Source organism: Emys orbicularis, chromosome 9, assembly GCF_028017835.1.
Source record: "Emys orbicularis isolate rEmyOrb1 chromosome 9, rEmyOrb1.hap1, whole genome shotgun sequence".
Classification (NCBI taxonomy): Eukaryota; Metazoa; Chordata; order Testudines; family Emydidae; genus Emys; species Emys orbicularis.
In genome coordinates, this window is record NC_088691.1 from 105630904 (window position 1) to 105768221 (window position 137318).

General features: G+C 49.3%; 2 protein-coding genes across 2 annotated transcripts; one reads left to right on the top strand and one right to left on the bottom strand.

The window, feature by feature from the left end:
• Positions 1-52099: 52099 nt before the first annotated feature.
• On the top strand, positions 52100-56998 carry PLAAT1 (phospholipase A and acyltransferase 1). Its single transcript, XM_065411445.1, has 3 exons — positions 52100-52238; positions 55335-55603; positions 56897-56998. Exons 1-3 carry the CDS (start codon positions 52100-52102, stop codon positions 56996-56998), a joined length of 510 nt encoding a protein of 169 aa, XP_065267517.1.
• A 2797-nt stretch (positions 56999-59795) lies between these two features.
• On the bottom strand, positions 59796-121420 carry ATP13A5 (ATPase 13A5). Its single transcript, XM_065410589.1, has 30 exons — positions 121358-121420; positions 109228-109401; positions 107983-108129; positions 107720-107790; positions 107549-107629; positions 106826-106895; positions 104494-104628; positions 100934-101006; positions 99894-100025; positions 99105-99275; positions 97418-97575; positions 97033-97221; positions 95553-95614; positions 90879-91029; positions 87707-87793; positions 85440-85596; positions 79061-79178; positions 78364-78488; positions 77885-78048; positions 76906-77028; positions 75534-75613; positions 74162-74204; positions 71698-71807; positions 71275-71371; positions 69830-69902; positions 68609-68783; positions 66998-67188; positions 65297-65385; positions 63054-63134; positions 59796-59996 (listed from the first exon to the last, which is right to left on the bottom strand). Exons 1-30 carry the CDS (start codon positions 121418-121420, stop codon positions 59796-59798), a joined length of 3591 nt encoding a protein of 1196 aa, XP_065266661.1.
• Between the last annotated feature and the right edge of the window lie 15898 nt (positions 121421-137318).

The window sequence follows — 137318 nt, forward strand, 5'->3', positions numbered from 1 at the left end:
TTCACCCACGACGCCTGCACCGAGCGCTGCACCTGCAACAGCAAAAACAACATCACGTGCACAGGCTGGGAGTGTGGAGCGCTGGAGCTATGCAGTGTTCAGGATGGGGAGCTGGGTTGTTACTCCCCTGGTGAGTTCTCCCTGCGAAAGGGTCCAGGTGTGAGTTCAGTAATTAGATGTTTCTGGTCCAGAAGGGCTTTCTCCAGATACCTTGTCCCTTATGTGATAGCACAGGAAGGAGCTGACGGCTGATTCTTGCCAGTGCTGAGAGACATTCAAAGACAAATCCCCTATCTTGCAATCACTGAGCTCCCTCCCCTGCAGTGGGAGGGGAGCTGGCGTAGACCCTTGCAGGATCACTGGAGTTTGGCCTGAGTAGGGAATGCAGAATCAAGCCCCAAATCACCCAGTGCCACAAATGAAAAAATTGAACTCCAAGGGGTTGATTTAGGAAAATACCAATGGGGTGGGGGAGACAAATTAAAAAATACTAGGAGTCTAAACTGCTCCTGCCAAGTCCTCACACGCAGGGTACACACAGGTCATCTGCACTGTGCGGAGAGCGTGCAGCAGCAGGAACAGTTGCTCCTTTTCCTGGCACAGCTCCCAGTTTGCAGGTGTTTGCATAACAGGCATCTCTGAGGATTCCGTGTCCCTGGATCCTGGTTGCTGTTTGGGTATATGTCATATGCTCTGTGTTTCTAGAATCACATTTCTCACACATGGTCATTTGAAGTCTAATAAAAAGCTATCCAAGGGTTAGCCTATGACACCTTTCATAGAACAGAATAACCAGCCTCTTGACGTAAATTTCTTTGTCTCTTTTTCCGGGAGAAGCCCCGATTACTTCAAGTCCAACTACAGTAGGCACCAGTCCATCAGGTAATGTGGATCCCTCAGTGCTTTCTCAATCTCCTTGGCATTTCCTGGTGGGCTGTGAACTTGGTGGCTGCTTTCAGATGAGGGTTCAAATAACGTAACATTTGGGATGCAGAATGAAGGGTCCCTTTCGAAGAAGGGTCCCCAGTTTCATAGATTCATAGATTCATAGATTCTAGGACTGGAAGGGACCTCGAGAGGTCATCGAGTCCAGTCCCCTGCCCGCATGGCAGGACCAAATACTGTCTAGACCATCCCTGACAGACATTTATCTAACCTACTCTTAAATATCTCCAGAGATGGAGATTCCACAACCTCCCTTGGCAATTTATTCCAGTGTTTAACCACCCTGACAGTTAGGAACTTTTTCCTAATGTCCAACCTAGACCTCCCTTGCTGCAGTTTAAGCCCATTGCTTCTTGTTCTATCCTCAGAGGCTAAGGTGAACAAGTTTTCTCCCTCCTCCTTATGACACCCTTTTAGATACCTGAAAACTGCTATCATGTCCCCTCTCAGTCTTCTCTTTTCCAAACTAAACAAACCCAATTCTTTCAGCCTTCCTTCATAGGTCATGTTCTCAAGACCTTTAATCATTCTTGTTGCTCTTCTCTGGACCCTTTCCAATTTCTCCACATCTTTCTTGAAATGCGGTGCCCAGAACTGGACACAATACTCCAGCTGAGGCCTAACCAGAGCAGAGTAGAGCGGAAGAATGACTTCTTGTGTCTTGCTCACAACACACCTGTTAATACATCCCAGAATCATGTTTGCTTTTTTTGCAACAGCATCACACTGTTGACTCATATTTAGCTTGTAGTCCACTATAACCCCTAGATCCCTTTCTGCCGTACTCCTTCCTAGACAGTCTCGTCCCATTCTGTATGTGTGAAACTGATTTTTTCTTCCTAAGTGGAGCACTTTGCATTTGTCTTTGTTAAACTTCATCCTGTTTAACTCAGACCATTTCTCCAATTTGTCCAGATCATTTTGAATTATGACCTTGTCCTCCAAAGCAGTTGCAATCCCTCCCAGTTTGGTATCATCCGCAAACTTAATAAGCGTACTTTCTATGCCAATATCTAAGTCGTTAATGAAGATATTGAACAGAGCCGGTCCCAAAACAGACCCCTGCGGAAACCCACTCGTTATGCCTTTCCAGCAGGATTGGGAACCATTAATAACAACTCTCTGAGTACGGTTATCCAGCCAGTTATGCACCCACCTTATAGTAGCCCCATCTAAATTGTATTTGCCTAGTTTGTCGATAAGAATATCATGCGAGACCGTATCAAATGCCTTACTAAAGTCTAGGTATACCACATCCACAGCTTCTCCCTTATCCACAAGACTCGTTATCCTATCAAAGAAAGCTATCAGATTGGTTTGACATGATTTGTTCTTTACAAATCCATGCTGGCTGTTCCCTATCACCTTACCACCTTCCAAGTGTTTGCAGATGATTTCCTTAATTACTTGCTCCATTATCTTCCCTGGCACAGAAGTTAAACTAACTGGTCTGTAGTTTCCTGGGTTGTTTTTATTTACCTTTTTATAGATGGGCACTATATTTGCCCTTTTCCAGTCTTCTGGAATCTCTCCCGTCTCCCATGATTTTCCAAAGATAATAGCTAGAGGCTCAGATACCTCCTCTATTAGCTCCTTGAGTATTCTAGGATGCATTTCATCAGGCCCTGGTGACTTGCAGGCATCTAACTTTTCTAAGTGATTTTTAACTTGTTCTTTTTTTATTTTATCTGCTAAACCTACCCCCTTCCCATTAGCATTCACTATGTTAGGCATTCCTTCAGACTTCTCGGTGAAGACCGAAACAAAGAAGTCATTAAGGATCTCTGCCATTTCCAAGTTTCCTGTTACTGTTTCTCCCTCTTCACTAAGCAGTGGGCCTACCCTGTCTTTGGTCTTCCTCTTGCTTCTAATGTATTGATAAAAAGTCTTCTTGTTCCCCTTTATTCCCGTAGCTAGTTTGAGCTCATTTTGTGCCTTTGCCTTTCTAATCTTGCCCCTGCATTCCTGTGTTGTTTGCCTATATTCATCCTTCGTAATCTGTCCTAGTTTCCATTTTTTGTATGACTCCTTTTTATTTTTTATTTCCCGCATGTATGTTACTGAACCTCACGCTGGGTTCCTGGTTCTCACTAACCAATGCTGTGATCATCTCTTGTTAGATTCTACAACAGTGCAAGAAACAACCCCTGCTTCGGAGACCACGCCGTTCCACACAATAAGCACCACAGCAGAAGAAAGTACCACAGGTAAATCTGCTAGGAGACTGTGGCTGAGAATAAACCCTTCTCTTTGCTCACAGACTAGTACTTGTGGGGTAAAGACACGTTCAATCTGTTTATTGTGAGGAATCATTAGAGATATTGCCATTTTGATATATGCCGTGTGCTCTGTGTTTCTAGAATCAGATTTCTCACAGATGATAAATTCCTGTCTAATAGAAAACTGTACAAGAGTTTTCCTATTCTATTCTTCACAGAACAGAATGACCAACCTCTTAACGTTATTTCCTTTGTATATTTTGCCAGGAAAATCCCCGACCACGGCAACTCCAACTACAGTAGAGCCCTGTCAGACAGGTAACGTGGGTTCCTCCGTATTGGACAAATCTCCTTCCCATTCACATGTGGGGTGAGAAATTGGTGCCTGAATGCAGATTAGGTTTAGACCAGTATAACCATTTGAAAACTCCACATTTCTGTTTTCAGAAGGCAAGTCCAACTGTAATACAGTCCAGTCCCTTGGGTAGTGTTATTCCATCGGTGCTACCCAAATCCTTTTCACCTTACAAATGGTAAAGCAACTGTTAGCTCTAGCCAGGTGTGGAACTAGTCCAGGTTTGTTTGAGCTTTTGAGTCTTGCTGGAGAACAACCTGGGGCTAGCCCTAGTATTTGTGGTCAGACCGGACAGACCAAACTCTTGCAAACTCTTCTCGGAGGCATTTAACCACATCTTATACGCTTCCATTATCTATGTCCCTTCTGCATTTGGCTCCAACTTAGAACCAAAGCCATAGTGTTAGAGCTGAGACTAGGGGATTCAACCTATACAAAGAGTGCTCTTTTTAAAAACGATTTGTTGGTTCTGGGTTCTACATTTCTAGGTAATACAGTTTGAAAAATCCATGACGTATTTCCAGAGGGTTTCAGGGAACCACAATGCTATTGTCAGTTTCCTGTGTGCTCAGAGATCACACTGCTGGGTATGGCATAGGACCATGAACAGCATATGGATTAGAATCGTCACTGAATTGGTTGTAAAAGAAGTGGTCACTTCTGGCGAAAGCAGGATACGGGGACTCCTCATCTTGTTACTATACCTTGGGATGCCACTGACTTGCAGTGGAGCCTTGTGTTCATCACTTCGCTTCTCAGTGGCGAAATGGGTTGCTATCCATGGGAGCTTCCTCTCTGGAGTCTGCATTTACAGAAAGGAACATGAGCTGCCAGTGACCACTGCCTGCTTCTTCCCAAGCCCCATTCCCCCTGTGAGAGCAGGGTTCAGATCTTGTCCCTGATCACAAGGGAAAATGAGCAGGAAGTGCGCACCAACATGAAGTGCTTGGTGGAGCGCAAGTGACAGCGCTGCAGTAACGTGGTAGGGATTTGCATGGGATTAATCCACATTTCTTCCTTTTAAGGCCGTGCCACCTGCAGTGCCTCAGGGGACCCGCATTACTACACGTTTGACGGCAGAGTTCACCATTTCATGGGAAACTGCACTTACACCCTCTCCAAAGTCTGCAACGACTCCAGGGGGCTTCCACCCTTTGACGTGTCCACCACCAATGAGCACAGGGGCTCCAATACCAAAGTTTCCTATGTAAAGTCCGTGCACGTGGATGTCTATGGAAGTCAGATTTCCTTGCTGAAGAACAGGAAAGTGAATGTAAGTGAAACGTTATTTAAAAGGAGTATTTTAATTATCTGACATCCTTAAACTGAAACCTGCAAAAATTGAGACATTTGATTGGATGTATAGGTCACATGGTGGGTTTCCATTTTCTCATTGGTTGGGTGTGCTTCTTAGAATTAGGCTTCCACTGAGAATACTCAAGACTGGCAGTTGACATTTGCTTTCTGTGAACATTCTGTCATATTTCCTCCAACTTCCCAGTGTGAATGAGAACATTCCTGCCAGTGAACTCGTTGGCTAGACCATTTGTGGGCGATTCACTGGGAATTATGGGGGTACTTAGTCATGACCAGATTTTCCCAACGTGTTTTACAGGTGAATGGCACCAGAAGGAACCTGCCTGTGGTGATTGAAAACAAGATCAACATCCAGATCAGCGGGGGCTACGTGCTCTTGGAAACTGATTTCGGACTCTGGGTCAGATTTGACGGCAATCACTATGTGGAGGTCTCAGTGTCCGGTTGTTACAAAGGCCAGCTCTGTGGCCTGTGTGGTGAGTATCCCTGTTCTTGAGAACCGTCAAGTCACACGATCAGGAGCTTTTCAATTAATCATGAAGTTTGGGGATTGGTTGGGGTTTTTTGTACCGTGTTATGTTTACCCCAGAGTAATCTAGTCTGTACTGTATGGACTGTGATTTAAGGCATTGGATTAAAGAAACCATCATTGTTTGGGTACCTGGCAATCGTAACTTATGAGAACTCTGGTTACCCAGGCGTTAACTCGAGTGTCAGAAATGACAACTGCAGATGTCATTGTTAACAGGAGAGGAATCTCACATTCAAAACTACAGTCTAAATATTATCCCCGCCCTACCCTGGATGCCTCTGGTCAAGGGCCAGGGCCACTCATATCTGTTTTCTCTCACTTGCATCGCAGCGTGTCTGTCTCTCTTTGATTGGAACTGTCCAGCCCAATCTACGCTTTTCATTTCTTTAAACTTGAAAACGATAATAAAACGTTAAGGCCCTTCTTGTGGCTAAGGACAGATTTCCAAGTCACTGTTTACCAGCTGTCCTGAGCTTTTCTGCTCTGCTGTGTTGTTCCTTGGACTCGCAGATGCAAACTGTCTCAGCACTGTTGTCGTTACAGTCCGAGCACGGGCAAAGGCGTCTCTGATCACTGAGCCTCCTTTTTAGGGCTGCTTTTTGTTGTCCAGCTGCAGTAGAGGTGGGTCTGCTGCAAACAAAGCATTAGAAAATATCCCCTGGGGGACAATGCTGAAGTAGCCGAGGAGATGGACTAGATAACCCAGTGTACGTCCTTTTCATGTCAAATCTCCACAATGATTTGATATTCTTTCTCAAGCGCAAGCAAATGTTGGGTGCTGTGCAGGAGGCAAACCACAGCGAGCCCTTGAGAGTCCAGTAAGACAGAATAGAGCAGATGCCAGACCCAGGTCGGAGGCGTGTATTTGATGCAGTAGGAGACCCAGTTCTGATCCAGTGACACAGCAAAGGAGACTCCAGGTTATCGCACGCAGGTGACGAGTGACCAACTCCCCTCTGGAGCGAGCAGAGACCAATTAGATTGCCAGCTGATAAGCCTGGCAGTACTTGAACCTCCGCAGGTTCAACAGGGATGTATCAGGGCAGCTGCCCCCTGAGCGCCCCCATCCAACTACTCATTCCCTAGGACTGCTTCCTCTCCTCTGGCTTAGGCCATTTCCTTTGCCTTTGCTCCTTCCACTATTCCTGGAACGGCGTCTTCTGGTTGCCTCTAGGCTTAAAGGGCCAGTGTACGCCATTACATGGAATAACCGTCCAGCAGCCCAGATGCTTATTGGAAGCTCATCCACATTTCCCTGGGATGAAAATGGGGCTATGAAAAGTGGAGTGCTGGAGTTTAAGGCCAGAAGGGAGCACACGTCATCTACTCTCACCTCTTCTAGGGCAGGGGCCGCCAACACCACCCAGCCACCTGCACATTAAACCCAACTCCTGGAATTCAATTGCAAGAGTAGGTTGTGTTGTGAGTTTTTTGGTTCTCCCTGGATCTGGATGAACTGGAAGTTCCCCGGGGTATGACATTTCCTTGAGTGTTACCCACATGGCTTTTAAAGTTCAGAAATGATAGAGTTTGAGTGTAAGGGTGCAGGTTAGTTCTTACTGTTCTGTGACCCATTTACCCCAGTCACTGTGTGATCTGACACAGTCAGAACGCCAGACTACTTGCTCCAAAACCAGAGACCCCTACCATTTAATCTACAGTGGCGTCTGAGATGCGTAGGGAGCAATTCTTACTCCTTCCCGGAGAGGGCACTGGTGCACATACACACTAGCCAGTTCCTTACAGTATATTTGACAACCACACGCTAATGTGCATTCTGTAGTTGTGAATTTCACGTATTCTGCACGTTTTTCATTTTTCGTAGGTAATTACAATGGTGATGCAAAGGATGACAACCTAAAGCCGAATGGCAGCACTGCAGGAGATTCCGCTGAACTTGGAGAGAGCTGGCTAGTGGCAGAGAATAACAGCATGTATGTACAGAGGGAAGCGAGTCAGTTGGTCTTTGCTACAAAAGCTCTAGGAAAGCGTTCTGCATACTCAGCCACAGGGCGCCCATCCATGACTCCACCACCTACTCTCCTACTAGGGCTGAGCACAACTCCCATCCTCTCCAGTACACCCAGGAACCCCCTCTCCAGTTGGCCATGAGCAGGGAGTGAGTGGCTGGCCTGCTCCCATCTGCCTTCGGGCTCTGCTGTCGCCCAGTCCAGGAAGACCTGCTGGTGGGTGGGAGGTCACCTGCTGTCCCAGTCAAGAGCCAGACAGATTGACTGGTTCCTGCAGCAGCTTGTTCCACCCCTAATTCAACTCTGAGCCGTGGAGCACCGCCCAGTGCCCAGTGCCGGAATGGGAACCCCCTCCTGTGGTGTGGGTGTGGGGGGCAGAACTCAGCCTGCCAGGGAGCCTAGATTCTGCTCTGTGGCTGTAATAAAAGGGTGCCTGCTGTGCAGACACGGCATCGTCCTTTCCAGATCTGGCCCAGGGAGATAAAGAAACAAACATCAAAAGCTTTTCTTTCCCTTGCCTTGCCCAGATGCTCCCCTCAGCCAGTACCGGACTGTGACCCCCGGCTGGAGAGTGAAGCGAGGAAGAACACAGCCTGTGGCATGATCACCGACCCGACAGGTACTATGGCAGTGGCTTAGTCCTGGGCAAACTGATTGAAATCACTCCAAATTACAGCATGCACTTGCCTGCACCTGGGCCTTGCTCCCTGGGGCCCACGGCTCTGAGTCCCCCTTGAAATGTGTACAGCCCCAACGCTAAAAGCCGCACTCGATGCCCCAGGAGTTGTGTTCCTTTACCTGCTCAGACTGGATCGTGCATTCACATGGCACCAGAACATGAAGATTATTTGGGAATTGCACTTTGGGAGCCTAGTTCTGCCGCTCCTGCCTGCACAGAGCTCCCATTGACTTGCAGTGGTCCTCATTCCTCCCCTATATTACAGGGCTATCTGAAGTGCTCTAGGCACTCCCTCCTCCGGAGACAGGGAAATAGTGGGGTGTCTCAGATACCAATATGTGGTACCTACCAGGGCGTTGCTAGCTGGATATAAAGAACAAGTGTATCCACTTTGAGTTACATTGTCCTCACCCTGTAAATGGAAGAGTCGGGCCTAAGACAAACAGAGCCAAATCTCACCAGTGTTTGGGTGTATTCAGCTCCAGGTTTTGGTCTGGCTGATTATAGAGACCTGGTCAGCCTACACCGGCCATGGAGCACTGACAGGGGATGGTTAGTGGTGAAGCTCGGCTTCTTCCATCTCGTCTTTCTGTGATTCTGTTTCTTTCTTGACTTACGTAGGTATCTTCAAGGACTGCCACGCCAAAGTAGCTCCAGAGAATTTCTTGGAAAACTGCGTTTACGACATGTGTCAGACTGAGGGACAGACAGTGTCCTTATGCAATGGGCTGCAGGCTTATGCAGAGTCGTGCACAAATGCTGGGATCTGCAGAGAATGGAGAAATAATACTTTCTGCCGTGAGTGTTGTAATTTATAACTATTAATTTCTCGAATTCAACTTTTTTTTAATGCAAGAAGCTTTTAAAAAATAGAGCTTCCTGTGTCTTCTGATGGCATGGACTTTCCTCTTCCGTAATGCTTTGAAGATGGTCTCTCCTTTCGCTTGTCCTGAGTCCGGCCCAGTTCTACAATGGATCCTGCCAGGTTTGGTATACTGTTCAGACTGAATCTGATCTAGCCTCACAAAGCATCTAAGTATTAATGTGTCTGAGTTTCGTGCTGGTAAAATAAGAGCGCCGGAGAGGTTGAAATCCTCTTTATCCATAAAGCGTCTACAGTCTGGGGAGCTGCCGTGCAAGCTGTAGTACTCGCGACTCGAGTGAAACTCACCACAGTCCCTTCTACTTGTAATTCTTAAGAAGGAATGTTAAGTCTTTGTGAAAGGCACCAGCCTGTCAGTTTAGAGGAAGAGGGTCTGTGTCTCCTCTCACTTCCATGGGTGGGAATCAGCAGTAGCCACAGAAGTCCATGGAGGTTCTCCAGTGTAAAGCTGGAGTGAGCCAGAGGAGAACCAGGGCCACCGTTGCTCCAGTAGCCCATAGAACAGGTGCTGCACAGGAGGCTGCAGGGCGATCTTCCCCCGCCTTGTGTGCACGGTGCGCATTAGCTCTGTTCTGGAGAGATCCTATCAAGGCGATAAACGGTCCCCATTGGAGGGGCCTTATTGGAACCGAGCCATGCGCCAGCAAACTCATATCCTGTCTCTGACAGCGCCCATCACCAACTGCTTCAGAGGAAGGTGCAAAAAACTCCGCAATAGGAAGATTTGGAAAAAGAACAGGAGTACTTGTGGCACCTTAGAGACTAACAAATTTATTTCAGCATAAGCTTTCGTGGGCTACAGCCCACTTCTTTGGATGCATAGAGTGAAGTCTCCTCCTTACCCTAAATTGTTCGTATGATTTGTTACGTATATTAGAGAAGCACCTACGGACCCCAGCTGAGAATAGGGTGATCAGATGTTCTGATTTTATAGGGACAGTCCAGATTTTTGGGTCTTTTTCTTATATAGGCTCCTATTTGCCCCCACGTCAATAGGTGAAAGGCTGGACTTGTATCCTGTTGCCTATTTCCGATCCCTGGATACAACCGGTCCCCAACCAGGCATCATTTGTCTGTCTGTCTGTCTGTCATTCCCTGTGCAAAGGGTTTCCACTCTGTCCCTGGAGAAAAACCTCAGCACAGAGCAGTCACCCTATGCAGAGCGTTCTAATAACCCTTTGCTGTCCTGGAACAAACGGGAAGTTTCAAGAGAATTGCTTTGGGATCTTTTCCTTTCCGTGATCTGGGTTTTTCTTATCCCTTGTAGCAATCTCCTGTCCGGGAGGAAGCCAGTACGAGAGCTGTGGGAGCAGGTGTCCTTCCACCTGCGTGACTCCCGCTGCATTTAGCCCTTGCAGCTCCTTACCAGTGGAAGGCTGTTTCTGTAAGGAAGGCTACGTTCTGAGTGGAGACACCTGTGTGCCCGAGAGCAGCTGCGGTTGTGTGGATGGAAACAACCACTATCATCAGGCAAGTTACCCTGAGCACCTAGAAACAGATACAACAATCCCCGATTCTTTCAGTGTCACTGTAACTTATCATAATTAATGAACAGAGACTAACTTCATCTGGGCTCAGGTCAGTGGGTTGAGTGGATAGAATTGTTCATATAAATAATAACCATTCCTAGCTCTTCTCAAGAGCAGATCTCAAAGCGCTTTACCAAGGAGGTCGGTATCATTATCCCCAGTTTACAGAAGGGGAAACTGAGGCACTGAGCAGTCAAGTGGCTTGCGTAAGCTCATCCAGCAGGCCAGTGCTGAGAATAGAACGCAGGTCTCAGGTGTCCCAGTCCCGGACACCTCCTCCTGGGCCACAGCATCTCATGGGGAGGGAGCTCGTAGCATGGAGAGTATCAGAGGCATTTAACTGTTCCCAACTCCTTTGATTATCCACTAGGGCAGGAGTTTTCAAACTTCTGTTTTGGTGACCCAGTTGAAGAAAATTGTTGATGCCCGTGAGGCAATGGAGCTGGGGATGAGGGGTTTGGGGTGTGAGAGGGGGCTCTGCCTCGGGCAGGGGGTTGGGGTGCAGCAGGGGGTCAGGGCTCTGACCTGGGGATGCAGGCTCTGGGGTGGGGCCGGGGATAAAGGGTTTGGGGAGCAGGAAGGGGCTCCAGGTTTGAGGCGGGGGGCTCAGGGCTGGGGCAGGGGATTGGGGCGCGGGGTTGCGGCACGGCCTTACCTCCAGCGGCTCCCGGTCAGCAGCGCAGCCGGGGTGCAGAGGCAGGCTTCACGCCTGTCATGGCACCGCGGACCGCGCTGCGCCCCAGAAGCAGCCAGCAGCAGGTCTGTCTCCTAGGCGGAGGCACGCAAGCAGCTTGGAGTCGCTCTCACCCTCAGAGCCCCTCCATCCCCCACTCCCCAGCTTCCAAAGGCTCGGCGCAGTGTCGGAATAGGTAGGGACTAGCCTGCCTTAGCCGGGAAGCACCGCCGACGGGACTTTTAACAGTTAGCGTGGTGATGCTGACCACAGCCGCCATGACCCAGTGCCTGACATTCCGCGACCCAGTACAGGGTCCCGACCCACAGGTTGAAAACCACTGCACTAGGGTGACACTACTCGATAGACTATATCCTATTCTATATTCAAGTGCTTCTCCTTTCTCCACCAGCTCGGTGAAAACTGGTTCACCCACGACGCCTGCACCGAGCGCTGCACCTGCAACAGCAAAAACAACATCACGTGCACAGGCTGGGAGTGTGGAGCGCTGGAGAAATGCAGTGTTCAGGATGGGGTGCTGGGTTGTTACTCCCCTGGTGAGTTCTCCCTGCGAAAGGTTCCATGTGTGAGTTCAGTAATTAGATGTTTCTGGTCCAGAAGGGCTTTCTCCAGATACCTTGTCCCTTATGTGATGGCACAGGAAGGAGCTGATGGCTGATTCTTGCCAGTGCTGAGAGACATTCAAAGACAAATCCCCTATCTTGCAATCACTGAGCTCCCTCCCCTGCAGTGGGAGTGGAGCTGGCGTAGACCCTTGCAGGATCACTGGAGTTTGGCCTGAGTAGGGAATGCAGAATCAAGCCCCAAATCACCCAGTGCCACAAATGAAAAAACTGAACTCCAAGGGGTTGATTTAGGAAAATACCAATGGGGTGGGGGAGACAAATTAAAAAATACTAGGAGTCTAAACTGCTCCTGCCAAGTCCTCACACACAGGGTACACACAGGTCATCCGCACTGTGCGGAGAGCGAGCAGCAGCAGGAACAGTTGCTCCTTTTCCTGGCACAGCTCCCAGTTTGCAGGTGTTTGCATAACAGGCATCTCTGAGGATTCCGTGTCCCTGGATCCTGGTTGCTGTTTGGGTATATGTCATATGCTCTGTGTTTCTAGAATCACATTTCTCACACATGGTCATTTGAAGTCTAATAAAAAGCTATCCAAGGGTTAGCCTATGACACTTTTCATAGAACAGAATAACCAGCCTCTTGACGTAAATTTCTTTGTATCTTTTTCCGGGAGAAGCCCCGATTACTTCAAGTCCAACTACAGTAGGCACCAGTCCATCAGGTAATGTGGATCCCTCAGTGCTTTCTTAATCTCCTTGGCATTTCCTGGTGGGCTGTGAACTTGGTGGCTGCTTTCAGATGAGGGTTCAAATAACGTAACATTTGGGATGCAGAATGAAGGGTCCCTTTCGAAGAAGGGTCCCCAGTTTCCCGCATGTATGTTACTGAACCTCACGCTGGGTTCCTGGTTCTCACTAACCAATGCTGTGATCATCTCTTGTTAGATTCTACAACAGTGCAAGAAACAACCCCTGCTTCGGAGACCACGCCGTTCCACACAATAAGCACCACAGCAGAAGAAAGTACCACAGGTAAATCTGCTAGGGGACTGTGGCTGAGAATAAACCCTTCTCTTTGCTCACAGACTAGTACTTGTGGGGTAAAGACACGTTCAATCTGTTTATTGTGAGGAATTATTAGAGATATTGCCATTTTGATATATGCCGTGTGCTCTGTGTTTCTAGAATCAGATTTCTCACAGATGATAAATTCCTGTCTAATAGAAAACTGTACAAGAGTTTTCCTATTCTATTCTTCACAGAACAGAATGACCAACCTCTTAACGTTATTTCCTTTGTATATTTTGCCAGGAAAAACCCCGACCACGGCAACTCCAACTACAGTAGAGCCCTGTCAGACAGGTAACGTGGGTTCCTCCGTATTGGACAAATCTCCTTCCCATTCACATGTGGGGTGAGAAATTGGTGCCTGAATGCAGATTAGGTTTAGACCAGTATAACCATTTGAAAACTCCACATTTCTGTTTTCAGAAGGCAAGTCCAACTGTAATACAGTCCAGTCCCTTGGGTAGTGTTATTCCATCGGTGCTACCCAAATCCTTTTCACCTTACAAATGGTAAAGCAACTGTTAGCTCTAGCCAGGTGTGGAACTAGTCCAGGTTTGTTTGAGCTTTTGAGTCTTGCTGGAGAACAACCTGGGGCTAGCCCTAGTATTTGTGGTCAGACCGGACAGACCAAACTCTTGCAAACTCTTCTCAGAGGCATTTAACCACATCTTATACGCTTCCATTATCTATGTCCCTTCTGCGTTTGGCTCCAACTTAGAACCAAAGCCATAGTGTTAGAGCTGAGACTAGGGGATTCAACCTATACAAAGAGTGCTCTTTTTAAAAACGATTTGTTGGTTCTGGGTTCTACATTTTTAGGTAATACAGTTTGAAAAATCCATGACGTATTTCCAGAGGGTTTCAGGGAACCACAATGCTATTGTCAGTTTCCTGTGTGCTCAGAGATCACACTGCTGGGTATGGCATAGGACCATGAACAGCATATGGATTAGAATCGTCACTGAATTGGTTGTAAAAGAAGTGGTCACTTCTGGCGAAAGCAGGATACGGGGACTCATCATCTTGTTACTATACCTTGGGATGCTACTGACTTGCAGTGGAGCCTTGTGCATGTCACTTCGCTTCTCAGTGGCGAAATGGGTTGCTATCCATGGGAGCTTCCTCTCTGGAGTCTGCATTTACAGAAAGGAACATGAGCTGCCAGTGACCACTGCCTGCTTCTTCCCAAGCCCCATTCCCCCTGTGAGTGCAGGGTTCAGATCTTGTCCCTGATCACAAGGGAAAATGAGCAGGAAGTGCGCACCAACATGAAGTGCTTGGTGGAGCGCAAGTGACAGCGCTGCAGTAACGTGGTAGGGATTTGCATGGGATTAATCCACATTTCTTCCTTTTAAGGCCGTGCCACCTGCAGTGCCTCAGGGGACCCGCATTACTACACGTTTGACGGCAGAGTTCACCATTTCATGGGAAACTGCACTTACACCCTCTCCAAAGTCTGCAACGACTCCAGGGGGCTTCCACCCTTTGACGTGTCCACCACCAATGAGCACAGGGGCTCCAATACCAAAGTTTCCTATGTAAAGTCCGTGCACGTGGATGTCTATGGAAGTCAGATTTCCTTGCTGAAGAACAGGAAAGTGAATGTAAGTGAAATGTTATTTAAAAGGAATATTTTAATCATCTGACATCCTTAGAAACTGAGACCTGCAAAAACTGAGACATTTGATTGGATGTCACATGGTGGGTTTCCGTTTTCTCATTGGTTGGGTGTGCTTCTTAGAATTAGGCTTCCACTGAGAATACTCAGGACTGGCAGTTGACATTTGCTTTCTGTGAACATTCTGTCATATTTCCTCCAACTTCCCAGTGTAAATGAGAACATTCCTGCCAGTGAACTCATTGGCTAGACCATTTGTGGGCGATTCACTGGGAATTATGGGGGTACTTAGTCATGACCAGATTTTCCCAACGTGTTTTACAGGTGAATGGCACCAGAAGGAACCTGCCTGTGGTGATCGAAAACAAGATCAACATCCAGATCAGCGGGGGCTACGTGCTCTTGGAAACTGATTTCGGACTCTGGGTCAGATTTGACGGCAATCACTATGTGGAGGTCTCAGTGTCCGGTTGTTACAAGGGCCAGCTCTGTGGCCTGTGTGGTGAGTATCCCTGTTCTTGAGAACCGTCAAGTCACACGATCAGGAGCTTTTCAATTAATCATGAAGTTTGGGGATTGGTTGGGGTTTTTTGTACCGTGTTATGTTTACCCCAGAGTAATCTAGTCTGTACTGTATGGACTGCGATTTAGGGCACTGGTTTAAAGAAATCATCATTGTTTGGGTACCTGGCAATCGTAACTTACGAGAACTCTGGTTACACAGGCGTTAACTCGAGTGTCAGAAATGACAACTGCAGATGTCATTGTTAACAGGAGAGGAATCTCACATTCAAAACTACAGTCTAAATATTATCCCCGCCCTACCCTGGATGCCTCTGGTCAAGGGCCAGGGCCACTCATATCTGTTTTCTCTCACTTGCATCGCAGCGTGTCTGTCTCTCTTTGATTGGAACTGTCCAGCCCAATCTACGCTTTTCATTTCTTTAAACTTGAAAACGATAATAAAACATTAAGGCCCTTCTTGTGGCTAAGGACAGATTTCCAAGTCACTGTTTACCAGCTGTCCTGAGCTTTTCTGCTCTGCTGTGTTGTTCCTTGGACTCGCAGATGCAAACTGTCTCAGCACTGTTGTCGTTACAGTCCGAGCACGGGCAAAGGCGTCTCTGATCACTGAGCCTCCTTTTTAGGGCTGCTGTTTGTTGTCCAGCTGCAGTAGAGGTGGGTCTGCTGCAAGACAAAGTGAGAAACTCCCCTCTGGAGCGAGCAGAGACCAATTAGATTGCCAGCTGATAAGCCTGGCAATACTTGAACCTCCGCAGGTTCAACAGGGATGTATCAGGGCAGCTGCCCCCTGAGCGCCCCCTTGTGGCGATGCGCACTCCTGTCTGGGGCTGGTTTCATAACAAGAAACAGTGCAAAGCTCTGGTTCTTCTACCACACCCGGGGCTCTCCTTCTTTGCCCGTCCGCTCCTGGTGACGCTGCCGCTCCCAGCCCTTCCCGGCTGGAGCTCAGCCTTCTGGCTTTGGCTTCCTTCTCCTGTCAGCCTCTCCCTGTTCTGAGGGAGAAGGCACCATGTGTACTGCCCTCCTCGGGAGAGCTCCTCCAGTTGGCTGGGAGAGAGAGGAGTCCTGCCCCGCCCTGCACTACAGGGCTCCTGGGCCCGGGCCCTTACAGGGGCAGTGTCCTGGGTTCTCCCATCCAGCTACTCATTCCCTAGGACCACTTCCTCTCTTCTGGCTTCGGCCATTTCCATTGCCTTTGCTCCTTCCACTATTCCTGGAACGGCGTCTTCTGGGTGCCTCTAGGCTTAAAGGGCCAGTGTACCCCGTTACATGGAATAACCGTCCAGCAGCCCAGATGCTTATTGGAAGCTCATCCACATTTCCCTGGGATGAAAATGGGGCTATGAAAAGTGGAGTGCTGGAGTTTAAGGCCAGAAGGGAGCACACGTCATCTACTCTCACCTCTTCTAGGGCAGGGGCCGCCAACACCACCCAGCCACCTGCACATTAAACCCAACTCCTGGAATTCAATTGCAAGAGTAGGTTGTGTTGTGAGGTTTCTGGTTCTCCCTGGATCTGGATGGACTGGAAGTTCCCCGGCGGATGACATTTCCTTGAGTGTTACCCACATGGCTTCTAAGCCTCAGAAATGATAGAGTTTGAGTGTAAGGGTAATGGTTAGTTCTTACTGTTCTGTGACCCATTTACCCCAGTCACTGTGTGATCTGACACAGTCAGAAAGCCAAACCACTTGCTCCAAAAACACAGACCCCTACCATTTAATCTACAGTGGAATCTTCATCAGCTGTTAACAGTGCGGCGTCTGAGACGCGCAGGGAGCAATTCTTATTCCTTCCCGGAGAGGGCACTGGTGCACATACACACTAGCCAGTTCCTTACAGTATATTTGACAACCACACGCTAATGTGCATTCTGTAGTTGTGAATTTCACGTATTCTACACGTTTTTCATTTTTCGTAGGTAATTACAATGGTGATGCAAAGGATGACAACCTAAAGCCGAATGGCAGCACTGCAGGAGATTCCACTGAGCTTGGAGAGAGCTGGCTAGTGGCAGAGAATAACAGCATGTATGTACAGAGGGAAGCAAATCAGTTGGTCTTTGCTACAAAAGCTCTAGGAAAGTGTGCTGCATACTCAGCCACAGGGCGCCCATCCATGACTCCACCACCTACTCTCCTACTAGGGCTGAGCACAACTCCCATCCTCTCCAGTACACCCAGGAACCCCCTCTCCAGTTGGCCATGAGCAGGGAGTGAGTGGCTGGCCTGCTCCCATCTGCCTTCGGGCTCTGCTGTCGCCCAGTCCAGGAAGACCTGCTGGTGGGTGGGAGGTCACCTGCTGTCCCAATCAGGAGTCCTTTCAAGATCTGGCTCAGGGAGATAGAAAATCTTTTGATGTATGTTTCTTTATCCCTTGCCAGATGCTCCCCTGACGAAGTACTAGTCTGTGACCCCCAGCTGGAGAGTGAAGCGAGGAAGAACACAGCCTGTGGCATGATCACCGACCCGACAGGTACTGTGGCAGTGGCTTAGTCCTGGGCAAACTGATTCAAATCACTCCAAATTACAGCATGCACTTGCCTGCACCTGGGCCTTGAAATGTGTACAGCCCCCAGTGCTAAAAGCCGCACTAGAACCCCCAGGAGTTGTGTTCTTTTACCTGCTCAGACTGGATCGTGCATTCACATGGCACCAGGACGTGAAGATTATTTGGGAATTGCACTTCAAGCTCGGCTCAGCTTCTTCCATCTTGTCTTTCTGTGATTGTGTTTCTTTCTTGACTTACGTAGGTATCTTCAAGGACTGCCACGCCAAAGTAGCTCCAGAGAATTTCTTGGAAAACTGTGTTTACGACATGTGTCACGCTAAAGAGCCGACAGTGTCCTTATGCAATGGGCTGCAGGCTTATGCAGAGTCGTGCACAAATGCTGGGATCTGCAGAGAATGGAGACATAATACTTTGTGCCGTGAGTGTTGTAATTTATAACTATTAATTTCTGGAATTCAACTTATTTAATGCAAGAATTTCTTTAAAAATAGAGCTTCCTGTATTTCCTGATGGCATGGACTTTCCTCTTCCGTAATGCTTAGAAGATGGTTTCTCCTTTCTCTTGTCCTGAGTCCGGTCCAGTTCTACACGGGATCCTAGAATCATAGAATCATAGAATATCGGGGTTGGAAGGGACCTCAGGAGGTCATCTAGTCCAACCCCCTGCTCAAAGCAGGACCTAATCCCAACTAAATCATCCCAGCCAGGGCTTTGTCAAGCCTGACCTTAAAAACCTCTAAGGAAGGAGATTCCACCGCCTCCCTAGGTAACCCATTCCAGTGCTTCACCACCCTCCTAGTGAAAAAGTTTTTCCTAATATCCAACCTAGACCTCCCCCACTGCAACTTGAGACCATTGCTCCTTGTTCTGTCATCTGCTACCACTGAGAACAGTCTAGATCCATCCTCTTTGGAACCCCCCTTCAGGTAGTTGAAGGCTGCTATCAAATCCCCCCTCATTCTTCTCTTCTGCAAACTAAACAATCCCAGTTCCCTCAGCCTCTCCTCATAAGTCATGTGCTCCAGCTCCCTAATCATTTTTGTTGTCCTCTGCTGGACTCTTTCCAATTTTTCCACACCCTTCTGCCAGGTTTGGTATAATGTTCAGACTGAATCTGAGCTAGCCTCACAAAGCATCTAAGTATTAATGTGTCTGAGTTTCATGCTGGTAAAATAAGAGCGCCGGAGAGGTTGAAATCCTTTCTTTGTCCATAGAGCGTCTACAGTCTGGGGAGCTGCCGTGCAAGCTGTAGTACTCGCGACTCGAGTGAAACTCACCACAGTCCCTTCTACTTGTAATTCTTAAGAAGGAATGTTAAGTCCTTGTGAAAGGCACCAGCCTGTCAGTTTAGAGGAAGAGGGTCTGTGTCTCTGCTCACTTCCATGGGTGGGAATCAGCAGTAGCCACAGAAGTCCATGGAGGTTCTCCAGTGTAAAGCTGGAGTGAGCCAGAGGAGAACCAGGGCCACCGTTGCTCCAGTAGCCCATAGAACAGGTGCTGTACAGGAGGCTGCAGGGCGATCTTCCCCCGCCTTGTGTGCACGGTGCGCATCAGCTCTGTTCTGGAGAGATCCTATCGAGGCGATAAACGGTCCCCATTGGAGGGGCCTTATTGGAACCGAGCCATGCGCCAGCAAACTCAGGATTCTGTCTCTGACTGCGCCCATCACCAGCTGCTTCAGAGGAAGGTGCAAAAAACTCTGCAATAGGAGGACTTGGGGCATTCTGCCCCCACTAAAGTCTCCTCCTTACCCCTAAATTGTTTGTATGATTTGTTATGTATATTAGAGCAGCACCTACGGACCCCAGCTGAGATGGGGGCCCATTGCTCTGGGTACTGTATAAGTAACAGAGGACAGCCTCTGCTCCAAAGCCCCGTTCCACTCTGACTAGGCAAGACAGGCGCAGGGTGAGGGAGAGAGTAAGACACAAGCAGAGGGAGCAAGGGTCTGGATTGTAAAGGGCATGGGCCTGCCGGGATTGGGTTGGTTGTTTAGGTTTGTCGGGAGGGGATTAGCTGAAAGGGAGAGGGGACAGTGAAGGGAGGAGATAGGGGAAGAGGGGAAGGCCAGGAGTGTGGAGGGCAGGGAAAGTGAGGACACTGGGAGGGAGTGAACGGACAACCAGCAGAAGGTCAGGAATCTCCAGAGTCAGAGTGTGGAAAGCCGCTGGACACTGGTGACCCACCTAGGCTGCTTTCACACGGGCCACCAGCCAGCTATGCACTGCCAGAGACAAGCCACCGGAGCCACGTTTCAGCTGATGTCCACGTCAGTAGGTGAAAGGCTGGACTTGTATCCTGTTGCCTATTTCCGATCCCTGGATACAACTGGTCCCCTACCAGGCATCATTTGTCTGTCTGTCATTCCCTGCACAAAGGGTTTCCACTCTGTCCCTGGAGAAAAACCTCAGCACAGAGCAGTCACCCTATGCAGAGCGTTCTAACAACCCTTTGCTGTCCTGGAACAAACGGGAAGTTTCAAGAGAATTGCTTTGGGATCTTTTCCTTTCCGTGATCTGGGTTTTTCTTATCACTTGTAGCAATCTCCTGTCCGGGAGGAAGCCAGTACGAGAGCTGTGGGAGCAGGTGTCCTTCCACCTGCGTGACTCCCGCTGCATTTAGCCCTTGCAGCTCCTTACCAGTGGAAGGCTGTTTCTGTAAGGAAGGCTACGTTCTGAGTGGAGACACCTGTGTGCCCGAGAGCAGCTGCGGTTGTGTGGATGGAAACAACCACTATCATCAGGCAAGTTACCCTGAGCACCTAGAAACAGATACAACAATCCCCGATTCTTTCATTGTCACTGTAACTTATCATAATTAATGAATACAGATTCACTTCATCTGGTTTTAGATCAATAGGTTCTGTGGATATATTTGTTCATGTAAATAATAACAGTTCCTAGCTTTTACTGTATAAAGCACTGTTCAAGATCAGGTCTCAAAGCACTTGTCAAAAGAGGTCAGTTTCATTTAGCAGATGGGGAAACTGAGGCACGGAGTGGCCAAGTGATTTGTTTAAGATCAACTAGCGACAGAGCCAAGACTAGAACCCATGTCTCAGGAGTGCCAGGCCTGGATACCATCTCCTAGGTCACACTGTCTTTCTGTGGGGGCACTTAATGGCATGTAGAGTATCACAGGCATTTAACTAGTCCAAACTCCTTTGATTATCCACTAGGGTGACGTTACTCGATAGTCTTTATACTATTCTATATTCAAGTGCTTCTCCTTTCTCCACCAGCTGGGTGAAATCTGGTTCACCCACGACGCCTGCACCGAGCGCTGTACCTGCAACAGCAAAAACAACATCACGTGCACAGGCTGGGAGTGTGGAGCGCTGGAGCTATGCAGTGTTCAGGATGGGGTGCTGGGTTGTTACTCCCGTGGTGAGTTCTCCCTGCGAAAGGGTCCATGTGTGAGTTCAGTAATTAGACCTTTCTGGTCCAGAAGGGCTTTCTCCAGATACCTTGTCCCTTATGCGATGGCACAGGAAGGAGCTGACGGCTGATTCTTGCCAGTGCTGAGAGACATTCCAAGACAAATCCCCTATCTTGCAATCACTGAGCTCCCTCCCCTGCAGTGGGAGGGGAGCTGGCGTAGACCCTTGCAGGATCACTGGAGTTTGGCCTGAGTAGGGAATGCAGAATCAAGCCCCAAATCACCCAGTGCCACAAATGAAAAAACTGAACTCCAAGGGGTTGATTTAGGAAAATACCAATAGGGAAGGAGAGATTAAAAAATAGCAAGAGTCTAAATTGCTCTTGTAAAGTACTTGCAGTCAGGGGTACACACAGGTCATCTGCACTGTGCAGAGAGCCCACAGCAGCAGGAACTGTTGCTCCTTTGACTGCCCAGCTACCAGTTTGTACATTTTTGTGCAGATCAGCTGAGGCGTCTCATTCAAAAAATTTGCCCCGGAATGTGATTGGCCTTAATCTGGAATGTCTTCAGTGGGAATTTGCCTTAGTAAGGAGAGGCAAGATCAGGCCCTTGGAGCCCACTTCAGGCCCTTTCATAGTGATGACACCTGACACTAACACAGAAGTCGTTAATTAGCCGAGGTCACTATAAAATCCTCCAAAGTCAGTGGACATTTATTTGACCTTCAGGGAGAGCATCCTGTCAGGTGGCAGGAGATCCCCACTACTTCACCTTTGACAAAGTGATGCACACCTTCTTGGGCACCTGCACCTACACCCTGGTCCAAGTCTGCAACAGCAGCAGTGTCGTTCCTGTGACCATCAGTGGCAAAAACGAAGATCGAGGACAAAGAGGGGCCACGTATCTCAAAGAGATTTACATTGACGTCTATGGCAACCGAATCACCCTTCAGAAGAATAAGGCGATCCTGGTATGTAGTGGGACTGTTGTATTTTGAGAACAGATATGTTAAAAGCAGCACATAAAAACAGCCTTAGGAAAAGGGATCTTCACATTTTACTAAGGGACAGGCATGCCTTTCATTGATAGCCAGGTGTATCCCGGTCTGTGCAGTGCAGTTGTCCAATGAAAGGTATTGCCTCACCCACCACATGTATCCCAGTAGGGTGACATTGAGACAGGAAGTAATTTCTCGCAGCACCAGCTGCAAGAGGCACCTATTTTGAGTCTGCTGCTGTACCAATGTCCCTGGATGAGTCATTGTCTACAGGACTTGATCCTAGAATCTCTGTATCTAATAAAAGTTTCCACTGCCTGAACTAGCTAAAGAACCAGTGTTCACAGTCAAAAGCTGTAGCTGACTCAACCATCTCTATATGGCTTAGACACTTGCGGTTATAGAGAGCCGCACCAGGTGAGACTGGATTACATTACTTGGGATTAGCTAACCAGGAACTGGGGATTATATGGAGAGGTATACTCAGCCCTGCAGGTGGGGAGGGACCTGTGCCCCCACAGTGACCCTTCCAACTGCCTGGCTAAGGCATGACCCAGGAATTCTGTCCAGTCCTTGGCCAGAAGGGTGGTCACTGCGACCCATGAGACCACAAAGGTTGGAAGTGTAAAGGGGCTAAAGTTCTGTTGGGGAATCCTCCAGATCCCCTGGAGAAAATAAACTATGAGCAGAAAAAACGTTACTAGGCGACTATGTTCTATGCTGACAAATGGTCTGTTGTCACCAGCTCAATAAGGAGAGAGTCCGAACTCCGGTAAAGAACCGATTACGAGGCGTGTCCATAGGAAATGTGGGCATTTACATGGTGGTGGAAACTGACTTTGGACTCCTAGTGAAATATGATGGAAATCAGCACTTGGAAATCAGCCTCCCAGAATCTTACTTCTCCAAGGTGAGATTCAGTATGTTAAGACAATAAAAGGCATCACTTCAAAGCGTGGACTTTCCTCTTCCGCTTTACGGTTTGATTGGAATTTATTTTCTTCTCTTGCTTTATTATTACTGCTTGCAGTAATGCTGCTTGCACACACAAGCTGTTTTCTTCTCTTTTCCTTTTTACGACCATCTACGGGTGTTTCAAAGGGATAGTTACAGGAAATGACAGACCTGGGTGCATAGCTGGCAGTTAGTTACAGAGATTCCACCTTGGGTTATATATTCCCTCCCACCCCAAGTCCCCCACGTTTTGAGTGGCTTACAGAGTCCTTCCCCTCTTTGTGGCACACAAGGTATTCTCCAAACAAACAAACAAACAAACAAACACAAAGGCCCCCTCCCTCTCCTTCCCCAACGGAGGGAGAATCAGAGTGAAAAAAGGGTCAGTCTCTGAGGCAGTCTGGCTTCTCTGCAGGCTTAGTGTCTTTAATCAGGGCTAGGGCTTGCCTCCAGCTCCTCCTTTTGGGTCACCCCGGCTTCACACCTGGTCCATGCAGTCTCAGGGGCAGCGAGCTCTGCGAGCGTCGTCCTCTTTGCTGATCTGTTCCTGTAGCCAGCAGTCTCTGGTCACTGCCCGTCTATGGCAGGCTTTCCCTTCGTAAGCTTTCTCCCTCCAGGCCGCACAAGCCTTCCAGCTGTGACTGCTTAGTGTTGGCTCAGCCCAGAAGAGCTCGTTAGCCTCCTCTCTACTAGAGGGAGTGCGTGCCCCCTCCCAAGGCAAATGCCAGGAAGTCCTAGGGAGCCACAGATATGTTGCAATATCATTTCATTTTCCCATTGGGGCATTAAGGTTTTACAGTGACGGCGTGAACTGGGAAGCGCCGTGCAAGTTACTGACCGATTTCTCACAATATTTGTCCATGTCTTTCCTTGGTCAGCAGCGGGGATGGGATGAGACCCTCTGGGTGATGACATTATTCTCTTCTGCTGTAGGTATGTGGCATGTGCGGTAACTATAATGGCCAGCGTGGGGATGAGCTGCTCATGCCCAATGGCGTGCAGGCTAACAACGTCACGCAGTTTGGAAACAGCTGGAAAGTGCAAGCCGACAGTGACGCGGGGTAAACGTGGCTCTTTTTCATCCCCCCACTTGTGCTGATTCAGATCACATGCTCCCTTCCAGACATTTTAACACGTCCCTGCTCTAAAACATGCCAAGTAGAGGAAAATGCACTGGCCATGCTGCCGGTGTATCTCCTGCACCTTCTCTGAGAAGCTGGCATTCTGCTGGGGCTCCAGCAAACGCCACTGCCCCAGAAGGAAAGAAGGTCACAGAGGCATAGAGTGAAAGCTTTTTTCCCCTCTGTGATGAAATTTACCAATGAGCTACAGAACCACTCACCAGCATTTCGTCAGGTCAAATCCAGTCCAGTTCAATAACAATCGGAAGTCACTGATGTGTCTGATAGCGTAAGTGAAGTGAATTAGTGGTATCAGTTATTCCCTAATGGGCATCCCAGTTAGCACGAACTGGCAGTCCCAGCAGAAATGCCAAGGATTGCATGAGCATTGCATCTGAACAACTCAGGGAGGTTGTCCCTCTGTGTCAGGGCTGAGACAGGCTGATGGGGTGGTGAAAGCCGGCAGCGCTGCTGGCATGTGGTGACTAGAGAGAACCCTGCAGCCTCCAGGACTATTCATTTGGCTCCTCTCACCAGCAGCCAACATTCCCGCCTGGGCGTCAGCCTGCGCGTTCCGCTCCCAACTGAACCACGCCGGGTTTGTGCTTTCTTGCAGCTGCTTGCCAGACACACGAGAAGAGCTGGGCCCACCTTGCACCGCAGAGGAGAAGCCAGGCATTGAAACCCAGTGCAGTGTTTTAAAGTCGGACACCTTCAAACCATGTCACCATCTGGTCGAGCCTGACCTCTTCATCCAGACCTGCATCTACGACATGTGTAAATATGATGGCATGCTGTCCACTCTCTGTGCCATCACGCAGGCCTACGTGGACACCTGCAAGAAGCAAGGAGTCGTCATTAAATGGAGGACCAACACATTCTGCCGTAAGTAGACTCAGAGTAAACAGCCTGGCGTTTGGCTGGCTGACTCTGATGTGAGAATTAACTAGCGGTGTTAGCTGGGTGGTTAATTAACAAATCAAAGATGCCAGGAAGATGCAGTGTCATTAGCTGCAGTTAGGACTCTGTTACAACACTGACCTGTGTTCATAGTTAGGCCAAATCCTGAACATTTGCATCTCCCACTGAAGTCAATGGGAGTTAAAAGTGATCAGCACCATTCACAACTAGGCCCACTTATGAAAAGCAGCTCTGGGGTGGGTTGGTTTGAGCAGCCAAAGGGACATCGTTAGACATGGTAATTAGGCTATAATGAAGAAGGGAGTTAAGAAGACTAGAGAGCACTTGGAATCTTACAACTGCATGAGTCCTTTGGGCCTAGCAGTGCCGTCCTTACACGGCTCGGACTCATCCAAAACTCCTCTTGGCATCCATGGGAGTGTTGCTGGAGGAAGGACTAAGGACGGTCTGTGGCATATTAAAAGCCAGATTCGCTGACACACTCTGGCTAGCTTGTACCACTCCAGCAATGCAAGAGACAGAAATGCAAATGTCGCCAGTCAGTTAAACCATGATTCTGGCTGTTTTGTGTCACCGGAGTAATGCAAAGCCGCTGGAGCCCACTGGTGGATCTGGCCCTCACACTTTTCTTGTAGGTTTATTTTTTGAATGGTGACCAAGACTAGATGTGATACTGAACTAGACTGATGAAAAGCACATCTCCGACACAATGCCCACAAACTCAGACGTGCTCCTGCTAGAATTGAATGGACAGCCTCTGAGAGGCTTACCTGTTTTTCACAATACATGAATCCATAACTATGCCATCACCATCACATCCTGAAGAAGTAACCTTTACTGCTCTGTTGCCATCCAAGTCCTTCCAGTCAGCACCAGGCGTGTCTGCTTTGGAACATCGGAAAGTTCTCTTGCACATTGTAATAACGCTGTTTTTATTCTCTTCACACAGCATTGCCTTGTCCATCCAACAGCTATTACACCGACTGTGCATCTCCCTGCCCAGCCACATGTAATAATATTTATGCGTCCTCCCTCTGTGAAAAGCCAACAGAATGCACAGAAGGTTGTGTTTGCAATGAGGGTTACGTGCTTAGCGATGACCAGTGTGTACCACTGAGCGAGTGTGGCTGCAGAGATGATGAAGATAACTACTACAGCGTAAGTAGTTTCTGTACCAGGTGACTATTGGCTTTAACAGCTGTAAACAGCTGCTGGAGCTTCTGCCTGCCGCCCTGGTGGGTCAAATAGAAATAAATCTTCAGTGACTAAACGGAGACACCTTGGATTTGATTTGCAGAGCTTCTGAACAGCCATCACTCCAGATGAAGCCAGTGGAAGCTGCATGTGCTCAGAGCTTTGGCAAATCAGAACCAAGGGGATCATAGAATCATCGCAACGTAGGGCTGGGTGGGACCTCCAGTGGTCATCGAGTCCATCCCCCACACTAAGGCAGTATCTTAGGTGGGGCCTCCAAAACTGAGGCCCCAGAATCAGTGGCCCCTTTTGAAAATGTGGCTGCTGGTGATTTGCCAAAGGTCACTCTGGATGTTTGTCCCTGTCCTGTTTTATGTGTAAATTAGCACACAAAAGGCAATCAGACCAGCAAGTCTTCAGCTTAGTTGTCACTGTAGTGTTGTAGCAGGATAGAGAAAAGACAAGAGGCTGTTGCAGTGAATCCAAAGGTAATGTTGTATTTGTTTGTCAGGGCACAAGCTAAGCTCTCAAGCTTTCTCTGTGGCCCTAACGCAGCCAGTGGAGTCTGGTATCCCCACATGGGCTCAGCGCCGAGGATTCGGCAGCCAAGGAATGGCCTGAACAGTAGATTACAGTTCACTTCCTGTGCTGCTGCCCTTGTATTGCACACCTGAAGAAGAGCAATGTCATGTCTCATTAACACAGTGTGCATTCCCACAGGCAGGGGAGAGCTGGATAAGACCCCACTGCACCCACAAATGCAAGTGTCAGAAGGACAATACCATCCAGTGCCAGCCCTATGGCTGCGACGCTTGGGAGATCTGTTTCCTCAGCAACAAGGGGAAATACAAATGTAAACCGACAGGTATGTGCGTCTAGGCCTGGTAGGTGTGGGGGCGGGGGTGGGCACCAAGAGTCCATTCCACCCTCCAGTGTAGCCAAGCAAGAGGCAGCCATTGCTGGTTTCACAAGGGAGGGCCATTTACCAATGCAAGGGAGCCTTAGAAGCAGAGGTAACAGTAACGTATGCCCACTCTAAGGCCCCTCGACACTGCCACTGCGGTGCAAAGGGGTCCCAGTGTAAACAAGAATTGCCCCCCAGTGCGTTTGTAACAGAAAATTCACTTATCATTTTCCAAACATAACAGAACACAAGGGCCCTGATCCTGCATGGCCTTGCTCCTTGTGTTGTCATTTTCACCTGCAGAAAGCTGGGGCAAAGTGGGCCTAAAACACTCACAGACGAGCATGGTGGGAAGTTCCACTGACTTTGCCCCTCTTGATGTGATGGTGCCAGGGGTAAAAAATCAGGCCCACATTTGCATTTGCAATAAGTACAATTCCATTTCAGTCCTGACTGTTTGAATGATAGTATAGTGCTGATAGGAGAACATGGCAAGGGCTCTGGTCTCTGAGTGATGTGTTCTCCTAACAGACACCGCATTTGTGGAGGAAAATGGAACAACAGATTGAGATGTATTTTTTAAATAGAAACTAACCGGATATTTGGTTGCTAACAAAGATGCAAAAGGCAACGAATTCCTATATTATCTCTGCCAAAGGTCAAATTCAGATGACAGCGGAGAAAGAAGTTTAAAAAGAAGGAAAGACTAGTGCCTATGAATCCATTGGCAATTACTCCATTGTCCTCCAGTGCATGGCTAGCTTGAGAACAACAATGAAAGAAGAGAAAAAAAATTGTCACCAGGGATCAGAGCTGGACAAATGTTACCTGTTGAATGTGGCTGTTGAGGGACTGGGCTGTTTCTCATCAAATAATTGATTTGATTAATCAGCTTTTCAGGTGTCTGACCAGGTCTGCTAGAGATGCTCTTGCATTTCATTGCCAAGTAAATGATTCCCCAGCTGTGATTTGCAGAGCAGGGTGGCAGATTTTCTGCAGTGTAGCTGGCCAGTGCGGAGGGATGATAAAACTCCAGGCTCCTCCCTTCCCCATTTGAGCAGTCCTAGCACTCCTGTGGCACCAGAATGAAGCAGCGCCTGCGCTTAGGAGAGAACTGGGATTTGGATTGTGGCTGGCCCCTGCATGGGCGGATTGAGGAGGGGAGAAGCCTTCTTGCACCCCTGTCCTTCTCCTTTGTGCACTTTCATGGGGGTCAGCCGCATCCTACCCCTTTATTACTTTTATCCAATGCGTTAAAAGCTGGTTGCAAGGTCTCGCAAACACAGTAATAAATACAAAGACCTCAGAGGTAGGTGAGAGGTGGGTCAGAGCCGGACGAAGTGTCATTTCAAACATAGACACAAGCTGTAAAGGCCCCAACATTGTGTTACAACTTATTGAAATTCCACTGTTGGGCAATGACCGAACTGGCACTTCTTAGAGGCCACTTTAAGCCCCCTGCATTGTCCCGGTGAGACTCACCCCTCTGCAGAGGAACTGTATGTGCCATGCACATCTCCCAAGGGCTGTGAACCACTCAAACCTTGCTTCAGCCCAGAGGACTTCCATTGGCTCTCGGCACAGGGACGAGTTTCACCATCTGCCTGCCAGTCTGTGTGTCCGTCCTGTGGTATCTGAGCACCTATCGTAGCTTTCACAGGAAAGCATGTCAGAACTCACCAGCCCTGTATTAAACTGAGCCTCAGCACAGACTCAGCCCTGTTCGACTGGCCTCTGCATACACCTTGGAGGCTAATGTGACTGTTCTCTATTAGGCTTTGGGAAGTGCCTCGTCATTGGAGATCCACACTACCTGACGTTTGATGGGTTGATGCATCACTTCCAAGGCAAAAATACGTACATGCTGTCTCAGACTGTCTCCAGCATCCCCAACCGCCTGCCATCCTTCAGCATTGAGGGAAAGAACAAGCTTTACCCTAGAGTGTCCCACATTTCTTTCCTCCAGGAGATCCGTGTCAGTGTTTACAATCACACAGTGTGGTTCAGGCAGAAGAAGCAGCTTGTGGTAAGAAGTGCATTAAGCTGCACACTCCTAGCGCTCATTTGTTTTTCCTGTAACATCAAAAAATGTGGAGTGATCAACAGGGATTCATGACCATTTATAAGGTGTGCTGACTATGCCACTCAGGGTTTCTAGACTGCAGCAGAATGTCTGTGGTCTCTGAATGGGCCTATGAAGAACATAAATGCTGCTGTCTGGTCCCAAAATGGACTTTAAGCATAACCACTGGAATCTCTGTCTCGTGTTTGCTCAGAGTGAAGTCTGAGGTTGGCCTCAGGAACAATGTCTGAGTGCGGATGCGGGGCTGTATTTAAATAGGCATTTCACAGAATACGCACCACTGCATTCGAGCCTTTTCTGCAAACTAACTAGCACCCAACGCTTCTCAGTGTCTCAGCTTCTCATCATACTTTGCAAAGATTAAGCAAGTATCTCTCACAGCTGCCTTGTGAGGTAGGTAAATATGGATAACGGTCCCCACTTTACAGATGGGGAAACTGAGGCACTGAGAAGCCAAGGAACCTGCTGATGAGATCAGTGTCAGAGCTGGGTTTAAAATCCCTGAGTTCCTGGCTCCCAGTCTCGCTCAGGCAGGTCAATAAACAACACTGCCCTCTGAACCCAACAAGTCAGCTATTCCCAACCATGGATTGCATTTCTGCCTGGCACAGCGTGATGTGCTTTCCCAGCATAGAATCACTAATGGCGCAGGAGAGAGGAGAATAGCGGCAGGACGGCTAACCTCGAGTGTGCAGAAATCAGGGATCAGGCCCCAGAAATCACATGATTGGCTTAAAAATCAGGGTAGTTTGAAAAAATAATAAATTTGGGGTTATTTTGCTTTGCCCGCTGGTTTTTAAGATTTAGGGGTCACGTTTTCAAGCTTTTCTCCAGGGGATGCACATGTACTTCTGTATTTGTTACTAAAAACTGAGGTTCCTGTGTGCTTACCTGCCCCCTGGAGCTTGGGCTTCGAGAGCAACACCAAATATCGCGAGATTCACAATAACACAGCGAGATCTGGTGTCACTAGGAAGGGAGAGAAAACACATAAATGATGCTGTAATCATTATATTGCCTTCCTAACGTTATCATCATCCTGTACTAGTACACATATTGCTCATGTAAATATAAGTCAACGTCTTTTCTAGCCAAAAACTAGAGGGCTCCCAGAGTGGTGTGAAAATACTGAAATTCAGATCAATCCAGCTTCTTTCCATAGAGCATTTAGCTACAGTGAGGAGACGAACATCAGTTGTTTATGGTTCTTGCTGTCTGAAAATTTCATAACAAAACCTGAAAACAGGAAAGGTTAGCTGGGTGTTACACACCTCCGCTGGGAGCGGGTCTGAATTCGATCTGTCCACTGAGTTATAAATAATTCTGTCTCTGTTAGCTGGATGGAGTGAAAACCATCCCCCCTGCCCAGCCTCATGAAGGTCTTCGCATATACCAGAGACCAACGAGAATTTACATGGAGACAGATTTTGGCTTATCGCTCAGCTATGATGGTGCTGAAAACTTAGGTAAGAATGACCAAGAGAACTCACTGTAGAATGCGTTGAATGCTATGTCCTATAGGAGATTTCAATCCCAAAGGGAATTGTGAACTTGCATTGTCTAACTGCATGATTCTTCTCTGTAATATGAAATCCCAGATAACCGGTGACAAATTATTTCCCAGGAACTAGGGAGACAGCAAAACTGGCACCTTCTGTCTGGATCCCCCAGAACATCATTGGTTTGGGTAGAATGGGACCTGGATCCAGATTGTTCCTAGTTTTGTTTATTCAAAACTGAAACCTGACTGAGAAAGTTTAGCAAAAGCAAACTCACCCTAGTTTGCTCATTAGAGCAATGGGACAAAGGTTGGACCTGCCCCCTAGCTGATTTTCTAAAACGCCAGTGAAGTTTTGGTGCTCTGCCCCAAGCCACAGGACTGCAGTGTGGGTCCCTCACTACCCCTCCCCTTCTCAGCAGGCTCCCCTTAATTGTTCTCGAGGCCCTTCTCCCTTACACCCATTTTACAGGAATATAACTCCATTGACTTGAACGTCTTTACTACTGATTTGCAGCAGGCGTAAGGGAGAGCAGAATCAGGCCATATTATTTTAGTGAGGCGTTCGGGGAGTGTGTGTCACATAATCATAGTCCCAAAGCCTTAAAATCCCAGCTGTCCTGCAGGAAAGGAAGGTGTGTTTTCCAGGAACTCAATGATATTCAATAGAATTCACCTTGCAGGGCGGGAGATCCCTTAGGTTACAGTCTACACTGCAATAAAAACCCATGGCACCGAGCTTCAGAGCCTGAGTCAGCTGACCTGCGCAAGCCGCGGCTGTGCTGCAGGTCTTTTATTGCAGTGTAGACTGTATCGGAGAGGTGAGTCGAGGGTATATGTCAGTCTGTAGGGTGTGTGCGGGAGAAAATGAGATGTGCGCACAAGTATGTGGGCTGTGTAGCAGCCCTTGGGCAAAGGTGTCCTATAAATAAACATTATTACTATCAATCATAGAATATCAGGGTTGGAAGGGACCTCAGGAGGTCATCTAGTCCAACCCCCTGCTCAAAGCAGGACCAATTCCCAACTAAATCATCCCATCCCAAAGAAGGAGCCTCCACCACCTCCCTAGGTAACGCATTCCAGTGCTTCACCACCCTCCTAGTGAAAAAGTTTTTCCTAATATCCAACCTAGACCTCCCCCACTGCAACTTGAGACCATTGCTCCTTGTTCTGTCATCTGCCACCACTGAGAACAGCCGAGCTCCATCCTCTTTGGAACCCGCAGTGATTTCCTTTATGTAGCTCGTATAAGTGGGCCAAGCCCCGCAGGAGTTGTGAATGCAGGTCTGTCTCCCATGACAGGACACCTGCCACATTATCAGCCTATGGAATGTCTGCCTGCTATTCCATTCCATATCCCCTGTGCACTTGTGGCTACGGGCTCTTTCTATCCGCTTTTCCTTCTGGCCCCCATTAGATATAACCCTGGCCAACACCTACAAGAACAAAGTCGAAGGCTTGTGCGGCAACTTTGATGGGAAGTATAAAAATGACTTTACCAAGCCGGATGGCACTCGAGTGAGGGACGTGGATGTGTTTGGGGAGAGCTGGAAAGTCCCCGTCAGAAGAACAGTCTCCCGGCGCAGGTACTGGCCCTACATAAATACAGACCAGACGTGGCTCCTGAAAGGTAGTTCATTAAACCCTAGCTAATGTTCCAGGAGGTAATGCACTGCGTAGTGCATCTCTGATCTTTCTTCTCCCTCTCTGGGTCCACTTATGTATTTGTCCTGCACACTGCTAAGGTGAGGAAGTGACAGCGCCCTTGGGTGTGGAGAGCGTGGGCCTGAGGCATGACTGCATTGGTCCAGTTTCATGCCATTGGCTTCCAAGGAGTCAACCCCTAAACCCAGAGGGATAGAGAGGTTACTCAGACCCTGTGTCCAACTGGACTCTCAGGCCTTTCTACAGGAAGGTGTCAGTTACTCCTCCCTGCCGGTTGGGCGGGATGACCCAAGGGAGGGCAGGCACCATTGCCAGCATCTGCCCTCCCTCTGGGATTCTGCCAGGGACTGCCGTGATCCCTGCCAAAGGAGGCTGCTGTGGAGATTGTGTCGATTCATTGCACTTCCTCGCGTCCCTAGCTAGGCTCCCTTCCCAGCCACGTGAATGGTGCTGACCCACCGTTAAGTCCCTGACCCAGAGGATTTTTTCCCCTGATAGTCAAAGAGCAGATGGAATGAGTTAGAGCATTGCTGGTTGCAGCAGGCTGTCTGGTAGAACATAAGCAAACAATATATAGGCCAGGGGTGACCCAAATGTGTCCCAGGAGTCAGATACACAGAGTCAGGTTGGCCTTCGAGCACCTGGCAATGGTCCATGAGCACCCTTGGCATTGAAAAGTGATGGTACGTTTGAGGTACAGTTGTCCTAGTTCAGCTATGTCATTGTGGCCACCACTTGAGAAGCATCTAGTGGGCTGGAGGCAGGAATCGCTGGGTGAAATCTCTGGCCTGTTGTAAGCAGCATGTCTAACTAGATGGTTGTAACGGTCCCTTCTGACTTTAAAATCCAGGAATCTGTGAGATCCTGGGGGGCGCTCTGATACTCCTCTGATGTTGTGTTCATCCATCTCCTTCAATGTAGGTGCCAGGATCCTAGCTTTACCTGCTTAAACTTAGACCTGCCCATGGCGCTGCACCAGCTCCCTGTGCTACCAAGAGCGTATTCAGGTGAATGCTGGACATCCCGAGAAAACGGAGGCTCAGCCAATCTGTTCTTCATTGCAGGCGAGAAGTCACTTCAGACGAGGAGCTCGACAACGTTGAGTTAAACACAGGGCTCGCCAGAGGCTGCAATCCCAGTGAGCTGAGCCTTGTGAACTCCACTTCTAAGTGTGGGATTCTTACCGATCCCAAAGGTCCCTTTGGAAAGTGTCAGTCCAATGTCTCCGTCGAGTTCTTCCAGATGTGAGTACCTTCGAGACACACACGCTGTTCTCCAGGTATTCTCGCCGTATGTGTTCAGAGAGATTCCAGGGCCTGATCCTGGGAAGTGCTGCCAGTGTATTCCTTGGAAATTGAGGGGGACTCAGGATCTTGGAGGATCAGGCCTAAGTTTTGCATTAACAAGAGCTAAGATTCTGCTTAAGCATTTTTAAAGGGTGTGTTTGTGTGTCTGTCGGTTGAGGAATTTGCACTGTAGCTAGCTCTGAAAGGGAGCTTTCCCCTTTTCTTGCACAGACATGTCTGCACTGGTAACCCTTCCACTTGCAAGCTGGATTTCGGAGAGACAAGGTGGGGCAGGGAATATTTTGTATTGGACCAACGTATTTGGTGAGAGAGACAAGCTTCTGAGCTTCTTCAGCTCTGTGTGGCTCAAGAGCTTGTCTCTCTCACTAACAGACATTGGGCCAATACAAGATACTGCCTCACCCACCTTGTCTCTCTACTATCCTGGGCCCAATACGGCTACAGCGACACGGCATACAAGATGGACTTTTCAAAGGAGCCAAAGGAATTTAGGAATCCAACTCCCATTAAAATTCAGTGAGATTCGGGTGTCTAACTCCCATAGGCCCCTTTGGAAATTCCAGCTGTAATGTTTAGTGACTTGTAAAATGCAGCCTTTATGCTCCTGCCAAAAAGGCTGAAACTGTCAGTGCCACTTCTTGACTGCACCACACAGGCGTCTCCCAAAGAGCATAATCATTGGCCCTGTTGGCTACAATGAGAACTTCCTCGGTTATGTTTTGGGCCTCCGCTAGCATCCTGCAGTTTGCAAGTAACTCACTTGAAACCTCTGGGGACCCCATTGATTCATCCCATCACAGGTACGGACACAGGCCTGCCAAGTCTCCTGCAGTGGGATCCTTTTGTCAGCGTGTAAATGTCATGGGACCCACATCTACCACCACACTGCACACACCGGATGTGCGAACACAGTTAACACCCACTGTAGGGCCCCTTTATGCTGCCAGAGTGGTGTGAAGGGGCCGTAGTTCAAAGGAGTCAGGCCCCCTATTCATTTGCCAACGAATAATGAAACTCCTCACTTGTCACCTCTGAACTTCCCTGGATGGGCTGCTCTGTGTTCTCAGTCAGGGCCTGATTTTGAGGCCTGGTCCACACTACCCCCCCACTTCAGACTAAGGTACGCAAATTCAGCTACGTTAATAACGTAGCTGAATTCAAAGTACCTTAGTCCGAACTTACCGCGGGTCCAGATGCTGCAGGCAGGCTCCCCCGTCCTAGACAAGACGCGATAAATCGATCCCAGAACATCGATTGCCTGCCGTCGGACCCGGAGGTAAGTGTAGACGTACCCTTAGAGGTGCTTAGCACCTGCCCTCCCCCACAGACACACTGAAGTCAGAGGAAATTACAGGCATTAGACAACTCCGAAACTCAGGCCAATGTTCAAGATTATGAGGTCAGGTGACAGGGTCACAATTTCTGACCATCAGATAATCAATAAACTAGACCTCTGGATTAATGTTAATGGTGAGTGTGCATATGGGACAGGTCTGGGGGGTGGTATGAGGTCAGGTCTACACTATAAACGTAGATCAGTACAACTACATCGCTGGGGAGTGAAAAATCCACACCCCAAGCAACGTCGTTATACCCACCTAACCCCTATGTAGACAGCGCGATATTGACGGGAGAGCGTCTCAAGTTGACATCGCTACCGCCTGTCCCGGAGGTGGATTAACTACGCTGAAGGGAGACGCTCTCCTGTCCCGTCGGGATAGTCGCATCTTCACTGCGCCAGTGCAGCATTTAGACCTGCCCTGAGTGTGTGTAGGGGTGTGTACTCACAGACATAGCTGCACTAGGCAATCCTTCATCTCCCATTAACAATCTGAAACAGCTCTGTCACCAAACAGGAACAGAGGCCGAAGGAATGACCCTACTCTGAAATACTCATGTCCCTGTTTTTTGCGTGGGTGCATGTGCATATGTTGCATGTTAACAGCAGCCGCTGTAGAACAAATGACCTCATCTTCCCAAGGCTCCACCATTGTTTCCTCTCTCAGCCGTGCCCAGGGCATTGTTTGCAGGGCCCCATGTGGAATGGGGGGAAAGCAGTAACTACTGTATTTGGCATGAATGCTTTCTCATGTCGCACATAGGGGCTGTGTCTTTGACCTGTGTGTGGAAGCCGAGAACAGCACTGTGCTGTGTCGGCACCTGGAGCAGTACGCGCTGGCCTGTCAGGAGAACGGGATCGCGTTGGGAAACTGGAGAGCGCAGACGCCTTGTGGTGAGAATAGAAGAGCCCCTTATAGGACCCAGAAATCAGGGTTTGCTGTTTCTTCTAAAACATATATGGACCATTTCACCTACCCCTGAAATGCAGCCACCTCTGGGGTGGGAAAGGCAATATATAAATAACACATAGTAGTGGTTCAGGACTGAGGAGGAAGGACGCCTTCTCCAGCTGAAAGCACAGTGGGGATTTTCACGAGACTCAGTGTATGTCCCCATGTGCTAATAGCTCCCTGATAGAATTTGACTCTCCTGATTTTTCTTGCAGAGATGCAGTGTCCCCCAAACAGCAAGTACAGCAGCTGCATGACTGCATGCCCCGATTCCTGCAGCAACCTGGCAGCCTCCTCCGAGTGCGAGTCGCCCTGTGTCGAAGGCTGCGAATGCCTCCCTGGATACGTTCTCAGTGGCTATGACTGCGTGCCCTACAAGGCGTGTGGCTGCAGCTTCCTCAACACATATTATAAGGTACGGTAGGAAATGCCTGAGGAACGCCAGGGGTGATCAGCACCTGCGTCAAGCATTACTCTGCCCATTAGTGATTTCCATTCCTTCCCGTTCCCGTCAGCATGCTGCTCTCGGCTCGCAGCACCAGCAGTTCATGCCCTGACATTCTGGGCCCTTGAGAGAGGGAAGGCAAAGGAAGGGAACTGCAAGTGGTGTCTGTGGGAAGCATGCAGTGCAGGGCAGTGAGAGTGCGTCCTTTGGGATCCTGTGTGCTTGCCTTGTGAAGTCCATGTTCGTTCTGCCCCATCGTTGCTCTGGGAATCCAAGGGTAAGATTACACCCTGGGGTTCCAGAGATGTAAAGAACCAGTTACGAAAGACCGGATTAGTACCCTCGCTGTGGGCCCGATCCTGTGAGGTGGCGCTGACGTGGGATGTGCTCAAAATCTTGCAGAACTAGACCCTGCAAATAGGGCCTGACCCTGCGAACTGGAGCACACCCTCTAGTTCTGTGGCAGGCTCAGACCTCCTGGAAGCTGCTTCGTAGCTTTCTGTTTCAATGCTGTAGCTCTGATGTGCAGAAGGACTAAGCCGGAACAGATCACTATTCAAGACAGCTCTCTGTGCAGGTCACAGGACCATGCCGGGTGTTTGCCAGAGGCGTGGCACAGAGCTACAGGCCATAAACCCCCCCGGATAGGAGTGCAGCGGGCTGCGGCGGCTGCTATCTCTGGTCCCAAGCTCTAATTGGACGTTGCCTGGCTGCACAGGGCGCTGAGCTGGGATGAGGATCCATCACTCAATCTCAAACCCTTGGGTGACCTTTTTCCTTGGGCTCTCCTTGTGTCCTTAGGAGTAGGTCTAGGGCTCCCAGGCTACTGGGGTTCCTAGGCTGCTGGTTTGCTTTCTGTACGTACCTTACCCAACTGCACAGGGCCCACTCCTGCTCCTACTGAAGCGAACAGGACATTTGGTATAGACTTAGTGGGAACAGGATTGGGTCCCGAATGCATCCTTCATATTGTCCTGGCTCATTTGATTAGATGCCTTTAATCCGTAGCTGTTCTCTTCCAGGCTGGAGAAACGTTTGTGACTGACGACTGCTCTCAGACTTGTGAGTGCACAACAAGTTCCAGCGTTGCCTGCACCAGGGCAGCGTGTGCACGCAGCGAGATCTGCGCCGTCGCTAACTTCACTCGCGGATGCTACATACGTGAGTCAATTACTAACGGCGTCGCTTGGTCTCTGGTGCTGTGAAGTCTTTGCTGAGTGTTCGTCCACCAGTGAAATGCGTCGCTGTGTGGGGTTCTTGTAGCTGTGTTGGTCCCAGGATAGTAGAGAGACAAGGTGGGTGAGGTCATATATGGGAAGAAGACCCGAGGAAGAGCTCTGTGTGGCCCAAAGCTTGTCTCTCTCACCAACAGAAGCTGGTCCAATAAAAGCTATCCCCTCCCCCACCTTGTCTCGCTGTGTGGGGACAGTGGCACCAGCCTTGTACAGAAAAACCATTGTGCCTGGCACACAGCATCCTGAATTGAGCTGATATGGGATGGCAGGCCCCAAAGGGAAGTGCCCTAAAAATACAGGGCTGGTCCAGTATGGCTGGTTACAGGAACCTACAGCAGAAAGCGTCACCAGGGTAGGCAATTCTGAGATGCTGACCTGTTTCTCTCTCACTTCTCTAGCTGGCCCGTGTCTGCAGAATCTTTGCGAGAATGGTGGGACTTGTATTGAGGGTACAAGCGAATCCAGCAACAGCTCTTCCAACTTCAGTTGTGTGTGCCCTGACGGATACGAGGGGCCTCTCTGTGAGGCTGAAACACAGGGTAAAAAAGCTATTTAGAATGTCATTGGAAAAGTGAAGTGTTCCAGCAGCAAAAACCTTGTGTGCTGAGTGTGAACAGTGTGGCCCAAAGCTCACAGAAAGGCCATGTGACCAGAACATACGGAACCTGATTCTACTCTCAGTTACACTTGTGCAAATCAGGAGTTGCTCTGCTGAAGTCAGTGGAGTGAGGCCACACGTTTTAGGGCACTAGATTTAACCACACCGGGCTAAGGGCCCAATCCTGCAAACCCTTGCTCATGTGAGTAGTCCCACTGAAGCCCTTTAGGGTACTCCAGTGTGTAAGGGCCTGCAGGATCAGGCCCAGCGTCATGGTCCCCTTGAGGTCAATGGGAGGTCTGCCATTGCGTGGAGCAGGACGCATGCTCTGCAGTGCTTGGTGGAGGCGTTCATAGAATCATAGAATATCAGGGTTGGAAGGGACCTCAGGAGGTCATCTAGTCCAACCCCCTGCTCAAAGCACGACCAATTCCCAACTAAATCATCCCAGCCAGGGCTTTGTCTAGCCTGACCTTAAAAACCTCTAAGGAAGGAGATTCCACCACCTCCCTAGGTAACCCATTCCAGTGCTTCATCACCCTCCTAGTGAAAAAGTTTTTCCTAATATCCAACCTAGACCTCCCCCACTGCAACTTGAGACCATTACTCCTTGTTCTGTCATCAGGTACCACTGAGAACAGTCTAGATCCATCCTCTTTAGAACCCCCCTTCAGGTAGTTGAAAGCAGCTATCAAATCCCCCCTCATTCTTCTCTTCTGCAGACCAAACAATCCCAGTTCCCTCAGCCTCTCATAAATCATGTGCTTCAGCCCCCTAATCATTTTTGTTGCCCAAAACTGGACACAGTACTCCAGATGAGGCCTCACCAATGTCGAATAGAGGGGAACAATCACGTCCCTCGATCTGTGGCAATGCTCCTACTTATACAGCCCAAAATGCCGTTAGCCTTCTTGGCAACAAGGGCACACTGTTGACTCATATCCATCTTCTCGTCCACTGTAACCCCTAGGTCCTTTTCTGCAGAACTGCTTCCTAGCCATTCGGTCCCTAGTCTGTTACAGTGAATGGGATTCTTCCATCCTAAGTGCAGGACTCTGCACTTGTCCTTGTTGAACCTCATCAGGTTTCTTTTGGCCCAATCCTCTAATTTGTCTAGGTCCCTCTGTATCCTGTCCCTACCCTCCAGCATATCTACCACTCCTCCCAGTTTAGTGTCATCTGCAAACTTGCTGAGAGTGCAGTCCATGCCATCCTCCAGATCATTAATGAAGATATTGAACAAAACCGGCCCCAGGACCGACCCTTGGGGCACTCCGCTTGAAACCGGCTGCCAACTAGACATGGAGCCGTTGATCACTACCCGTTGAGCCCAATGATCTAGCCAGCTGTCTATCCAAAGAAATGTCTATCCGAATGGCTGCTTAGTAGAACGGCTTCTCGCCATTAGCTGGGCTTGCAGCGCCACACCCTGCTGGGTTTAGGAGAGGCCTTGGCACACCTGCTTCTGGGTGGCATCACAGCGATGGGGCTCCGACTCTCCCTGCCGGGGAGCAGTTCATGTCACGCCCAGGTACCTGTGCGGCTGCATCGGGTTATGCAGCGCTCTGCCCTGGTGGCTGCAGAAAGGGTGTGCGCCAGATTACCGTGGCGCACACCTGGGTGCTCTGTTTGGAGGGAAGGGAGTTAGATCTCCAAATGGGGAACAGCTGTTAGCTCCGGTAGCTCACTGGAGAGATGGTCCAGCCCAGGGCTGGGTGGCTATGGGCATGGATCTGTCCCCGGCTTGCATTCCAGAAGCCCATCTGCACAATGTCCGTCAGTCAGACAAACACATTTGCTGTTTGGATCATGGAGCTGAGATGGAATTTCCAGCACTTTTTCCTTGCACTCATCTCCTGTGTACTAAATCGGGCTCCTGTTTCTCACTCAGACGAGCCAAGGAAACCTGGCAACTCTCTGGTCTACATCATTGTGGGAGTTTCAGCAGGAATCATCGTCCTCGCTGCGATCGTCTCCCTGGTTGTGTGCAGATCCAAGTTAAGGTACGTGCTGCAGCTCAGCAGGGCCGAGGGGCATATCCCCCATTTCAGGCTGTGTCAGCTCTCAGAGCAGTCACACTACTTACATCATGCCTCAAACCCAGAACAGCCAGGAGTGGGCCAGAGTATTCAAGGCACCATTTTAAGCCATGTCTGATCTCTATTGCACCGCCGGTGAGACGAGGAGTGCAGCTCTTTACTTGTCGTTAACTTTTCTTTACAGAATGAACAGGAAAAAGTCACTGGAATTCCCCAGAAGGAGGAATTCGTCTTTGACCCAATCAAGGGATGCGCTGGACCAGAACTCTCACGTGCCAGACTACAGCTACATGATCAATGCTGCATTTGATCGGGATGAAAATCAGTCACGTTTTAATTAGTGGCATTTTTTATTTCCATCTGATTTTTTTTTTTTTTTTTGCTGTTGTATTCTAATAAGTGTTTCTAACCCTTTCCTAAGTAATAATAATTTATAATAAATCACTGCACTTCCTGAATGCTCTAATATGCTCTGTTCTTCCTAAATGTCTCCTGCAAACCCTTGTTGAAGCACCTTAGTCCTGACTCACACTAGAGATCCCGTTGACTTCAGTGGCACTGCTCGGCTGAGTCGGGACTGGATGGAATTCACCCCGCCCAAGGCCTAGCAACAATTACCTCCCACATGGCCTAGACACCACCAACGCCCCACGTCAGCCCAGCCTAGTGCTGGCTCTGTACGGTTCTCCACTGACGTCAGGGGGTTTCCTTGACTATGCCAGGAGTTTTTGATCAGGATCTATTTGCTGGTCTTCCATTGAACTTCAGGTTTGCTGTTGATTATATAGGAGATGAGCAATATTTAAGTCTCTCCTTTGTTCCTGCTGTAATGTTATTTACTAACTATTACTCTAAAAACCATTACGCCGCCCCCCTCATGTGCGTGCACACACGCACACCTCTTATGTGCTGATTCATTCGCATCCCATCAGCAGGGCCGGATTTCAAATTAGGCACAGTAGGCACGTGCCTAGGGGCGCCGGCATTACAGGGGCACCTTGCCTCTCTAAAACTGTGTGCAACACGAAGGTCAGCTGTAGGCGGGCGGGGGGGGGGGGCACTGAAGATTCTGTGCCTAGGGGCGTGTAAGGTGTAAATCCAGCCCTGCCTATCAGCCAGGAAAGTATTTGGAAGCTACGTGAATGGCTGGGTGGATGAAAAGTGCATTGTTCTGCCAGTGCATTCAAGAACATGGCCATTGTCTATACGTTCAGAATGTGCAGCTATTGAGGAGAGAAGTGGATGTAAATGGTGGGAGAAGCTTTAAATTTCTTATCTAAGGAAAATAAAACCAAGCAGGGTTAGGGACCTGCTCTGGCTGGCAAACAAGCACTGTTGCCATCGGAATTTCATGGCAGTTATAAAAGCCTCGTTTTTACCTGCTCCACAATAGCTGCCTGTTGACAAGGCTCAGACTCATTCTCAGACATGCTAAAGCCCAATCCTGCATAGTTCAGAGAGCTGAGCACACTCAGTGTCCAGTGCAGCCAGTGGGAGTTGAGGGAACTCAGGATCCTGCAGGATCCAGCCACAGGCCTCCCGGAGCTGCCAGGCCCGTATTTGCACATTTAGCGCCGATTCCTGGGTTTCCTTGGGTGCCTACATGATTGCCGTGAGGCTTCCCTCTGAAAACCTTGTCAACAATCCAGGCCTGAACCAATGCCAAAATAAACAGCACAGCCGTGTTCTGTGCCATGGAATGAACTAGTCATTGTCAGCAGTGCCCCTTCAAAATGACACCGGGCCAAAAGTACTATTGTTCTCCCTCTCCTACGGGGCCCATGAGCCTCTGACCTGAGCTGCCGGGCGCTTTGTACTTGTGTCGCTCCGAGCTGTTTTCTTTTAATCTCTGATCACACCAGAGTGAGCCGGATGCCGGGTGCAAAGCCGGCTTCCCCCACGCAGCTTCCCGCTGTGTCCGCAATGAACCTGCTCCCACTCTGCTGTCCCAGGCCACAAATGCCTGCTGGACACGGTCAGCTGAGAGCGTCAGACTCGTTTCACTAGTAGGACTTTAACTGACGTTAAAAAACCCAAGAACCGAACACGTGGCCGCAGGGGAAGAGATTCTGTGCAGTTCACCTGCCGGAATTCCCCCCCGATCGTTCCATCACGGGGTGAAGGGGAGGGTGGAACGGCAGCACCCCAGGGATTAACCCCACACCCTTTATCTCCTTGTGGCTGAGGCGGAAAGCACTGAACCAACATCACCCTCTCCCTTCCAGGGCTCCCGAATCCCAGCTCCTCAACAAGGAAAAGAGCTTTCCCCACCCCACCCAGCCGGGACAGCCGGCCCCACTCCCCAAGCCCGAGTCAGTGCCGGAGAGTCAGATGCAGAGAGCGCGCTGCACGGGCGGTCATGTCACACTGACTCCCCAAGGAGGGAGCGTTTGTCTGTCCAGTGTGACGTTAGGAACAGCTGAGCTGTCCTGGAGTGAATGCACCGGATCACGTGTGCGCACGGTATTGCGTCTCCTTTTAATCCCAGGGGGGCACTCGGGGGGCCACGTGGACAGGACAGTTGATCGACCAGCTTAGATACCGTCCCCTGGTGCCCTGTCACTGCTTCCAGTGGAGTCATTGGGCCTGCGGTGGGACAGTGCATGTAACAGTAGACGTGCGCAGCAAAAAGCCTTATGAAATAACCCTGGGGAAATCGCCTCGTGGCCAACCTTCCGCGGGCAGGAAACTCTGACCGGTACGGAACAGGGCAGCCCTCCTGCTCTGCCCCGCCAGCATGTCACCCCTGCCCTCCGCTCCCTACCCCGTTTCCCGGCCAACAGGCTCAAGTGCGAGGTCTGGGCCCTGAGCCTTCAGGGCCCGCGGTATCAAACAGATCCATGAAAGCTCCAGGATGGAGACCATGGTCCACAGCTCTGCTCCTCTCGCCATGACGGGTACAGTGTGTCGGGGGGACCCTCGGGGGCTGGTCCTACACGGTATCTTTTCAACAACCCCAAACAAAACATTCCCCGAGGAGCGGCGGAGGGAAGGGCCCTGGGCCACGGCCGGCAGGGCTCGGATACAGCGCTGACCAGCTGGGTGGAGAACAGACCCGCTAGTTGTTCTCAGCCAAGTCAAGGTTCACTGTAGGAGCCGAGGGCCTGCACCGCAGTCCGGGTATCAGTCTGGCGCGCTCCAGTAAATGCCCCGGGAGCTCCCTGCCCGCGGAACGGGCTCGGCCTCGCTCGGTGCTGAGTGTGCCCGTCTCCAGGCCGCACCTGAACGCTGAGCATTTCTTGTTCGGCCTTTCCCAGGTGTGGGCTGGCAGCAGCGGTGGGTTTTAGCAGGGACAGGAAGGAGGCTGTTGGGTGGGCAGGCCGGGCCGGAGCAGGCGTTCCCGGCACGGGGGCACCATGGCAAAACAGTAACACCCAACAATGGGGGCATCAATGGGTCCCTGCGGCAGCATTATGGGGGGGCAAGCGGGGGCTCGGTCTGGGATGGAGGCGGGGCTGGAGCTTGGACCGGCTATGAAAGCAAGATCAGACTTTTCCCTCCAGCTCCAAGCTTTGCCAATGGGGTCATTTCCTGCTTCCTTCCCGTGCACGTGTGACCCACACACCGTCTGGGTGGGAGGGTCAGGCTCTGTCCCGTCTGGTGGCACTGAGACCACTTAGAAAGAGAGAGTTAATGAGTTTGCTCTACAGCCTCAGTGTTACGAGTGGGGCTCGTCCGCGATTGAACCGGGGACCTCTGGAGCTTAGTGCATGAGCCTTTACTGCATGAGCTAAAAGCCACATAGCCGTTAGCTAAGGCTGTAGAGCAGACTCATTAATCTCTCTCTCTCAGTGGTCTCAGTGCCACTAGACGGGACAGACCACCACACCCAGGCGGGGTGTGGGTCACACATGGGCCGTGTGTGAGCGAGAGAAAGGTCCGAGCCAAACCCCCAGCACGGCTCCCCTGCAGCGCTGGGTCCAGGCCGAACTCCTGCTTGCCCGGCCCCTGCAAGGAGCTGACCCCGGATCTCCGCCTGCCTGGGGGGTGCTTATGCCCCGTGCACAGGACCCTGCTGCGTGGCTGCCCCACAGTCACCTGGAGCCGGAGCAGGAGGCTCGGGCGGGCCCCGCCGCCCACCCTGCGAGTAGTGCTGGATTTACAATGGTGCCGGGGCGCCATGGAGCCGGGCCCATGCTCAGAAGGGGCCCCAGCCTGCTTCGCTTGGCTCCCCCCACCCACCACCTCCTCCTGTCGGCCTGCGGGTTGTGCGGGGTGCTCTGCATTTGTGGGGGGGCTTTGGGGAGCTCTGGCCATAGGGAGTTGGGGGGGGGGTGTTACAGAGGTGCTGAATTTCTGATTTCCCCACAGGTGCTTGACCCCAGCTCTGTCCCAAGCCCCGCTCCCACTCCACCCTTTCCCCCAAGGCCCTGCCCCCCCCACCTCTTCCTGCCACCGCTCCACCCCCGCCCCATTCCACACCCTCCCTAGAGTGCCCCCCCCCACGCCTCCTGCCCAGCACTGAACAGCTGATCAGCAGCGGGCGGGCGGGAGGTGCTGGGGACGAGGGGGAGGGTCTGATTGGTGGGTGCTCAGCACACGCTATTTTTTTTCTGTGGCTGCTCCAGCCCCGGAGCACCCACGGAGTCGGCACCTGTGGGTGTTGGGGGGGGGGGGGGGGAAGTGTGGCACGACATGGGCCCTCCCCGAGAGGAAGGGACACGCTGGCAGCACAGGGCCGGCGGGTCACTGTGCGTCTGGCACCTGCCGGTTTGTAACTAGTGCCCTGCGCTGGGCAGAGTGGGGCCACCCCTGCCTGCCCCATTGCTCCCGGCCGGCCCCTCGCTCCGGGGACTGACCCCCCCCATGCCCCAGTGCCGGCCCCTCGCTCTGGGGGCCGACCCCCCCCCAGGCCCCATTGCCCCCGTCCGGCCCCTCACTCCAGGGACTGACCCCGCATTGCCCTCGGCCGGGCCCTCGCTCCGGGGACTGACCCCCCCATTGCCCCCGGCCGGCCCCTCACTCTGGGGACTGACCCCCCATTGCCCTCGGCCGGCCCCTCGCTCCGGGGACTGACCCCCCCATGCCCCATTGCCCCCGGCCGGCCCCTCACTCCGGGGACTGACCCCCCCATTGCCCTCGGCCGGCCCCTCGCTCCGGGGACTGACCCCCCCATTTCCCCCGGCCGGCCCCTCGCTCCGGGGACTGACCCCCCCATGCCCCATTGCCCCCGGCCGGCCCCTCACTCCGGGGACTGACCCCCCATTGCCCTCGGCCGGCCCCTCACTCCGGGGACTGACCCCCCCCCATGCCCCATTGCCCCCGGCCGGCCCCTCACTCCGGGGACTGACCCCCCCATTGCCCTCGGCCGGCCCCTCACTCCGGGGACTGACCCCCCATTGCCCTCGGCCGGCCCCTCGCTCCGGGGACTGACCCCCCCATTTCCCCCGTCCGTCCCCTCGCTCCGGGGACTGACCCCCCCATGCCCCATTGCCCCCGGCCGGCCCCTCACTCCGGGGACTGACCCCCCATTGCCCTCGGCCGGCCCCTCGCTCCGGGGACTGACCCCCCCATTTCCCCCGGCCGGCCCCTCACTCCGGGGACTGACCCCCCTATTGCCCCCGGCCGGCCCCTCACTCCGGGGACTGACCCCCCCATGCCCCATTGCCCCCGGCCGGCCCCTCACTCCGGGGACTGACCCCCCATTGCCCTCGGCCGGCCCCTCGCTCCGGGGACTGACCCCCCCATGCCCCATTACCCCCGGCCGGCCCCTCGCTCCGGGGACTGACCCCCCCATTGCCCTCGGCCGGCCCCTCGCTCCGGGGACTGACCCCCCCATTTCCCCCGTCCGTCCCCTCGCTCCGGGGACTGACCCCCCCATGCCCCATTGCCCCCGGCCGGCCCCTCACTCCGGGGACTGACCCCCCATTGCCCTCGGCCGGCCCCTCGCTCCGGGGACTGACCCCCCCATTTCCCCCGGCCGGCCCCTCGCTCCGGGGACTGACCCCCCATTGCCCTCGGCCGGCCCCTCGCTCCGGGGACTGACCCCCCCCCCCATGCCCCATTGCCCCCGGCCGGCCCCTCACTCCGGGGACTGACCCCCCCATTGCCCTCGGCCGGCCCCTCGCTCCGGGGACTGACCCCCCCCCATGCCCCATTGCCCCCGGCCGGCCCCTCACTCCGGGGACTGACCCCCCCATTGCCCTCGGCCGGCCCCTCGCTCCGGGGACTGACCCCCCCCCCATGCCCCATTGCCCCCGGCCAGCCCCTCGCTCCGGGGACTGACCCCCCCATGCCCCATTACCCCCGGCCGGCCCCTCGCTCCGGGGACTGACCCCCCCATTGCCCTCGGCCGGCCCCTCGCTCCGGGGACTGACCCCCCCATTTCCCCCGGCCGGCCCCTCGCTCCGGGGACTGACCCCCCCATTGCCCCCGGCTGGCCCCTCACTCCGGGGACTAACCCCCCATTGCCCTCGGCCGGCCCCTCGCTCCGGGGACTGACCCCCCCCCATGCCCCATTGCCCCCGGCCGGCCCCTCACTCCGGGGACTGACCCCCCCATTGCCCTCGGCCGGCCCCTCGCTCCGGGGACTGACCCCCCCATTTCCCCCGGCCGGCCCCTCGCTCCGGGGACTGACCCCCCCATGCCCCATTGCCCCCGGCCGGCCCCTCACTCCGGGGACTGACCCCCCATTGCCCTCGGCCGGCCCCTCGCTCCGGGGACTGACCCCCCCCCCCATGCCCCATTGCCCCCGGCCGGCCCCTCACTCCGGGGACTGACCCCCCATTGCCCTCGGCCGGCCCCTCGCTCCGGGGACTGACCCCCCCCCATGCCCCATTGCCCCCGGCCGGCCCCTCGCTCCGGGGACTGACCCCCCCATTGCCCCCGGCCGGCCCCTCACTCCGGGGACTGACCCCCCCATTGCCCTCGGCCGGCCCCTCGCTCCGGGGACTGACCCCCCCATGCCCCATTTTGCCCCCAGGGGGCCCCACAAAAGGTTACTTCGGCCCCGCGAGCCGAACCCTGGGGTCTGGGGAGGGGGGGGGGCAGCCGGGCTCCATCACCTGCCGCAGCATCGCCCCCCCCCCCCCCGGCCCCGCCGCTTCCAGACCCACGGAGCGACGCATAGGGGTCAGCTCCGGGGACGTGCTGCTACCGCCCCGCCCCCCCGGCTCCCCGGGGCCCCGCCTCCCCCCGGCCGGGCTCGGCTGGGGCCGCTGCCCGCATCGGGGGGCGCCTGGGGCACGTGGTAGCTGCCGCCGGCAACAACCAGGTTGTATTGCAGAGTGTGTGTGTGTCAGCTCGCGGTGTGTGATCTCAGCTTGTGTGTGTGTGTGTCAGCTCGGGGTGTGCATGTGCGTCTCTGAGCTCGGCGTGTGTGTGTGTGTGTGTGTAATCTTGTGTGTGTGCTTTCGGTATCGGGGGGGGATAGCTCAGTGGTTTGAGCATTGGCCTGCTAAACCCAGGGTTGTGAGTTCAATCCTTGAGGGGGCCACTTAGGGATCTGGGGCAAAAATCAGTACTTGGTCCTGCTAGTGAAGGCAGGGGGCTGGACTCGATGACCTTTCAAGGTCCCTTCCAGTTCTAGGAGATGGGATATCTCCATTAATTATTATTATTATTATTATATCTGTGTGTGTCTGTGATCCTAGGCTGTGGGTGTGTGTGGGTGTGAAATCACACTACGGGTGGTGCTTTTCAGGGTCTGGGTCCTTTCAGCCCCTGCATGTGGGTGAATTCAGTGTGTGCCTGTGATCTTCGTACGCGGGTCTGTGTGTGTGTGTGTCCCTACCAACGGGCCGGGCTGACTCCGGAGCTCTCTGGAATCACACACGTGTCAGGGCCGAGCCCGGAGCCCGGGAGCCGCTCACGTTACCGCAGAGCTGCGGTTGGCACCGTTCCAGCAGCGCGTCCCCCAGGTAAGTCGTGTCCCTCCTCTACCCCCCCCCGGCCTAGGGCAGACGGGGTCTGTTTGGGGAAGGTCCTTCCCTGGTGTCCCTGAGTAAAGTCATCCCCGCGCCAGTGCTTTGCCTGCGGGAGGAGAGAGGGATGTTGTGACAGCCCCTGGGCCTCGACAATTGGTGCCCTGGTTGCTGCTGTGATTCTCCAGCTGTCCTGGGGCTAAGGGAGGACAGGGTGTTCAGGGTGCTGAGCGCTGTGGGTGCTGCGTGGCAGTTATGCGTGGCGTGGGCGCTGAGCCCTGTGGGCGCTGCGTGGCAGTTATGCATGGCGTGGGTGCTGTGTGGCGTGGGCGCTGAGCCCTGTGGGCACTGCCTGGCAGTGATGCATGGCGTGGGTGCTGAGCCCTGTGGGCACTGCGTGGCAGTGGTGCGAGGCGTGGGTGCTGCGTGGCGTGGGCGCTGAGCCCTGTGGGCGTTGCATGGCAGTTATGCGTGGCGTGGGTGCTGCGTGACGTGGGCGCTGAGCCCTGTGGGCGCTGCGTGGCAGTTATGCGTGGCGTGGGTGCTGCGTGACATGGGCGCTGAGCCCTGTGGGCGCTGCGTGGCAGTTATGCATGGCGTGGGTGCTGTGTGGCGTGGGCGCTGAGCCCTGTGGGCACTGCGTGGCAGTGATGCATGGCGTGGGTGCTGAGCCCTGTGGGCACTGCGTGGCAGTGGTGCGAGGCGTGGGTGCTGCGTGGCATGGGCGCTGAGCCCTGTGGGCGCTGCGTGGCAGTTATGCGTGGCGTGGGTGCTGCTTGGCGTGGGCGCTGAGCCCTGTGGGCGCTGTGTGGCAGTTATGCATGGCGTGGGTGTTGTGTGGCGTGGGCGCTGAGCCCTGTGGGCGCTGCATGGCAGTGATGCATGGCGTGGGTGCTGAGCCCTGTGGGCACTGTGTGGCAGTGGTGCGTGGCGTGGGTGCTGAGCACCGTGGGTGCTACCAGGCGTGGGCGCTGAGCACGGTGGGCACTAAGCACTGTGGGCAATCACTGCAGGGAAAGAGAAGAGCAACACTTGTGAGCCAAGGCAGGCAGGAGGGAGTGAAGAATAAAGACCAAATGTGCTAAATACGTGTCCTCTCCACCTGCGTTACGGTTTTATGCTGGTGGCCATCACTGTCGTACCTGGGAAGCCCAGAGAGGACTACGCGGAAGGCTAAGGGGGGCAGTGGATTATTCAGCAGGCTGCTAAACAAGGTGGTGAACAGTCGTGGTAAAACATTAGGGACGGGGAAATTGGGCTGGCTAGCAAGACCGTCCTTATTGCTCCTGTGATTGCCAGAGCTGCTCTCCCCCTTGAGGCCAGCTTCCCAACGCAGGGCTTCTGAAATGATTTGTGTCAAAGCAGAAGGAAAATCCCCACGAAATGGATTTGAATAATTGTTCTGCGGAAACATTTGCAAAGCTGAACCTGGAGAATTTGACCTCCTTGTTCCAGCGAGCAAAACAGATCAAACTGGTGTCGCCGTTTGGATGTATGTGGAGCCCGCCCTGCTATTACTCGGGCTTGTTCTGGGTTTGAATTCCTCCTCTTCTAGCCTTAGTCCCACCTGTCCTGGCTCACCTCTTCGAGTCCTTTTTCTCCTCCATTCCAGTCTGCCTTGGAGCAATTCCTCGGGAACTCCACAGCTAATCAGATCCTGGCCCATCACATCCGTCCACCGAATTCTGGGTCTTCCAACCCTTCTCTGACCCTCCATTCCTAAATGTAACACCATTTTTTCCACATGCCCAAAGCCACCTAAGCCTGGATTTCCTCAGCCTTTCTGTAGTTGGTGCCATCTTCCCACTGCCCCTGATTTGTTCATTCTGAACATGGTCCATCCGTGTAGCTCCAGGCATCCATCCCAACACTTTCATTTCCACTCTCCAAGATCTGCCCCTGATTCTTCCCCAATGCCCAGCATTCGGAGCCAGGCCCCAGTACAGGCCTAAGTACCGTCCTCTAGAGCTTACGTTTCAATTTGAGAGGCATTCTCCTACCGCTGCTCACACTGCTCACTTCTCTCCATTTAGTCCATCATAACTGATTTCTTCCCAACCCCAAATCCACCGGGCTTCAGTGGAAATCCTCACTTCTCTGTGCCTGAGTTTCTCTATCTGTGAAATGGGGATAATGACATTGACCTGCTTTGTAAAGTGCTTTGAGCTCCACGGATGAACAGTGCTAGATAGGCGGTAGGTGTTGTTATTCTCTTCATCCTGCTCGCAATCTCACCAACCCCAAATAATAACCTCATGTGCCTGGTCCCCCACAATCTTGAAATTGGCTTAAGAATCATGAAGGGACTCAAGCAGGTTTGCAGTTTTTCAACACAACTTTCTTTTGTGGGAAAATGCGGATTTGTCAAAACTGAAACTTTTCACGGCAATGGATTGGTTTCAAGGACACTTTCCTCAGGAAGGTCTCTCAGGTCCAGGGTGGAATTGAGAGCAGCCCTAGAGCAGCCAATAGCTCATTGTTCAGGGCACTTGCCTAGGATGGGGGAGACACAGGTTCAAGTCTGGGCTACACCCCAGCTGGGTGCCCTAACTGCCTGGCTATTGCTATGCTGGGGTGGGCTCTCTCAGTGTCTCCTGATGAAGCCATTCCACTGTGGATAAATTAAATATTCCCTGGGCCAAGGAGGGAGGAAAAAATAACTCTCTAGCCCAGTGGTTGGGGGCCACTAGAAGGTGCCTGTGACCTCACAGAGTTTCCCATATGAGAGGAGGGAGAATCTGGCCTGCAGCCACTTAGTGGTAGAAGCTACTCATGGGGGAATACTGCACGTGTGCAGAATTTATGTCCCCCACAGATTTCTTTGCTTCCCCGCAGAAAAATGACTTCTGATGGGGAAGCAAAGGGAAGCCCTCAAGAGCAGTCATGCGCCTCTCCCCGGCAGCGCAGGCAGGTTGGTTCAGGTGCCCGGAGCAGCTGGTAGAGACATAAATCACTGCTGGGATGGGATGGGGGCGGGGGGCTGTGCAGTCGTGAGTGAGAAAGAGAGACGCCCTGGCCCTCTTGCTCGCTATTGTGGCACACTCAGCGTGGAGAGCCAGGGCTTTGGGGGGTTTCTGAGGAGGTAGGCGTGGGGCAGAGCAGAATGTAGCAGCCTGCCTGCTTAGTGAATTGTTCCCACTGTCTTTGTGAATTCCCCCAGCAGTATAAAACAGGTGTAAAAGTTTTAAGGCTCCTTTACATTGCCAGAGTGGTGTAAAGGACAGTGTGGCCTTATAAGCGCTTACGGTGCTTTAGTGATTAGAACTGGCCTAAATTTTTAGACTGAAAAAAATTCCTATCAAAATGTGCTCCATGACCTGTTCGGTGCTGACCTTTCTGGAGATGGTCAGTAGCCAATATAAATTGTGAGTTTGATTCCCCAGCCCTCACTTGCTCTTCAGTTGCCTACGATGTAACACTGAGCATATGGCTGCATATATTTGTTGCCTAATAACTAGAAATAAAGGGTCAAACCTAGCTACGTTACTATTAGACAAAGGAAGTTTGGGGATTTCCTCCAATGCACCCCACTCCAATTCGCCGTCCATTGTATTGTAGTTTAAATAAATTACCAAAATAATTGAAACTGGCATGATTATATTGCATTATTTTGACAAATAAATATGCAGAATTTTAAAAAATTGTGTGCAGAATTTTTAATTTTTTGGTGCAGAATTTTTAATATTTTGGTGCAGAATTCCCCCAGGAGTATAGAAGCTTGAGATGGAAAAGGCCCCAGAGGGCATCTCCTCTAGCCCATCCCCTGCTGCAGTGACTTCTTCCCCCAGCAGGTGAATAGTGCCTTGTCCAATTCAAATTGTCCCAGGTGGTGAGGGGAGAAATTGCCCTGGCAACAGCCCCCAGCAGGGTTTGCGTCCCAGACCAAAGCTCCGAACTTGTTGCCACCAGAGCTAAAGGAACAGTTGTATGAGCTGGTAGCAGTAGCAGGCTGTTACCCTCCAGACACTGGAGAGAACAAAGTTGCATGCTTTGTAAGTATGTTGCACCTTGTCAGGAATTTATACTAACTCTCAGTCTAAATGTTCTGTTCCTCCACTGTCTCCTGGTCTTTTCCTGGTACCTGCCTAAGTGGTTCCCTGTCCACACTCCAGACCCCTCCTGCATTGTGCGTGTTGAGTGGAACAGGGAGGGACACGTTCAGAGTTGGCGTCTCTGTCTGTCCCATTGCAGATGGCGGCTAATGACAGCTTCATTCTGGCGTATCCGGGCAACCCCCAGCCCGGGGACCTGATCGAGATTTTCCGGCCGGCTTATCAGCACTGGGCTCTGTATCTGGGGGATGGGTACATCGTCAATGTGGCACCTGTCGGTAAGAGCTGCCCCACATTGATTCATTGGGGGGAGGAGCTGTTTCCCACCCAGCCAGAGCGGCTGTGCACATGCGGGGTGAAAGCCGTGGCTCTCAGATAAAAGGCGGCAGAGCGTGTGCACTCTGGCAGTCCTGGGCTGGTCCGTCCCTCGGAAAGGGCTGGGAATTGGGAATAGCGGGCGGCTTTGGGTGTCTCGCGCAGGACCGTGACACAGATGGGACTCAGGGCAGGAAGTGGGGCCCAGTGGCTGGTGTAGCGGATGTTCCTAGCTCTGCTGTTGGCCGCTGGGTGACCTCAGGCACGTCACTTATTGTCACTTCTTTAAAACCGTAACCCTTCCTGGGGCGTGGGAACTCCAGTGACATTCACAATGGGGCCCTGAGATGCTGGGTGAATGGCCGTGCCCCAGGCTGTGAACGGGGTGTGGCTGCTGAGTTCACCTGGGTCAGTGAGGTGGGAGTGGCTGAACTGGGACTCACTGCCCTACAGGCGCTGTCCCATGGTAGGGGTACAGCAGAGCCGCCCTGCGGGAGGCACTGTGCCTCAGGATGCTCTCAGCAGCAGGGGCATAGCCGGGCTCCCAATACCCCTTGAGAGGGTCTCTCCAGTGCCGCTGGCTGGTGGCAGAAATTGAAGGAGGCCGAAGAAAGACGGCAAAGACAAGCTGCAGTGCTGGAAGGAACTCCTTCTCGCCTAACGTTTTTTCCTCCTGCTAAGTCTGGTGGTGAGGAAGTCCAGGCGAATACCTGCCTGCGCCTGATGAAAAGGAGCAACCTCCTGTGACTTCTCTAGCTTCACTCTCACCCCACTCTTCTGAAGACTTTCCCGGTGATAGTAATACAAACATATCCTTCTCCAGCCATCCAGGCGAGTGGGACAGGACTTCTCAAGAGCTCGTGGCAGATTGGACTGAGAAGGGCCCACAGAAATGCCAGGCTCTAGCTGCTGACTTTTCATTGACAAAGCGAGAGTACACCAGTCAGAATCGTTATCTGACCCAATCAATGTCTGAATATGTGAAGCCTAACAAACGGGTTGGCAAGTGAGCATGGCTCATCTCTTCGCCTTCTAAGAAGAAAGTGAACTGTTTTTATTGCCGCCTGTTTTCTGATACCCAAAAGTGGGGAATGTTCTGCGAAGGCTTCAGTGATTGGAAGAATACTGCATACGTTACTAATCATGCAGTGAGTGAGCAGTATACATTGTCCGTTAGCAGCTACCACGCCCCAAAGAAAGTTAGGGGCAGAATTGATACCCAAATGGAAAACCAGTTATTGAAAGAACGTTCTCAGACACGTAGTTGAAACCATAGTTGTTCTTGCTGAGCGTGGTCTGCCATTCCATGGCTCAGATGAGGCTGTTGGCAATTACCTTGGTGTTCTAGAGCTAATCGCGAAACTCGACCCTTTCTGAGCTCAGCACATCAATGGTGGTGGGAAAGGCAAATCGTGGGAAAGGCCGTACATCACATCTATCAAAGACTGTTTGTGATGAATTCATTGCACTGCTGGCAAAGACGATGCTCTCAGCCATTGTCGTGAGATCAAAGATGTGGGATTGTTTTTCAGTGTCTGTCAACTTGTGACGGGTTTGAGCCCTTTGGGGTGTCACCGGATGTGCTGGGGTGCCACTGAGTCAGCCTATTCTGCCAGCCTGGGTCCCCTTTACCTGGCCTTGCTGGGCTGGGCTCACCAACCTCTTCCAGCCAAGCACACAGGCAGGGCCACCCCCAGCTGCACAGAGAGACAGAGATCCACTCTGGGAAGATTCAGCTTTAGGGGCTTGCCCCAGCACACTGGTACCCACTCCCTTTAAGGGGTACAAACCCAAAAGTTTTATGAAATTCGCCCCCTCCCTCAATGTGGAGGGAGATATGCACAACTTCTTCTCTCCTCCCTCCCTCCCCCCCCCCCCCCGCAGTTAGAAATTACATAAACGGGGTTATATTATAAACAAGAAATAAGTTTATTAACTGCAAAAGGTGAATTTTAAGTGAATATAAGAGATAACAGAACAAAGCAGATTACTGACCAGATAAAGCAAAATACGCAAGCCAAGCTCAATATACTTAAGAAACAGGGTACACAATGTAAATTCTCACCCTAAATGTTATTTTAGGCAGGTTGTAAAGTTTCTGTGGTTCAGAGTTCCAGTTCTATTCCTTTTCAGTCTGGACTCCCCCCCTGCCTTCCCTTCAGGTGGCTTTAGCAGTCTTTCTTCTTGGGCAAACAGGCCATGGAGAGGAGAGGTCCTGTTTGCCCTCTTCCCCACCCTTAAATAGGATTTACATAAGGCGGGAATCCTTTGTTTCCCAAACTTGACCCTCCTCCCACTTCCAGTGGAAAGTTATAAGAAGTCCCAGGTAATGTTTAGGATCAGGTGACAAGACCACCTGACTCTGTAGGATCACAGCATCCATGAGTCAGTGGCAGTATAGAGTGTCCACAGGAAGGCCAAGCTTTTCACAGTCCATTGTCCTTGCTGATGGGTCATCCACCCTGTCTGGCTTTTCCATTGTTGTACCTGAGGTGTACGGGCCGTGAAGTTTTATTTATTGCCTGTGACCTGTCCATGACTTTTACTAAAAATACCCATGACTAAATCGTAGCCTTGTTCATAACTGATGTGGCAGGCCCAGAGGTGCCGGGGCTCTGAACGGCCAGGCCCGGAGGTGCCGGGGTTCTGAACTGCCAGGCCCAGAGGTGCCGGGGCTCAGCCCTGGCACAAATCAAGCCCTGCTTCTGTCCCTTTCTCTGGGGTGGCTCATGCAGTCCTTGTGCTCAGGTGAGAGGAAGACTAGGACTGCCCTCCACAGTGCATGGGGGTCGAGGGGAGGACGGCCCCCTTCCCCTGTCCCTTCCCCCTAGGGGCAGCCCCTTTGTGTCATTGTCGTTCAGTTCGGAGAAGGACTGAGTACCCCCCACCCACCCCTGCAGGGCAGCCACCCCAGGGGTGGACTCTGGGTTCCCCCCGTTGGCCCCAGGGGAACTACCCGTGGTGCTGTGAGCTGAGTGTGGCCAGCGGGACGGCTGGTGCTGTGGCCGTCCCGCGCTCCGGCCGGCCGGCCGGCTCAGCCTTGTCTCTGCCTTTCCCAGAGGAAGGTGCCGCGTCGTCGCTGGCGAGTGCCAAGTCTGTGTTCAGCAGGAAGGCCCTGGTGAAGATGCAGCTCCTGAAGGATGTGGTGGGGAGCGACACGTACAGAATCAACAACAAGTACGACGACGTCTACGCGCCGCTGCCCGTGGAGGAGATCATCCGGCGCTCGGAGTTCCTCATCGGCCAGGAGGTGTCCTACGACCTCCTCGGCAACAACTGCGAGCACTTTGTGACACTGCTGCGCTACGGGGAGGGGGTCTCCGAGCAGGTAGGGGTGCCGTGGGCGTGCAGCTGCGCTGAGTATGGGGCAGGCAGGCTGGTGTCTGGCTGCACGGGGCGCGCTACTCCCCTCTCCTCCCGGGTGTCCCGCAGGATCTGCACCGTGTCCACACGGCACCAGCTTGACCAGCCCTGCAGCAAGCTCTGTGAAAGAGGCCACCACATAGGGCGTTTCTCACACAGTTTGCAGCAAGATCCTCCCTCCGAGGAGAAGGGCTGGTGGGGTAGGATGCAGCACACGCCGCAAACTCCCTGGGGACAGCAAAGCACCAGTGCAGTGCAGGCTCTGGCCTGCTCCTCAGCCTTGATTGCAGGACTCCGCCGGCAGCACAGCTGGCTAACGAATCCCACTTCGTCTGGCTGAACCCCCCGTGTGCATATTGCCCCTTTCATTGGGGGTAGCCACAGCGCGTGAGGCTCTACTCTGCTCAAAGCTGCATTATCCCAGGGGGAGCAGCGGCTCCCCTGCTGCAATCCCAGCATGCCCTGGTCCAGCAGCATATCGGGGGGTTGGGGGGGGGTGGCTTCCACAAGTTCCCAAACGGGGGGAGGTTTTCTCAGTGTGGAGCTCCGGCAGAATCTGGTCCATTCTCCCTGGTGCAGACAGACCCGCGTGGACTTGGGCGAGTTTTGTTAACTGCAGGTTTTGTCAAGAACAAACCTGGTATATGGAAGTCCCAGCAATTTAAAACTGTTGTGGTGAATCCTGGGTGTGTTTTGTTGGGGGAGGTTTAAACCCCGGGGCCTGATGACGAGCTGTGCAGAGAAACCCCTGCGCTCTCAACTGAAAATGTGCTTCTTAAACCCGTCCTGCCTCTGGCCACAAGGGCGAGCGATATGCCGCCTGACCACGACCCCCACTGACTTCAGTGGGCTTTGGATCAGGCCCATGACTGTGGGCCAGATTCTGACAACCATGAGGTCAATGGAATTCACTCCAGATCCACAGTGGCATCACGGAGAGCAGCGTTTGACCCCATGTTCTGTCTGTGGACTGAGTGCGGAGCAGACATTGCTCTGCTCAAAGGTGTGTGACCTACTGGGCATGAAGCCAGTTTTGGCCCTGATTCTGATCTCACGCTTGCATAAATCAGGAGTAGCTACTTCGAAGTCCCTGAATTCCACAGGCGGGAAGCCAGTGTACTGTGAGATCAGCATTCGACCTGCTCTGCCCTGTCTAGTGCATGCATCTCTTGTATTCACTGTGCTCATGAGAGATTGTTCAAGTGTGAAAAACCCAACGTTCGTGATGTCGCCAGGCTGTTTTGTTTTTCCTTTGCAGGCCAACAGAGCAATCAGTGCCATTGGGTTTGTAACAGCTGCGGCTGGTGCTGTCTCATTGCTGGGCTTTTTCCAGAACAGATCCAGGGAGCGGCATTATTAACCACGTACCATGATAAACTTACAGCATGTGACGGTTGGATTCCAGATTGGAATGGAACCAGCTCAGTCCATGGATAAAGCTACAATAGACACTTGTTGCCAAGGACGTCACTGTTGCCAAGGTCACTAGCTGTAGTTTTTGTCATAGCAACTTGTATTCAGTTGCAGCTGATGGTTTTCTTGCTAGCCTCAGTGGACTCCCTGGCAAATTCTTCATCCTCACTGGTGCTGTTTTGCTGGTGACTGGGCCCGTGAGCCAACAAAAGAGCTTTATACACAATTGTTGCTGACAGTGTTTTTATAGACTTGGCTTGCTGGGGTTTTTCAGTGAATAATTTATATTTTTTTACCTGTTTGGAGAAATGTTTTTATGTGTTTTTAAAAAGAATCTTCATGAAACTTACAAATATTCTGAGGGGCCTTTTCCCCATCCCACCATCGGTGGGTTTTACAAGTGGAAGCTCTCAACTGCTTAGATTTGTGGTGTGTGGTGTGGTACTGTGCACAAGGGCGTACGCTGCACCTGCGAGGCCGGAACGCACAGCTGCTCTCCAGGTCACAGGAGATGGGACGCAGGAGCAGGCCCCTTCTCTTGAAAGGGAGAGACGGGTCCCTTCTTATTTTTAAATGGGTGTTTTGTCTTGGATGTGATGCTCTTTTGCTTTAAGAAATAGACCTTTTTCCCACCGGTGAAATGATTCCTGTGCTCCTGCCCAGCACCCACTGTTTTTCTGGACTGCCTGTGCTCAGACAGGCTGCTATAGCTGGTAACTGCTAGCACTGAACCCTACCTCTCCTGGTTTCTTAGTGACCCCCGGGGCTTGGACCTGCCCTGAGCCAAGATGGGGAAAATAACTCTAAATCCTGCAAAACCAGTCCTTGGTCTGGAGCTGTTCACCCCCCAGAGCCTCAGCCAGAAACTGAGCTTGAGCCCGTGTTTAAATTCAGTTCTTGGTCGTTTCCGCCTGCTGGTTGGAGGATAGCTCCAGCGTTCCTGAACTGGTGTGGGGAATGTGCCAAAGAAAGCAAGTTGCGTGTATTGCAGATTCTGTTCACATCCGTTCACCTTCCAGTCCCATGTGGGTGACACCTGGGTTTTGTAATGACTCTGGTTTTGTGCTTGAGTGATTTAGCAGCGTTCTCACTGGCTCGCAGCTAGTGTAACTGACCCACAGGTTTGGACGTGTTCTTTGAAGCCTGAAAACAAGATACTACGGTGCTGGCTGTCACGCTGTGCCACTCACTGACTGCAGTCGTGCGCAGGCCAACCCACGGTCTGGCTCAGGGTATTTACTGCAGAGTTTTGTCTGCTGTTGAACACGTCCCTACTTGAATCAGAGCTTTTTTATTGTCAGTTGTTTCCGTGTTTGTGGGACTGAGTCTGACGTTCAGTTGTATATTATAGTGCACTGTTGTCTAGTGTTTCCCTTTCTTCTTAAGCTAAATTGGATATTAATTACAGCAAAAAACAAACAAACACCTTCTTCCTATTATAATAAATCTGAAAATAAATCTGAGCATGTGTTGTGTAGCCAAGGGCCATTTCTTGGCAGATGTTATTGGACAGTTAAGCACTTTCTGAGCAAAGGAGCTGCATTTAACCAAGGTCTGTAGGCGCTCAGCCTCTCATGCCTGTAGGATGTCTGAGCCCTGAACTGCACTGTTTCATCTTTCACCACCAGGGAGTTGTGTGTGAAAAGAAAGAGGACCAGACTTGCCCTAATTTACCTCATTTAATCCCTTGAACTAAGTGGAGTGACGTGATTGTTACATGAGGGTTGAATTTGGCTAGGTATGTATATATGGTTCAGTCACATGAGTCTGAGCCAGGAAAAATCAGACTCTGAACTAACCAGGCCTAAGCCTCATAAATGAAATTTACCCTCACTCCACACTGAAGTCGCTGCTGAAAAGTTGTGAGGGATGTGAATGGAAAATGTGTCTCATTCTCCTTAGTATAAATATAACTGTGCTTGACTTTGCCCACCCCCAGCCCAGTCCCCAGGAGAAGATTTTCAGTGTGTTAGGCCTTCATCCGCTGCATGACAGTAGGGCACTCCTCATGGTCCCATTTCTGCAGCCAGTGCCTGTGCAAGAACTGGAAGATGGGGCTCTGTATGGGGATGACGTGGGGATAACATCGGGCTTTGTGGGGATAACATACGTTCCCTGTCATATCTTTAGCTCCTTCAGGCAGGGAAGAAATTTGCTCTCTGGACAACACGTCTTTGCCGTTTGGTCTTTAGGTTTCCATGTTGGGCTGCATTTTGCAAATTTACATACACGTCTTTCCCCGTGCCCAGAAAAGTCACCCGGTCCCAATACACCACCTGAATTCATGAAGTGCTATGCAGGGATCAAAGAAACACGACCCCCAAATTCTCCCAAAGAACTTCAAAAGCAAAACCACAGGAAAAATCGACTCACTTTATTTATTTTTAATTGTAGTTTGGCAGCTTACACAAGAGTCTTAGTACGGTACATTGACTAGCCTGGCAGCAACAGAGGAGAATGAGATGCTCATTGTTTTACAGGGAGTTTGCAAAACTCTAATCTTCTTTAGCATATTTGTAATTGGACAGAAAAAGTGCTCAAATGGTCAATAAAGCTTCATAGAAAATGGTAATTCTCCATAAAGTAATTCCTGTCAAGGGTACAGCTGTAAGAGACACTGCCTGCATCTCTCAAACAACTTTGGGTGCGTGTGTTCACACAAAACCCCCTGAATCTTTTACCTATGAAACAGTGAAAATAGTCTAGGTTCAATATAAACTAGGAAAAGTCGTCCTCTTTGGCTTCTAGTTCTCTTCGTCGTGTTCATAGATTGGGTTGATGTAGATTTCATTCTTGCTGTTTTCTGCAAAGTCTTTTCTCTTCAAAGGAGGCCACGTTGGATCCTTCTCCAGCTTCCTCTGCCACTTCCGATACTGGCTGCGAGACCGGAATCGAAAGCATTTCTTAATCAGCAGCCAGAGATGCCTGTTTTGCAGGATGACATCCTGTGAAGTGAAACAGAACTGCTGAGACTGGCTCCCTTATCAGCTCGGAAGTGAGTGGAGGAGGCCCACACCTGCCATTCCCCTACTACTAAAGCAGCGTGGGTAAAATTCTGCCCTCACTTACACACAGGAATATTGCCTAGCCAGGGCCTGAGCCCACACTCATGTGCACCCCAAACTCCTCCAGGCTTCCAGATAGGTAGGGTCAGGCCCTTATTCACCTGTTGCATTGGAATTACAAAGCATGCAACTTTCCAATGCTACATTAATCTCTCTTCCCAGTTTACCAGCAGAATCTCCTGTTACATGCATGCCATGTAGGGATTTCAGTTTGGTTTATCTGAAGGGATAACCAGGGCCTGATTTTCAACCTGGCCGTAACCTTCCTTTTGTGAGGTTTCAGCTTGGCAGGGACAAATAACTGTAGGTGCAATGCTGTGCCTACAAACGTCACTTACAAGTTGAAGTACCTAATTTGTGAACTCTCACTCCTACGGTGACAAACCATACCTGTAAACTAGGAAAATCTACATATCAGGGGCACAAAGGGGGCAGTTTTTAAGAAGTTGGCCCCAAATGTCTGCCTCTGGTATTAAAACGTGCAGTGGTACAACCTACTGTCCACAAGCACTATTCTCCAGCAGATGATCTAGGATTCACTCGTCTTCTCTGAAAATGTTCAGTCTCATTGCTTCCAAAGGGAATACATGTGAGAAGTGGGTTTGGTTTATTTAACAGGTTACTTGCATTAGGCGTGTTTAGGATACATAGCTTTAAAGGAAGATAATTTTGCAGCTGAAAGGGGAAGAAGAATCATAGAAAATGTGGGGCCGGAAGAGACCTCAAGATGTCATCGAGCCCAGCCCCCTGCTCTGTGTCAGGACCAAGTAAACCTGGACCAGCCCTGTCAGGGGTTTGTCCAGCTGGTTCTTAAACACCTCCCGTGACGGGGATTCCACGACCTCCCTCAGAAGCCTGTCCCAGAGCGTACCCACCCTGAGAGTTAGAAAGAGTTTCATAATACCTAACTTCCATCTCCCTTGCTGCAGACTAGGCTGTTACTGCTTGTCCTACCTTCAGTGGGCATGGAGAGCAACTGATCCCCATTCTCTTTAGAACAGCCCTTAACAGATTTGAAGACTGTCAGCAGGTCCCCCTCTCAGGGTGTTTTTCTCAGGACTAAACATGCCCAGTTTCTTGAACTTGTCCTCAGAGGTCAGGTTTTCTAAACCTTTTATCATTTTGTTGCTGTGAAGCAAACTCGCAGCCAGACCGGGGCTGCTCACTCAGCTACAATGGCTCACCTACCTCATTCAAGGAGCCGGGAGCACAGGCGTGTACATGGTGCAGTTCACCCCCCTCTCTGACACCTGACACTTCTGCAGCAAGAGGGAGACCCTGGCGCACATCTACCTCAAGTGCGCCAGGTTGCAGCCCCTTTTCCGGCTCCTCCAGAATCTCCTCCTGAGGTTCTGGTTGCACTTCTCCCCATCCATGGCCCCACGAAGTCACGAGACCTCCTCATCAACCTTCTCTTGCTGCTGGCCAAGGTAGCTGTCCACCGTGCCAGGAGGAGAAAGCTGGACGGGGAGGTGTTCTGTGACTGTGGGGCCTATTTCTGATCCTCCCTTAGGTCACGTCTCTGGGCAGAGTTCCTCTGGGCGGCGTGCGCTGGCTCCCTAGACAGCTGTGAGGAGCAGTGGGCGCTGTCCGGGGTTCTCTGCTCGGTGTCCCCCGCTGGATCCCTGCTTTTGACTCGGTGACCGTGACTCCCATCCCGGGGGACATTCGTTGTCTCTGGAACGATGTGAGCGCTGGGTCCAGTGGCTCCTCCCCTTTGGCTGCGGGGGTCGTTTAGATGTGGGCAGGCTTGTGCCCACCCATTACCCCCCCCCCGACACTCCCCCCTCCAGCAGAGCCTGCAGTGACTCATCTCTCAGGTGTGCTGCAGCAGCCTATCCCGGGGCAGGGCCTGGATCAGATAGCCCCAGGCACAGGGATTTCACTCTCACCGCCAGAGCTACAAGTGAGTCTGTGCAGCAGCATCACTCGGCTACGAACTCTCCTGCTGCCTGGGGGTGTTACAGACCCCTATGCTTATAGCTCGCCCTAGATCCTGACCCACCCTTGCCCGAGCCTCGTTCCAGCCCTCTTCAGTCTTGTCCGTGCCCTATTCTGACCTTGCTCCAGCCTTGCACATGCCTCCTGACACCCAAGCCCTTGCACTGACTCCAACCCAGCTTTGACCTTCAGCCCGCATCCAGATTGTGGCTACAATCCTGATTTGGCTTGTCTATGGCCTCTGAGCCCAGTTCTGACCCACGGCGCATCCCCAGGTACCAGCCTCAGCCCTGCTCTCAGCCTCTCGACTCTCAATCCAGCTTTGGCCCTTACTGCTGTTCTCGACCGCCGCTCCAACCGCCAGGCCTGACCGCCTAGAACCCAGAGCCTGACAGTTGCTCTTCTCTGGACTCACTCCAATTTGTCCACATCTTTCTGAAGGCGTGGTGCCCAGAACTGCACACAGGACTTTAGCTGGGGCCTCACCAGTGCTGAGCAGAGCAGGATAATTACCTTCTAGGTCACACATACAACAGTCCTGGTGCCGACTTTCTTCTTTCCGGGTGGGTGCTCCGCCCCGCCCCTTCCCCACTCCGCCCCTTCCCCAAGGCCCCACTCTTGCTCCGCCTCTTCCCTCCCCTGAGGCCCTGCCCCATGCCCTCCCATGAGCGCGCTCCGCTCTTGTTCCGCCTCTTCCTGCCCCCTCCCCCCAGTGCCTCCCGCCTGCTGCCGAACAGCTGATTGGCTGATGGGTGCTGATCACGGAGTCGGCGCCTGTGCTCCTATTACTACACCCCAGAATGAGATTAGCCTTTTTTGCAGCTGCATCACATTGTTGGCTCACATTCATTCTGTGTTCCACTAGACCCCGCTGATCCTCTTCAGCAGTAAGGCCACCTCGCCAGCTATTCCCCATGTTGTGTTTGAACAGGAAGAACTCAGCACTTCCGCTAGACTTCCTGGTCCTCAGTAAAACGGGTAAATGAAAGCACTCACCTCCACAAAGAACGATACACAAAATGTGACAAACAGCATGATTAAGATGTAAACCCTCCAGATCGTTGGAGTGCAGAGAAACTGTTGGAAAAGAAACGCAAGTCATTTGATTTTGAATGTCTTTTTAAGATTCTCATGGATTCCTAACAATCTGTAAGACCAACTAGTTGTATTTTAACTTGGATCAGCACTGAAGTTAAAGAAATGTTAGTGCCATCTTCTCTTCTCAGAGATCCCTGAACGGATTAAGTCATGTTAAAACATAGAGCCTGGTTTTTTGCTTTCCTAGGGTGCAGATGACCTAAATGTATCTGAAGCAGCTGCTTGAAATGGGTTTAGTGACAGACAAGGCAGTTATTGCTTCAGCATTTAACATTAATGAAACCCTAATTAAGATCATGACGGGGGATGGGGGGGAGGATGAAGTGCCCACTAAATGTGTATCGAAGGCTCCATTCTCTTCCTCATCTGTGTTTGGAAAGGAGTTGTCAGGACCAGTGGCCATGGCATGCCTTTCCAATGAACCGGGGAGAAGTTCCTCCCCAAAGTTCAGGCTGTCCTTAAATTAAATTAATGGAGATATCCTATCTCCTAGAACTGGAAGGGACCTTGAAAGGTCATCGAGTCCAGCCCCCTGCCTTCACTAGCAGGACCAAGTACTGATTTTGCCCCAGATCCCTAAGTGGCCCCCTCAAGGATTGAACTCACAACCCTGGGTTTAGCAGGCCAATGCTCAAACCACTGAGCTATCCCTCCCCCCACCCCCTTGTTTGGGGATAAGGCAGAACGCAGCGCTCTGCACCATGCACCTGTATTCTAAGGATGAGTGCACTAAACACGGACACCTCTCCACTGAAGTTTCTGCTGTACAGACACAGAGGAGAGCTAGCCAATGGTAGCATCACTCCTGAAGGATGAGTGTTAGCAGGGGAGCAGTTAGGACCCCCTGCCCAGGAGTATCCCATGTAGAATACAGGCCTGGTGGTTTCTATCATTTTGCTACCCAGTTGTGAGAACTCCAGTCGGAGCCCTGCCCTGCAGTCACTCCGTGGGCAAAATGTCCATTTAACAACGTGGAGTTTTTCTGTTCGAGCAGGAGCCCAGCCAAATCAGTCAATAAATCTCTAATACCATCATATCAATGGATCACATTCTGCATTGCTTGTGCAAAAGTGGGTGCACAACTGGCTGAAGGATTCTGTTCAAACAATAGTTATCACTGGTTCGCTGTCAAACTGGGAGGGCGTATCTAGTGGAGTCCTGCCAGGGTCAATTCTGGGTCCGGCACTATTCAATATTTTCATTAATGACTTGAATAGTGGAGTGGAGAGAGTGCTAATAAAATCTGTAGAAGGAGAGGCCGCAAGTACTTTGGAGGACAGGATTAGAATTCAAGATGACCTTCACAAATTGGAGAATTGGTCTGAATTCAACAAGATGAAATTCAATAAAGTCAAGTGCAAAGTACTGCACTCAGGAAGGAAAAATAAAATACAAAACTACAAAATGGGAAATAACTGGCTAAGTGATAGTACTGCCGAAAAGGTTCTGGACGTTATAGTGGATCACAAACTGCATATGAGCCGACCATATGATGCAGTTGCAAAAAGGCTAATATTCAGAGGGGTGTTAATAGGAGTGTCATATCTAATACATGGAGGCAATTGTCCTGCTCCATTAGTCACTGGCGAGGCCTCAGCTGGAGTATTGTGTCCAGTTCTGGGCACGGCACTTTAGGTAAGATGTGGATAAATTGGAGAATCCAGAAGAGAGCAAGAAAAATGATCAAAATTTTTAGAAAACCAGACCTATGAGGAAAGATTAAAAAACCAGGGCATGGTTATTCTTGAGAAAATAAGACTGGGAGGGGGACCTGATGAATCTTCAAATATTTTAGGGGCTGTTCTAAAGGATGGTGATCGATTGTTCTCCATGTCCACTGAAGGTAGGAGAAGCAGCAATGGGCTTAATCTGCAGCAGGGGAGATTTAGGCTCAATATTAGGAAAAGCTTTCTAACGCTAAGGGCAGTTAAACTCTGGACTAGGCTTCCAAGGGAGGTTGTGAAATCCCCTTCACTGGAGGTTATTAACAACAGGTTGGGCAAACATCTGTCAGGGCTGGTCTAGATTTACTTGGTCCTGCTTCAGAGAAGGGGTCCCTTCTAGCCCTACATTTCTATAATTCTATGATCGATCAAAATGCAGAGAGGGTGAAAAGGACACGCAACCTCAGTTCCACTTACCAGCATTCCCTTGTATACAGCATTGATGTCAGCAAAGAGGAGGAAAAGGCAAATTCCAAGCTGGATGAGCAGCAGGACTGAAAATATGTCTGGGGGAACAAGAGCGTTGTGGCACTGTGAAGTGTTTTGGTAACCAGAACAACCCCTGCTACTGGACTGGGTTATGATTGATAAAGGGCTGGCAGCTCCTGAGATGTGTTGCAGAATTGCTATGCACCACATCTCCTTGTTTAGCAAAACTTCCCAATTCTACCACCAAACAACAGGAGCTGCAGAACTGAAAGAAGAAGGAGAGACTCCACACCGTTCTGTCACGCAAAGTGCACATCAGTGTTACTGCATGGGCGATTTGCCAAAGGCAGGCTTGAACTAATTCAACCAGTGTAAACTAAAAGCCACCCTGTGGAGACACAAGCTTCTCACCAGGATAGCATGGTCTCAGATGACAGGTGGTCTTATTCCCGATGTATGCTCTGATCCATATGCACAACCAGTGAGGAGAGTGTGAACTCCACACGTAGACTATGGGAGCATATGATCCTCAGTGGTGTCACGTTACCTGGGTGAAAGTATTCCCTGAAGTAAGGGCCGGATGGCTCAGGATCTTGGAATCAGACACAGAGCCTTATGCTTCCAGGTTGCTAATATGTATCTTGCCCAGACCCTCCAGGCATGAAAGCTGCTGCCATTCTGCCTACTCAAGTGCAAGGAGCTGCTGGTTGCAGAGCAGTTCCAAGTGGCCATGTATCCACATCACAAAAATGCTGGCACCAAGCGGCAGCCTTGGTCATTGCCTTGGTAAAGCAGCCAAGGATGAACGGGCCATGGTGAGTGAACTGCTCCGTGACACCCTCCAGATCCAGGTGAAGCACGTAGGAGAGGTGAGGAAGCAGGATGTCAGGCTGTCGAGCCAGCGCCTTGCAGGAGCTCTAGAACATTTGCCAAAAGGCAGCTCCTGTTAAGAACATTCGTGCATGTTTGTCAGCACAAAAGAAGACTCTTCACCAGACTCGCCTTGGGAGCTTGAAATCTGGCAGCTACCCCCCTCCCCGACTGCTGCTCTACAGAAGACCTTGGGGCCTACTCCATTCTAAAGTACACGCTGGAATTAACCCTCCTGTGGCTGAGCAAAGCTTTCCTCTCCCTTCTCTAATCTATCAGTCAAGGGCTACTAGGGGGTCGTTCAGTCACTCTGCAAAACTCAAAAGAAAGTGATAGAATTTCGTGCCTTTATCACAGACTTTTCTGCTCCTGTCCCACAGAACGTATGCCGGACAGAGCTGGGTCCCTCAAAGATCACAAGGAGATCATTTTTGTTTATGGAATTTCAGCAAATAAAACTCCCCCTTTTTGTTATCTGTCTTCAAATTTTAACGAACAGTTCTAGCATTAACTGCTGTGTTGCTCTCTAAACGCCCACTTCCCAAACACGGCCAGGTTCTCCTTTCTCGGGTCATGCTGGTATACAAATTAACCTGGAGGAAAAAGCCTACACCTGGGGCATGGCTGAGCCTGGCCTCCAGCTGGTGAAATGGGAACTGTCTTCCATCAATAACAGCTTGCTATGCTGGTCATGGGTTCAGGTCCAGATAAATCACAAAAGGAGGAGGTAAATCAAAGCATTATTCTTAGCAAACTATGTGTCCATGTTATTTTAACAGTAAATCTCTGGAAAGCACATATTAATGCAGCTATACTTACAGTTAGTATAGACGGGTTTCCTGAATGGCTTTCCCTTGGAAAAGACAAATGCTAGAATGATGCAGTTGATTGTAGTTAGTGGCCATAGAGTGGTGTCTTCGTAGCTTAGAACGCTGCTGTAGGCAGCTGTGGCATTTGCCGTTCCATTCCTATTTGGAATGGTCAGGGAGTGGTTTGCTGGAGGACACTCTCTGCAAAAGAATCACCAGCATTTATGAGGCACTTGCTTATACTTGCTAAGCTGGGACTGGCTAGAATAAAGCAGCTTTCTCTATCATATCGTATCCGCCCTGTGTTTCTCCTGCGCCCGTCACTGTAATGTCCAGGTGTCACACACCAAAATAAAAGCTATGCTTAAATCTGTTTCAAAAAGGCCTAACCTCCCTGCTCCCCCGGTTAACACCTCTGCTCTGAGGGCAGAGATGGTAACAGGAAGGGGAACCTTTCCCCTAGCAGCCTCCACATTCATTGGCAAGTGTTCAACCATCAAAGTACAGAACATCATCAGCAGTAAAGGGGCCCAGTCGTAGCCCTGTAAATCAGGGAAAGTTCCCACTGCAAACCTTTGCTATATTTTCTGCCCTGAATGTGCATTTCTCCATGATGACAGGATGTAAAGGGCTCCTGGAATTGGAGAGAGATTTTAAACTAAATACCACACAGAGAAGAAGCCCGATTCCCCACTCTGTTACAACAGTTTTCCCCCTAAAGTTAATCAAATTACACTAATGTAAGAGAAGGGAGACTCATACCCAAGGTCTTCTTATGCTCTCAGGAGAAGCTGTCTCACAACAGGATACCAGGAGCGGGCAGCATGGAGGGAAGCATGGATTTGTAAATAAGTGGATTTGTTTGTTGACAACATGAAACTGAGGTTTGGGTCTGTTTATCTTTTTTTCTTGCATTAGCACCAGCTTGCTTCACGGTCCTGGCTATTCACTGTTGACTATATGCATGAGGCTAAAAGCAATATTCTCACTTGGGCTAGATCAGGGGTCGGCAACCTTTCAGAAGTGGTGTGCCGAGTCTTCATTTATTCACTCTAACTTAAGGTTTTGTGTGCCAGTAATACATTTTAACCTTTTTAGAAGGTCTCTTTCTAGAAGTCTATAATATATAACTAAACTATTGTTATATGTAAAGTAAATAAGGTTTCAAAATGTTTAAGAAGCTTCCTTTAAAATTAAATTAAAATGCAGAGCCCCCCGGACCGGTGGCCAGGACCCGGGCAGTGTGAGTGCCACTGAAAATCAGCTCGCGTGCCGCCTTTGGCACGCGTGCCATAGGTTGCCTACCCCTGGGTTAGATGCTCCATTCTTCTGTATGCTGCAGAAAGGAACAAGTTCATAGAAGATAGGAGATGAATAGGGGGGAGGAAGAAAGTGGCTTCTGGACCTGTTCCCCATGCCTAGCTGCAGGCAACCACTCCACAGCCGACTGTACAGTGTGCATGGGATGTGGAGTGAGACTAGCTGAAGGATGGAGAAGTCCTGGTAAGTGCCCACTGCCCCCAAATACTGCAGCACTGTCTTGTATTTCAGCATGCTGCCGTCTCAGCTGGCAGCGTGATTTTGCAAGACTGGGATTAGAAATGGGAAGCAGAGGAGTTACCTGTGGTTGGCCATCTCCGAGTACCAAGGCTGCTGTTTCACCAAAAGGAAGCCACAGACCAGCATGACTGCAGTAATGCCCGTATGGAGAATGACAGAGAGCAGCAAAGGAGGAGAGATGAGCTGCCCTGGAGGTCTGTAAGGGGCCAGCTTTGGGTAGGCCTGGGTCAAGCTCACTGAAAAAGAGAACACACATTTCCTCTCAGAGACAATGCAGCCCTAGCTGCTAGGCTGGGGGCCTGACCAGTCCCAGCCTGATGCTAAAGCCCTTCTGCATGTACCTCACACTGACTTGCCCACGTGTGAAGGCTGCAAGGTTTGTCCAGTATAAATGGGAAAGCTGTGGCCTTATTCGCCCCACCGGGACTGCTTCTGTGGCTACACCCTGCCCTCCGGCCCTTCAATAGGTAAACTGACCACACTGAACAGCAAAGCAATGCAAGTTACTCCACTGCCACCTGCTCACTCCCATGTCCTGGCCCTCTGACGCTGTGGCTTAACTACCTGCTGGGAGCCAGTGGGTGAGTCCTATTGGCGCTTGGCCCATTGTCATTCAAAATCACCACCGGAGGCTGAACATTGCCACAAAGCCACAGAAAACATCCCATCTCAGTGCTCTGGGGTTTTGCCCTCTCAAAGGGTCTCTACAGGTCCTGCACTGTTTCCACGGGCCTGGTCTGACAGCCTCGGCCTGTATTATTATGAATTACTTGTTTTCCCATAGCGCCCTGTGGCCTCAGCCAAGAACAGGCCCTGCAGTGCTAGGCGATGAATAGATTCACAATAAGAGCCAGCCCCTGCACAAAGAGCTTATGATCTAATAGGCAAGGTATGCAAACCGTGGGAGAAATGGCGCATTACTGTCTCCACTAACAGAGAGGGCACTGGACAGAGCGATTTACTCCAGGGCACACAGGGAGGCTATGGCAGAGCTAGGACTTGACCCCAGCTCATCAGAGGTCCGGCCTAGTGTCCTAACCATCAGCCCACCCTTCCTCTTCCAGCTGCCGCAGGTGTCTGAATGCTGCATGCTCTGGACAGGAGAAGTGTGGCTGTACTTCCAAACCCTGCTCTCAGTTCCGCCCACGTAGCCCCACTGAAGTCAGTGGTTATGGTGTAAGGATCAGCAGAATCTGCCTCGCTGTTTAGATTTCTAAAAGAAAGCGAAGTTGATGGTTTACACACACAAAACCTTAAGCACACCCTTTGCCGAGCTGCTTACTTGTTAAGCAAACCAGAAGGGTGATGACGACATCTTGCATAAGGTACTGGTAGTTCCCAAAGATCTGTAGTTGCTGAAGGAAAGAAAAAAAGCCCATCTAAGGTTCCCATGATGGCAGGTTTGTTAAGATTATTTCATTATTATACACGTTTCCATGGCACCCATCAGCTGAGTATCAGCCCAGACCAGTTTATCTTTGCACTCTCTCTACGAAATCATAATACTTAATATGACTTTCGAGCTACATAATGCCACTCCCAGTCCTCTCAAATCAAAAGGCACAGCCCAGTAAGTCTTATGGACCAGCTCCTCTGCACAGCCCCACTGAGGTCAGTGCCAAAGTACACCAGCTAAGGAGCCCACCCCAGGATTGTGGTAGGTGTCTGGACAGGGTTCCATTAACTGACACAAATGACGGGGCCAATTTCAGCCCTGCCTGAAGCACATACACTTGGTAGTAACTTCAGCGGGAGTGGCCGTGCTGCCAGTCCTGCCATTGTCCAATGTGATGGGCACACAGACGAAGCTGTTAAACCAAAGTTGGTGGCCGTGCAGAGAGGGTTAAGACTTAGTAGCTGGCTTCAGCTATTCTGATATGAAAACAGATTAGTTGTTTTATTTAATCAATAAGTCCCGCAGAGCTGATTTTTTTACCAGCAATATACTAGCTGTGCACCGTTTTAAATACTACACTAGCAATCTTCTACAATTTCTCTGCTTGCATATGAGCGATCTTTGCCTGCTGTGCTTGTCTGCTCTATCTGTGACATTACCAGCGTCTGATGTTACTGTGTTTACTAGGGCACCAACTCTGCAAACATTCATGTGCTTCACTTTACATATGTGAAGAGCCCCACTGAGCTCCTTGGCACTACGGTACCTGTGCAAAAGGAAGCACATGCATAATTCAGCGGGAGTTTTGCCTGAGTAGAAGTTGCACAAGGATTTCAGTATTTCTCCTACATAATAATGGTCTTGTGCTCAAGCAATGATACACAGAAGACACCTCTTCCTCCTACAGCATCTTCCTTATCACTACCTCTCCCCAGCCTATCTTCTCTCACATAAGAGCTTTCCCCCAGCATTCCTTTGTGGGGACTGGCCCTTTAAATTTGGAAGAGTGAGGCAGCTGTACCCCTAAGGGAGCCATTTTGTTACCAGTCCTGCTTGCTGTGTCTCCTCCTCTTCCAGCTGGTGAGTACTCTTAACTACGCTTGTGTTTTCCCTTTCTTCTGGGGGAGCTGGCCCATTTTCACAGGACTTGTTCTGTAGCCCCACTAACAGTAAATGTGACTGATTTCTGCTATTTGTTACCCAGCTCGGGACACCTTGACAATACTTTGGAGCAACGCAGAACTTTGCTTCCTAGCTATGGGCTGTTAGTAAGAATTACCATCTGGAGAAAGACACAGCTCATTGATGAGAGATTGGTTTTAGACACATACCCAGTAAAGCAGAGCAGTGCCAATAAACTGAGTCAGGCCGTACAGGGTCAGGTACTTAAACACAGCGAAAGAAGCAACCAATGCAGCACGACCTTCCCTGTTAGGAAAAAAATTCTGTGGTGACTATAGAACAAGCAATTTTAACAGCTATAGGACTCTGCCGAAGAAAAGCAGCTCAGTTTGTTTGAATTTTAGTTCACGGTGTTACAAGGAAATTTACTTTGTTTTTTCAGGACCCATTTTTATATTTATATGTGAGTGTACTCCTGATTTTGCACTAGAGGTTTCAGGGTAAGTGGTGACTGTCGTGTGACTGCAGGTAACAGAAGTTGCCTAGGGAACAATCCTGTGCATGGTGCTTTGAAATGTAGCAATGTGTCAATAACGTACTAGAGCAGAAAGCCCACGGTGAGATTGCTTTACCTGATCAGCTCGGGCACACACTCTACGTTGGGGATTTGGGAGGTGAAAGGCGAAGCCACCGACGCCTCCTGCTCTGACAATGATATCCCTGCGTGGGCCATTTTCAAAGCCTGAAATACACCAGTGTATGAGCAGGACAAGACATTACTACAGAGTCCATCACCCTGCCCATGTGAACTTGCTCCTCAAGTATGTCCTGTACGTTTTCTGGTGTTTTGTCCAGTCTTGTTTCAAGTGTCCTGACCAACTGATCTGCCTCTATTCCAAAGAATAATGTAATCTCATTGTCAGGAGGTTTTTCCTTTCCTTCCTTCTTTTCATCCCATGATTCCTATTTGTATCCTCTTAAATTCTAATTCCTCTCCTGCTTTGTTTACACCCTTCCAAAATCTGTAGCCTGTTACCTCCCTTCTTAGGGCTTGTCTTCACTCAGGCCTGGTCTACACTAAGGGGGGTCAATCTAAGTTACACAACTTCATCTACGTGAATAGTGTAGCTGAAGTCAACGTACTTAGATCTGCTTACCGCGCGGTGTCTTCACTGCGGTGAGTCGACGGCTGACGCTCTCCTGTCGACTCCGCCTGCACCTCTCGCCCTGGTGGAGTACCGGAGTCGACGGGAGAGCGCTCAGCAGTCGATTGATCGTGTCTAGACTAGACACGATTAATCGACCCCCGCTGGATCGATCGCTGCCCACTGATCCAGCGGGTAATGTAGACAAGCCCATACAGTGCTGCAGTGGCATAGCTGCACATGTGAAGCAGCTACTATGCTACACCTGTCAGGGACGGTCTCGATAATCCTTAGACCTGCCTTGAGTGCCGGGACTGGACTAGAGACCTCTCGAGGTCCCTTCCAGTCCTAGGATTCTATGCCAACAGGAGAGCTGCTTCCGTTGGCATAGTTAATCCGCCTCCCTGAGAGGCAGTAGCTCTCCTGTTGACATAGCCCCGTCTGTTCCAGGGGTTAGGTCAGTATAACTATGTCACTCACGGGTGTGGATTTTTCACACCTCTGAGCAACATAGTTATAGCGATACAGATCTGTAGTGTAGACCTGGCTTAAATAGCCTCTTGGCCAAGGTGTTATATCTAATCTTTTCTCTTAGATCAACCCCTTCCGTCCCCTACTCATTTTTTATTGCTGTCTATGAACTCCCTTGAATTTATTAATACCTTCAAACTTCCTGTTCAGTACCTTTAGAACATGGGAGTGATTTGTGAGCCAAGCTGTGTAAAGCCAGTTAATGTATTTTATAGGTAGGGCCCTACCAAATTCACGGCTGTGAAATACATATCATGGACTGCGAAATCTGATCTTCCCCGTGAAATCTGGCTAATGCTAGGGAGACCAGATTTCACAGACTTGGGTGGCCAGAGAATGGCAGTTGCTGGCTGGGAGCCCAGCTCTGAAGGCAGTGCCGCCGCCAGCAGCAGCACAGAAGTGAGAGTGGCATAGTTTTTGGGGGGGAGGTTGTCACTTTGTGGGGGGGACAGGGCTGGCCTTACAGGTTGGTGAGCGGGTGACCACCCCGGGCCTCATGGTCAGGGAGGCCTGTGGTCACCCCTCCCCCCATACACACACAGCCAGCCCAAGGCCCCTTTAACTCCCAAGTGCTGGGCCTGGAGACGGGGAGGTGCAGGGCTGCAGGCGCCCCAGCCAGGACTTCCTCTTCCTCTGCACAGGCCGCTCCCGATGCCATCCCGGGAACCTCCCCCAGCTGTGGGAAGCTCTGAGGCTACCAGCTGGAAGTCCAGCTCTGAAGGCAGTGCTGCCGCCAGCAGCAGCGCAAAAATGAGGGGGGCCATGGTATGGTATTGCCACCCTTACTTCTGCACTGCTGCTGGCCGTGGCACCGCCTTCAGAGCTAGGTGCCTGGCCAGCAGCCTCCCTCCGGCTGCCAAGCTCTGAAGACAGCAGCAGAGAAGTAAGGATGGCAACACTGTGATCCCCTTACAATAGCCTTGTGATTCCCCCCACGGTCCTGTTTTGGGTCGGGATTCCCACCGTTACAATACGGTGAAATTTCATATTTAAATATCTGAAACCATGACATTTAAAATTTTTAAAATTCTATGATTGTGAAATTGACCAAAATGGACCATGAATTTGATAGGGCTCTATTTATAGTTAATGACTAGGCTATTCCACCATGCATCCCAGAAGATTACACTGCCTTTGGAAGTGTAAAAATATAAGAAAGGAACATTCCTATCCAATATTTCTCATCATACCCAATAACTCTAGTTGGGTGCACATTTATATGAAGAATTCCATTAAAGAATGTTTCTAAAAGGGACACATTGAAGGATATATTGATTGTATGTTCTGACAACCTAATTTGGACAGTGCTGTTAGAATGTTTCATGGCAGTAGATTAAGCTACCCTTTTCATGGCACTTGGCAGAATGACAAAAGGGAAGACACCATTTCAGGAGGATGAGACATTTTTGTTTCTACGTACCCCGCAATCATTGGCTCCATCTCCACACATACCCACATAGTAACTGAGAGGGACAAAGAAAAAAAATTAATAGGTGAACTTTGTACTTAACTGTTTTATCATTTAACATACTCTCTCATATACTCACTTAGGATCTTCAGATATGTCACATCAGGACAAAGAGGTGACTGACTACATTTCACCTACTGCCCTAGTATAGGAGAGTGTGTTGGTGGAGTGAGAGATAGAGCGGTGGCTGTTTTTCTATGGTACTTCCTCCAATTTTGTGTTTTGTTTTTAACTTGCTTACGTTTTAACTTTGCCAGATCATTTATGAATATGTAAAACAGCACAGATCCCAGTACAGCTCCTTGGGGGACCCCGCTATTTACCTCTCTCCATTGTGAAAACTGACCATTTATTCCTACCCTTTGGTTCCTATGTTTTAGCTGGTCTCTGATCCATGAGAGGACCTTCCCTCTTATCCCATGACAGCTTACTTTGCCTAAGAGCCTTTGGTGAGGGACTTTGTCAAAGGCTTTCTGAGAGTCCAAATACACTATACCATAGTTTTATCACTGGGTGCAGCTGGAAAGAGGCAGACCCATCACCATGTGACCAGCCAATTCTCTACAGCCAGGTTTGGGAACCTCTGCACTAATATCTATACAACATGCTAGAAAGTGTTTTTGAGAGTTCAGTCGTGTGACCCATTACTGAGTAACAAAGGAGACCGCAGTGTTCAGCATTGGGAAACCTACGCTGTCTTTGTCCCTGCTCTGCACTACCTCAACAGTGTATAAGCAGGGTTTTCAATCTCCAAAGTGGTCACTGCATCAGAAGCAATCATTTTACTTTAAAAAAGTTACAAAAAGTATTTCTCTTGCTTCTGCATTGCAGACAATGTTTACAAACAGTGTGATATCTGGCCATGGGGAATATTAATTTCCACATTAATGCCTGAATGAGCCAATTTCAGTCCAGTATCAGGTGCCAGATTTTGATCTACTTTTTGCAGCCTGGGGTAACTCCATTCAGCTCGGCTGGAGCTACTCTGTGGTAAATGAAATTAGGATCTGACCCATGTATTTTTATTTCATCCTGCCATTCATGATTAATGGTGCCTTTTATATATTATAATGTAGAGAGTAGTGACTAACATTGGTCTAAGGCTAAAGTCACTGCAGTTGTGTATAGGTAGATTAGGTGTGAATTTGGGTGAAAGGGGACCATACACTGCGAGCTCAGAGGGTATATAGAGGTTTTAAGCCTGGAGAAAGGTCGGGGGAGAAAGCTGAGTTCTGTAATCAAAAGTAAAGATACTGCAGCACAGAGAAGTAAAGCACAGCGTATCTGTTGTAATTATGTTTAGAAAACATTCTGCTGAACCTACTTCAGTTTTTGAAATTCTTCAATGAGGCTGGATTTCTGCCCAGGAGACATTCTAGCAAAAACAGTCCCATTCACTAGTATCTGTAGAGAGAAGAACGTTGAGGTACTAGATTGAAAAAACAAACCCCAAACATTTTTAGCGCTGTTAGGAATCCAGTGTCCCTTGTATGATATTTAGCAGCATAAGGGAGAATTCAGCCCTGCTTCATTATTGAATCAGCTGGAATAGCATCTTATTGCTTTTCATCTTTGATCTACCGATGGCATTGGACCAAACCCCTGCTCTGAACCTCCTCCCCACACGTTGGAGTTTTTGGAATCTGAACCTGATGCTTCTCATAAAAAGCTGTACCAAAACCCAGGGTCACAAGATCCACAAACTTCGAAGTGTTTAAAATCCAGTTCCAAAATAAGGGCATGACACCAGCACCAAGTCCATTGAAGTCAGTGGGAGTCTTTCCAATGACTTTAATAGACTTTGGATCAGCCTGTAGGAGTTTGCAATGTGATCCCATCTCTGTGTGATCATTTTCCTGCACCATGAACATTATCCCTTTAAATTTAGCTCAACTCTTCAGGATCAAGTAGCATCTCCAGTCTATGTGATCCTTTTATCATTCACCAATAGCGCTAGTGACCAGTTTTATTAGTTACTACCACAGCTCTAGAAATGCTGATTCATGCCTGTGTTTTTCCTTAATTGGACTGCTACAATTAAATGAATTCTGTGCTTCCTCTTATCTGCTTGTGAGACAGATGAATATTCAAAATGCCCTAAATGGGCCGTTTTTATTCACTGCTCACGTGAAACCATGATGTTATAGCAGAGTTTTCAAACTGCACAACAGACAGTGACAGATTCTCAGCTGGTGTAAATTGGTGTCGCTGCATGAAAGTCAATGGCTCTATAATGAATTCCATCAGCCGAGAATCTGGCTCAGGGATTTTAAAAGAGCACCTCTATGGTCACTGCATGTATCATGGGGTGGGCAGCGGGAGGTGAAGATTTTTGCTTTTAAGTTCAAATGTTCAGTTTAAATGCAGCCCAGGTTGATAGTGGCCACAAGTCAATGGCTGTGTTGGTGGCTGACAAGAAATGAGTTGATGTTCTTAATTGAATTCTAAAGGAAAGTGGTAATTCCATTGGATAGGTCACCCCACAATTGTCACTCTTATTTGAAGCCTCGGCAGAATGAACACAGACCAGCTAAGAGAGGAGCATTCAGGATAAAGTTGGGGAACGCGGAGGCCATTGCTCGGTCACGGTCTCTTTGTTGAGAATGAGCTGAGTGACTCACACCCGTTTATCAGTACAGCACCTTTGAAATTCAACGTTTTTGTAAAACCAGCTCTTTGTTTCCTTGCGAACTTACTTTTGTCAGCAAACTCTTGAAATGCTTCACTATAATCTGATAGGATTTTCCATTCAAGGCAAAATGGTAATTGTTGCTTTCCCTTTCAGGACTGGTCCTTTCCTCAATATTAACACATGTGTCCTAGAAATCAGACAAGAGTTATTCTTAGACTGGGATCATAATGTCTTAACATGTGATTAATGAAGGGGACAAATGTAATTGCTCAAACCATGACTGTATTGTGGTTAGTGGCTAAAGAACTGGAATCTAGAAGCCTGGGTTCCACTGTCCACATTTATTTGGGCATAAGCTTTCGTAGGTAAAAACCTCACTGAAGAAGTGAGGTTTTTACCCACGAAAGCTTATGCCCAAATAAATCTGTTAGTCTTTAAGGTGCCACCAGACTCCTTGTTGTTTTTGTAGATACAGACTAACACGGCTACCCCCTGATACTGTCCACATTGTCACAGACCTTGGAAAAGACATTTAACCACCTTGTGCCTCAGTTTTCCATCAATAAAATGGGGATAATATTTACCTCACCCACCATCCTTTTGTAAAACTTTGTGGCTCTGCTCCATGTGACTACTTAGTTGTGATCTAACACTTGTTAATTACTACATGTTAACCAACGTGATTGTCAATTATGCTATAGAAATTACACTGAAGTTTGTTTCCAGACACAACATATGTTTCTAGTTGTATTTAACCATAGAGCCCTACTGGGTGAATGAGACATGCTATATATCTGCAGAGTACTATTATTATTTACTATTATATTTTATGAGTTGTTCTGAGCTGATGGCTATATCAAATATCACTCCCCCAGCTGATGGAACATTTAAAAAAAATCCTGCATGTTTCCTTCATGTTACAGCAACTTCAAGCCTATTGGGCAAAGTAGTAAGAAAACCACTTTTCACATATTAAAAGCCTCAATGCTTCATTAAATCCCATCAGCATTTGAAAAGTGACCATGCCCCCAAGTTGTGCTTACAGTGATTCCAGCTGCGTTTTGTTTGCTATCTTCCACTAGTTGCCAGGTAATGGATGCTGGGGTGGGTCCTTCTGGTTCACTTGCTTCAATGAGAATCACTTGGCTGGTCTTGGAAATCATTCCGGAATTTTTGGCCACAGTAACGGCTGTCTGAAGGTTGTCACCTGGCAAATCAACAAGTGAGGCAGATTGTGGCTCTTCCGTCTACTGTAACTTTACTAGTGTTGCTGTGCTACACACTGTGCCCACCCCAAGCGTTTCTCCCCCCAGTTTTTTCTACAGACCAGAGGGCCGATTCTCCGCTGTTACACCAGGGGTATGCTGCTGTAACTGCTTCATTGCACTAATCTAGAGCTAATGTAACAGGGGCAGCAAGTCCGAGGACCGGATCCTGCGAGCCATCGGCTCATGGAACTCCTGTTGTCCAATGTGGGAGTTCTGTACTTGGAGGGCTACAGGGTCAGGCCCAGAGACGATACCTGTGATCATAACACTCCTGATGCGGGCAGCGCTGAGTTCTTCCAGCACAGGCTTGGACTCTGCCTTCAGCCGATTTTCCATTACCAGAAGGCCCAGGAACGTCAGGTCGGACTCCACTTCCTCCCTGAGAATGAAGATAAATACACCCAGAGAGATTGTTTCGATAGTGTTTGGGGCGGGAGCAGCATTTGTTTGATATAGAATCCACACTAGGATGCACTTTTCTTTCCAGTGAAACGTAACTGATCCTGAATGCGAAGCAAAGCAACTCACTGAGCATTTACATGTCTACAGCTTTGCACAAGCTGCCATGCCTCCACAACATGGCTGTGTGGACTAAGCAGGAAGTGTAGCCAGGACACACACACACACACAGAGACACCAGATATCTTCAGGAACAGAAAGCTGCTGTACCCCCTGGAAGACAGCGTACATGGGGAGGAGACATGCCTCCTTTCTGCTCCCATCCCCAGCTGCTCGCCAAACTGGGCTGGCACATGCCAACACAGAACTAATGCAAAGATGAAGGTCATGGGGGCTGAGTTTAACCCATTTACCAGGAGCATTAGCTTACTTGGCAATGAGCAGTGTAGGGATCATGCTAAATGGCTTAGCTATTCCCGGCTCCCTCTCCTCTGGCAGGTCCTGCAGAGTTGATGTATCCAGCAGTGATAATAGGACATTAGCAAGGCTTACCTCTCTAAGTTGTCCAGTTCCACATCCTTTCCCATGTTTAGTGCTCTATGTGCCAGTGCAATCACTCTGAAACCTTGGGTCGTGTAAACCTTAAGCTCCTTTACGAAATCAGTTGGGACTGTTTAGAGGAGAAAAGAACATGTGGGCAAGTCTTATGGTTTTAGTGACTTAAAGAACATCCAGTCTTTGGTTCTTTTCTTCTATGGCTTAATCTCTGCATATTACATGTTCATCATTTACCAATACTACATTCTTTCTCAGCAAATGATCAGCTGTTTTTAATCCAAAGGCTCTGGAGCGGACAACTAGATTTGAATATTTCAAATAACTGGGCTACAAGTTTGTTTTGTGCTTTAAAAAGTATATAAAGTACAAGGAGGTCTTGTGGTTAGAGTAGTCCCTGTTCTAACCACAGGGCCTCCTTGCATCTTAAATAAAGCCTAGGGAGTCTTGAACCTAGGCCTGCAGAGCAGCTAAGCACCAAACAACACTCTGTGCCATCCAGCAATAATTGTAACCACTACCCATGACCCACTGTGGACACAGACCACAGGAAGTCCCACCTCCAGGGGTCTGAGAGGTAGCAGCCTCGTGGCTCCTGATTGGTAAATCCAAGAGGCATTTCAGGAAGTCTCTAGGCAACAGTGTGGATTTTCTGTAGCTGCCACAGCCATTCCTGCTCTTGAACACCTGTCTTCAACCTCAGTTTGACTTGGACCTCACCTCCTGACGCAGATCCTGAAACCTGACTTGGACTCTGATGCTTGGTATCGACCCGGGCATGGAACTTGACTATGAACTTCTCAGCTACTCTCGGGCTCAGGTTTGACCCTGCTCCAACCCTTGGTCCTGACTGCCCTTGCAGGATCCTGACAGTTTGCTTGGCCCACCCTAGCTCCTGGTGAAGTCTACCCTGAGGGAGCATGGAGGCACTGGCCTGCTCCCTGACTGGCATGCCCCAGAGGGTACTGGAGACACCTGAACGGGTTGGCTGCTCCCAGGAAGAGATCCTCACACTGCAAGCCCAAGTGTCGCAGCTCACAACAGAGAACCAAGCTCTGAGCAGGCAATCCACCCAACTCCACGATGAAAACATGGCACAGCCCACTGCAGCTAACCAGATGCGATGAGAGCAAGCAGCCCAGCTGTGGATGGGGAATGCGGCACTGTGAGCATGCGCTGCGGCTGTGTAGCCGGACCCAGGATCCCCAGTCCCCCTCCCGGAACATTTTAATGGGGACCGCCAAACATTCAGGGGGGTTATTAACCAATGTCGCCTGCTGCTTCTACTCCACACCCGATCCTACCCCACAGACCAAGTGAAAGTAGGACTCGTTATTAGGCTCCTGAAAGGAGATGCCTTGGACTGGACCTCACCCCGGCTTGAACAAGCAAGCCTCATGCTATCTGAGTGGGATGCCTTCCTCCAGGCATTTTCCACCATATTTGATGATTCCCACCCTGCCCGCTCCGCAGAGGCGGCTTGCACAAACTCTTTAAGGGGCAGGGGCCGTCGTCATCCTACGTCACCCACTTTCGGCGACTGGTCTCCGGCACCAAGTGGAATGAAGCAGCCCCGTTCTGGTGGGCACTACTTCAGGAGATGAAGGATGCCCTAGCTCGTGTGGAGGCCCCAACTAACCTAGATGCCTTCGTTGACTTTGTCATACACATTGACAAAAGGGCTCACAAACAACGTGAGGAAAGGAAGGGGTACCCCCTGTCTCCAACCCAGACCCCGAACCCATGCAGCTGGATGCTGCCATATGACCCCTGAGGAGAAAGAGCGCTGTCATTGCCACAGGCTGTGTTTTTATTGTGGAGAATCTGGCTATGTTCTCGCCAACTACCCATTACAAGCTCTACCCAGTTCGGGAAATGACCACACACCGGGCTGGTAGAGGGAACTGGCGAGCCCCGAGATATTATTGCCCACTTCCTCCCCCCAAGTCCTCCCTGTGGCAAGCCCTAGGCATGCTGAGTGTTCCCCACATCTTAAAGTCCAGGTCTGCCTCTGTGTCCCAGGGGGGAGCCTTACCGAATTCCCCCATAGTGGGAACTGGTGGATTCTGGGGCAGTGGACAGCTCCATCAATGCCAATACGGCCCAAGCCTTGGGTATTCCAGTTCCACCAAAGACCATCCCATACCTAGTGGAAACTATAGATGGCTCACGCTTGTCACTGGGGCCAGTGACATGGGAGAAGTGCCTCTGGAAGTTGTCATTCAAGACCATCGAGAAGTCCTTCAGTTCAGGACAGTCTGCTTGCCACACTTCCCTATTATCTTCAGCAGTTTGTGGCCAATGACTCATGATCCATACATCCTTTGGTGTGAGCACCAGGTTAGCTTTCACTCCAAGTTCTGCCAGCAAGTCTGCCTATGCACACTGCCCGACGGACCCAGAACCAAAACGCACCCCCTCCAGGCTCTAGCTGTTGGTTAGGTGGAACCATCAACAGAGCCGACTTCAGCACTGTTCCCCAAGTACAGTGACTATGGTGATGTCTTGAAGAAGAATGCTGACATCCTACCATCACACCAGGATTATGACTGCCCAATTGAGCTGCAACCAGGAGCCAAGGTGCCATTCGGCCATATCTACACAATGTGTGATCTGAGGATGAATCGGAAAACAGCTTTTTGAACCCTGTACGGCCAATAGGAAAACCTGGTAATGCTGTTTGGCCTCACAAACACCTCTGCAATGTTCCAGCACTTCATGAACAAGGTCTTCCATGACATCCTAAACCAGAACATCATGGTCTACCTAGATGATAGCCTCATCTTTTCTGAGGATCCCAAGCAACACACCTAGCACGTGGTCTGTATCCAGAGACAGTAAAACATTCCAACCTGTCAGCTTTCTAGAAGCACACACTTTACTGAACTTACCTAGCACTGATGATTTAAAATGAAAGCAGAACAACGTTCTTGGTTTCTTTGTGTTGTTAAGATGAAGGATAACGTAGGGCCTCACTCCCCCTCCCTTTATAGTTCAGTGAACCTTTGAAAGGTATTCTTCTGAAGGGTCCCCAGATAAAGTTCATTAGTTCATGCTGATTAAAGGAATTATCAGGTCTGGAAGATGCTGGTTCCTCCCCCACTGGTAGTTGCTGAAGTGACCCAGGCAGCCTTCTAGATCACTGCACCAAGCAGTACCATTCTGCAGTGGCTGGTAGGGGAACCCAGGTCCAACCTCTACTCTCGGTTCCAGTCCAGGGGCCTTTACCAAACAGTCAAGCTCTGCAGCTTCCCTCACCTTACTGCAGGGCAAAAAATCTACATCTTAGGGCGTGTCTTCACATATAGCGCTACTACGCCGATGGGAGAGCTGCTCCCATTGATGTAGGTAATACACCTCCCCGAGAGGCAGTAGCTATGTAGACAGGAGAAGCTCTCCTGATGACAGAGCGCTGTCTACACAGGGGGTTAGGTGCGTATAACTAGGTCGCTCAGGGGTGTTGATTTTTCACACCCCTGAGCGGCACAGTTATACCGATACAGGTCTGTAGCATAGACCTGGCCTTAGCAAAGACACAGCATGGAGTTCCCTTCCACACAGACTGCCTGTTGCCTTGCTCCCAGCTGGTAATGCTTCTCAAAGTGGGGACAGGATTAGAAAAAGGAACAGACACCCCAAGACACTCCCCTCTCTTTTCCTGCTGATCATGTTCACTGCAGCTCAAGCGACGAAGCATTTGTTGGACCCTGGGTGAAGAGGTCCTGACCTGAGAAGTTTGGTCAGTAAGACAGCTGAACACATGTGGTGAGAAAGCTTTGCTTTAAATTTAACAGTTTGTTAAGCTAGGCACTAGTAGTGTTTTATCTTTATTTTTCTTGTAACCATTTCTGACTTTTATGTCTCATTACTTGTATATGCTTAAAATCTCTGTTTGTAGTTAATAAACTTGTTTGTTTTAATCTAGTGTGTTTAAACTGAAGCGTCTGGGAAACTCCATTTGGGGTGACAAGTTGTGTGCATATTATTTTTTTAAAGAAATAATGGACTTAATATAACTTGTATTGTCCAGGAGAGGAGTGGGCAGTACAGAACATACATTTCTAGGGAAAATCTGGGACTGGGGGTTGTTGGGATCACTCTGCAGTACATCCCAGGCTGCTGAGAGCCAGAGTGTGGCTGGCAGGCTGCAGTTGCACACAGACACTCAGGGTGCAGCGTGCATATAGTTTATGAGCAGCCCGGGGGAGACCTACTTCAGCAAGGCATTGTAAGGCACCCAAGGTTGCAGGGCAGGAGTGACACAGCCCGCCCACTCCCCCCAGGGCCTGGATTGTATTCTGGTATGCCGCAGTAAAACCCACCTGTGATCTTACTTCCAATTAGCAGCCTCCTCATAAAATATCTCCCCTGTTTAATTGGGCCTGTCTGGCCTAATTCAACCCTGTCAGGGCCAGTGTGGGGAGGACCCCACATCACATAGGCCATCCTTGCAAGCCCAGGCCAGAAGAGGGTGCCCCTAGAAAGGGGGTAATGTAAGGCCTAGCAGGTCTTGAACCTGAGCATGCAGAGCTGCCAGGCACGCAACACTTCCAGTGGCCGCTGTAATAAGCTTGCACTCCACCACCCACAACCTGCTCTGGCCAAAGCCCACACGAAGTCTCTCCTCAAAGAGACAGGCAGCAGCCCCATGGCTCCTGATTGGCACCCAACCCTATATAAACCCACAGGGCATTCTGGGAAGTGTTCAGGCAACAGTGTGGATCTTCTATGCCACCATGACCACGTCTGCCCTGGAATGCCTGACTTTGACCTTGCCTTGATGTGGATCTCGCCTCCTGACCTGGACACTGACTTGGACTCTGGTCCTTGGTATTGGCCCCAGCCTGGAACTTGTCTATGAACTTCTCCACTACTCAACCTCAGGTTTGACCCTGCTCTGACCCTTTCAAGTCTGAGTTCTTCCACTTAAATGCTGTGTAACTTTTTGGGTGAATCACTTAATATTTCTATGCCTCAGTGGGAGCTTTCTTTGATGGCAAGCAGCTGGCTTTGTGAATGGGCTGGGTTGGGCCCGGGGCATGACTGAGATGTGAGAGGCTTCTGTTACTGCTATAATTTACACTGGGGAAGGCCCAGGACCAAGAGAGGCACAAAGGTGAATTAAAGCTACTTTTGCCTCTTGTCCCTCCCTCAGTTGTGCTGAGTGTGAGTTGGAAGTAGCTAAGGGTCAAGGCTGCAATCTTCAATTGGCTCTGATAATTCCATACAGAGACTTTAAAGGCAAATGTAACTTTAGGATAGACTACCTATTTAACCTGGAAAAAAGCAGTGTTTCATATTGTAGCTGCATTGTATAGTGCCTAATTATTTATTATACTGTGAATCAACACCTAAACTAAAACGGCTGGATAAGAGGAGAAGTTCAGAAACTTGAGAAACCAGAACAGGAATCAGTTTAAGATGCTTTTCTTGTTTGGGTTGATAGAACTGTGTGAAACTCGTTTCAGAGATTTATGTAATTAGGCTTGTGATGGCTAAGCTGCACCCTCCCATCATTCCCCAAAATCTCTCAGAGTGGCTCAGCAAAGCCATTTTCACCTGGTTTCTCTCCAGTACCATTCAAAAGCACAAAGCAATACATTGGTCCCATTGATTTAGTTGGTGTTGGTCCTGCTTTGAGCAGGGAGTTGGACTAGATGACCTCTTGAGGTCTCTACCAACCCTGATATTCTATGATCCCAGGTTTGCTCAGAATCTTCACAAAACTTGGATAACATTTCAGTGACTCTGATCTGAGTTTCAAGTTATTATTTGAATAATTTAATTTATTTCCATTATTTACATTCACGTAGCTCCTCTCCCACGACTCAGATTGAAAGCTTCTGTGAGACAGGTCAGCCTTACAGCGCTGAATGCACATATATGGAAACTGTACTTGTGCTCTTACCTCTTTTGTTAATCAAAGATATGCATGCCACTGCCCATGCAATTACCATGACTGCTCATCTAAATCAGGTATTTGGACATGCTAACATCCAGTTATGGGCCCAATCCTCCACTCTGTAAGTCAATGAAACTCAGCTAGTGTAAATCATCGTAGCATCTGACTGTACATCAAATCAGCTATTGGACCATGGTAGCTGTATCAATGAGATTTTACAGGTGCACAGTGAAAAGCAACAGAGGGTCCTGTGGCACCTTTAAGACTAACAGAAGTATTGGGAGCATAAGCTTCCGTGGGTAAGAACCTCACTTCTTCAGATGCAAGTAATGGAAATCTCCAGAGGCAGGTATAAATCAGTGTGGAGATAACGAGGTTAGTTCAATCAGCACAGTAACTCTCAAGGGCAATTCCCTTTTGGACCTAGCAAAACTAAAGATATATACATTTATACACATGTATACATTTCCATACCAGTTTCTGGTCTGCAAAAGCTGGTCACCATTTCTGGTGCTCCCTTCATATACAGATCATACTGGTCCTTCCCAATCTGCTGGGTAATGACAGACATCCTCTGCAGCCCGGAGGAAAATGGGAACTGATGTAGGATTGCTATCCCGTCCACTGGAGCCTGAGGAAAAGTCAGGAAGGTAGGACATTAATTAGATACTCAATTCATTTTGCAAACAGAAAATCTATCCTTTGGCTAGCTTGGACCTTGTTTCCTATTGTGAGTTCTCTCTGGAGTTGAGTTAATTTGCCTGAGGGCATTTCACTTTCTACCTTTTGGGAACATGGGATCACAGGGACCAGACACAAATTGCACAACTGGATCATCTCATCTATTTCCATACACCTTCCCCTAGAAAATTCAGGACTGTTCCCTATAGCACATTCTTCAGTGCTCAGTCCTGACTAGCTTTTAAATTGTCTCTGAAGATGGGGCTTCCTACCACTGCTTCCTGTGGCAAACTATTCCACAGCTTACAGACCTCAGTGGGTTTTCCCCCCCAATATTCAGCCTATGCTTTCCATCCTGTTTTGTGCTTTGTTCTAATCTGTCTTTCATTAGCCATTTTGCATTTATTTATGTGAAATCCTTTGAGGGCTAAGGGAGAAACGCTTGGAGTGAAGTAATACTTGTAGTATTCTTTTTTAAATTTTTTTCAGTATGTTACAATGCACATGTCTCTTCCTATAGATTAGTTCAGTCTGGTAACCAGGGTATTTGATCCAGTTCAGGTGATTCGTTAAGATCCAGTTTTGTCAACTGTTCCCTGCACAGGTTTCACTTTGAATAGCCTAGAAAAGCATGTTTGCTTTGTCGGTAATGTTAGAGTCCTCCTCTAGGAGGCATCTGTCTTTACTTCTTAGAATGTCTATTTTTCATCTCTAAGAGTCTTTCCAAGTGTGTTAAAGAAACATGCAGGAAAACTTTGCTGCTACCAGTATAGCAAATAGACAACAGTGGTGTGAGATGAGAAAAACTATCTTCTGCTCTCTCTCTCTCCTTCTGATCGTTTATTTTATTCCCTCTTACATTTTTAGTTTTTGCAAACGTTGTTTTTCCTCTGTCCCTTCCTTTAGATCTGTTTCCCTCCCCTCGCCCCAGTATATTTCTCTCTCAGGGAAATGCCGCTTTCCTGCATTCACAGGAACTGGTTAAAACCGATTCTCCCCTGCCTGTACATCCCCAAACGGCCAGTTTAGTGTGCCTGCCTGACTTCCTCCAATTTAACACAGGGACAAGTTTTCAAAGGGACAGTGATGGGGTGGACTAGGCCCAAAGGACCCTTGCTGGAGGCCTCAGAGTCCTGCCATACCCATCCCAGGAAAGGAGCAGTGGAGAGGTCCTCCAAGTGGCCTAGAATGGCTACAGCGGAAGCAGCCAATCAGAGAGACTGCAGGGAGCAACCAATGAGGGCCCAGCAGGCTCATATAAAAGGAGCTTCAGGGAGTGAGTGCACTCTGCTTGCAGGGACTGGGTAAGCAGGCGGTGCCCCTAGCTGGTTGCAAGGGCTAAGGCAGGTAGTTGCTGGTAGGGACTGGGGGAAGTGAGGGAATAGCTTCTGGCTGGCTGCCAGGACTCACTTAAGAAAGGCCCAGGGCAGGAACTGTGTATGGAACTGTTACCCCTCCAGAAGGGGGCTGGAGAGCTGGGGTCAGAGGACTAAAGGCCAGGCGAAGAGTCCCCAGGGAGGAAGCCCTGGGCGTGCTGCTCCACTCCAGAGCAGGAACTTCACATGTAAGCTGGCCAACTAGGGTATTGAGATAGGCCCTGTTGGTCAGACTGAGGACCGGCGCCTGGGGAGGGCTACAGAGATGTTGGTGCCCAGGGAGGGCTACAGGGCATTACTGAGGACTTTGAGATAGGCCCGGCTGGACAGTGTACCCTGGAAGGTGGGACAGTGTAGATGGCTCGGTCAGAGGACTGAGTCACTGAAGACCCGCCGAGAGATCCATCAGTCAGAGGGGGGCGCTCACGAGAGGTGGGTGCTGCCCCGCTGAAAAGAACTGAGAGATTGCAGGCACTGTCGGTCAGAGAAGGGGGCACTCGTGAGACGCAGGTGCTGACCCCGTTACGGGGACGCCTTTCATAAGATGCAAAAATAGCATAAAAGAACGGTTGAGGCAATTTACAGCCGCCAGCCAATTCTCAACATTGGAGAGGTTAATGAATGTTACTTCTACTAGGAGTTACGTACACACCATATTCTTTCTGTTAAAAACGCAGAACTCACATTTCTAGCATTCGGTCCTGGTTTAACGATTACACTTGTATCTGGTACTCCAGCCTTATTATGAGCTGTACTGGAATCTTCCATTTCCTTTGGGGGGGGAAATTACACCAATAATAAAATTAGGACATTAACCAGAAAGCATTTAAATATTCAACCTACACCTGTGGCCACAGGTATACTTAAGGATGTGCAAAAGTTCCCGTCTTTGGGGGGTTAAACTTTGTGCTCAAGTTTTCACCATTTCATTTTGGTTTCTTTGCACTTCTGAAATTTGACTTTGCAACATTTCACAAGCGAGGTTTTTTGTTTTTGTTTTGTTTTTTGTTTTGTTGCTGTGAGAATGCAAAAAACCAAAAGCCAACCAACCAGAAAACATACCTTTCACTCAAAATGTCATGCTCACAAAACTTCCAGCAGAAGCTGGTTATCTCAGCTCCCCTGGGCTGATCCCAGGGGTGCTCATACATGACATCCATGCTTTCATATGTCTGTCACCAGTGTAAATACAAAGGGTGATGGAATACAGGTAAATTTAACATCCATGAGTTTTACAAGATGTTGAAGCTAGACTCATTTAGACAATGAACCGATTGGTTATGTCAGAATCCCTTGTTTAAAACAGGTTAGGTAAGTCTCTGGAAAGAGTAGTACTGGGGCCTTCCTGCTTCAGTCAGTGCATTTGCCTAGATATGCTGGGAGGCGCCTGCCAGCCACAATCTGGGGCGTCTATGATTACATGAGATCATATTTTTCATCGGCTCATGCTGTGAACACCTGCTCTCTGTTGGTAAGTCCCCAAAGTGTAATGCCCACTTCTCCTGAGCGCTAAACAACAATGTAACACGCTTGTATAAAAAGCACAGGTGCATCTGGAAGGCAGTGTTTAGAAAAGGGCCTTTAATGTGTCCTCACCCATGTTAGGTCAAAATTCTCCTCTCCATTATGCACAGTATCTCCATCATATACTGCACTGCACAGCCACACGTCAGCCATGCTGCTATTGCTTGGGGGAGGAGGGGGCAGAAAGGACCATGAAGCAAGAGTGATGGGGCTCTGTGAGACTGAGGATTGTTACTGTTCTGAGGTAAGTACTTCTGACCCTTTCACGACCTATCTGAGGGCACCCTAATTGGGTTTCAGGCCTGTACCCACCATCTCTCTCTGGGCAGGAACCTGCATCCCCCTCCCTCCAGACCAGGGATTTAGGCTGCCATTTTCTCCTACAACTCACTGGTCACCTGAACAAGTCTGAGTTTTGTTTAGCATCTGCCAACTTTCTCTCTCTCGGCCACTATGACAGGGCTAACCAATGACCAGCCAGCCATCATACAGCGGAGTATCTATTTAGAACCAAAGCATTAGAGAGAAAACATAACTTGAAAACGATACCCAGGTGATGTGAATGCCTGTCTGAGCAAGAGTCACCCATCTTCCAAGTGAGACCCTGGTAGGTTTGAACGTCCCTCAAACCCTTTCTGTAGAGTCTGTGCCTCTTATCAGTTCTTGGAGCGAGTGAGAGTGACCCTTCTCCCATAGCAGGCTGCCCACTTTATACAATTCTCAGTTCTTTGTCTGCTGGTCAAAACCACTGTATGCAATTGCCCCAGGGGGTGGTACTCCTATAGACTTGTTTACTTGCCTAGGGATTTGCATTAATTACCCTCTAGTGATTTTTAGTTCCTGATACCTGAAGCATGAATAGACTAACCATCCCCAAAGACATTGCATTACTTGTTCTGTTCCAAAAAAGAAATTAACACTTTCACACCCGGCAGGTAACAAGATGAGATGGGAAACTGAGTCGCCGTCTTTCATAAAAATAAATCAGACGTTTCCCAGGTCTCCATCTCTCCTTATTTTAAAAGTGGACACAGCAAGGATACTAGACCAGTATCCTAGGGAAGGCCATAGGCTTGTGACCTGGATGACACATCTGCAAGTTGTCTCTTATTTCAAATGGCCTCTATTCATATCAAACATTTTCCTAACAAGCTGGCATACTCTATTCATTAAACAGTATAAGCTGTTTGACAACTATCCCATATTTTTTTCTTAGTACCTACTGGAGGGAGATGCAGTGGGAGAGCGCTCACATACCTGCCGCCCATGGCTAAGGGGGGGGTATCATAGGCTGGGAGAGGCTGTGCCTCCCCAAACAGCCTGGTGTGGTCCCACCCACACTCTGCCCCCAGACCACCCCGGCAGTTCCCAACAGTGTGCCCTGGCCCATGCTGGCTGGGGCTGGGGCTGGCCAGCCTGCCACAGGGACTCGGGATGTGCTGCCCGGCCAACTGGTGCTCCAGGGCTTCAGGTGCTGGGGGCTCTGTGGCCGCGCCACCCAGCCATGGTGGGGGTGCTCTGGGCTTCTGAGCGGGAGCAAAAAGGGAGAGGGAGGAGGGATGGGCCTTGGGCAGAAGGGGAGGGTCCAGGGGCTAGCCTCCCCCAATGGCCAGGTCACCGGCCGTCCATGCCTTAGCCCTTAATCCAACCTTAATCTCAGCCTGGTGCCCTTTCCCACAGCTGCCACTCTCCCAAGCAGCTCCTCTTTAAGTCCCAGGGGAGAGTGGCTGTCTACTTAGCTGGAGTCTCTAGCCAGGCTTCCAGAAGGACAGGGCAGCGTATCTCTTTGCTGATGGGATAAAATCCCCCCCTCCCCCCGACTGCATCCAGGCAGAACCAGCTGGTTGCTTCCCCTCTTGTCCTACAGCAGGCTCTCGCTGCAGGAAGTGAAGCCACTTGTAGGAGCCGTGGCCTCACTACTAGTGAGGAGGGGGCTGGCAGTTCACTACCTCCCTGGAATCTGGTTTCAACTCACATAGAGGGAGATGAAAGAAGTCTTTCTTTCAAACCCACTGACTGATCAGGAGTGTGTCAGGTACCCTTAGGGAAGGTAATTGCTAGAACTCCAGAGGCAGATGCAGTGCTGTTGCAATGCCTCAGAATTTAGTAAAAATAGCCAGAGTTCACTAGTCTTTGGCAGAACTGCAGGCAGAATGCTATGAAATTATTATGGCCAGGACCAGGGACTCGTTTAGTGCTCCAGGCACTGGAATTTCACTAGCTATTACATATTGCTGCCACTGGGCTATGCAGTTGCTTGCCTGATGATTAGGGGAATGCCTTCAAGGATTTGCATACTGTGTACATGCAGTTAGAATAATAGTCACATTACCCAGCAAGTGCCCTCAAACATTTTCCTGTCCAGTGGGTCTCCCTGTATCTTCTCATCCAGAACTATGAGTGAATGACAGCTCGCCATGGCTCCACACAGCAGTCCCCAAGGCAAAGGAGTACCAGAGGCAAAGCTGTGGACGTTCTGGAAACTGATTTAAAACAGAGGGTTAGTGTCCAATTTCTTTACAAATAGAAATGTTTAGATTCACTGGGACAGATCCCCAACTGGTGTAAACAGGTTCCTCTCGGCTGACTTCAGTGGAGCTATGCCTATTAGAAGCAGCTGAGGATTCAGGCCCCAGTCCATTTCATATACAGACCTAATCTGCTCAATGAGCCAAACGTATCTTAAACATAATTAGTATGGAACTTTACATTTCAGCTTCATACTGTGTTATTACTGGAAAGATAATCTCTGAGGGAATCAGCTATGAATACTACAGTTAACACAGGAGCGTTAGAGCCCTGCTTGACAGCTCCTGTAATTGTTTATTAAAAGAAAGATCTTGGAAACTTAAGACACAAGCAGAAAAGAGTGATGACACTTCCTGTAGTCCCCTACATCTCACTGAGCGAGACAAGGTAGGTGAGGTTCTATCTTTTACTGGACCAATGAAAGATAGATATTACCTCCCCTACCTTGTCTCGCTCATATCCTGGGAACAACACTGCAAACATCCCACTGAACAGTTTCCTGTTGGGAGCCCAACAGAGTGTTGGTGAAGTGTCAAAGTGAGACGCTTGACTTCGCTGGGCCTGATTCTCCACTGCCCTGCACTACGAGTTATTATTTACCTCTGTGCCAACAGCCGTGAAAGGCCCCTGCAGGTGTCAGGGGAGAATTCTGACTTGTTAACATTTTACATCCACCTAGCACAAGTGTAAGTGATGACACAAGGTGCAATGCAGAGAATTACGTCCAACCCCTTCATTTATACTAGTGGCCTTAACATCTGAGGACCCGAGACACCTCTCACTTGCACCTGTTTTAAAACCTGTATTACTCCACTGGGGTAAGTCAGAAGAGACTCAGGCCCTGAACAATGCAGTGTAATGCAGCATTCCCGGAATATGCTCTCTCCTCTGCCTGAGGCAGAAACGGAGCATAAACCAGTTTGGGCTGAGTGAAGTCTTTGCAATTTCATCCTGGATTATTTCTCCCCCACTATAATCTTGATTCTTCTCTCTTTCCTATGGCTCTAGGACACGCAACTATTACCCAGCCTAGCACTGTCGTTTTCTTAGAATGTATCTGCTACATGGCATGTTGAACTAACAGGAGGCCCATTAAGTTTTAGGTGAGCATGGTAAAGAGAAGCTATAATTTATTTATCCTCCTTTACTACTAAATCAGAAGTGGCAAAAGGCAACCCCTGTGGAGTTCAACAATGTTGAATATGGGAATATGAGATCAAGAAGCAGCATTGCATTGTGGATCCTGTAGTCTCTGTGAACCACCAAAATCTGTTCCATTTCAGGCAACTTAGATCTAGCCCTTGGGCTCTTATTGTAATTTGGCAAATTAATTAACTAATGCTTATAAAGCATTTTAAAGTAGTTAAATGCTGTATAAGCATTCTTGCTGTTCTTTTATCTTGTTTAAAAGTACAAAAGGACGTTTCACATGCGGAGTGACATTCCTTTACTGAAACTGCATAGGTTTCAGAGTGGTAACAGTGTTACCACTGTCAGTCTGTATCAGCAAAAACAACAAGGAGTCCTTGTGGCACTCTTTTATAGTGCTAACGAGGCCAATGAAATCAAGGTGGACGTTGCACATTTCCAACAATTGACAAGAAGGTGTGAGTATCAGCTGACCCAGAAGTCACTTACTACAAGACAGGCCCAACAAAGAAAGTAACAGAACACCACTAGCCTTCACCTACAGCCCCCAACTAAAACCTCTCCAGGCATCATCAAGGATCTACAACCTATCCTGAAGGACGATCTCTCACTCTCACAGACCTTGGGAGACAGGCCAGTCCTCGCTTACAGACAACCCCCACCCTGAAGCAAATACTCACCACCAGCTACACACCACACAACAAAAACACTAACCCAGGAACCAAACCCTGCTACAAACCCCGGTGCCAACTCTGTCCACAGAGCTATTCAAGGGACACCATCATAGGATCTAACCACAAACTGGACACCATCAAATTAGGCCTGAATAAAGACTTAACCATCATAGGACCTAACCACATCAGCCACAGCATCAGGGGCTCGTTCACCTGCACATTTACCAATGTGATATATGTCATCATGTGCCAGCAATGCCCCTCTGCCATGTACATTGGCCAAACCGGACAATCTCTACACAAAAGAATAAATGGACACAAATCAGACATCAAGAATTGTAACATTCAAAAACCAGTAGGAGAACATTTCAATCTCCCTGGACACTCAATAACAGACTTTAAAGTGGCAATTCTTCGACAAAAAAACTTCAAAAACAGACTTCAATGAGAAACTGCAGAACTGGAATTAATTTGCAAACTGGACACTATCAAATTAAGCCTGAATAAAGACTGGGAGTGGATGGGTCACTATAAAATGTAATTTCCCCTCTCTTAAATTCACCTCTTCTTATCAACTGTTGAGAATGAATAGGCCACTTCCACCTTGATTGCATTGGCCTCGTTAGCACTGACCCCCTACTTGGTAAGGCCACTCCCATCTTTTCATGTGCTGTAATATTTATACTGCTTACTGTATTTTTCACTCCGTGCATCTGATGAAGTGGGTTTTAGCCCACAAAAGCTTATGCCCAAATAAATGTGTTAGTCTCTAAGGTGCCACAAGGACTCCTCATTGTTTTTGCTGAAACTGCATAGTAACACCCAGCCTAGCCCTCAGCAAGTCTCTTTGTAGGATGTTGTTTAAGGAGGAGTGCAGTAATGATGCAGATTTACTAATTAGATCAGTGCAGACAGAATTAGCCCATACTGGTATGTTGGCAAGTCATCAGCATGGCTTCTTGCTGAGCAAAGTCTGAACATGCCATTTAGGTAGGGCAGGAAGGTGGCATTGCACCATTCCCTGTGCTCATAGGCCCAGCCCCACCAATGTTTGAGTCAAGGTGAAACTACAATTTTGCTGAGGTAGGGCCCAGGTTAACCGCCCAGCTGCCCCAAAATGTTTGCTATTGCGACCTAGAGCATAGGGTTGCAAAGCCACTCAAATTTGGCTCGGCCACTCCTCAGTCATGCCAGACCTATCTGGGGTCTACACCTCCCAGACCACTAAATATAGGGGCTCTGCCCCTGGGCCTCCACTGAAATTTGCCCAGTCCCCACCCATGGAAATCTGAAATGATGCCCCTGTTGGCACCTTATAGAATTTCCTAGTACATAAATGTCGATTTTATTTGCAGGTAATATCTTTTATTGTGGGTGAAAGAGACACCCAGTGGCCAGAACCTGAAGAAGAGCTCTGTGTAAGCTCAAAAGCTTGTCTCTCTCACTAACAAAAGTTGCTCCAATAAAAGATATCCCCTCCCCCACCTTGTCTTTTTCATATCCTGGGACCAGCACAGCTACAGCAACACTGAATACAAATTTATTTGCATGTGTAGCTCATTTTGTTCCCCATGTCACACAAACAGACACTGAACTGCACAGTTAACTCAAGTGACATAATCATGACATTATTCAGGGCTATTTTCCTTTTTGTGGTTTTTGAGCTTTCTGCCAAACAAAATGTTCTGTCTGGTGAGAATTGTACATGCAACCTCTATTGGTTAATGGCCAGGAGCCAGGTAGAGATTGTATTGCTAAATACAGGAAAGTCTTACCAAACAATCGTTTATTGGGCGGCACTTGTTAAGTAATCTTATCTAATGTGCATCAGATAGTAATTGTCTCTCTGTCCTGTGGGAAACTCTTAGGGCTTGTCTACACTGGCACTTTACAGCGCTGCAACTTTCTGGCTCACTCTATCACTCATCATGATACAATTCTCTCCTCTGTGCTGAAGTACCCGATATGTTGGAAACCACTGCTAAAGTCTGGGATGTTGATATAATGCATATGCTGAGCCCCTGCGAAAGATGATGGGCAGCTAATCTCTCCTCAAATGTATTTGAGCCAAATGGAATATGCGCGGTGCAATGTGGGTTTAAAATTAATCTCTATAGCCATGGCATGAACAATAAACAGCTGATTTTTGGCTATAATCAACACCTTTTGCAATTACACCCCACTTGTCACCTCAAAGAATTTTGGAACGGGAATTGAAATGCAGTTTGTTGCAGAGGAGCGGAGTCTGAACGTTTCAGTCTGATGAGTTTGGCTGGTAAGGTATGCCCACTGAGGGTGGTCTGGATGTTAACAGTGGCCAAAGTAGTGATTTCATTTATTTTCAAAGTTGTTTGGGTGACAGATGGTTGGCTAGACACGACAGGACAACGAGGGAAGTGAAAGAGGCAAAGCAACTTGCCCATCAGGTCAGAGAATGAGCTGTGAGGAGACCCCAGTTCTCTTGACTCCCATGCCAGTGTCCTAGTGACTAGACCACATTGGCCCTCTCTTTACTATAGCAGGGCATATGAGGAAGCTCCCTCATGGGTAAGGTTCGGATGAACTCTTGGCTGTTTAGACAATATATCTGAGATCTGCCCATCACTAAACACAATCCCAAACTACAAAATCCGTTTGTGGACAAAGCTCCTTACCGGCTTCCTTCTGAAGGGATCAGCCCCCAGAGGTCCAGTCCATCTTCTGTTAGGGTGCCAGTCTAGGGTCAAACAAACATCTGATTATTTTATTAGAGGTTCAGGCCCTGATTTTCTGACTAACGCTAGTGTCAATCAAACTGCACTGAAGTCAGTCATGCCAGTGTAAAACTGGTGTAGCTGAGAGGAGAACCAGGAATACAGACAATACATTTACAACAAACTACAGCGGGCCGGATACTCAGTTGTGAAGATCATCCTAGCTCTACTGAAATGAATGAAGCTGAACTGGTTCACCCCAGCCCAGGAGCTGGCCCTGTATAGTTGAAAACATGAAAATTAAACTCTATGTTCTGGGCAGAGAGAGTCGAGGCATCTCAGAAATCTAGAAAGGGGTATTAGATCAGAAGCGTGAACGTTGGGGATAAAAGGAAATTATGGACCAAATTCCCAGCTTGCCTAAGCTAGCACAATTACACACAGTGCAGTGGGACTGCGCTGGTTCGTACTTGCTGTAAATCTGGCCTATTGTTTTCAGGAGAGTTTCAGTGTCTGGAGGTATATTATTCACCATGCGTTAAAAGACAACAGAATGAATGTAAAAACCACGGAAAGATCCAGAGATGAGTCTGGAGGCAGTGTCCGGGGGGAACCATGGTCTGGTCTCAGTCTGGAGGCAGTGTCCGGGGGGAACCATGGTCTGGTCTCAGTCTGGAGGCAGTGTCCGGGGGGAACCATGGTCTGGTCTCAGTCTGGAGGCAGTGTCCGGGGGGAACCATGGTCTGGTCTCAGTCTGGAGGCAGTGTCCGGGGGGAACCATGGTCTGGTCTCAGTCTGGAGGCAGTGTCCGCCTGGGGGTGGGGACCACGTTTTGATCCAATTACAGCCCTACACAGCGCCCCAGCATTGGTTGTTCCTGCCTGAGGTGGAGTGATGTGTGCGAACTCCGTGAGGTTGGGGGACTCCAAACAGGTCACAGCAGTTGAACCCAGCCTCTTCCTGCGAACATGCACAGGAAGAGATTCTCAGAGATCATAGGTACACTTGAGAAACTGGGCTTTTGGGAGCTAATCTGTATTGGGGCTGGGGACAGGTGTGGCATAGCAGCCACTCCGTGACCTTTGTTGTATGTGGTGGTTCCTAGGCAAGCACAGATTCCAGAGTAACCTCTAAACCACGCCCCAGAGCTGGCACAGAGCATGCCTCGCTGGCAAGCAGGCTATGTGGTGGCACTCATGCCTGTGTGGTTCCTACTCCCCCCCTTCAGCTCCCTGAAGAGAGTTCTGCCTGGAAGGCTTTGTGCAGGTCCTGGGTCCAACATACCCAGAGGAGGCAGCCTGAATTTGACTTGGCTGTGAGTGAGCAAGAACAAAAGTGCCAAGAACGTTTATGACATTAATAGAACAAAATCCCAAACCCGCAAAAAGCATTAAAATCTATTGCAGCAATCTTGCTTTAATAGCTGTAATACGTTTCTTACTTTGTCAAAGCAAACCAGGTTTATTTGCCCGCATATATTGATCCTTTGGGGGCTGATGCAGAAAATTTTCTTATTCTTCAGCCTCTTTTGGGCATAAACAATCCCTGTTGTCAAAGCAGCTGGTATTGCAGGAGGGACAGAAACAGTGAAGAGGAGGAGCGCCATTGCCACTGTTTCAGCTACTGGTTTCTGGAAAAGAAACAAACACAACAAACTTGTTGATGATATTCAACCTGTTTTTACTCTTTGAAGGTTCGAAAGCTTGGACTATCTGAGCAGAAACTGTATGTGCAGCGTGATGTTCCAAACAGCTGCCTTACTCAGGGTTCGGAAGGAAGGAATTTCAGTGGGGAAGGAATTCCATTATCACATTACTAATACTTACCTTGTGCTGTACATACACACACACTGTATAGATCAGTCCAAGCACGCCAATTGATGTAAGGATTATGATGAATTTGAAGGCATCTCTGTAGAGTTTGAAATTCATGGGCTTGGGGTAGAGGATGGACCTCACCAGATCGCCTTTGGCTGTGTTGAACCCTATATTAAGACAATCACCACAAATTGTATATGTTATCTAATGACACGATAGGTTGAACACAATTGAATTAGGAGATGGATGGTATTGTAAAGACTTTCTGAAGGCACTACAAAATATCTGGCCAGCTCATGTAGGGTGAAATTCACCAACAGGCAAAGACTCTCCATGACACAACCCCTCATTTCACACCTTCACTTGGGTGGTGGTAGCCCCTGGGAGGCGGATTTCACCCCTGCTCTGAATGCACAGGCATGGATGGGAGAGATTTGGGGAAGGATCGTTGTATCTATACTTATAGGAACCCCTATCCTGGGAGCACAGGGGGGAAGCAGGAGACACTGTTCTGTAGCAGGGCTGGAATAGCAGCCACACAGGACCTTGCCTGTGCGTTTGGGCTGAAGTCTGTAGGCTCTGTCTATACTGCTTATGGGAGCAAGCTCCCAGCCTGGGCCCACAGACTTGTGCTAGCAGAGCGCGTGCTAAAAACAGCTGTGTAAATGTTGCTTTCACATTGTGGCTCGGGCTGGAGCTCAGGCTCCGAGGTCTAGAGGGCTGGGGCGGGGGCGGGCTTGAGAGTGCAAGCTCCAGCCTGAGCTGCAATGTAAATCACCGTCTAACCAGTTGTTTTTAGTGTACTAGTGTGAACCCTGCTCGCACAAGTCTGTGGGCCTGGGATGGGAAGCTCTCTCCCAGACGCAGCGGAGACACACCCCGAGTGCCGTGCAGTAAGATAGCTTACTCAGCCTTTGCGAGTGTGATGGAGGGAGGGGGTGAATGTCATCTGTGATTAAATAAAACTCAGACTGCAGTTGGACTGAACATTCTTTATCTACCAAAATAGATCAGCTCGCGCACATTAAACGGGAACAGTGAGATTTCTTTCTAAAAAGCTGTTAGTAGTGGTGAAAGGTGCTGAGTTGTCAGCCATGCAGACCGAGGTCCTCTAGTCAGTGAGAAAGGAAGAGGTACAGCACCAAACAGTGGCAGTTCACGCTTCCTGTGCTGTCCTGGCAGGGTACCTGGGTCTGGTCTGCACACAGTTATTGTGCTGCCGTAACTGTTTTGGATTACTGCAATAGTTATACCCATACAAACCCTAGTGCGAATGCAGTAACACCGGTATAAAGGTATTGCATCTTATTTCCCTTCCCATATGGGAATAGCTAAGTTGCTATAAAGCACCTTTGTACTGATATAACTGTGGGTTGTACCACTTTATACTGGCCTGGTTAAAGCTTTGTGTGTAGACAAGCCCCTGGAGGGTTTTGTGAGGTAGACAAACCCAGGCCTATCTACTGAGACTGCCGTCAAGGGAGCCCAGTAACACCGGTCGTTTGGAATGTGGGCCCCTGTCCACTAGGAACTAGACTGAGACCCACCAAAACACAACCATCAGATGGGAATAAATAACTTTCAGTCTCTGACATGGGCTGGATTTGAACCAGGGATGTAGAGAGAACAGCTTTACTATGTGTCCCCTGGGCCATCTGGTCCCCACCACCCGACCAGTAAAATAAAAAATAAATACCAGTTTGCAGCACAACAGCTCTCACTGGTCCTTTGCCTGTGGGCTTGGTCTGTATGACCTCTGTTCCACAGAAGAGGACGTGTCTTCGGTAATCCTCTGCACTGTGTGTTTTCCAGAATTTGGTGTTCTCCGTATGGGGCAAAGGGGTTTTAGTTACCGGAATACTTTCACCTAAAGATCATGTTGTACAATTCCAGTTAGGGTGTATTTAAATTCCATCAGACTCAGGAAATGTGCAATTAATATATATCCAATCAGCAAGAATTTTTAATAAATAAATAAATAAATGGACTGGATGGTGGCTATGATTTTTAACATCTGAGCACTTCAGACACCTCCCTGGTTTTCAATCTAAAGACTTGGGTCAAACTTTGCCCTCAGATAGACACAGTTTTATAGTGGCTAAGTGTATATGGGTGACACTGCATTCTGCTGCTAAAGTGTATGTATCATTGTCTGCCCACACAGAGCACATTACAACATCCGAGCATTTAAAAACAATTTTTTGTGTTTTTATGTTTGTTGTATTTCCTGTTCCTGACAATACATTACATAGATCTGGTTTCATCTTTAGTAAGAAATTGAGTTATGCTGAGCAGTTTAGAACTAATCAGAAGCCCTTCCCAAGGAGACTGCAAATTATTCAAAACACAATCTTTCCTTATTTTGCAACAACTCATTCTGATATAGGATAAACAATTTGTAATCAGAACTGATAAAAACATATCTCCAGAGAGAGAGCAAAGAACTGCATGGAGACAAAAGACGAATCAAAATCCAAGTTTATACCTGTAAGCATGCCTTCATCTACAATACAGCCTCCATCGATCAGGATAGCATCACATGGCAAAGAATGCTTCTTTCCTTCTAAAACAAGGATGTCTCCTGGGACCAAATAACGAGACTCCAGCTTTTTGCAACCTATAGTAAAATATAAAATGAAGTGAGTGTTCACTTAGACACAGGTTATGATCCACAGGAACATTTTAAGGCCTGCACTACCAGGGGCGGCTCTGTTTTTTGCCGCCCCAAGCACGGCAGTCAGGTGGCTTTCGGCGGCACGCCTGCGGGCGATCCGCTGGTCACACGGATTCGGCGGCATGCCTGCAGGAGGTCCACCGGTGCTGCACCATTGGCGTCCCCGCCGCTGAAGCCGTGCGACCGGCGGACCTCCCGCAGACACGCCGCCGAAAGCCGCCTGCCTGCCGCCCTCACAGCAACCGGCAGGCCGCCCCCCGCGGCTTGCCGCCCCAGGCACGCGCTTGCTGTGCTGGTGCCTGGAGCCGCCCCTGTGCACTACACAACCAAACTGCTTTACTCCATTGTTTGGTTTCGGAGGAACCACACTTATGGATCTACAGTGGTACAAGTGAAAACACTTGTCTGCCTGCCTACCTTGAAGTGATGTTCTGAGGCTTAATTAGTTAATGTCTATAAATTGCTTTGGATAAGAGAACCTGCCTAAGGTACCTATGACCCCCATTACCATGGTATCTGAGCACCTCATAATCCCTAATGGACTCAGCCTCACAACATCGCTGGGAGGCAGGGTGTAATCCCCATCGCACAGATAGAGAACCAAGGTGCAGAGAGACAAACTGAGGTGAGGAAGCCTGTAGTAGAGCAGGGAATTGAGCTCTGGTCTCACGTGTCCATGGCTAACATCCTAGTCACTGCACTATGGAGTTACTTTACCCAATTTGTTCTTGATACTGAAATACATCTGCAAGCAGATAAGCCTAAGTATGTCTGTGTACTTCCAAATGCAGAGTTTGACCCCCTATTGAATTAGAAGGGGTAGGGGGAAGAAGGCCAACGACATCACTCACCTTCGTCCTTTGTGCAGGCTGTAACCTGGACTTTGTTGTGTTCCTCAACAAGGTCATGCAGCTTCACAGATTGCTGTCGATTGGGTAGCAAATTAAGTGTTGAAATACTAATACAGTACTTGTGCCAAGCAAAACACTATACTTTACTATTATGAAGCTTACTCTTGATCACTGAAACTGAACTTAATTGGATTATAAGTGGTAAGATTCATACTCCCTATGCTTTCCTTACCGATCAGGAAATGTGTTCAAAGGGTTGGCCCCCGGTTAGACAGCAGAACAAGCTGTACAGTGTAATGGGGCCTGATTTTTCCACTCACGATGCCAATTTCACATTAGTAAAGTTACTCCTGCTTTGCAACGTTTGTTTGGAATCAGGCTCTGTTTTCCATGACATTTCCAATCCCTAAGTAGTGAATTTCCACATGTTGGTCCATTTTTTCCCCTGCTTGGAAGGGGCTCAATAGAACAACCAAGTGTAAATATCCAGTTATTACAGAGGTTACTACTGCAAAAAAACAGAAACAGAATCTCTACTTTTGGTCATTTTAGCTCGGTATCTCTAAATGGCAGGTGGCTGGTTGTAATCCAATTTAGCAATTTGCATATCTGGAGTTATAAACTGATGAGGTGAAGTATCACAGGTTTGGGCTCTGTACAGTATTGTAATGGGGATATGTCACCTTAATTTAAAAGTTAATTATAAAATCTAGTCATAGGTGTGGGCTTCTTAATCAGTGTTCTTCTTATAAAAACTTCAGACCAGTTGGAAGAGGACCCTGTGGCTCAGACAATGGTCACTCTTCATGCTAAAAGCTTAGACTTTGACCTTGCCCAAGAACACTGGCTAGCTCATTGTTTGTGTTCTGGGTGCACTGGAATGCGGGATGCGCACACCAACTGAAATGGCAGGTCCCTCAAAGTAATGCTGGTGCTGCTTCAACCGTATGCTTGCTTAGACCTGCGTGAGGTTTGTGCTGTGCATTTGAGCTAGGACAGTAACAAAATAGAAGTAGCTCAGTGCCATAATCTTCTCCAGCAAGGACAATATATCATCGGTCTCCGGGGGGGGGGGGGGGGTGTGAACAGGGCAGAGCCCACTATCACCTGCTCTAGGATTCAATTCTTGTAAGTACATGAATTAGTAATTCAGAGGAGGTCATATGTAAAAGATGTAGGGCCCTTTTTCATTGGTGACTCACACTGTAGTTTAAGTTACACATGGTTTACAAAGCGTGTTTAAGTGATAAAGCAGTGTCCCTTGCATCAAGATGACAGTCAGCAGGAAGTCGTACTTTATTTTCCTTAAAGCTGACTTTCTTGCTGCCTCTCCCTTCCACTGCCACCTCAGCAATGCATTTATGTCACTCAGTTTACAAACCATGGAATGCCAAATTGGTGCAAATTAAACTACTTTACCACTTATGCCCTTTTCCCAACCCATATACATCCCACCTGTAACTTCTGCCACCACTTACATCACCAGCTATTTTTCTCATGGACTGCCATGAGAATGTCAGTTTGCTTATACCAGGGATGATTTGGCTCATGTTGTTTAGACTTAAAGGCTTCACTCCCATGCAGTTAACAACTTCACCTGAGGATCAGCAAAACGTTTCCCCTGAAACAATTATCCCCCTGCCCCCCCCCAGCCAAACCTTGTCCCGAATGCCTGAATTGCATGTTCCTAGACCTTTGAAAATAGGGTTATTTTTCTTTTTGTAGTTTTTCGCAGTCGGAGTTCTCTGCCTGGCCAAGATGGCTGGCAGCTCTGACATAACAGGAGAGAGGCTATTCTCTGTACTTTTAGCCTGATTTGAAGGCAGGAAATGCCAGAAATGTTAGGAGTATTTGTCCTCACAAACAGCCGGGTCATGCGAAGTGCTGAGGTCCCACAACGGTGTGCAAGTGCCTCATAGGATTGAATTAATAAATTCTAAGCCAGGTATGCAGACTGAATGAAGCAATTCAGGTACATCTTGGATAAGCATGTTAGCTTTGGGTGTATAGGCCAACTCTGAACATTTTTGTGGCTTCATCTGAAAAACACAATATCCTTTTCCTCAGAGAATGACTGAGGTAAAGTGAAGTTACTGGAAGATGTGTCTAAAAGGCAGAGATGTATTAACTCGTCTGAGAATTTAAGACTAATACTGTGAGGTTGTACTCCATATGATGTTATGAAAATATGCTAATGAGTGTGAATATAATGTAACTGGAATATGCATCATGCAAAAGGTCTCTTGTAAGGTATCATTACAAAGCTTATAATCTACTGAGTGTGTTACAGTCATACAAATAGGATGATCATTCTTGTATCTGAAACTAGGAATATAAAATATAACTCTGAGGTCCTACTGTAGTTATGCAAAGTGTGGGCCATTTATGGTCGCTTGGAATCTTGATGGCTCCCATTAACCAGGACAATTGGTTGTAAATGGCTCTGTTTACTTGTAAGTCTTCCTGTATATGTGTGTGCTGGCAAGTGAGCAATGAAGTCTTACAGTGACATATGATCATGTCACCTGAACTGGAATCCATCTTTAACCTCTTGCTTTTCCATTTAGAAGGAGGGGTGGGAACCCAGACAGGGACAAAGGATTCCCGCCTTGTGCCAAAGATATATAAGTGGGTGGAACAGAACAAAGGGGGTGGCAGTCATGAGAAATCCCTTAGCTACCACCTGAGCTGGAACAAGGACTGTTCCGGGGAAAGGATTGGGCCCAGACTAGGAAGGAGTCTAGTCTGTGAAAGAAGCTTATTGGAACATCTCTGAGGGGGAGGTTTCATCCGTAATCAGTTTCTTACTGTGTTAGGCTTAGACTTGTGTGTTTTTGTTTTATTTTGCTTGGTAATTTACTTTGTTCTGTCTTTTATTGCTTGGAACCACTTAAATCCTACTTTTTATACTTAATAAAATCACTTTTTACTTATTAATTAACCCAGAGCAAGTAATTAATTCCCGGGGGAGCAAACAGCTGTGCATATCTCTCTATCAGTGTTATAGAGGGCAGACAATTTATAAGTTTACCCTGTATAAGCTTTATACAGAGTAAAACTGATTTATTTGGGGTTTGGAGCCCATTCGGAACTGGGTATCTGGGTGCTAGAGACAGGAGCACTTCTTAAGCTGTTTTCAGTTAAGTCTGCAGCTTGTGGGGGACGTGGTTCAGACCTGGGTCTGTGTTTGCAGCAGGCTAGCGTGTCTGGCTCAACAAGACAGGGTACTGAAGTCCCAAGCTCAGAAGTAGTCTCAGCACATCAGGTGGCAGTCCCAAGGGGGTTTCTGTGACCCAAGCCATCACAAATACCACATTTCTTTTTTATGTTAGGCCTGTTATTTGCTGGCTCTGAACCCCCTGGCACTTTGGGGAAATTCCAAGCTGGATCCAAAATTCATGGATGGCCCAACTCTAATCTTCAGTGAATTTGTGGAATCTGCAATACCAGCTAACCAAAAGGACAGAGTGCAGAAATTGCTTCTTATTCTGTTTCTGAGACAAATGAAATTATTACTGTTGGCTGAACTGGAAAATTGATCACATGAATAGCAGCCTTACCTGTCTGAGATCATACACGGTTAAGCCAATAGAAATGACTGACAAGATTATGATAGCCACGGAATACTCGATGTAACCTTGGCTCAACCACAGAGTCAGAGTGAAGGTTTGGAACACATAAAAGGGATTTAAAATCTGCAAACACAAATATATCACACAGTCAGGAGAAATCCACAGTTTGTTCAGCGGTCGCTCGCACGTGGGAGAAGATGAAAAGGTTTCACTACAGATTTCATGGAATCTTTTCAATGTAATTTAAAACAGAATTGTGGGGCTTGTCACAAGCCAATACTCTCCCATGGTGGTTCAGGGGACTGATAGCTTTCACCTCCATCTTGTTGATTTGATTTGGCTCAGAACTAGTTGTCATCTGATGGCTGTGCAGTGATTTCGCCAAAATCAATTGGTGGTCTCAAGCTATCTACATCACAAAAATGGCCATCACATGCGGCACTCATAAGTGGTCTCAGCAAAGTGGCAATGAATAAAATACTGAGCTACTCAAAATGTCCTGAATCCTTTGGGATTTAATGTTTAATACTAAGATAATATTATCAATTCTAATTTATTTGGAAAACTAGAAAGAAAACTATTCCCTTTTGGCAACGTCCTATGGAACTCAGGTGAGAAAAATCAATAGGGTTCAATAGAAATTACTCTAAAAACCTACTGAATTTAGTAGAGAATGAGATCCCGCAGAAAGGTTTTAATTTACTATTAAATTCTACAGGACTTTCCCTTAGGGGTCATCCCTTAGCTGGACCAAACTTTGGAGTCAATTAAAAATGGGGAGGTTGATTTTTTTCCTAATCTTACAGCAGTTTTATAGCATTGTCACCACTGACTTCAGTACGTCATACGGGAATGGAGAATCAGGCCCACATTCCCTAGGCCAAATTATGTCTTGACTTAACCCACATAGCTCCACTGAACTCTATATGTGGGGATAAGTGAGGACATAATGTGGCCCAATAATCTTGGTTATTCCAGTATCCGAATTAACCAATGCAGGAATTAAGTAAAAATCTTCAGATACTAACCCTCTCTTCAATCATTAAACTAAAGACTCCATTCTGGAGTAGCCAACATACCCACTGAAGACAATGGGATCTTTGCCTGCATAAGGCTAGCACTGAGTAAATAATTTACTGAAAAATTTAACCCCTGAATGAAAATTGTGGGAACACACTTTTGCAAATATTCACCCAGGTCTAAGGAATAAAGGATCAGGAGCAAAACAAAGATGTACACTCAGCCAATACAGTAGTATCCCGGCCAATATTATCACCAGGGCACTCCATCACTGACACTTTGTGCACTTAAAGCAAAGCACCACAGCTTTCAGAAACCTGCCTAGAGGCACAGTCCTAAAAACCATCATACATGAGGCTGCACACTTTGATGCAAGTGCAAAGTTCAAATTAAATAGCCTGTTTTAAAGTGCTCTCCTGGAGTTCTCTTGGGCATTACAATTTCTGCACTCAATACTGAGTGCAGTCACTTCTACAGAGAAACAGCAACTGTTTAGCAGGGCACAGCAGTACTAACGAATAGTTTAGGATACAAAGTCAAAAATACTTTCTGTATTTCAATTGACAAGGGGAATTTAAGGAGACAGAAGGGCACTAGGCTAACCTCTATCCTTGCAAAAAGTGCTACTGGATTATTAATGATCAAACCTGAAATTGTACACCTTGTCTTAAAGATGGTGACTCCTCACACCATGATGGGTATCAATCTAGTATTGACCCCGAGGGAACAGTGACAAGTACTCAGTCACCAACACCACTTGCTGTGAAACCTATGTTTTTATTGGTGGTTGGTCTCCCATCAAGGTACTGCTCATGTCTGGCTCATCATATGAGATACAATGAGTTCATAATCTGAAGTAGTGTGGCTACACCCTATATGGATGTGCTCATATGTAGGATAGTCCTGATTTCTCTCTTACAGAAGCTTTACACTAATGTAACTCAGTGGAGTTACTCTTGATTTATACCACAGTGTCAATGGGATCAGAACGAGACCCAGCAATCGCATTTTTCTTTCTTAATCCGCCATCTAACCATTTTTTTTAAACTGTACATAAAGGGTCAAATTGTCCTCTCTGTTATCCCAGTATAACTCCATTGTAGTTAGAGGAATGGAATTGGCACAACTGAAGGGATGACTGTACCATGTATCACTGAGTTTTTTCTACACTGCTTTGTTTTAGTAAGGATCTATGCCATCAACTGCTGAATTCCAGGGTAGAAAAATGAAATGTTACTCTCAAAATGTTTCTGAGCTCTCTCTTCAAATAACAAGACTTAAAAATAGAGATGCAGCTTACCTCTTTAAAAAGTAACTTCCAAATAGGACGAATTTCAACTTCAATGGCATTGGGCCCACACACTAACCTCCTGTATGAGATCATGAATTGATTAATATCAGAGAAACAAAGTTCCCTGGCATATGCCTTTATAGAAGGTCCCTAGCTCTTTCAGTTCAGACCTCTAATGTAACTAAGAATTCACATACACAAAAAATGGCATTATAAAATAATGGTAAAACCACATCTTAAAAGTAATATCAAGAACACAGATGGCTGAATGAGACAGAAGTCTATCAAGAAGCTATTGAATCCGAGGGGGAATTACACTGAGACCAGTGTTCACTTGTCTCATGCAATTCATGCAAGTTTTATCAAAGGCCAAAAAGCGTCTTTGATCTACCGCTGACTCTTGCTGTGAGCCTGGCTTGGTAGACTGGTGAAACATGGCAGCACCTCCCTCCCTTCTTCTCCCATTCTTAGGGCCAATTCTAACCTCATTGAGTCAATGGTGTTTCTCCAAATTTACATCACTGTAACTGAGGACATTTGTGACTATGCTCCTCAGAGTGCAAGTTGCATTCATTTTGTCCACCCTCTCAATGTCATCAGCGCACTTTACATTACTACTGAAGTAAATGGCAATACACTGATGTGAAATGTGTGTAAGGAAGAAAAGAATTGGGCCCATATGCCTTTTTAAATCTGAAATACCAAATAGATTGGAAATGCTGTGGACTGTACCTGATATTCTGTTCTTCTCTCGTCAGACCAGTTCCAAACTTGTGATGTATGTCGTAACATGAGTTGCTGTCATCTAGCGATCTAAGATAACCATGAGAGAGTTCAAACAATGATGTTCTGAAAGGGGCTTTTGCTTCTTCAAAGAACTTTGTAATGAGTGATTAAACTCACCCGACTTTCTGGAACTGCTTCACAGAGAGATCCCAAATATATCGGATTTTCTGTACCTGGATGCTTCTGACCTGCAAAACCAAAGGCACAAATGCCATTTAGAACACCCAGATTCACTTTATTACAGGGCCAGTTCTCTTCCTTGATGCATGGATATAATTCCAGTTAAAGTTAATGGGAGACGCAGGAGGAAATTGAGATAAGAGCTTTCATCCGCCTCTTCACCTAACACCACGTACTGTATCCATCCATCCATGACTTACTTTTAATTCTGGCTTCATTATGGCTCTGTTTATGACAGAATCTTTGTCAGCAATGAAGAGACTATCTGATGTATCTCTAACCGATAGATTCAATGTGGACAAGTCGATCCAGGTCACCTTCTTTCTGGTGTATTTTTGAAATTCATCCTGGAGGAATAAAGGAAAGTTCAGTGTGCTTTGAAGGAATGACACATTCTTAGTGTAGGTCTCTGTGTAAAGCCATGGCAGAGACTGGCAGTACATAATTACAGAACTTTTGGTTAGGAGCTGAGAACAGAGAGCTTCATTACGGTCTGCTTCGCCTAATGAAGTCTGTCTAGGTCTAAAACATCGCCCATTTTAATCATGCTTCCTGACCCTGGAAAACACGTTTCCCAGAATGAGGGCTGCAATATTACTAAGGCCTCGCTATAGTAGAAAATGAGAACCAATGTAACTAAATTTGATCTAATTAGACCAGTGCAAATGCCTAATACAGATGCACTTAAACCAGTTTAAATTGTGTTTTAATCAATATAGCTTAGTGTGATCAGTTATTAACCACCATTACAACAATGCAGTAAGTTACTATTTGTTTTAAGTGCATCTATATTAGGGATGTAGTGCATGTATTGGGGATCAAATGCATATTAGGTGTTTGCACTGATATAATTAGTGGAAGTCTAACATAGCTAAGGCCTAAGATACAGCTCTCTAAAATCAATCCTACAGAGTTTCTCTCATGATATTAGCCACATGCATTACACAAAAGACAGGCTCAACCATATTTGTTAGGATTGACCCTTCTGTTGTGTCCTGTCTTCTGGATTCTTGCGTGTAGGTAGGGTAAGCAAATATAGAAGAAGTCAGCATTCTGCAGTGTTATGCAGTAATCATATTAGAATGAGACCTACTCTAACACTGGTGGTTAAGCAATGGGGATATGTAGTGTACACGAGGTATCTAATGTTCAGTGTTAAAGTATTTCAATTCTAGTTAGTGTAACCATAACCTCTGCACAATATTTTTGAATCGCTTTCTCTGAAAATGTCTGTATGGAAATGATTTGGAGTTAGTGGGTTCCCTCAGATGCCTGACTTATCCCTGCCAGTCCACATCTGAACTTGAGTATTTACATTGGAAAATACTAGAAAATTGCTATTACACACTGAGAGAGTAGGACAGGCTGCTTAAGTGTGTGTGTGAAAGCTTTATATGAATTAATAAGACGTCCAGTTAAAAGTACACGTTACAGTGTGCACTTACTGTTGTTCTAAGCAATATGACATCTGCTTCTTGCAAGTTACATGGGATGCAGTTTGCCCACACATCCCATGCTGGCTTCCAGTAAAACAGAAGGAGAAGAGCCCCACAGGAGAAGATATATCCAGCAATGCACATGGCTTTCCGGCAGCCTTGAGTTTTGTAGCCAAATATCTCCTGTGGGACAAAGACAAGACGTTATTTTGAAACGGTTTGACATTGAGACTTGTTTTAAAGGGCAGAGCTGCAAAGACTCTCTAGCTAATACTCCCCCTCTAAGCAACCCCGTCTTCAGTTTGGGAGATGAAACTGTGTCAGCTAAACATGTCATTAAAATTAAGGTAAAAGATACACCAAACCCACCACAACCAGGCAGTATCACATACTTAATATGGAAGAAAAGGCCCATTCTCAACCCTCCATCCATGTAGACTTGAAGAATTAGCTTGATCCTATAGCTTTCACTGCCATAATCCAGCTGGTCTGTCACAGTAACACTTCTACCTATTTAATTCATCTACAGTCCCAGAGCCTTAAAGCCCCAGCTGTCCTGCAGCAATGGAGAGTATTTGTACAGGAACTCTGTGTTATTCAGGGGAATCCACCCTGCAGCACAGAAACCCCCTTGAAGTTAGGAAGACTTTTCATGATTCTGAATAGTATATCTATGCGTTTCTAGCGTGCTATCAATGTAGTATCTGGGTGCCATATACATAATTAAGGATGCAATTTTTTTCCTGCCTGATGTCCCATAATTGATTCTTAATCATACACAGAGCCCTGAGCACCTTTCTGTGATCCTTCATTATCTTCCCTCTTTGTCCTTCTACTTTGATAACCCAGCATGCTGTTGTAGTCATCATGACATTCTATTGTTAAAAAATTATTCTTCCAACACCGACTGCATTTTCTAATCCCCATGTTTCCCCTCCAATTGCTCCTTGGATTTTCATGTACATTAGTCTGCTTTATGTTTGGTCCACACTTCTGACAATCACCTATTATGTGTGCTGTAGCTAGTAATTCTTTTATTATGGTCCGTCACTTGCACTCAGGACCCTGTGTACGTATCTGTGCAATAACTCAACACCTACAATTCTGCCTAAAGTGAACAAACCTGGAGTGAAATCCTGGCCTCACTGAAGCCCAACAGGAGTTTTGTCGTTGGCTTTAATAGGGCCAGGATTTTCACCCCCTGAGTCTGCTCCTTCCCCACTCCACAGAAGCTCCCAGGCTGATGTTTTGCAAACCAACAACTATTGGGAAGATCTGCTGGTTCACAAAGTGCCCACTTGGATTTCCACAGCCAATACTTCACTGTTACTGACACTGAAAGGCCATTTCCAAAGTGAGTACAAATGAGCTCCTTCCTGCATAGTGCCGGAGAGCTATGTCCAACCACTGCCAGCACAGCTCTGTACGGCCAACACAGCAGTTCCAGTGAGAGTGCATGCAGCAGCCTCTGTCTGTGTAGCTCCTCAAATGCCATTTTTCCCAGATGTGAGCAAGTGAATAGCTATTTTTTGCTGCCTGCCTCCACCTATCTTCACCTTCATTGTTCTCTCTCCTCCTTTCCCCTCACTGTTCTAATGTTTCCTGTCTCCTTTGTATCTCTCCTTATTTCTTAGCCCACTTCCTGATTCTCTCACCCCCCTTACTGAGCCTCATTGGACTCTTCCCCACCACACAAACCACAAAGGCGCATTATTCCATTGTCCCACCCCACTGCCCCTTCCCCGCAGATTACTCCCCTCCCTGCATCCATCTCTGCTCCCAACACTCCTGGTTCCCTTCCTCCCTGCGATTCCTGTCTGTCCGCTACACACGCCTTCCGGGCACTCCCACAATGTCCTGTGCCTCGACTCCTCCAGCTTCTGGCCTCTCCATCCAGCCCCTGTCTCTATCACCCCCCTGCCAGCATAGGGCCTGGTTCCCTACCCAACACACGCATCGTTCCCCTCTTGTCCCTGCAAGTCCCGTCTCCTTTCCTCCCCCCCCCTCAAAAATCCCACCCAGACCCTGTCTCTCCACCCCACACACAGTTCCCAACCCAGAGGCCTGTCCGTGTCCACACCATCCTATCCTCCCCCCCAAATCCCACCCAGACCGTGTCTCTCCACCCCACACACAGTTCCCTCCCCCAACCCAGGGGCCTGTCTGTGTCCCCACCTTCCTATCTCCCCTCCCCCCCAATCCCACCCAGACCCTGTCTCTCCACCCCACACACAGTTCCCAACCCAGAGGCCTGTCCGTGTCCACACCATCCTATCCTCCCCCCCAAATCCCACCCAGACCGTGTCTCTCCACCCCACACACAGTTCCCTCCCCCAACCCAGGGGGCCTGTCTGTGTCCCCACCTTCCTATCTCCCCTCCCCTCCAATCCCACCCAGACCCTGTCTCTCCACCCCACACACAGTTCCCAACCCAGGGGCCTGTCCGTGTCCCCAACATCCTACCCCCCCTCCCCTCCCTCACATTCTGCCCCTCCAGGGACCTGTCCCTCCCCTTCCCCCCACACCAGGTTTGGCTCTCCCACTCCCACACCGTGTCCCTTCTGCCCCCCCCCCCCGTCCCCAGGGTCTTCCCCCCCCCCCCGTACATGCTCCACCCATGGCTTGCTGTCGGGGTCGGAGGGGGCGGTGCTGTTGCTGCTGCAGCTGGCGACTAGCAGGCAGGTGTAGGACTGTGAGGCAGCCAGGGCTGCCCGTCCAGCCGGCGGCCTGCCACGCTCCACCAGGCCGGGCCAGGCCGGGGAGCCGCCAGCCTGGACAGAGGGGCCTGTCCGCGGCACGGGGCCCCATGTGGCTGGGAGGAGGAACTTCACCCAGGCCGCAGGCTCTCAACCCCAGGGAGAGCCAGGCCTGAGGCGCCTCGGGGCAGGCCCCGAAAATCAGGGAGCGCACCCAGCCAGGCACCCGATGGCGCTCGGTGTGGAACGGCCGCCCAGCCAGCCAGCCGCCAAGCAGCCCCCACTGCCACCCGAGCATCCTGACAGTCACTTCTCCCAGGACAGCTACCTCCAAGGAAACCTGGACAGGCGGCACCCAGGCAGAAATCTACCTGCCTCTATTTCAGAGCAGAGGGCATTTGAATCACCCTGTGACATCCAGCGCACCCCTCACTAGCTATGGTGTTCGCCATAGCTTGGTCGGTCGCTCCAGACCCACGTAACAGAGACCTGTGTTCCTACTAAGCAGTGTAGGATTGGAGACACCTACATCTCTTCACTGGGATAGGGGAGGTGAGGACTGGACTAGAGGACCTCTCGAGATCCCTTCTGTCCTGTGATTCTATGGCTCACACAGGTGCAAACTCCAGGCACACACAGGTTTTAAGGTGACTGGACTCCTAGGAAGCTTAGTCCCCAGTCACCAAATCCTTATGGGAAAGTCCTACGGAATTTAATAGTAGTAAAACAACAGCGTTCTCCGAAAGCTTCATTGCATTACAGAGAAAAAATATCTGCTGACTTAAACGGTGAGTGAAATCCTTTCTTTTTCTTTCTTTTTTTATATATAGTCCCATAGCAAGAATAGCATTTTCTATTAAATTCTATAGGTTCAAAAAATCTGTACAAAGCTATCATTCTCTATAAATCTCTATTGGATTTGTGTGTAAGGGAAGGGTCAGCATATTCTTCCATCTGTTCGTTTGAAATACAAGCCTGAAACAGACCTCACAAACTTCTCAGGTCCTGCAAGGTGAATAGGATCTATATGTTAACTTTAGATCTTTGCTCTGATTAATATTGCCTATTTGTAGAGCTCAGTGATATGCCTGAATCCGCAACGGGCTGGATTTTGATTAGCCAGTTTACAATGGAAAGGTTACAGAATTGGTATTATGAGGTAAATTTCCTGTTTTACCAATTAATATCCAGTGACAGAATATACCCATGTTCACACCCTGTACACTACTGCAATCATTTTTGTACAAGGCATGTCTTGTACGGTATAATCTGAAAACTCAAAATGTGCTGGTCAGTATCATCGTGATAAAACGTGTGGCAACACTGCAGGTGAAGTTATAAGATTCCCCTGGATGGTGGTGGTAACACATGTTCCCAACCCCTCAGCCCTGCTCAAACAAAAGTTGGCAAACATGGCTGTCCTAAGCAAAGGAATGTGTGCTCTGTTTAATTGGCATTTAAGCAGTAAACAGAGTCATCAAGCAGGAAGGGAAGACAAAGGAAGTTCAAACAGATGAAAAACCAGAAGGGAACATCCTTATACATAGACTTTCTCTCCTAGTATGCAGCTGGAAATGTTTTTTCAAGAAGGAGACTAAAACTATAGAGAAGGGGGACAAACACTCTGAGTCATTCTCCCCCCCCCCCCGCCCTCTGCCCATCACATTCACCGTGGCTAAAGAGAAAATGGAAGCATTCATTGGACTCTGGGGGAGGGGTCCTGGCCTACAGAGTTTGGTCAGTAAAATTGCAGAAAGCATGTGGTGAGAATCTTTACTTGAATCCGATATAGTTTAAGTTAAGCATTAGTAAACATTTTTATTTTTATTTTGCTTGTTACCATTTCTGACTTATGCCTTATTACTTGTACTCCCTTAAAATCTATCTCTTTGTAGTTCATATACTTGTTTTACTGTTTTATCTAATCCAGTGTGTTTAAATTGAAGTGTCTGAATAACTATTTGAGATAATGAACTGGCATATTATTCCCTTTAGGGAATAATGGACTTTAAATATTTTGTACTGTCCAGGAGAGGGCTGGGCAATACAGGACGTAGATTTCTCCCCAGAAATATAAGACTGGGGGTTTATTGGGGTCACCCTGCAGTATAACCAAGGCTGGTGAGAGTCAGAGTATAACCCATGTATGGCTGGCAGGCTGCAGTTACACACAGACGCTCAGGGTGTGACGTGCATGCTGGAAGGCTGTTTGTGAGCGGCCCAGGTGGGAGCTAATTCAGCAAGGCATTGTAAGGCACCCCAGGTTGCAGGGCAGGGGTGACACAGTCCCCCACTGCTCTGGACTGTATTCTGGTATGTCACACATCCATCCTATTTAAATTTTTAACTAGTGAAAGGCCCAAGACATTTGATTCCAGTCTGGGTTTCAAACACTCTGAATTTCTGCAGTGTGGGGGTTCAATCTCTATTGAAACAAGGACCAACTGCACAATTTGTATCTTGAGCCAGATTCTGAAACATCAGACAGACATACGCACATTTTGATGCTTGGATTTGCGCCCGTTTTTAATCTTCATCCCTATCCCAGCTATACACAAACTACTTACGGTACATTTCCTCTGGCATGAGCAACTCTATCTATAGACTCAAATCTTGTATAACTCTATTGTCTGTAAAGAACAAACCACCGCAGCCAGTGGAGGGGGAGTTTAAAACTGGCTGGGTCATTTCCATTGCTTGTCATTATGACGTAGGGTTTTTTTTTCTTCTGCTGCACCTTCACAGATCTTTCTTTCTTGCCAATATGCATTTTCCAGACTGCAAGGGTCTATTCCTTTCTCTCCCTGGGAAAATCCTCAGAGAATTATCTGGACCCTCTTTAGGATTGGGTCAGCTAAGACAAGGGAGATCCCATGTTCAGAAATGACTGGAGGAAGTTCACATGGGTTCAACACAATGTGCTGCACATGACTATAAATCCTCTTAATTCCTCTTCCCACTCTCATAATCCCTGAAAGTAACGCCTCGCTCAGAAGAGCAAATGTTGCCAGCCACCCACATTTAAAAGGCTTTGCAAGTAATTCCAGGTTCTGAGAATCAAATTATGCCAGCAATATTGTGTCATCCACGCAAGATAAATAAAACATAGGTGACAACTTAAACCACTCACAGGGCACCGGATGCTAGGTCCCCACTTGTTTGGAGGTATGTGAATCCCCAGACACAGGCTCTGTTAATAAGTACATTTAAAAAAGAAAATTTCTATTTTATTTCATCCCAAAGGATTCTCAAACTGCTTAACAGAACTTGTAAACTTAATATACTCACTATACTAGAGATCACATACTCCAGCACTGAAATACAACCACCTCGGTATGGGGGAGGGGAGGGAATCTCAACTGCTTAATCTTCTACAGGATAGAAACCAAAGAAGATCATATCTGGTGGTAACCACAGGGAGTTTAGGAAAATAGAATGTAATTCCACATGTTGGAACTTGGCTAGGGAAGCCAAACTCTTAGCAAGTAGGTTTCACCAGTTTAATCTAAAGTGGGATTTTAAACTGATTTAGTTAAACGGACATAAAGAACCTGTGTAGACACTCTTGGTTCAGTTTGAGAGTGGCTTATTTGATTTACCTTAAACCTGTTCCTATTCAATTTAAATTAAAGCCTGGTTAAACTGAAATAAGAATATCCACATGGCCTTTAGCACTGGTTTAACTAATCTGGTTTAAAACCACATTTTTAGGCCTGGTCTATGCTGAAAGGTTATATCAGCATACCTTTGTCAGTCAGGAGTGTGAAAAAAACACACCTGAGTGATGGAGCTATGTTAAACCAGTGCAACTCTGCCTGCAGACAAGGCCTGGGTCCACACTACAGAGTTACGTCGATGCAAGGAAGCTTATGTTGACCTAAGTCTATAAGTGTCTACACTATAATTTCACTCCCGCCAACATAACTCGCCCGTTACACTGACTTAACTCCACCTCACGAGTGGTGTAGTTAGGTCAACACATTGTCAGTGTAGAAGACAAGTTGCTTATATTGACTGTTGCTGGCTTTCTGAAGCAATCCCGTGATGCCCCCACACTGACCGTTCAATCGGTGCAAGCACTCCTGGTGAGGACGTGCACGGCCGACACAAGGAGCAAAGTGTAGACACGCACAAGCAATGTAATTTCTGCAATGGCTGCATGCTGATGTAAATTAGGTCATCTTAATTTTGTAGTGTAGCCCTTAGTAAGGATGTCATGAGACCTTTAAAGAGACATGGGTATCTCAAATTTGGTTACAAAAATCTGCTGTACTTATTCAGGCAGCATCCCCACTAATTAATTATTTGGCTTTGGGCTTTAAATAAGACTCTTCTAAATCTAAGATGAATAGAAATGCTGGGGGGTTAAAGCAATATTCATGGCGGTGTTGGCAGCCCGAGCACTGCACAATATTGGCAAACTCCGGCATGAGTCAGGCCCCTGCACATTCATGAGACTTTGGGACCCTTTAATTTGCCTTTGCTTTTGAGGGGTCTGTAGAGTTCCTGTTCTCAGTGCTTAGCCCAAAGCGGCTGCACACCTGGCAGCTACCTTCTAGACCAGCAGGGTCACTGAGGGGCTACCTTTCAGCCCTGCCTGGGGGAAACGCCCCTCTGGTTGGCTGCTTTCCCCAATTCCCTGCCTCCTGAGGTATAATCAGCCAATCTGGGGCTCTGCCGGGGGCAGGGAGATCTCTTCCCTCCCCCCACCCCATGGCCACTCCCAGAGGGGAGGCAGGAGCAGAAAGAGACCAGCAGCTCAGGGATGCTTTGCACCCGCCCCCCTCTTGTGAGCAATAGGAGGGTGCCTCAGCTCATCCCCTGCTCCACTGCAGCATCAAGGCTGGGAAGGGGGAGGGAGAATGAAGAGCCTCTGGAGCTGACCCTCCCCCAGTCTGAGTGGGGAGGGGCCCCTACTGCAGCCCCCAGGCCTGGAAAAGGGAGATGAACAGCCCCTGGAGTTGCAGGAGGAACAGAGGTGAGGATGTGGGAACTCAGGCAGAACTGATGTGATCTCATTTTCATTTCCGTAGAAAATAACAGACCCCTCACTTTTTTCAGACCACGTTGTGCATGCATGCTTGTGCACAAAGTTTTCCTCCACAGCCATGAGAGCTAGAGACTTACTTTTCTCTGTAAATGAAAGCTGAGATCCTTCTGTAATCACAAGGCCTAAAGCTGGAGCTCTAAAAAACCCACCAAACAGCATGAACCTTGCAATGAAATTGCCAGAATTGGCCACAGGGATTGCAGCCTGGGACTAGTGCCTTAGAATCAGAAAGTGGAAATAGACTAGAAACTGACGACATGTACGGAAATCAGTGACTATGCATCCGATGAAGTGGGGTGTAGCCCACGAAAGCTTATGCTCAAATAAATTTGTTAGTCTCTAAGGTGCCACAAGTACTCCTGTTCTTTAAGCTAGGGCTAGTCACCAAGCTGAGTCCAGTGAAAACCAAAAGTAGTGAAAATTTAATAATTTTAGTTCCACTTTCATAATTGCTGGTGTTATTTGTAACCTATGTAAAGACATTTATTTTTAAAAAACGTGAATTTTCACCTGTGTGCATCCCTTTAATGCTTACCAGCATTCAGGCCTTTGCTTTCACATCGCTTCCACCAGATGGCACTTTCTGCAGCACAGTGCTCCGTAACATGTGCTGTGCATTGGTTTAGTGCCAGCAGTTACCTGCAGGTGCTGGGTGTCCCTCTGAGCAGTGGTGGGGTCGCATGCAGGTATTGACCCAGCCTGACTCTGCTTAGCTTATGAGATTTAATGGGCTCAGAGTTCATGTGGATATGGTTGCAGAAAATGATACTTTTGCTGTGAACCACATGTTTAAAATTTCCTCAATCACCATCCTCCTGGGAATCATACCAGTTCTGGGTGATTATTGTGAGCATGTCCAGATAAGTATGTTCTCATAAGCATCAGGACTTCAGCTGTCGATCCACACTGTAGTGGAAGTAGTTCACTCATCACTAGCTAAAGACAGAGCATAACAACCCAAAGATAGATCAAATGATGCTGAGCAATGCGAGGATGAGAAGTGAAAGGACTGGTTGTAATAAAAAAACATGGCAGCACATCCAGCTACGTGGCCTCTCTAATTCTGTGTCCCCTGAAGCCTGATTGAACTATATTGGACAAGTTGGGCTGCAAAGGAGGAGTTCACAATTGATAGTATTTTGCATTTTTAAAGTCAATGTATTATGTGCCCATCACCATGGCTTCTGATCTCTGAGGCACATTCAAAGACCGAATGACGTGCAGGACAGTCCATAGTAGTCAGCAGTAGTACTCATCTTCCTGTGAAACCCCCAGCCTGCCAGAGGAATGCTACTCCATCGGTCAAACAGTCATTTAGGTGGCCATGCCCCACCTGAACCAGACTGGCAGATCAGAGCACGTGTGTTCTCTCCACTGAGAACAGCCTGCCTCCACTTCTTAAAATGGACTATTCTGAACAAATGGACTATGAACAACACAAAGGCCTCCGCTGACCATGTCCTTCGTGATGGTGCATAGAGAGGAGGGCACTCCTAAAGAAGGTCCCAAATCTCATGGGACTTTATAGATTAAAATTAACACCTTTTGCTGCACCTGGGAGCTGATGAGACACTAGTGTTCATCTATGCTGGTGGACTCTATGTTCTGTACTAGCTGATGTAATTTCCTGGGGTTATTCACTCGAAGTTCCCAACCAGGACTTTAGACCAACCAAAGAACAGACTGCCCCCAGAGATCCCATCCCAGGTTTTACACTGAACCTAGCATAGGAGTGAGGGGGTATGACCATGCACTGCACACACAGTTAGGAAAGCTCACAATAAAGTACCTCACTGTTGAATCTCCATGCTTTGATTTAAGCAGCTCCCCAGTCACCTGGGACCTGACCGATGAAGCTGCTGAGTGCTCATTAAGTTGAGCCCTGAGTGGAGCCTTTGAAAGAAAACATGCGCTTAAAACCTGAAGAAAATTGGGCAGATCTTCAGCTGATGAAGGTTCCTGCTGCAGGGGATATGAAAGGCTGATGAAATGGGATGGAACAGGTCCAGATTCTCCTGACTTAGTGTTGCCATAGCAGGTACACTTGCTCAGCAGCCAAAGCGGGGTTTGGATCTAAACCACGTTGTTGGCCCTATGCCCTGCATCCCATCGACAGGATCATCCAACACATCCAGCACAAGAGGAGCCAGCTGTGATAATGTACAGACAGCCAGCTCTGGAAGCTGAATGCTTAACGAATGCTTTATCGTTCAGGCGATAAAACAGATAGAAGAGAGGAACTGGGGGGAAAAGACAGGGCATTGATGCACATTTCTGCTGAACCTAGGAGCCTGTTTGTGGCATGAAATATGTTGCCGGAGGATGCCGCCCAAAGGCAACATAATACTTGGGAATCGGGCGGCTATGGCTTTGGCAAGCAGAGCTGTGACACATTCCCATGGCAACTCAGCCCCATTCCAGCAGCGCTCTGGCTCTAGGTCTGATGAATTGGCACAGAATGTGCTGAGCTGGAGCCTTCAACCTCCTGAGCACATGCTCTTCCCTGCCACAGATGAGTGCAACCAAAGGGCCACGTTATGCAGGGTGGAGCGAGAGAGTGTGTGTGTGTGAGAGAGAGAGAGAGAGAGAGACATCCTTTAACCCCCCACTGGAGCCAGGCACGGGGTAGCTGGGGAATACAGGCCCCGTGCAAGGACTTGTGAAGATAACCTCTCAAAGGGGGTAATGAGCAAGAGGAGGATTCCTCCTGCTCCTTCTGGCACTCAGGAGCAGTCTGGCTGCCCCTTATACAAGGGAGGGGAAAGGTGCAGCAGGGAACCCTTTCATCTGTGCACCACCCAGGAAGCAGCCCGTAGCATTGTAACAGCATTGGGACTCTCCAGAGGGCGCTGCTGCAGGTGGTCTCGGCACTTCTGTTTTTCGGAATGTACAGGAATTAGAACTTTGAGAAATGCTTTTTGTTGGCTGTGGTGCAGTTCCTTTCAGCTGCTGGCCATGTCGCCAGCAAAGTCTGCTGACAGCCTTGGTTTGGCTACGAATCATACTTCAGTGTAGCTGGATGATGTGCCCGGGCTAGCCAACAAGACATGAAAACATTCCACCCCCACCATCTTGCCCTGTATGTGAGATAGGAGCCCCTGCCATGCACCAGGGACTGGATTGAGACCCTCAGCTCTCTTCAGTGATGCTGCTTAACGCCGAAAGGCGCTGCTAAAATACTGTAATTTACAAAGCTCAGATATATTAGATTTATATTTCCTAGGCAGTTGGGGATGGGTAAAAAGCTACAGTTGCATCGGGGGAAACCTGAGAGGCAGCTCCTGGGGGCATTCTGCCTGCAGAGGACAGAGGCTCAAAGGTCCTCGGGGGGCTGGGCGGGGAGAGAGTGGAAACTGCTCTACTGTCAATGGGTGCAGCACATGCCCCTCCCAGCAGCTGTCTGCAGTGGATGCAGAAGGGATAGGCTCATGGCGACTCTCCCAGTCCCTCGGGAGCATCTGGTGCTGAGGATGCAGCTAGCTCTCCTCCCCGTGCACAGAGAGCAAGAACCCGGATTCTAGCTACCCCTTGCACAAGTGCCTGGGAGGAGAAAGCCCCCTTCTCTCACTCTCTCCACCACCACTCCTTTGTGCACACTGCATGAGCTGCTAAAATGTGGAACAACTAATTGTACTTCCAAAGCACTTCTCCCTGCTCCACCTTTCCCACCTCCCCAAAATGCTGCAGTCACACAAGGATGCTCACCACAACAAAGAGATAGGGCTGATTCCATGAACATTAACAAAAGCATCCTGAAGACAGGGGTTAGATTGGCAAGCACCTCTGGGGAGCAATGGGATTCCACCCTGGGGGCTGCAACAGCAAAGCTTAGTCACCCCCGACCTGCGGCATGGAGGGTAGGACCCCAGAAATCCTCAGGTGAGATTGCAGCAGGGTGTGCCTGAGTAGGAGTGACTCAGTCCCAGAGAACTATGCAGGGTTTGACTTCAACCAAGGAAAAAGAAAAATGCGGCCAGTTTATAAGCATCTTCCCTGTGATCTGCTCACCTGCGAGATGGTGTCCCACATGAAGGGGTGGAAGCCCCATTGCTAGGGATGTTATGATTAGATTGGAAAAAGCCTGAGGAAAAGTACTGGGCAGAACAGTCCTTCACTGGCAGGGGCACTAGGTCTTTTTCCTTTCTGATTTCTATAGGTTGAATCTTGATGTTTTTACTCAGGCAAAACCCCGACTGCCGTCAGTGAATACATGACCTCAGGGTTTGACCCTCTGATTCAGCCTTCAGCCAGAACCTATGCTGAAAACACCAAGCCCACTTTGAATGCTGAATTTAGCTGTAGAAAATACAGACATCTGTTGGAAATGACACAGGCTGAGAGGGCCCAGTGAGGTGTAAAAGAAAACCAGAAATCACCCCCCTCCTTTCTTTACCAGCTCGTTTTCCTCTTTGGGGTTGAGCAATGCATGGTGATCCTTCCAGGACTTTTCTTCCATTAGGTTCACTCCAGGGTGTTCTCTCTTGACGGGGAAGAGAGCTCTTGGACGCTGCTACTGACTTGAACTCAGGACATTAGTTAGTTCTCACCATGGTCTTATCCACTGCCTCTAAAAATCCCGGAGCATGCACCTTCGTTGTTGAACTGGCAACACAGAGAATAGAAATCCATTCTCGCCTGTAAAGCTCTCAGGTATTTACTTATGCAACTCCTGCACGCCTCTCCCACTAGTGTTATTTTGCTGAATCACAGGGAAGTTTCTATTTAAAGTGACACTACCAATGGCAAAATGAGGGAGGGAGCAAGTGGGTCATGCCTCCTGCTGCGTCCACCTAGAGATCTGGGCATCTTAGAACCAAACAGGAGCTGATAAATTGAAGGGAAATCAAATATCTGAGAATCAAAACCAAAAATGTTTTGAGGTTTGCAAACGGACACAAACCCCGGAGCTCATTGTGGCGCTAAACAGAAGATTTTGTTTTGTTGAGAAACTTCCCATGAAAAATTTAATCAAAACTCCATTTTTTGATGGGAAAATTTTTCAGCTGAAAAATTCTGCCCCGCTCTAGCGATGGGGGGTTTCCCCTGGCTTCTCTCCCCACCTGACCCCACCTGCCTGGGGGGCAGTGTTGTGCTCTGTCGAAGCCCAGGGCTGCTTCTGCCATTGCTGGCTTGGGAATGAATTGGCTCCTTTGTAGCTAACAGCTCAGCTTCCCCAGTGATCGCAGCCAGGTGTGGGTCACTCAATAATAATCACGTTCAGTTCCCCACGTTCACCAATAGGTGTCACCAGCAAGCTCTGCCTTGATGGATTCAGCTGCTTACTTGCCCGTGTGCAACTCCCATTACACCTTACACGACCTGACACTCACAAGTTGTTCTGCTCCTTTGTTGGACGTAGAGACACCAGTTTCCAAAAGAGGCCGCAAGGCGGAGAGGCATTTTCTGTCCTTCTACCAAAACCAGCCGCCCCAATGAGTGGTCCTTTGCTGAGAGCCAAGGCTCATGAGCTAGGCGGAGTTAAATCTACCCTCAGAGCGGGGTAGTTGCCTGTGACAAACCGAGGCCCATAGACTTTCTAAGGGAAGAAAACGGAGTGTGCTGGAAGAACGCCGGAAGGTTTTGATGGATGCGAGGTGGAAGGAGAGGGGTTGGGTCTGACCTACATGTGATTGCAGAGGCAGCGGTTCGGTGTCATTCAAACTTAGACATTAACAAAGCCACAGGCAGGAAGTCACCTGTACAGCTTGAAACGAGACCCTGGGGTTAACGGGACTGGATTACTTCCCACACACTTTAAAGAAAGGGAGCATGGGGACCAGTGATGCGGCAAAATTTGCAGCTGACATAAGATTATTCCGGTTACTGCAGGTGGCAGAAGGCTGAGGCGCACTTCCAGGGAGCCAGGGAATGGGCAGCAGGGGGCAGGTGAAATCCAGTGTTGGTAAATGCAAAATACTGCATGGTGGGAGAGAGCGTTTGAACTACTCAGACCCTATACATCTTACTGGGCTCTACATTAATTATAACCACTCAAGAGAGGACGTGGACAGGTTAATGAAACCTCTGCTCAGTGTGCAGGTGCAGTTAAAAAAGCAACCAGAATGTGAGGGTACATAAGGATGGGGATGGAGAATATCACCATGCCTTTATATAAATCCGTGGGGCAGCTTCATCTGGGTACCGCAGCTCAGTAACAGTAAAGCAGGAAGAGAAAGGGTTCAGAGACAGGCAGCAAGACTGATCAAGGGCCTGGAAAAAATACCATATGAAGAGAGACTGTAAATCTTAGGACTGTGTAGAGATGAATATAGGGGGATGAAGTGGGGCATGCATGATGACTGTCAAAGAAGGTGCTCCTATTTACCCACTCCTGATACACCACGGGGCAGGGTCAATGAAACTGAAAGGCAACAGATTTTGCTGGTAAAAGGATTTTTTTTTTACATAACACGTAATTAGCTTGTGGAACTCATTGCCACTAGATATAATTGAGGCCAAGAACTTACCAGGATTCCAAGAGGGGCCAGATGTTTGTGTGGCTAATGGGAACATGCTCAGTTACCTGAGACAGCGCAAAACAAAGTTTGTAGACAGGATATAAACCTGCAGGCTTCAGAGCATAAACCAATTTCAAATTGTTGGCGGTTAGGAAGAAACTATGGGGAGGTTATTTCACAGCTGTCCTCTAAGGGTATCATGCACCTTCCTCTGAAGCCGTTGGTGCTGGCCACTGTTGGAGAGAGAACATGGGCTAGATGTACATCTGGTCTGATCTGGTAGGGCATTTCCCATGTTCCTGCCTGTTCTCTGGCCATGTTCCTCCCTCACCCATTCCCCCGTACTTCCATGAGGTGTAAGCTCCTTACCACTGGCCTTCCCACAGCATCCTGGCCTCATTCAGGGCTTCCCCAGCCTCCAGCTCTGCTCTCTCTCCTTCTCACCCCTTCACCCTGCTTCACCACTCCCTCCACCTCCGTCTTGTCTCTGTGCCTCCCACTGCCTGGGCAGCTGCCCCTCAATCCCGGAACACTCCCCCGTCCCCTGTGCCAAGCCCCTGTCCTCCATGCCTCCAAATCCCAGTTTGAGTCACCCCATGAGTGACCCAGCGCTGAACCCTCAAAACACACTGGGGACAAGCTCAGCCAGTCTGGTCTCCTCCCGTGGCAAGTCCTTCGGGCAGGGACACTCTGTGGCCCTCCGTGACTAATCCAGGGTTGTAACCAAGAGCCAGGTGCTGAACGGCTCCTTCTGTTGTTGCTCAGAGCCTCGGTTTGGACCTGTCCCTGCAGCATCTGCACATCTGTGACCTTGGGAGCAAGTTGCTTGGGTTCTGTCAGGCTCCTTTGTTAGCCGGGGGAAGCAGACTTGCTGTCCTAACTGGACCTGCTGGCTTGGCAATCAGACTCCTTGGGGCTGAGACACGTTCCAAAGAAACAGGGTGTAGCTGCTAAAGGAACATGAGTGCTTGGGAGTAATGAGCATTGTGCAACACAGAGACTCAGAACCCCAGCACATCCCTTCCTGACGTGGCTGGGCCGGATTATAATAGGGCTGCCCCAGGTGACAGATTGGCCCGATAAAACGAGCCTCAGTTAAAAGGTAACAACTAACATCAGTGGCTGTAGAATTAACAGTCCCTTCCACAAGGTCTATTAATCTGGCAGGAGTAGCTCACAGATTCATAACCACTGAGTGAGGAGAATAGATTGTTCCTCGCAAGAATTCAGGGCATGTTTTCCCGGAGAATGTCCCCAAATGAACCTGATAAATAAATGAACTCACCCCCACCCCGTCACCTCCCTCTGCCAGCAATACCAGGGCACTAGAGTGGGTGTTCACCTCCGGGGAGATCACACTGGTCCCATTGCCAGGGGCAGGCAGCTTTTGGTTCTGATGGGAGCCCTGCTGGGGTGGGGGACACAGAATCATAGAATCTCAGGGTTGGAAGGGACCTCAGGAGGTCATCTAGTGTCCCCCCCCCCCCCCCCCCGCTCAAAGCAGGACCAATCCCAACTAAATCATCCCAGCCAGGGCTTTGTCAAGCTGGGCCTTAAAAGCCCACAGCCTTGCAGGAGCCTTGCAATGAGCTCAGTACCCTAGTCACCAGGGAGGGCCAAGGGGCACTCTGCCTCCTTAAGCCATAGAATAGCTCCCACTGCTCCCCAGAGAGCAGTGCCTCCAGTGCCACCCAGAACCCACTGGGCATGAGCTGGCCCCTAGATTTTAAATGTGTGGTGGCTCTAAGGCGTGTCTCCATGGGGAGGCTATTGCAAAACAAGCTAGGGGTGAATTAAAAGTGCACTAGCTATTCTGCAGTAACTCCCTAAGTGGGCACTGTTCTTCCACACTGAGTGCCTTGGAGCTTAATCCACTTCCAAAGGTACTCCTAGGGCAGGTCTTCACTACAGGGGGGGGTCAATTTAAGATACGCAAATTCAGCTACGCGAATAGCGTAGCTGAATTCAACGTATCGCAGACGACTTACCCCGCTGTAGGGACGGCGGCAAAATCGACCTCTGCGGCTTCCCGTCGATGGCGCTTACTCCCACCTACGCTGGTGGAGTAAGAGTGTCGATTCGGGGATCGATTGTCGCGTCCTGACGAGACGCGATAAATCGATCCCCCAGAGGTCGATTTCTACCCGCCAATTCAGGCGGGTAGTGTAGACCTAGCCCTAGTGCACAGTAAGAGCGTCCACCTGGAGAGGACTGGCTAGTGCAGAATGGCTTTTCTGGGCTATTTCCCCATACAGACAAGCCCTAAGTGAGCATAAGTGGGGGGTCTCTCTTCCATAAGGCTTCTGGACATTTTGCATGTTCTGCCTGTGACAGGCAAACAGACTAGGTTGCCCTGATAAGGTGTATTTCCTGGTGACCTGTTGCTTGCACCCAGGATGGATGTGCTCGGGGTTGGGGAGTGAAGGAAGCAGCTGTCGGTAGGACCCCCCCCAGCGTCACTTGTTGCAGTAGTTGGAAGGTGCGTAGTGATGGGGGCGGGGGATTGCAGAAAGAGAAGGGATGGTCTCATGGTTAGGGCAGTTGAATGCTGTGCTGGAGAAATGGATTCTCTCCCTGCCTCTGCCACAGAGTTCCTGTGTGGTGTTGCTAAAGTATCGACCGAGTGAGGCTTACCTGGTAACCGTAGCCCTCGTTCACTGTCCCTGGAGCTGTAGACAGTGTGTAGAATGAAGACCCCACCCCCGTCCGACAGCGTTTCAGATGGTGTTAGCAGGTCGTGTTGGGGGAAAAGGGAGTGTGTTGCGATGGGCAGGGCCTGTTGTTGTTACAGTCTGAGCCCATTGCCTTACAGCCTCAGGTGTGAAAGTTCTTTTTGTTTCTCCTTGATGAACCGCCCCCCCTTGGTTCACAATACTTCCCTGTAAGCTAACCACCCTCCCCTCCCCCCTTCGATCACCACTTGCAGAGACAATAAAGTCATTGTTGCTTCACATTCATTCTTTATTAATTCATCACACAAATAGGGGGATAACTGCCAAGGTAGCCCGGGAGGGAAGCACCGGGTGGGGTGGGGGAGGAGGGAAGGACAAGGCCACACTATGCTTTAAAACTTATTGAATGCCAGCTTCCTGTTGCTTGGGCAGTCCTCTGGGGTGGAGTGGTTGGGTGCCCGGAGGCCCCCCCACCTCGTTCTTGGGCGTCTGGGTGAGGAGGCTATGGAACTTGGGGAGGAGGGTGGTTGGTTACACAGGGGCTGTAGCGGTGGTCTGTGCTCATGCTGCCTTTCCTGAACCTCAACCATACGCCGGAGCATATCAGTTTGTTCCTCCAGTAGCCTCAGCATTGCCTCTTGCCTTCTGTCACCAAGCTGACGCCACCTATCATTTTCAGCCCACCACTTATTATCTTCAGCCCGCCACCTGTCCTCGCGTTCATATTGTGCTTTCCTGGACTCTGACATTGTCTGCCTCCACGCATTCTGCTGGGAGCTTTCAGTGTGGGAGGACTGCATGAGCTCAGAGAACATTTCATCGCGAGTGCTTTTTTTTCGCCTTCTAATCTTCGCTAGCCTCTGGGAAGGAGAAGATAGTGTGAGCATTGAAACATTTGCAGCTGGTGGAGGAAAAAAAAGGGAGAGGGGTAGTTTAAAAAAACCACATTTTAGAGAACAATGGGTAGACTCTTTCACGGTAAACCTTGCTGTTAACATTACATAGCACATGTGCTTTCGGTACAAGGTCACATTTTGCCTCTTATTGAGGGTATGCCGATTTGGTGTCAGAAATCACTCACGCAGGGCCGGGCAACAGAATTTGGCTTGCAGGCAGCCATGGTAAGACACAGTCTTTTGGCTTCTTTAACCTTCAGAACATGTGGGAATGGTTTCAAACAGCAGCACCCTCATTTCCCATACCAAGCAGCCGTTGGGTTGGCCATTTAAAATGGGTTGGCAATTTAAAAGGAGGGGCTGCGGTTTTCGGGTTAACGTGCAGAACAAACCCAACTAACCCCCTTCCCCCACATACCCAATTCTCTGGGATGATCGCTTCACCCCTCCCCCCACCGCGTGGCTAACAGCGGGGATGATTTCTGTTCAGCCACAGGCAAACAGCCCAGCAGAAACGGGCACCTCTGAATGTCCCCTTAATAAAATCACCCTATTTCAACCAGGTGACCCTGAATGATATCACTCTCCTGAGGATAACACAGAGAGATAAAGAACGGATGTTGTTTGAATACCAGCAAACATCGGGACCATACGCTGTGTTATGCAACGAATCCAGACTATGTGCTACTGGCCTGGCGTGGTAAAGTGTCCTACCATGGAGGACGGAATAAGGCTGCCCTCCCCAGAAACCTTTTGCAAAGGCTTTGGGAATACATCCAGGAGAGCTTTATGGAGATGTCCTTGGAGGATTTCCGCTCCATCCCCAGACACGATAACAGACTTTTCCAGTAGCTGTACTGGCCGCGAATGCCAGGGCAAATTAATCATTAAACACGCTTGCTTTTAAACCATGTATAATATTTACAAAGGTACACTCGCCAGAGGTCCTTTCTCCGCCTGGTGGGTCTGGGAAGAAGCCTTGGGTGGGTTCGGGGGGGTACTGACTCCAGGTCCAGGGTGAGAAACAGTTCCTGGCTGTCGGGGAAAACGGTTTCTCCACTTGCTTGCTGTGAGATATCTTCAACCTCCTCATCATCATCTTCCTCGTCCCCAAAACCCGCATCCCTGTTGCGTGCTACTCCATTGACGGAGTCAAAGCACAGGGTTGGGGTACTGGTGTCTGCATCCCCTAGAATGGCATGCAGCTCATCATAGAAGCAGCATGTCTGGGGCTCTGACCCGGAGTGGCCGTTTGCCCCTCTCAATGAAAAAGTGAAATGTTTTGTTCCAACAGTGTTGAAATGGGACCTTCCCCCGACCCAGCTTTCTCCTAAATAACATTCCTGCCAAATCGACCCAATTTCCTGAAGCATTTTGGTTTGGGCAGAACTGCATGCTCCAGTGGAACACAGTTCCATCGCAAGGTGTCTGACCAGCTCTATCGGTGGGAGTGTGTGGAGTGTGGTTAAGGTAGAACCTGCAGGGATGTTGGGTTGGGGGAAACAAACCTGGCCTTTTACTTGTTTGGCCCAGCAGAGGAGCTGAAAGGATCGGCTTTGGAGGCAGAACACACAGACTTCTTGGGAAATGCCTGGCCCAGCTGCAATTTTCCAGTGTGAGAGCCTAAATAAGGTGTCAGAATTCTGTATTTTTACCTCAGATCAATAATTAGTGCAATGGGCCGGGCACCGAGTCACCGAAATGCAGATCACACATAGGAGTCAGGCATCAGGCGGTATTTAGAAGCCCATTTGTGAGAGTAGGGCTTCTTGTTTCCCTTTCTGAGCCCAGTGATCTGGGTTCTAATTCCTCCTCTGCCATACTGCCTTCCTGGGTGACCTTGGGTAAGTTCCTTACCCTCCCTGGGCCACCTCATAAATACAGGGCGAATAACCTTTCCTTACCAGCCAGGTAGTCCATGAAGGGTTGTGAAATGTGCTGAGATCCTTGGATGGAAGGTGCTATGCGGGTGCAAAGCTTTGTGATGTATTTTCAGCTGTTTATTTCACAAGCTGCTAATATTTTTCCTGGCATTTTGCAAGTCAGATTTGCAATAATTTTTGATGGACACGCACCTTTTGTAAGAAGCTTAGTTCCTTCTTTTGTGTGCATGTGCGTGCGCGTGTGTACATGCGTGCGCGTGCCCTTACGTGGCTGGGAGGCTAAGGGCCAGTGTGCTTTGCAGAGCGAAACAAAAAGAGCCTCGTGGTGATTCTACAAAAATAAACGAGTGATGTGAAAATATCCTAAACCTCAACCCTTATTCTTTCATTAGCCATACAAACATGTTTCATGAGTAAAGCCAAATCTTAACTGTGAACTGTAATGCGGAACTGGGCGGCTGGAGGGATTGGCTAGGTGCAGTGGAGTATTTCCCTGTTAAGTTACTCGCCCAAAGCCAGTCGAGGTTGGAACTCACTACTCATGTCTGCCCTGTGGCCAGTGACATGGGTTGGCATTCTCTGCTTGCCTAGTACCCACTGGCAGTCTCAGCAGAGAGGCCATGAAGCAAGCGGGCATACAGATCTCAGAGTCAGCTATGATGAATGTTATACTTCTGGTGCCTATTGTTCAAGCTCCAGGACTATTAATCTCTCTGTTCACCAGCACTTTGACTCACAATTTTATGACCACGTCTGGAAGGCTTTTGTAAATGTTATTTTCAAGCACCAAGCCAACTTCTCCATTGTCAGCTTGATCCTTGCATTGTTACAAGGCTGTAATTCCAAAGCCCGGGGTCTAGCAACGTGAAGAGAGCAACTTGCAGCCTGCACCTCGCCTGCTTTCCTAGCAACTCATGTGTTTGGGTTTGTACAAACAGAACCCCAATGCTCTGCTACATTTCCTAGTGTAGTAAGATGAGGCCCTGAAACAGAAACCCTTGTATCAGAGGCCCAGTATGAGGCCTAAGGCCTAAAGTAATGGTCAAGACTTTGCTAACATAAAGCAAAGTTAAGCTGTGAGCCAGAGGCAGGCCCTACTCACAGAAGCTGGCAAGGAAAGGGCTGATGTTGCACAAATATACATACCTAAAAAGTACTGGACACTAGAGATATAAACATGTGCCCTGATGGTACCAGAACACTCCAATACTTGCACATTCCACACTGATAACAAGGACAGGGGCAAAAGGGGAATATGCTGGATAGAGTTGTTTTGTTCGAACCAACATGTACAAGGTGAGAGACAGCACCTTACTGCGTAGAAGGGTTGTACCTTACTACGTAGGGGGGTTGCACCTCAATACATCAGGAGTGATGCGTAACTTGTTTGTACCTGTTTATAAGAATACATCCCCGGGGCGGTGTCTTTGTCCGGCCTAGGGGGCAGTGGAGTGTCCCGCCACGGACTGAGCTGGTCCATTGTCAGGGAGCACATATGTACTAGCAGAACTGTAGACATCTGATCCGGCGAGCTAGAGACTGTGTTTCGTTTGACAATAAACCTGGCCGGGTGCCTTCGTACCTTACTAGAGTCTGTGGTCATTGGGGGTTCTCTCGGGGTCTGCTGTGTCAGCGATCTGCGCAGAGCTGGGGCAGCACACAGAGGGAACACGCACGCAGCCGACTGTTATCAACATTGAAGAGAGCAGAGCACCACACCGGTGGCATCTGACAACACCTGGTAGACAGGGTGGCCCGGAAAGGACCAGCTACTCCATTACTGCTAGTGTCACTGTGACATCTGGCAGTGTAAGACAGTGGCAAATCAGACGTGGGTTCTAGCCTTGAAATGTGGAGATAGATCTGGATTCTGAACACCGCAAAGTTTGAGGGGTGTTTGGAGCTGGGTTTTTCTTTAAACTTGAATATTTCCCTTGCTGTCCCTAAGTAGAGTCCTGGTGTGACGTTATTTGGGGGGACTATTCACAGGAGTAACTGGACTTGAGTCCTTGCAGAGGTTCCACCATGAATGAGATCAAAGCAGCTGTGCTGTAGCAAGTGTGGGTGCCAGCAAATCAGTAGGAAGAAGGTAGGTAGGTGGTGGGTTGACAGGCAGGGCTGTGGTATATAAGCAGCATAGCATGACTGCAAACACTGCATTGTTCTACTGGCCTAACAATGCCTGGGAACCAGCTGCTGGTCATTCTCTGCAGCGAGTGGGGATTGTAGCAATGGGGGTAAACTCAGAGCCTCATTTCTACCTAATGATCTCCTACTGCAATACAAACTGAAGCCAGCTGAAAATGATATGGTATCGCCACCCCACATTGTGTTGTGATCCTATCCACTCTCCCAAGCTAAACAGAGCCCGGCTGGGTCAGTAATGTTCTGATGGGGACCTTCCGGGCCCAGTGGCTGGCGGATGTGGGGTTGGTGTCTCCTTTTGGAACACGTCCCCAGCCTGGTGAGAGGGTGCTGTGCTAGCATAGGGACCATGGGTCAGATGGGATGTAACGCTGGCCCTAACCAACTGCCATCCTTAAACACCGCCCTGCCTCGTTGCAGTGGCAGCGATTGACCCGGTGGCCTAGCTCAGTTCCAACTGGCTCAGCATTGCTCAACATCCTCACGCCGCTTTTATTTAGGTGCCCAACTTACTTCTCCTCACCCCACCCCCACTGCCATTTCAATCAGTTCTTCTTCACATCCCGTCCCCAGCCATTGCACGGCGTTCCCACCCTCACCTGCTCCAGGTACAGCTGCCCCATTTCACCGTGGGTACAGCCGTGTGTTGGGGGCAGGTAATGGGATCTCTTTCTTTAGCTGGCGGAGATGGTGAAGCCCTTCCAGTTTCCTGGGGGTGACAGTTGCTATATGAATGTCAGTTGTGACAGATTCAGGTGATGTGGCCCAGGCTGTAGCATTCCTGCAGCTACCTGCTCAGGTACGTTTCTGTACGTGAGTTCTTAGAATTTGTTCTTTTGCTTTCTCAGACATTATGGAGCGGCTCTGGCCTCCAGTGAAATGATCCTGGGGTATCTAGGGATGAGATTGGAGGGAAAAGTTACACTAGCCTGCCACCCTAGTGAAACCCAGAACTGTAGGAAATGCTCATAGCAAAATCTGAAACCACACGGTGTTCGACTGGTGTCAGGGTTTGTCACTAATTAGAAACTCACCCCAGCTTTGTAGAAAGATTCATGGACAAATCTGACCCATTTCTGGTTTGTATCAAAACCCAATGAAACTGCGTGGCTCTGAATGAGTTTCACTTTGTTTGGGGTTAGACTCATAGACTTTAAGGTCAGAAGGGACCATTATGGTCATCTAGTCTGACCTCCCGCATGATGCAGGCCACAAAAGCTGACCCACCCACTTTTCCTTAACTCAGCTGTTGAAGTCTCCAGATCGTGATTTAAAGACTTCAAGTCGCAGAGAATCCTCCAGCTTGCGACCCCTGCCCTATGCTGCGGAGGAAGGCGAAAAACCTCCAGGGCCTCTGCCAATCTACCCTGGAGGAAAATTCCTTCCCGACCCCAAATATGGCGATCAGTAGAACCCCGAGCATACAGGCAAGATTCTCCAGCCGGACCCTCATTTTACCAGCGATGGCACGTTATTGCCTAATTGACTAAAGTCACGTTATCCCATCAAACCATTCCCTCCATAAACTTATCTAGCCTAATCTTGAAGCCAGAGAGGTCTTTCGCCCCCAAAGTGCCTGGGTTCAGGCACTCAGGGTTGATAAAGCCCCCCGGGCTGGAACAGAAGGGAAGAATTCACACCAATATGTGTGTGTGCCATAGAGGCAGCATAGTGTAATGGGACTGAGCGCCGGGTTGGAGGTGGGGCCACCTGAGAGCTGTTCTCATCTCTGCATGGACTGGCCTTACAACCCCGATTCAGCTACACTGCGCCTTTGAATCTGAGGTACTGTAGATTCCGCTTGTTAGCTATCCCTTGGTTGCCAGCAAAAAGCTGCCATTATCCGACAGTTGCTAATAAGTGGATGTAGCAGGGTGCTGGTGCAGAGGCACCTAATTAGCCCCTGCTCAGCCAGCCCCAATCAGGGGAAATAGATTGGGGCTGGGGAGACGTCTGGTGCCTGGCCTTTAGAACTGGCTGCACCTGTGGGCCTGAAGTTTCAAGGGCTATAAAGGCTGGCTGGCAGGCAGAAGGAAGGGGGATGGCCAGGGGAACGTCAGTCTCCGGGCTGAGGGCAGGCTCTGGGTGGAAGGGGAGATTGTAAGGCCTGCAAACTGTATATAGTATCTTACTGGTGGTGGGAGAAGTCTGTAAATAAACCCACGGGTGCTGCAGAAGGAGAAGCCTCTCTGTGCTTTATTGGGGCCACAGGAAGAGGGGAGGGCAGAGGACCTGTTACAGTGGAAAGCAAGTTTGCAGGGCCGCAGCCAGGGAAGGCAGCGCTGGGGCATGCATGAGAGATGACAGATAGGATGGGGACTGACTGAAGAGCTCTGAAAATGCAGACAAGTCGCTTATGCTTGATACAATAGACAGTGGGGAGCCAGTGGAGGGATTCACTGTGTGACATGGTCAAAGCGACTGGCTAGGAAAATGGTCTTCGTAGCGGTATTCTGAATGGATGTGAGCAGGGCAAGACTGCGTTTGTCAAAGCCAGAGAAAAGGATGCTGCAGTAATCAAGACGTGAGATGAGGAGAGCTTGGAGGAGAGTTGTAGGTCAGGTCTGCTGTCCAAAGTTAAATCAACCCAGCTATGTCACTCAGAGGGGTGAAAAATCCACCCCCTTTGAGCGACATAGTGAAGGCGACCTAACCCCTGGAGTAGACAGCGCTAGGGCGATGGAAGAACTCTTCTGTCAATCTAGTTACCGCCTGTTGGGGAGGTGGATTAACAACAGCAGTGGGAGAACCGCCCCCTGTCACTGTAGTGAGAATCTACGTTTCAAGTGGAGAGAAGCTCCTCCGGGGAGGGATAGCTCAGTGGTTTGAGCATTGGCCTGCTAAACCCAGGGTTGTCAGTTCAGTCCTTGAGGGGGCTGTTTAGGGATCAGGGGCGAAAATCTGTCTGGGGATTGGTCCTGCTTTGAGCAGGAGGTTGGACTAGATGACCTCCTGAGGTTTCTTCCAACCCTGTTATTCTATGATTCTAAGCCCATAGCCAAGTGAATAGATGGGAAAGGATGTATCTTAGCGATGTTACACAGAAAGAATATGCAAGACTTTGGCTGTGTCTACACAATGTAGACTGAACCAGCACAGCTCTGCCGGTATAGCCCCTAGCATAGGTGCATCCTACCCTGACAGAAGGGGTTTTTCCATTGGTGTAAGAATGTCACCTCCCTGAAGGGTGGTAGCTACATTGACATTGACTACAACCTCTTCCGTCGACGTAGCTGCATCTACACTGGGAGTGGTTGGCAGCATAACAGTGACAGTTTGGGCAATTTTTCCCCACACCCCTGATCAAGGCACTATGTTGATAGAACGTTTTCAGTGTAGACAGAGGCTGGATATGAGGACCCCGCAAGATGTCCGAATCAAAAATGACACCCAGGTTCTGGGCCTGAATAATGGGCCAGATGGTGGTGGTGTCCACAGTGGGCAAGAAAGGAGGTATCAGGGAGGGCTTGGGGTGTGTGGGGAGATTAGGGGCTCTGGTTTAGCTATGCCGAGCTTGTGCTCAGATGTACGTGAGGGGTGTCAGAGCGACAGGCCGAGATTTTAGTTTGGACAGAAGGAGACAGGTGTGGAGTAAAGAGAGAGATCTGGGCACTGTCAGCGTAGAGATGGTAGTTAAATTTGTGTTTGCAGATGTGATTACGCAGAGATAAGGGGACCCAAGCAGAGCCCTAAGGAATCTCCACAGTGGGTCTGTCTGCACTGGGGTCCAGCTTGAGTAGACATACCTGCAGTAGCTGTGATAACAGGCGGAAGGAGCAGCAGGAGAAGAACCAAGATGGGTCAGAACCCTGGAACCCAAGGGAAGACAAAATTTTGAGAAGAGCATCAGCAGCGGTGTCCAAGTCGGCTGACCCGTCAAGGAGGGTGAGGATCGAGTACTGCTTCTGAGGTTGGGCTAGGAAGAATTCTCATTACAGACTTTGGTGAGAGTGGTTTCAGGACGTGCCGGGGGAGAAAGCCAAACTGGAGAGGGCTATGATGGAGCATACACACACACTCATGCTCAAGTGTTCCTTTTAGACTGTGAAAGTGGCTTTTCGGTGTTTCACATATATCAGCGTGAAAAATTCCCAGTCTCCTGAAGCATGTCAGAAAATGACAATATGCAGGGTGTGAAACCACCTGAATCAGCCTAACAAAATCACTCTGATGTTGACTATTTTAGCAGCTTTGTTGCCCAGTCCGAGAGAGCTGGAGGAGGGGAGCAAGGCTGGGTGGGAACACTTGGCAGAGAGGAGACCAGCACCTGCTCATTGGAAGCCTGCTCTAGCCCACAGAGTGGGATACTGCATTTGCAAAACTCAGCAATTTTATTGGATTTTGGGTTTTTTGAAAACGGAAATCCCAGAAACACGCACTAATCAAGGAGAGACTATCTGGAGTCAATGCTATTATATCCGGAAAATAGATTTTAATTTGAAAATAAAGTGCAGTCTCATATTACAGCTACATCATTTAAAATAACAGCAAGAGTAAGAATACCTTTGTGAGCATTATTAGAGATGGGCCTTACCCAGATTCCCGAACCAGCCTCCAGACACAGAGAGGGGGTGTGGCTCTGTGTTGCCTGGAGGTCCCTTTACGCTACTCTGGCGACGTAAAGAGGTGCTGAAGGCCTCAAATCTCCCCATGGAGATTCTCATAGACTCATGGGGTCTGTCTACACTGCAATTAGCCACCCACCGCTGGTCCGTGCCAGATGACTCGGGGTTGCGGGGCTCCGGGTGTGGGGCAATTTAAGTGCAGTGTATGCGCTGGGGCTTGGGCTGCTCTGGGACCCTCCCACCTCGCAGGGACATTTACACCACAATAAAACAGCCCCTTGGCCAGAGCCCTGCGAGCCCGAGTCAGCTGGCACGGGCCAGCCGCGGGATTTCATAGGTGCTGTATTGGGGGCAGGGGGCAAAGCACGCATATACATCCACGCACACGTGCCCACTGACGCCGGTTCCCTAGGCTCACTGGTTCTCTTCCCCCCGCCTGGAGTGGTACCCGGGCTGCAGGTGTGGGAGGGGATGGGACGGCTTAACGGGGGAGCCCCAGTCGCTGCTGGCAGCCACTCGGGCACCGGCTGCTGCAGCGATGTCGCTGCTCTAGTGCTGCTGGGGCCGCCTCCCTGCTGGGGCTGCTGCCACCAAGGGGACGCCACATGACGGGCTACTGCTCCCCCCCCCGCATCCCCTTCTCTTCCCCATCTCCTCCCCCTTACTCTTGTCTTTTCCCCTCCACACCACCCTCACCCTTGCCCTGTCCCCCCTACCCCCGTGGGCACTCATTGTACAGGAGACAGGTGGGCACTAGGACCAGGGCCGGCTCCAGGCACCAGCCCACCAAGCTTGTGCTTGGGGCGGCACCTGGAGGGGGGCGGCGCGGTGCTCCGGCTCCGGCCGCCGGGGAGAGCGGAGCTGCAGTGGGCTCGCCGCCCTCCCCCGGCGCTCTGGCCGCCAGGGAGAGCGGAGCCGCGACTGGGCTCGCCGCCCTCCCCGCGGCGCTCCGGCCGCCGGGAGAGCGGAGCCCCGGCCGGGCTCTCCGCCCTCCTCCCTGGGCTCCGGCCGCCAGCGGAGCCGCAGCGGTCTCGCCGCCCTCCCCCCGGCGCTCCAGCCGGTTGGGGAGAGCGGCCCGTGGCCGGGCTCGGAGCCCTCCCCTGCCGCACTCCGGGGGGGGGGGGCGGGGGGAGGCAGCGGGAGGCTTTTTTGCCTGGGGTGGCAAAAAAGCCAGAGCCGGCCCTGACTAGGACCCAGGAGGTGGCATCAGCTGCCGAGGCAGCAAACGTTCCGCCCCCCCCCGGCTCCCCACAAGCCGAAATGTGCAGGTGGGAAGTGCAGTGTGGGAAGGACAGAGCCCCTCTTCTCCCCCCCATGCCCCGAGGCAAGCCCAGCAAAGCAAGCCCTGCAGGGCAGCTTGGCACTCATAGAAATGGGGGAGCAAGCGGCACATGACCCCATGTAACCCCCCACACCTCGTTTCTGTTTGGGGGGGCAATGCCCCCCCACGTCCTCCAAACTACGTCCATGTGGGTTTTTAATTGCAGGGCAGACGTAACCATAGACGTCAAGGCCAGAAGGGAATGTCAGAATCATCTAGGCTGCCCTCCTGCATGTTGCCGGCCACAAAGCCTCACCCCCCAGTCCTGTAATAGGCCCACGACCCCTAGCTGAGTTGCTGAAGTCCTCAAAGGTGTTAAAGATTCTCCGTGTAAGCAGGCTCCCTGGCAGCAGAAAGCTGGTAGAACGGCTCTGCACTGTCCCTGTTGCAGCCCTGGCTGGGTGGTTCTGGGTG

Excerpts from the sequence above, each read along its gene's own strand:
- PLAAT1 (XM_065411445.1), top strand. The coding sequence starts at position 52,100 with ATGGCGGCTAATGACAGCTTCATTCTGGCGTATCCGGGCAACCCCCAG. Across the intron at positions 52,239-55,334 it reads CGTCAATGTGGCACCTGTCG|AGGAAGGTGCCGCGTCGTCG; the intron begins GTAAGAGCTGCC and ends TGCCTTTCCCAG. Across the intron at positions 55,604-56,896 it reads GGGAGGGGGTCTCCGAGCAG|GCCAACAGAGCAATCAGTGC; the intron begins GTAGGGGTGCCG and ends TTTCCTTTGCAG.
- ATP13A5 (XM_065410589.1), bottom strand. The coding sequence starts at position 121,420 with ATGGAAGAAAAGTCCTGGAAGGATCACCATGCATTGCTCAACCCCAAA. Across the intron at positions 104,629-106,825 it reads GGAAGTTACTTTTTAAAGAG|ATTTTAAATCCCTTTTATGT; the intron begins GTAAGCTGCATC and ends TTGTGTTTGCAG. Across the intron at positions 95,615-97,032 it reads ACCTGGTTTGCTTTGACAAA|ACTGGCACCCTAACAGAAGA; the intron begins GTAAGAAACGTA and ends GTTTGACCCTAG.